The sequence below is a fragment of the Microtus oregoni genome, unplaced genomic scaffold (assembly GCF_018167655.1).
Source record: "Microtus oregoni isolate MIOR12 unplaced genomic scaffold, Mior012 000023F_ref0000262, whole genome shotgun sequence".
NCBI lineage: Eukaryota > Metazoa > Chordata > Mammalia > Rodentia > Cricetidae > Microtus > Microtus oregoni.
Genome location: NW_024543082.1, coordinates 19,959,696 through 20,103,874, shown reverse-complemented (window position 1 = coordinate 20,103,874; position 144,179 = coordinate 19,959,696). Strand labels below are relative to the sequence as shown.

The window sequence follows — 144,179 nt, the reverse complement described above, 5'->3', positions numbered from 1 at the left end:
CTAATCAGAAGTATAGGATTTCTGTGTGTAAGAATATGTGTACCTCCGTGTTTATTGTGGGTTTTTTTTGGGGGGGGGGGGAGGGTCTTTTTTTCTGCTTTGGTTTGAATATTACTGTTTTAGACAGCAACTTGCTTTCTACTGAAAGAGAAAGAAAGGGTGTGGATTTGGGTGGGTGGGGAAGTGTGGAGGATTTGGGGGAAGGGAGACTAATCAGAATATATTATACTAAAAATCTATTTTAATTAAAAAATTTTACAAAGAGAAAGTTGTATAGGATTGGGGTTTACCATATGGCCTCTTTTTTACTGTGGTCACCTCTTTAAATTGTTTCTCTGGACACAGCAGCATGCTGAAGTATTGGGAGGAAGGATTTTTAACACAGAATTTTGGGAGGAAAGAAGACACTAGTCCTCTTATACCAGTGCTCCCCCTTCCCTTGCGACATGCACTAAAATCCTTCAGTGAGTCTCAGTTGACAGATGAGCTGCCAAGATGGTCTAAAAGGGCTTTGATCTCACTGTGTCTCAGTTGGCTGTATTAGCTGCTTTTCTCATCACAGTGATAAAAAGGAAAAAAAAAATCCTGAAGAAGCAAATGAAAGAAGGGAAGATTTCCTTTGGCTGATAGTTTGAGAGGACACAATGGGTCCTGGCAGAAAAGCATGGCAGGAGCATGGTTTTGGCAGCAGTGGTTTGTGCCAAGGTTTGTTACATCTCAGTGCATCAGGAAGCAAAGAGAAATCAGGCCCTGAGTAGGGCCTTACTGTAACCTCTAACCCCTACCTCCCAATACCTATTTCTATTTCTTCACCCTCCTCTTAGGGAGTTCCTTCATCTCCACAACCTCTCATCATCTGGAAGCCAAGTGTCTACCACATTCATGAGCCCGTGGGGGAATAGTTCAAATTCAAATCATAGCAGTGGGGACAGCCACAGGCTCTGCTTGGTTATAGCCATTGTTCAACCAGGCTTCTCTATCCTGGCTGTCTGTGACTGTCAGACGTTTTACACAGCGACTGGTATCCAACGAGAGCTGGGTATGACCTTTTAAGATCTAGCCACAGAAGTCACATACCCACGCTTCTGCTGCGCTTGAATTCGGTGAAGTTACAAACCTGCCCAGGCTCGGAGAGACACCTCTAAGTGAAAGGAATCTGAAAGAATTTGGGGCTGTTTCTTAAACTGTCACCAGCTGTTTACAGTTTAACTATGCCCTCCATGAGTTTCCTGACCCCTAGGCAGCTTGACCCACATGAAAAGAACTTGGTAACTTCCAGAGGGAGAAGCTCTGGGTGACTCTGTCTTCACCAGAGCTGGTGAAGGTGGCCCAGGCCGTAACAACTGATAGACACTTCCTTTCTGACTTAGCTGGGGAGTCTGGGTCCAGAAAGCCCTGAGTTCACTCTCCCCAACGCTAGCCCATCTATTTCTTTACCTTATTCTCTCTTTTGTCCTCTATATTTTTCTGGGCTCAAATTCCCCTCTCCCGGAACTTAAGCAACCACTTCGCATCTTGAAGCCAACTTGCCCTTCCTCTATCTTGGGCCCTTTTGCTGAGGTTTAGATGTCTGGTACCTGATGCAGGTTGGCTAGGCCTGCTGGAAGCCATTCACCAGAGTGACGGCAAAGTCCAGGGGAGGAGTCTTCCTAAGAGTGGCCAGTGTGAGATGGAGTGCGGAGTGCGACAGGCTGTTTCTGTTCCGGGAACAAAGCCCAGGCTCTCAGAATCTCAGCCCGTCACATCCTGACCGAGCGCCCGCCACCTGCCTCCATCTTTATTCCACCTCTCACGCACAACCTGGATTTTAAAGACAGGGCTCTAAATAAAAGCAACTGTCTCGCCCCTTGCCCTGTTCTAAGCCTTTTAATAGCTGGTATATGACAAGAGCGCGTGGCGGGGATGAGGGTAAGGGGAGGAGTGTTTCTTCACCTTTTTTTCACAAAGGCTGCTCCAGGGCATCGGTGATGCAGAATCTCTGTTCTCACAGACATGCACAGCCTAAGAAGACGGCTCTACCTTCCGATGGAGGAACACAGAGAGAGTAGTAGTTGTTTCTAGAAGCCAGATGCAGACTCCAACACACGGAGGCAAAAGGACTGAGATTTGAATTATTAATTAACCATCCTCCAATTTGATGTTTGCCTGGCAAGCAGGGACAGCAGTGGGAATGCCACCCGATCACTTCTGCTTTGCTGTCCCTTTCCATCCCGGGAAATAGCCTGTGGCCAAGGCCTCTTCCCACCCAGTTTTTCTTTGTGCATTAATTACTACAGCAAGTGAGTTCCACTGGTCATGGAGGGGATGTGTCCTTGCCCGTATGTTACCAGATCTCACCTACTAGGATTTCTTAAATGAAAATTCTTCATCTGTAAAATCTGTTGGATAACGTCAAATGGCTGCTTTCAGAACCAGAATTTTGGATGAGTTAAAATGGATAGAACTACTACACAAACATAAATCTCCTAAGTATCCTGCAACTCCGTGACCACAGAACAATCTTAATAGTAACTTCTAGATGTCAACTCTGTGTGTTGACCTAGAAAACAGTAAACTTTCTGAACGTAGAGGTGGTGGCCTGTCTTCCTACTACCCAGTGTACCAACCACACTGGCCAGAAGTCATCAAAGCCTCCCTACTCCTAGTGATCCTCGTTAAAAAAACATCCTTTTTTCAAAGTTGCCATCAAAGCAGTAGGTGTCATTATGTCATTTTCATTTTATTTTGTCATTGTCATTATATTTTGTTCTTATTCATTCCCACTCCCTATTCCTTTGTAAGGCCCATCTCTGCCACTTTTGTGTAACATATTCCCATCACCCCCGCCTTTCCCCACCCTCTCCATGCCTTGATGATCTTTTCCTTCCTTTTAGCCCCCTTTCTATTTTCATCACACTAACACACACACACGCATATACACAAACACAGAAAGACAGAGAGACAGGCATACTTATTATTTAAGTCTAGCTTTCGGATATGAGAGAAAGAATGTGTGTTTCTGTTTCTCGGGATTTGTCTCAACATCTTCCTAAAAAATGCTGTGCCTTTATTTCTCTTACAGTCTAGCAGGATTCCTTTGTCAATCCATCCCACATTTCTTTTCTTCAGTTTATTTGTTGACATACATTGAGGCTGGCTCCATCTCCTAGCTCTTGGGAATGAGCGCAGCAGTGAGCACGGATATGCAAGGGCCTTCGCAGTATGTTGGCTCAGATACCGTTAAGTGTATACCAAGGAATTACCACTCCTAGATATTATTAGGGTAGCCATAGGGTGCAGCAGGATCATATGGTAATTCTATCTTTAGGGTTTTGTTTGGCTTTGGTTTTGGAGGGGGGACTTCCACATTGGCTCAACCAGTTTGCAAACCCTCCATAAATGCAGTGAGGTACCTCTTTCCCCTATGCCCTCACCAGCATTTACCTTTGTTTTCTCAATGATAGCCATTCTGAATGGGATAAGGTACAAATTATAAAGCAGATAAATTTATATTCTCCTGCTGGCTAAGAAGGCTCAACACCTTTTCAGGTATTTGTTGGTCATTGCCTTTCTTCGTTTGAGAACCCGTTCAATTCATTAGCCTCTTTACTGACTAGGCTGTATTTTTGTACATTTAATTCTTACAGTTCTTTATTTATATTTTACATGTTAACATTTGCTGTGTAGTTGGCCGAAACTTGATTTTCCCATTCTGTAGGCTGTCTCTTCAGTCTGGTAGTTGTTTTGTTTGTTGAACAGAAGCATTTCAATTTCACATAACTCCATTGTCAAGTCCTGGTATCACTACTAAGCTATTGGAATCCTTTCATGGGCTCCTTGCCTATGCTGTTTCTTACCTACGGGCTCTTCTAACAGTTTCAAAGTTTCCAGTCTTGCATTCAGACCTCTGATCTATTTTGAATAAATTTTGTGCATGGTGAGAAATACGGATCTAGTTTCATTTTTCTATATGTGAATTCCCAGTTTTTCTAGCACTATTTGTTGAAAGAGCTGTCTTTGAGCCAATGGATGTTTGCAATGGCTTTTAGGAGTTAGAACAGACAAACAAACTAGATGACTATCGCTATGTGATTTATTTCTGTGTCTTCTATGCAATCTCATTCATCTACATGTCTGTTTTGTGCCAGAACCATATGGTTTTTGTTACTATGGTTTTGTAATGTGAGTATATGAATATTGTGACACCTCTCTTTCAACATTTCTCTTTCTGCTTTGGGTGGCTTTGGTGATCCAGGATCTTTTGTGCTTCCATATAAATTTTAGGATGGTCTTTACTAGTTATGTGAAGAATTTCATTAGGATTTTCATGGGGATCACATTGATATTGTATATTGTTCTCAGTAATACAGCCATTTAAAAATATTTCTTAGTGTGTCTATGTGTGTGCATGTTCATATTCTAGTAGAGGCAAGAAGATAACCTCAGTTGTCATTTCTCATTTGTCTTCTTCTCTTCTTTGAGTCAGAGTCTCTCATTGGCCTAGAATTGACTAAAAACATGACTTGCCAGACCTCTAAGATATCATAGGCAGTACAATTTACAATCCCAGAGAACCTAGACAAAAATGAGGACCCTAAGAGAGACATACATGAATCTAATCTACATAAGAAGTGGAAAAAGACAAGCTCTCCTGAGTAAATTGTGAGCATGGGGACCATGGAAGAGGGCTGAAGGGGAGGGGAGAGGAGCAGAGAAAAATGTATAGCTCAGTAAAATCAATATTTTTTTTAAAAAAAGATATCGCAGGAAGTTCTACAAAGAAAGTTTATAACTATGGGAGCTTACATGAAAAACTATATGTATCAGAAATATCAAATAAATAACTGAATGATGCATTTTAAGGCATTATAAAAATAAAAATAAAAAAGACTCAAAAACAGTAGGTAGCAAGAAATACTAAAGACCAGAGCAGAAATTAGTGAAATACAGACAAAAGAACAATATATAGAATCAATGAAGCCAAAAGTTGGTTCTGTGAAATCCATAGCCAAACTAATCTAAGGGAACTGAGAGAAATCCTAAATTAATAAAGGCAGAAATGAAACAATGAAATGTTACAATAGATTTCAACAAAATCCAGAGAAACATTGATGAACTTGGAAAATTTATATTCTAAACCATGGGAGAAGCTAGAAACCCTGTTTACACTTTAATACAAATATAACTTACCAAAACTAAACAAGAAGACATAAGCAACATAAATGACCCATAGCAAACAATGAGATTAAAACAACAAAATAAAAAAGTCTTCCCGTCAAGAATAGCATAGACTGCACAGATTCACTGTTGAATCCTGCTGAACCTTTAAGGGACAGAGAACACTGATACTTCCCAAACTTCCATAATATGAAAAGAAAAAAAATACTACCATGCCAGATAAGCTACAACAACCACCGAAAAACCACACATACAACACACACACACACACACACACACACACAAAACCTAAAAAAATAATTTCCCTAATATATATAGTCATAAAAAGTCTCAATAAAATACTTGTAAATCAACTTCAGAGCACGTTGGAAATACATTATTATCCAAGTTTGCTTTATCTTACAGATGCAAACTTGGTTTAAAATACACAAATCACATCATTATCCCAATAGATATGAAAAAGGGCCTTAAAGTTCAACATGATTTTTTTTTAAAAAAATCCCTAAAGAAACTAAGATAAATGAAACATTACAATCAAACCTACAGATGCAAATCTACAGCTAATATGCTAAAGGGAAGAACTCAAAACATTTCCAATTCAGGAGCAAGAAGACAAGGTTATCCACTCTTACCTTCTTATCTTCTTATTCAGTACAGTGTTTGGAGTGTTCGCTAGAGCAGTAAGACAAGAGAAAGAAATCAAACAGATACAGGTAGGAAAGGAAGAAATGAAACTCTCCTTATTTACAGACATGGTTCTGCATTTTAAAAAAGGGGGGCCCTAAATGCTACCAGAAAACTCTTAAACCTGATGAACACTTTCAACAATGTAGCAGGATACAAGGGTAGGTCTGGGTGAAACAGGCTGCCACCGCAGAAACACATGCTCTTCCGAGCTCATGATCCGGTGAGTGAACCAAGGTCTTCAGAGAAAGGCACATTGTCAAGGCTGTCCCTAGCCATTTGCAGTGGTTACAGTCGTGGGTTTGCAAGGTAACGGAGGTTGAAGACCGTCTATGGATGCTTTTCTTTTACACTCAACTCTCTGTCTTTTCCCAGGTCTCCTTTAAGATGCCCACAACAGTAACTCAGTCTTTCCTGGTCCTGCCAGTAATCAAATGGGTATTTGGGGTTTACTCCTATTCAGAAGGTTGTTGAAATCCTTTATCCAAAGGGTTCAAAACTTATAGCAGCAGCTAACCAAGAGCTTAATTTGATTTAATCAAATGTACTACACAAGTAATGACTGCCCAAGCGTGGTAACACATGCCTTTAATCCCAGCACTTGGGAGGCAGAGGCAGGTGGATCTCTATAAGTTTGAGGCCAGCCTGGTCTACAAAGCAAGTTCCAGGACAGCCAGAGCTGTTACACAGAGAAGTCCTTTTCAAAAAGAAAAAAAAAAAAAGCAAAAAAATCAAGAAATCCAGACAATTCTTCCTAAGATGTGCAGCCGTGATCTCTACATTCTGTGCTCTAACAAAGTTAACTGGGTGGGTGCTGATATGTCAAGATAGCGTCCCTCAGGCTTATACGACTGATGACATGGGGTAAACTCTTTATCCGGATGACTCACAGTTTGGTCAAACTCACTGTATTCAAAGCTGAGCTCAACACTTCTGTCCCCAAACCTCACTCCCCCATGCTCTCAATACTAGTTGGTGATGTTCTGTCTGACTTAGAAACATACAAGCCACCCTTGAAACCTTGGCCGTTCATTACCACTATCCCCCATATCTAAATTCCCAGAGATTAGCCCTTGCTTTACATCGCCAATGTCCCCGCCCAGACAGAAAATTTGCTTTTTATCACTTGAAATACACAATTTGCCCCCTAACTCCGGGAGCAACATATCTAACACTCAAATCTGAACTTTTTGTTTTTCCCTGAATCAGATTGGCAGTTCCTCTATATTTACAAAACAAACCCAAACTTTTCAATAAGTGTGCTCCATCTGGTATCCAGGGTTCCATGCAGTGATCCGTCCAGCATCCAGAGGTCCATGTATATACAAATCCTGCCTAGATTTTTAGTCTCGTCTCTCTTCATTTACTTTGAATATTTTTATTGCATTTAATTTATTTTGTGTATTTTGTTTGTATGGGATGGTATACAGGTTCAGGGTGGAGGACAACTTGCAAGAATCAACTCTCTGCCTAGGGCCTGAACTCACGACATCAGGCTTGGCAGCGCTGGTACCTTTACTTGCTGAGTCATCTTGCTGGGCGCTTCATTTATTTTGTACTTCATACACCTGTCACCACAAGTTGATCATTATAGTTTTTTTTCAAAGGTATTTGTGGGGAGGAAACCAAATGTTATCAAAAAGGGTTTCTTCTCTTAGAGCTGCATTTGTCTTTGCCTATTGAGAATCCTGAGTTATAGCTTTGTCTCGTACCCAGCAGCTCAGGATATATGGGAAGCAAAAGAAAACTGGAGAATGCACCGCCGTGTAACCCACAGCATCTGCAGGACCAAGGCTGTATTCCTTTTAAGGGACATCCTGGGTTAGTACAGGATTTTTTCTTTAGGATGCAAAAGGGAAGGCTAGTGAGAAACAGGGTTATCCAAGTTTGGCCAGAACCAGGATCCATCAAATAAATTCTAATGAATAAATAAAAGAGACTGTTTAAGAAATACTTAGGGACCAGAGCTACTGGGTGTTTTGAAAGAAGAGTACTCCCGATAGAACATCCCTAATAAATAAATAAATTAAAAAAAAAAGAAAGATGAGTATTCCTCTTTCATGAGGCAAGTTAAAAGGGGGGGGGGGCTCCTCAGGGGAACCTTGCTCTGAGTACCATCAGATGATGAAGAGTTCTGGGACATCAACTCCTAGGAAGGGTTTCAACCTGTGGGGCACAATAAACATGTACACACAAGAACGAAACCAAACCAAAAAGCCTTGAAGAGCATCTGGGTGGAGAGAATGACTTGCAATAACTCAGCCTGTTATGTATCAGGCCCAGAGGCCAGCATTAAAGCAGTCCTATCTTTACCCAAGTCATCTCTAAAGGCACACTGTTTGCTCCTTTTGGGGAAGAATAGTCAAAAACTCCCCAAAGGGACCTCATATAAAGTCCGTAAATAAAAACACCCGTGTTAGTGGGAGGTCCTTCCAGTTGACAACTGTGGGACTTTTGAACAACCGTCAGAACAGCTATTAATGAACGAGCAAATAAGGAACTGTGACAAGGGCTAGGACAGCATGAACAAGAAGGCAGAGTTTGGGAAGCCCCCTACCTGGGCATTAGTATGAGCCCCTTCTTCCCCACCTTAGCCCATGGTAGATGACTGGATGGTTTATTGGGAAGGAAGGAAATGGGGGGAGCAAGTCACCAAGATCTTAGCAACAGCACGATCGTCCAGTACTGCCAAAATGGGATCTGACTTTAGCAAATGACCTGCTGCATTGGAGGCAGAGGCACACTAAATTCAACGGAGTGCAGAAGTCTATACAACAGCTGCCTTTAAACCTCAGCTGAAGTTCTGAATGGAATCCCATTTCCACGAATTCTGCTTCTGTGGGTTCTCTTGAAAATCCTCCACCTGCCCTGAGATTTGTTAGATTCCACGACACTGTGGAACTATGGCCTCATCATGGAAGCGAAGTGTAGATCCTTTCGCGTGTGGACCCTTCTCTCCCTTCTGTACTTTATACAGTGTGGTTGGCCGATGTCACAAGTGAAGAACTCCTTGGCCTGAACATTTCCATCACGTAGATCTGAGAGAGTCTCCAGGCCTTCAGCATAAAGGAGTTCATGAAGAACATAGTACCAGGAAGGAGAGAATTTTACAGGCACGCTGAGATGATAGGGTCAGCCCCGATGGAAATGGCCTGCTCTGGATCGTCAGAGCCCCTGACTGGAATCCTTTGCTGGTGTAGCCGGCTTCAAGGGCCGGATCCTAAAACTTAAAATAATGGGAGGTTCTGTTCCTGCTAACGTTCCTCAGGACAGCTCTAGAGTACAAAGTGCACACTTTTATATTGAGTTTATCCATATGAAATGTCTCCTGAGGGAGTGGGAGTAGATACTGAAGAGGGACAGCTGTGGTTCTTACAGGATTCACTGTGATCCTGTGGAACTCGATCTGCACAGCCGAGTGGTACCTCAGCTCCTACCTTAGTTCCGTTAGACCCAGTCTGGAATGGGCTTAAGAACCAAGAAGATGGCTCAGCGGGTGAGGTGCCTACTGCAGAAACACAAGGACTCCTTCCAGACTCCCAGCAGTCAGGGGGAGTGCGGGGGACCGAGTATGGTAGGCCTCACCTGTTGCTCCAGCTCCGGGAGGCAGAGACAGGAGGCTCCAGGGGTCCTGGCCAATTCAGTACCTTCCCAGAAGTGACCATTACCACAAACCAATTTCAGAACTTGTTTTTACTAAAAGAGAAGCCTGGGGTATAAGTCCTCTCTGTGTGGAAGTCCCTCTGCCATATCCAGCACTTTGAAAAGCCTTATTTAATTCTCAGCCTGGTCTAATGTTAGAGAAAAGGTCTGTGTTTATGTTCCGTGCTAAAGGGAGACAGAGAAAGATAAGGAGCATCCTGACCATGAATGAATCCAACATCCCTAGCCTGCAGATGGTAGTTTACAGTTATGATGGTCAGGTCACTTGTGATGGCTTTAGTAGTATCAGTGATACAGAAGTCCCGTGAGAAGTCCCTTGAGAGCACTCACATAGGAGACTTGGGTATATCTATTGATGTGACCTAATTTGTACCAACTTCCTGCTGAACTATTCAGGAGACTTTCAAGCATTGCTCCTGGCAGTTCAGACGACTGAAAATACTTACCAGCTCGGAAGCTGCTATTTATCATTTAGAAACTCTATATTGGAATAGAAATTAACCTAAAATAGCAATCATTTCCACTAAGCAAAGCTAAGTCCTTTTGTGGTTGCCCATTCTACACAGGTATAGTAACCAGCCTTTCTGTAACTCTTAAAAATGAAAGCACTTGAGAGCAGAGACCAACTGTGTCCACTTTCAGAGAGAGCTTTTCCGTCATCCATGTACCATCCTGAGATGGAGGACATCCTGAGATGTCAAGACAGACCAGCATATGTGAGCTGTCTAGGTCCTTACCATGCACTAACTCCCATACAAGGGAGGGTCTTGTTTGCAGCGCGATGCTGAGCCCTCTGCCTTGGAGCCCGACTGCTCTGATTTCGGGTGGGAATACTCTTGGCTTTTCCACTTTGTCTGTCTGCCTGATGCTTCGTTTCTCAGAGCCTAATATTTGCATACGTTGTGACAGTGATTGAGCAGGTAATGCCAATAAAAATCCCGCCGTACATGATCTCAATTATAAATCATTAGACTAATACTACCTTAAATCAGTAAATAAAATAAAAATTCAGAGGTTATCAGCAGCCTCTTGACACTTCTTCTCCACTTTGGAGATAGAAGTTCAAGCCTTCTCAAACGATGAGACAAATTTAAGTGTTCACTCTAAGTCAACCTGCCAGTCTATCTCACTGGGAGCCTTTCTTTCAATGCCAGCAGCCTTCCACTGCCTCCTCTTCAGTCAGTCATTGTATTCACTAGGGTTCTCTACATAGCAGAACTTATAGAATGCATCCGCCTGCATCTATACAGAAGAGTTTTATTAGGATGACTTGCAAGATGTGCTAATCCAACAATGGTTCCTTATAAATGGAAAGCCCAAAAATTGAGTAGTTGCTCAGTCTCAGTTGGTCTTCAGTAAATGATGGAATCCCAAAGAAGCAGGCTCTAATGGCAGTGAAGGAATAACTTGCTAGCAAGGCAAGAGCAAACAGGCAAAAAGCAAAAGCATCCTTCTTCCACATCATGCTTCTAGCAGAAGGCACAGCCCAGGTTAGATCTGGTTTAAAAATATATCTTCCCACCTCAAGGTCTGGATTAAAGGCGTTTCTTCCAACTTCAAATATCCAATTAGGCTGGGTGGTGGTGCATGCTTTAATTCCAGCACTCGGGAGGCAGAGCAGGCGGATCTCAGTGAGTTTGAGGCCAGCCTGATCTACAGAGCTAGTTTCAGGATAGGCTCCAAAGCTACAGAGAAGCCCTATCTTGGAAAGCAAAACAAAAACAAATACTCGATTAGATGTAGATATTCCCAGTTCAAATTCAGCAGAAATTCTGCACAGGTGTACCCTCTACTTTTGGATTTTAGCTTATTACAGATGAAGTCAAGTTGACCACCGAAAATAGCCATCACAGTCATAGTCTCAGAGATGACCATTGTTTTTATTTTTATTTTTTGGTTTTTCAACATGCACATTTGAGGACAAGAAGGTTGAAGTTCCTCCCTAACACAGTTGGTGTGAGCTTTCTTCCACAATAATAGATAAAGCAATCTCCAAAGTGGAAAAGGGGATTCTCTGGTACTTACAGTGCAAAGAATTCTCTCAGCATGCGCTGTGTGGACTTTTTTTTATCATGCTTCATTCCAAAAGTCCATCTGGAAGGACTGGGGGGAGCATCTAAAGGACCCTAAACTTAGAGGTGCCAGGAGATCTATAGACTTCTAGTCCCCATAGCATACCGACATGCATTAATCCACCAGCAACGGAAGCACACTGGTAAAATTCAAAAAGAGTGATTAACCAAAGCACCTGTCCTGGGGACAAAGCAGGGGCCAACCTTGTTCTAGAGAGAGTTGGACACCAGGGAAGATGAACTTACGGAGGAAAAGGTCCTCAAGTTGAGGTGATGCAAGAGCTTGGAAGAGGGGTTAGAAAGGCGAGAGGGAGAAGGTATTGAGCTACTCTGATAGCAGCTCTCATGTGGGGGACTCTCCTTAGGACACTGTGTGAATACATGTCACTGTGATTGTTTTATTTATTTATTTATTTATTTATTTATTTATTTATTGGTTTTTTTTGAGACAGGGTTTCTCTGTGGTTTTGGAGCCTGTCCTAGAACTAGCTCTTGTAGACCAGGCTGGTCTCGAACTCACAGAGATCTGCCTGCCTCTGCCTCCCAAGTGCTGGGATTAAAGGCATGCGCCACCATCACCCGGCTTGTGATTATCTTAAAAAAGAAAATGACAGCCATTTCTGAAAAGGGATAAAGTTAGGCAGGAGAGCTAAACTGAGAGCTCTGGGAGGAAGAAGAGTCTCCAGAAAACACAAGAGAGGAGCAAGGTGGGCTTGTTGTACTGAGAAAAGGTACCAAGCCATGTGACAAAGCATAGATAAGAACTTTAAATCTTTGAAGAAAGAAATTGAAGATGCCAGAAAATAGAAAGATCTTCCATGCTCTTGGGTAGGTAGAATTAATACAGTAAAAATGGCAATCTTACCAAAAGCAACTACAAATTCAATGTGATGCCCATCAAAATCCCAGCAAAATTCTTCACAGACCTCAAAAGAACAATACTACTCAACTTCATACAGAAAATCAAAATACCCAGGATAGCCAAAACAATTCTGTACAATAAACTTCTGGAGGCATCACAATCCCTAACTTCAAACTCTACTACAGAGCTACAGTACTGAAAACATCCTGGTACTGGCATAAAAACAGACAGGAGGACCAATGGAACCAAATCAAAGACCCAGATATCAATCCACACACCTATGAACACCTGATTTTTGACAAAGAAGAAAAAAATATCAAATGAAAAACAGAAAGCATATTCAACAGATGGTGCTTGCATAACTGGATATCACTATGTAGAAGAATGAAAATAGATCCATATCTATCACCATGCACAAAACTCAAGTCCAAATGGATCAAAGACCTGAACATAAAACCAACCACACTGAACCTCATAGAAAAGAAAGTGGGAAGTATTCTTGAACGCATTGGCAAAGGAGATCACTTTCTAAATATAACCCCAGTAATACAGACAGTGAGAGAAACTATTAATAAATGAGACCTCCTGAAACTGAGAAGCTTCTGTAAAGCAAAGGACACGGTCAACAAGACAAAATGGCGGCTTACAGAATGGGATAAGATCTTCATCAAGACCACATTGGACAGAGGGCTGATCTACAAAATATACAAAGAATTCAAGAAATTGGTCATCAAAAGACTAAATAATCCAATAAAAAAGGGGTACAGATCTAAACAGAGATCTCTCAACAGATGAATCTAAAATGGCTGAAAGACACCTAAGAAAATGCTCAACATCCTTAGCCATCAGAGAAATGCAAATTAAAACAACTCTGAGATTCCATCTTACACTTGTAAGAATGGCCAAGATCAAAAACACTGATGACAACTTATGCTGGAGAGGACATGGGGTAAAGGAAACACTCCTCCATTGCTGGTGGGAGTGCAAACTGGTACAGCCCCTTTGGATATCAGTATGGCAATTTCTCAGAAAATTAGGAAACAACTTACCTCAAGAACCAGCAATACCACTTTTGGATATATATCCAAAGGATGCTCAGTTGTGCCACGAGGACATGTTCTCAACCATGTTCATAGCAGCATTGTCTGTCATAGTCAGTACCAGGAAACAACCTAAATGCCCCTTGACTGAAGAATGGAGTACTACACAGTGGAAAAAAATAATGACATCTTGAAATATGTGGTCAAATGGATGGATCTAAAAAAACATCATGAGTGAGGTAACCCAGACCCAGAAAGACAAATATAATATGTACTCACTCATAAGTAGCTTGTAGACATAAAGCAAAGAAAAACCAGCCTACAATTCACAATCGCAGAGAACCTAGACAACAAAGGAGACCCTAAGAGAGACATCCATAGATCTAATGTACATGGGAAGTAGAAAAAAACAAGATCTCCTGAGTAAATTGGGAGCATGGGGACCATGGGGGAGGGTAGAGGGGGAGAGGAGAGAAGAAAAATATATAGCTCAATAAAAACAATGAAAAAAATAGAGCTAGTAACAAGCCTAAGCTATTGGCCAAGCATTTATAATTAATACCAGCCTCTGTGTGTTTATTTGGGAGCTGTTGATAGGACAAAACTTTAATCTACTATGCTGAGTCCCAATGCAGTGGGCTGGGGACAGATTAAAACATGCTTAAGGGTCTGGGAGGACAGGTTTCTGCCACAGATACTCTCTGAGTGTAGCCTGAAGACCACGGAGAAGAATCTCCACAAATACGGGGAATGCGGGGAAAAGTTTAGCAAGAATCACCAGCTTCACGCTGGACTCAGGACTGTGGGTTGAGGTCAGGAGCGTGGAGAAGCCCTTTGTGAAATGACAGACTCTGTTTCACTCCTGCACCCAGGACTCCAAGGGGAAAGCCCCGTGAGTATGTCGGGGCAGGGGTGGGGTGGGTGGGTGTTGGAAAGGTAGTCACATCAGATAACCCAGAGGAGAGCCAATCATGCCGCAGATACAGGAAGCCCTTCAGCTTCCTCTCTGCTGTGCCCTGACACGGTGTGGCCCAGGGTGCAGGAAAGCCATGGGAGTGTGAGGAATGTGGGAACTGCTTTTACCATCCCAGTTCCCTCACTCAACACAGGGCCCTGCTGGAGATAAGCCCTGTCCTGTGAAAGGTTGTCCAAGTCTCCACTTTTGCCTGGAATAATAATATTTCTACACTTGATGTGGGAGGCACACAAAACCTTAGAGTATAAATGGCTTGGGAAATCCTTCTAGAGACCCCCTCCTTTGACAAATAAGGAGCAACCAAAAAGAAGAACATTAGACTATAAGAATGGTGTCAAATAAAATGATTTGATTTCCAAGGAGACAGGAAATCTCATAAATCACACACTTTATTTCATTATATGAGGTTCTAAAAGGATTCAGCAGTAAGGGAGGGAAACTTTTCATCCCATAGTTTCAAACACTCAGCACTCTCGTTTTCACTCGACTCTGAAGTCTTTCTTTTCTTCTGACTCATTTTCTCAGGCGTGGAGGCAATGGTGCAGCAAGCCCCGTGGTCTTCCCAAGTGAGCACTGAGTCTCCCTCTGTGGTTTGAGCTTCTTTGGCCCTCTGTCAACAGCGTCTCCAAGCTCAAATCACCAGGATTCTAAGGGAGACGAGGCCAAAGAGGAGCTTACAGTACCAGAATCCAGCTCTCATTAAATGACAGGGAAACAATTTCCATACAAATACAATATATAAAGATGTAAGATATATAAATTTTTTGACATGTTAATTAAATTTTTAGAAATCTATCCTAGAAAAGTATTATCGCAGAGATGCAAAGCTGAATGTAAAAGAAAATCATCATGTCTGGGATCACATATAAGACATTGAAAATTAAGCGTGTACAGTTATTAAAACATCTCCCAGATACAGTGCTAGGTAAAATAATAATAAATAAACCCACATTTGAAAGATGCCCACACGGCTGTTGATGGGTGACGGAAAGGACCAGAACCTAGGGAACGTCTATGTATACTTAGGTAGTTCACTATTGTTCGCTGTTTAAATAAATAGCATGTGTTGATTTTGTAATAAAAGTTTCAATATTTTTATAAAGCTGTGGCTTACAACAAAAATGATTTTTCTATTTACCATAAAACATGAATTTTAATGGATTTTGTTAAATCTTAGTCTTATTATGCCCTAAAGAATTACGGCAACGGATGGACATAGAGACAGAGACCCTCATCAGAGCAACGGACTGAGCTCCCAAGGTCCAGATGAAGAGAAGAAAGAGGAGGAAGATGAGCAAGGAAGTCAGGACCGTGAGGGGTGCACCCACCCACTGAGACAGTGTGCCTGTTCTAATGGGAGCTCACCAAATCCAGCTGGACCAGGACTGAACGAGCATGTGATCAAACCGGACTCTCTGAATGTGGCTGCCAATGGGGGTAGACTGAGAAGCCATCTATAATAGTACTGGGACTTGTTTCTACTTCATGTGCTGACTTTTTGGGACCCTAGTCTATTTGGATGCACACCTTCCTAGGCCTGGATGGAGGGGGCAGGGCCTTGGACTTCCCACAGGGCAGGATTTCCTGCCCTTTCTTAAGGAAGGAGGAGGAGGGAGAGTGGGTGAGCGGGGAGGGGAATGGGAAGATGGGAGGAAGTGTAAATTTTTGAATGGAAAAATAAATAAAAAGAAAAAAAAGAATTACTAAGACCAAAGATCCAGAGTTCCTCTGTCAAAGTTAATAAATGATAAGGTAGTTTTAAAATGATGAGCCAACACATGTAAAGAACAATGCATGTTAAACAATGAGAGTTCAGCACAGACTTCTCATTTCCTTTTAACTATTAATTTATGATTGACCTTTGCAGGTGGTTATGACCGGTTTAGGTGTCAAGTTTCTGTATTTTCCGATCACAAGGAAAGTACCCTGAGTTCCTTGTGTTGGTGTCAATGCACACACAGTCGTGGCTACAGGGCATTTGTAGATGCTTTTCTCTGGATGGATGTGATCTTGTAATACCAGCTCTGTTTGCTGACTCTGTGACATATGCTAGCAATCCAAAAGCATACATTTTTTTTCCAACATAATATTCGTGTTAAGCCATCAAACCTATCCTTCCAGGAAAACAAGTTTCATATCAACAGATCCTATCTTACATTTCTGTGTTTGGCTGTGTTCTCTCTCACAAATGATGAATATGTATTAAAGTATTTATTAACGTCATTTCATGGGAAATCACATACTGTCAGAAAGAATTCCCCTAATTATAAATAAAGGAGTGGGGGTTTTTCACAAAGAAATATATAAAACACCAGCAAATGTATCTGGGTACGAGTCATAGTGTACTCTATGAGTTACTACACAGAAGATGTATTTATTTGTGAGTTTTGCTTTCTTATTTAGCAAAAGAAGTAGGCAGCCGTGTGATGACAAAAGTATAGTCTGCCTGTTGGGGATCTTTTCCAGAAAATGAACTGTGAGAAGCAATGAGCCATCAACCCGAGAGGAGAGCACGCGTGCCTCCGCTGGCAGATCTACTTCCCGGGAGAGTCATTGATCCTTGCACCCGGGCTGGATGAGCGTCGACTGAGCATGTCTCACCATCCTGGGGAAGGGGACTACAGAGTGTTGGTGTTTCCTGTGGTTAAGATCTGCCTGTAACATTGAAAAGAAAAGTGGCCACCCTAAGAACTAAGGACATAATTCTACATCTGAAGGCCGTAGTGAGTGATGGTTGTGACCTTTTCTTTTAGGAGTTCATGATAGTCATTCAAGAAAGTTACCACTTAAGAGATCAAAGATAGAGGGAAGGGTCTGACTGTGGTTCTGATTATCTAGGCTTGTTACAGACACACTGAAGTTGAAGAATAGCCAGGGAATATTTCAAGGCATAATTTACCAGCCATACAGATGAGAGGGAAAAGTTAGTTTCCCATGGCCTGAACTGGCCAAACTTCTTCTCCATCTAGTTATGCCATTACAAGGGAACAAAACCACTTTGGGACGTGACCTGAGTCCTTAGCCAATTCAGTTAAAGGTGTGAGGATTGTTGGAGGAAGGTATGAGTTTTATGGTAGTGGGGCCACAAAGGGCAGGCCCTAGGAAGAGCAGCGAGCGCTCTCGACTGCTAAGTGGGCTCTCCAACCCCTAGCTATGCTCAAGTGTCTAATATCTGGACTTTTAAAAAGATTTGTTTGTTGTCTAATGTGTGTATGGGTGCTTTTGCCTGTCTGCCTGTGTATCACATGCATCTGGTGCCTAGAAAGGCCAAAAGAGGGTGTCAGATCCGTCAAAACTGAAGTTATAGACAGTTGTTAGTCACCATGTGGGAGCTCTGAGTACTTTCTTCGAAAGAGTGGTCCATGCTCTCTCCAGCTCCCGCTGAACCTTTTACAGTTCTGTTTCTGTTTCTTGATTCTTCTTCAATTATTTTTTGATTTTCTTCATTTTGGACCACTAATTGGAATGATATTCCGGAAATTCTTTGAGGCCTGAAATCAGTGTGCCTGCCTTCAGGGAGAATTGGCACCTGCTTTAACCAGGAATCTGGAGGCAGTACCCAGCCCAGAATGATTTAAATGCTCAGTTTGGGATTTCTCTGCTCATATTAGTCATGGGAAAGCTAGCCTTAATTCCAGTGAGAGCAACTCCCTAGCATAAAGTTCTCAGGAGAAATTTATCTTTTGCAGCATCCCAAGAGTACTACAGACACTTATATTTACTGGGATCTCTTTTGGGGGTCACCTTTCCCCTAGATCCTACTTCTACTGGATAGACTCACCTACTTTAGGCAAGTTAGTCACTTCCCACTTTATCAGAATTTATGATTGTCTCCTCCCGCCTAAAGAAAGCTTTCCCGTTGGCTTTGACCTTTAAGAATTTTTCTGTCTTGACAACAAAGCTACACAGTTTTAATTCTTTTCTAATCTCACTTTCTCTTAAATTTTTTGCACCAGAAAGATTTTTTAAGTATCTAGTATTTATAGTGCCAGAAGCAGAACCTCTGTTATTTACTTATATTATTTCCTTTATCTCCCAAATTAAACCAAGCACTGCATTTTTAACACACACACACACACACACACACACACAGAGGAAAAGAAATAACTTCTATGTGTAAAGTAGCAATTCTTCCTTAAACATCAAAAATAAGAAAAGACTTGTTGTAATAATCATTTCTCTTCCTTTCTTCTTTCTTTCTTCCTTCCTTCCTTCCTTCCTTCCTTTCTGTTCTTTTCAAGTAGGATTTTTCTGTGTATCCTGGTTGTCCTGAAACTTGCTGTATAGACCAGGCTGGCCTCGATCTCTCAGAGTTCTGTCTGCCTCTGATTCCCTAGTGCTAGGATTAAAGACAGGTGCTACCACACCCTGCATAATAATCATCTCAAGATGGAAAGATGGAGAGATATTTTAACTTAAATTTACTTTACATTCTGTTGAGATTGATAACAGTTTTCAGTCCAATGAGCCCATGGGTTGCCATTTGAAAACCTCTAACAGTGCCACATACCAGCTAGTCTATGTGAAAGTTTTTCCAGAGATTTCCGTATGTGGTGATATTTTGTTTGTGACCTAACAAATAAAGCTTGCCCGAAGATCAGAGTATGGAGCTAGCTACCCTAGATAGCCACAGAGGCCAGGCAGTGGTGGCACACACCTTTAATCCCAGCACTTGGGAGATAGAGGCTGTTGGATCTCTCTGTGTTCAAGGCCACCCTGGGCCTCACAAGATTGAATGAGTCTACAAGAGAAACAGAGCCAAGCAGTAGTGGCTCACACCTTTAATCCCAGCACTAGGGAGGTGGAGATGGGAAGTGATGTGGATGGGCAGAGAGAGGAATATCAGGTGGGAGGGGATAGGAGCTCAGAATTTCGTCTCAGGTTTCATAGAGCTAGTGCTTAGTCTGAGGATTTGTAGAGACAGGATACCCCATTCAGCCTGGGGATTTTATAGAGGTAAGAACTAGTGACTGGCTGCTCTGCTTCTCTGATCTTTCAGCTTTCACCCCCAAATATCTGACTCCGGGTTTTTATTAGTAAGGCCAATTAGAATTCACGCTACACTCATCCACCAATGTCAAGCAACTATAAGCCAGTACCATAAAATCTGTATTCAACTGAGTGTAGGACTCAATGAAGAAATAAAGCATGAGGTGTAAGGGCCACTGTAAGGGAGGCGACCCCAGACACCAAACTCTCAGCACTAGAAGATTATTACCCTGGCAGGGTGGGGGTAGGGGGCTTCAAAGGCAGACAGTGGACAGCAGCAGCAAGCAGGTATTTTCCTTTAGCTAGGGATAGGGTTTTCAAGGGAAAGGGCGAGTCTGTATTAGAGTGAGCTGGCACTTCCTGATTGGACATGTTAGCCAAATAATGAATTCTGATCGTTGGCTCTTGATGTTTAGTCTCGGGAATGAGTCAGTGACCAAATAAGGGAATAACCCTTGGGGATAGCTTTAGAAATATTATCTAACAATTTTTAGCAAGGGGGAGAAGGGTAAAAGGCAGAACCTGCCGGTGCCGTGTTTATCACACGGGCCTGCTAAAGAGCTGGGCGGTGCTAAAATTCTCTTCCGGGAAAGCACTGACTCTCCTAGCCTCGGTTTCTTTAGCTGTGGAAACAACGCGTGACCTACCGGGACATTCTGAGAGCTTATAGGAGGACTGTCCAATTGTAGCTATTGGCGTCTTGCTATCATCCTCCCTGCAGAATACTCCCCAATTAAAATCTGTGAGTTCGAAACCAGCCTGGTTTACAAGAGCTAGTTCCAGGACAGGTTCCAAAACCACAGAGAAACCCTGTCTCGAAAAACCAAAAGAAAAAAAAATTATAAATGCAAACATTGGAGAAACAACGCAGCCCCCAGAGGGCCTGAGGTCACTTCCCAGCACCCACAGCAAGTGTTCCACAACTGCCCGTATCTCCAGCTTGGGGAGATCTGACACTCTCTTCCGACCTTTTAGGGTACCTACCGCACCTGTAGCTTACGTCCACACAGTCACACGTGCACATATATAAAATCAATATTAAAAACAAACCTGTCTTTCTTTAGGTTGTGTCTGTCGGGTCTTTTGTGACCGCAGCGAGACAAGTAATTACTACAGATTGTCCTCCCCAGGCTGTGACTAGTGGCAGTAGGCTCTGCGCCAATGGTTTTGTGTTTACTACCTCACTAATTCTTAAGGAAGCCCATCAAGTCAGATGCCACTTTGGCCCCGTTTTCTAGACGGCCATTCTGTGGGTCAGACACGTGAGACAGCTTGCCCGAGCGAAGACGCTCATCATTCGCAAACCCCGCTCCTGCGGTCTTTGCCATGGGTAATAATGTAAACACAGTCACACCGTGCTACAAATTTTCCTTGAAAAAAAAATCCAATCACTTTGATTTTTCTCACACTGGGATGTAAGGTGGAAAGATAGAGATACGCAGAAAAGAAAGAAAGAAAAACAAATCTAAAAGTGGATCCAGAGCTTGGAGCGACAAGAACGTAGGGAGAATAGAGAACTGCCATCTTCCACGGCTCCTCCCTCTGTGTCTCCATCTGGCCCAGCTCTGTCTTCTTTACCACCACCACCACCTTGTGTCTGATTTTCTTAAAATCATTTCTCTCACCTCCACTACTGCAGCACAACCCCTGAATCCACCCCAACATCTCGGTCTCAGTCCTTCGTGGAAGACATAAAGCATGGGCTATTTTAAATTGCCACTAAAGGTCCAAATCAGGAGCAGAAGGAGAGAGAGCATGAGCAAGGAACTCAGGACCGCGAGGGGTGCACCCACACACTGAGACAATGGGGATGTTCTATCGGGAACTCACCAAGGCCAGCTGGCCTGGGTCTGAAAAAACCTGGGATAAAACCGTACTCGCTGAACATAGCGGACAATGAGGACTACTGAGAACTCAAGAACAACGGCAATGGGGTTTTGATCCTACTGCACGTACTGGCTTTGAGGGAGCCTAGGCAGTTTGGATGCTCACCTTACTAGACCTGGATGGAGGTGGATGGTCCTTGGACTTCCCACAGGGCAGGGAACCCTGATTGCTCTTTGGGCTGGCGAGGGAGGGGGACTTGATTGGGGGAGGGGGAGGGAAATGGGAGGCAGTGGCGGGGAAGAGACAGAAATCTTTAATAAATAAATAAATAAAATAAAAAAATAAATAAATTGACACTATTTTTTTTAAGCAGTATCTCTTTACAGCCCCCCCCCCACCACCACCACCACCAAACCCTCTTCAGTGGCTCCCTCTTCACTTACCAGGAAGGCAGAAGTCCACAGTGGAGCCCACAATACTCTTCCTGTCCAGACGCTGTCTCTAGCTGCGCTGTGGCTTGTCAGGTTTTTTGGTTTTTGTTTTTTTGTTTTTTCTTTCCACTGTTAGCTTTGTATACACCCTGTGTTCTCTGCCTGGCCTGTCTTCACTCATCTCTGCCTAAGGGACTCCATCACCCTTTTTCTTTTCTTTTCTTTTCTTTTCTTTCTTTCTTTCTTTCTTTTTTTTTTTTTTTTTTTGAAGCAGGCTTGTTTCAAATTTGTAATCTTCCTGCCTCTGTCTCCCTAGTGCTGGGATTACAGTCCCATACCTCCATGGCTGGTGGGGTCTCACTATCTTGCAGGTTGCTGCAATCACATTAGCTATGTAAAGCCTGCAAGTTCCTGCCCGCGGACAAGGGTTCAGTAGACTTGCTAAGCACTAGAATAAGAGATGTATAGTGGTCCTTACACCAGGTCTGTTGGCATCTAGTAGCTCACTCCTCTAATAACGAAGATGGAGTTAGGTTACAAACTGGGCATATTTGACTTCCTAGTCCCTGCTATTATGCTGGGGGCACTCGAGAGTTCCAGAATTTCTGAATAAACATCTAACCATGTGACGTAAACACGTTTCTTGCTAAAACTCCAGAGCTCTTCTGACTAAATCTCAAGCTGATCATCAAAACACTGCTACGGGGGGAGACAGAACTGCCCAGCATCTACCGCTTGGACCACTGAAACATGGCATAAAAACCGCATGTGGATAATGCGGAAATTCTCTACAGGGAAATTATTGTGTAGCCTCTCAAAGTCCTTTCCCTAGGGACATTTTTTCCCCTGGGGCTTAAAATTGAATATATCTCAATGGTGTCTACTAACATATAATGCTAGTGAGATTTCTGAAATCCTAAATAAAATCATCGGACCAAACTCATCTTTGACAGCGTCTTCTCTTGAAGATTGGCATCCCCACATCCCCAGTTATACCGGTCTTCCCACTCATAGCAAACAACAAAAAATAAATAGCCTCTGGTGTCAGAAAAACAATCCCGAACACCTGTGTGCCTGCTTGCTTCTGGCATCCCATTCCACTGCTAGCTACAAATGAATCATCCCGGTCAGAATTATTTTCCTCCTCTGTTGCCCGATAGTACACTATACTCTGCCCCTATACCTTGGACATTTTGTGTGTGTGTGTGTGTGTGTGTGTGTGTGTGAGTGTTAAAGAAAAAACAATGTGTGCTCAGAAATTTACAGTCTGGAAATTATTTCCATGTATATAAGTCACTTGAGACTCACTGCAGCCCTGTGTTTCCAACAGAGAAATGAGAGAAAGAAACAACTCAAAAACCTAAAATGCTGGCCTAAACAGGCAGCTTACGGATAGAGCTGGGCTTGTGCTCGGGCTCTCTGCCTCAAAACCCTTGCATTTCCCACAGCTACTTTTTGAAATAAGCATTAACTGCAGTGGCTCCTCTGGTCCCCTATGCTTCTTAAAGCTCTGGACAGAAGGAAGCAGGTTTAGCTTCATTTAACTTCTTTAGTGACTCATTGATTAACAACCTCCTGAATCAAAGTTCCCAATGTGATGGTTAAGAAGGGGCTGTGCCTCATATTTGAAGATGGATTCATTGATTTTAAAAACAAATTGTATTTCTTTTATCTTATTTTTTATTGCTTAGATGCCCAGTTTTCTAAGAAAAGGGTGTGGATTCTGATGGGAGAGGAGATGAGAGGATCTGGGAGGAATTAAGGGAAGGGGGAGTCAGAATATACTGTATGAAAAAAATATTTTAGTAAAAGAAAAATAAAACAACAAAACGTCATGACTCTCATTGAGATGAGATGAAGTCCTGCATGGACAGTTAGCTCCACTCATGAGAAAACTGACTGCTTTCCACACGCCAGGCTCAGAGCTCTTGGAGTCAGATTTACACTGCGGTGATGTTGTAAATATTGTATTCACCAGGTTCAGACAAGCTGTAAATCTACCACATGGTTATCTGAGAGGAAGAGTGTGTCTCTGACCACCCAGACTAAAGACATTTAGGCCACACTCAAATAAAGCAGGCAGATTCTCAGCCTCCTGGGTAGAGCTACCAGACTCAAGGTCTCACCTTGAGGAGGGGACACAACGGTGTGAGGTGCCAGGACCCAGTCTGCTCAGCGGCTGCTTTCCCAGCCCCAACCTTGCACATCGCGGGCCTAACAGGCTGCTGCCGAATCTCTTAAATTCTTACTGACCAACTACATATATTAAACCGCGAGGAGGGAACTAAGTATAGGTAAGATAACAAAGTGGCTTTGAAGGGGGTGGGAGACATATGAATAAAGTGTTGGAAAAGTCCAACAAGAAGATATGTTGTATCTTCTTTGTATGGAGGATTCTAGAAAGATATTTTAGAGCATTTTGTGAGGGAACCGGGCTGTTCAAATTGCCTTGGAATAAGTCGATGAGAGAAGCAACACAAAGGGACGTACATGGACAGCAGGAACTGGCCTGGAGGGAGGTACACGCGTCTCAGCTGTCAGGTACTAACATCAGATGTGAGGAAGAGCTCCCTGCATGTCTGGAGGACAAGGGCAGAGGGCAGAAGGGAGGAAAAGGGAAATGGGTAGGCGGCTCTGCAGGCTGTAATCACCGCAGCCGGACCGTGAATCATCGTGAATGCTGTCAGCGCCGAGCCTTGCACCTGAATTCTCTGAGCTGTGTGGGACCCCCAGAGGCAAGCGGGCATAGAGCAGTCTCACCCAGCGAGCAAGAGGGAGGGCCGCTGCCAGATGCGGAACATCCCTTATGATTGGTTGTTTTTTTCAGCATGTTGTCCTTATATGGCCACCAGGTGACCCTTGTCAGTTACTTGGGGCTGCTTCTGCTACATTCAACAGCCACGTCAAAGGGCCTGAACACGCTGACAACAGAATTGGCCACTGGGACTTTCAACTACGTCAGGTTGCCCGGCCTGTGATTTATTTGAAAAAGAATCATAAACGGACTGTGAGTCATTTTCAGCAACCAAAGCTTCAAAGCCAAACAGTAAATTCTGAGAAACCAATTTCCACTGTGGGCAGAGCCTGGTTCCTAGTGTCTGATCGGCTGGCAAGCATCAGATTAGAGAGAGCGGATGAGAGAGCAGCAGGTGCAGCCAGGCCACAGCTGGTCAGAGGCCTGCAAACCCTGGGGGAGAAGAGGGGGGCTGCCTGGGCCCCGCCCTGCCGGTGCAGAGGAATCAAGACAGACTCCACACTTGCGTTCCAGAAAATCAGGCAAGATGAAGGAAAAGATTGCTAGACCGCATGAGTGGCCGGCACCACAGTGAAGGACTATTTATTTTGATCAACAGACAAAAGAGAGTCCCCAGTCAGTTCCTCATCAGTTTGTTCCTGCCTTCCATTACTGAGTCTTTTCCCGCTAGTCTCTTAAGAAGAGGGAAGCACAAGCTTTGGCTTACTGTTATCCATCTTACTCGTCTTTTCTCGTCATGATGGTCAGCACTTCCTAAGCCCTGGACACACGTAAGGACTTATCTGACCACCCCTGTCCCCAGAAATCTCACTGACTATATCCTGTTATTATTGTTATATTACAGAAGGGGACCCTACAGCACAAAGAGGTGAAGTCACCCATCCACGCTACCCGTCTAACTGCGCAGGCGTGAAGCAAACGTGGAAGCGGCGAGTTCGGCTTCTGCCTGTGCTGCCTTCTAGGCAGAAGTGAAACTTGATCCTAAACGCAATAACAGGCTCCTTAAATGAAATTTGGAAAATAAAAGCAAGGCATTAAAAAAAAAATTAAAAGCACCCATAATTTCATTTCGGCTTTGGGGAATGTCTTTAAGGTAAGGTGGTTTGAATTAGAAGGGCCACCATAGGTACATAAATTTGAATAATTAGGCCCCAGTTGGTGGAACTGTTTGGGAGGGATTAAGGAGTTGTGGTTTTGTGGGAGAAGGTAAGTCATCCAGGCAGTAGCTTTCAAAGGAGGCACACTATTCGGGGGGGGGGGGGTGTGCGCGCGCACGCACGCGCGTGCGCATACACCGTGTCGTTGTGGATCAAGACATAAACTCTCAGCTCTCATCTTTTGCTCCACTACCATCAAGGACTCTAACCCTCAAAACCATAAACCAAATCAAATACTTTCTTTTTATAAGCTGCCTTGGTCGTGGTTCTTTATCACAGCAACAAAAATGTAACTAAGAGATAAAGTAAATTATTTTTAACCTATGCTCTCTAAGGTATACATTGCCTTCTCAGACGCTGTCCTTCACTGCTTACACAAATACAATGGAGGCACATTCCTGCCTATACACAAATAGAACAACACATTGTAAAACATGATTATTTTTACCTCTCTTTTTATTACTTAATTTTCAAAACTTTTAAAAATGGTTGTAGGTAATCTAGTATCTGCTAAAGTCATAATTTACTCAGCCTTTGCCATAATAAAACATCCTATCCGTATGTCTATAGGTACCCATGTTAGTACCTCTTAAAGATGCCCAAGTAGCTCAAAGAACATGATCATCATTTTCATCTTCCCTACTGAAAATGACCCAGGGTCTCCTTATCACTGTATGATGCTAATAAAAACTGGGTGTGTGGTTTATGGATCTACTGCCCATAGCTTATTTAAGAATAATGTTCTACCAAACTCAACAGTGATCTAAACAGGGTTCCTTACCTGCATTCCAAACTGGTTCCCCCTTCTAGCTGGACACAGGTCCTCACCTATTCTAAGAAGGTGCAGCCTTGTAAAGGCCCTTCTTGGATTCACCTGTCACATCCTTTCTCTCTCCCAGAGGCATGGCTCTTGTGAGCACCAGTTCCCATAGGGTATCTCCTGTATATGGGACTCTGGTACTATTTTCTGAAAATGTGTAATTTTCGACACTTACATTTTCTAGAACACCTCAAATCTTGTCCACGTGTTCTCATCACATTACTCCTCCCCCACTGCAGCCAGTAGATGCTGACTGCTCAGCTGGCCCTGCACTTCTGCTCTGTCACTTGGGACTCTGAGGATGCTGAGTCTCCCTCATCAGCCAAGAAGAGGGAATAACATTATTTTCCCCCCAAGAAGAATGACTTCCACAATGAGATGCAGAGAAAACATACCTTTGTTGGTTAAACTCCAACTTTTTCCAGAGTAGTACCTCCCCTCCATGGAAGGGCATCCCTGTACACAACTCCCATCATGCCTTATCGGCTAGACGCCCACTTCCTGGGCAAGGGATGGGGGCTGCCGTCATCCTCTGGCGTCACGCACACCTCTGACCTCTATCTTACCAGTACTGTCACATGCTCTTGCTCTCCAGGCCTGAGGGGTTGTGGTCTGGAACATGGAGCACGAGGGCACTTTGGAATCAGAAAGCATAGGGTTCCGATCCTCATTTTTACTCCTGCTAGCTTCGCGATTTTAAACAAAAAGCCTTTTGACCTCTCTTGCACTTCAAATTCCTCAACTATGAAATAGGAACTATGAAAAAAAAAAACTATCTCAGGACTGTTGACAGCACCTGGTGTGTAGTGTCTGGTTCACAAAGACATAATAATTGTAGCTCTTCTTAATGTCTCTCTACAGCCCCTGTCTCAGATGAGATGTTATTGGTAATGTCACACACAGTTCTAAAGCTGTTTCAAATCTGAGAGTCAAGTTTCTTTCATGAGTCTTGGGAGAGGAACCGACTGACTCCTAAGCCTCATTAGCCTTAAAATAAATCCCTGTTGGTGTGGCCCCTGATGAGCCGGGACACTGGTGTGCGGGTAGAGGTGTTGCGACAATTTCTTCAGAGAGGGTTACGTCCCTGGGGACAGCCTGGACCTACAGCCTCTAAACACTGTGTGGTGCTGGGAGGTCACTCTGCCAGTCTCGCCTATCCTCAGGGAGGAATAGGCAACTGACCCAGAGAATGTGGACCAGCTTGTGTGAAGGTGTCTTTGAACAGAGGTGTGTTTTCCCTGAGGTGGTGCAGGACGCCTTCTCACACTGAAGTCTCATCCTAGGGGTGATAGGAAACGTGTGCGGGCTTTCGAGCCTTGCGGTACCTGTGAGGTAGGATGACAGTAGCGGTCACGGGCTACAGAGAGCAATGATGTACATTCTGACCTGCCTGGGAGTCCTGCAGACATGCCTAGCGTGCTCCTTCCCAGGACCACCAGAGGACGTGGACTTCAACAAGGCTGCAGCACCATTTCCCAGCTTTGTGAACGGGGCTTGAGCATGGAGTGAGCCATAAAGACTCTTGGCCTGGTAGATGGGACACATCTCACTGCAGGCCTCCTTGCCTGGGTCCTACTTCTGTCTTTTCTGTCTTCTCCTGCTTCCAGGGCAGTTGGGGTAGAAGGCAACTTGACATGATCTAGTTTATAAAAAGCTTTGATTTCCAGACCCAATGTGGAAATCTCAAGTCCCTGAACCTTTTGCCTTTCCAGAGAAATACAGCTCCCTAACATCAGGGTCTAATAATGCTTTTGATTTTCCTTCAAGCCCTCACCCAGCTGCCAGGGCTTAGAGTGGGCCCCCAAAGGAAGGACTTTGCCAGGAGAGCCTTTCAATACAAAATAATATTAATTTAGTGAGTATTTGCTATGTTCTAAGAATTTTGTGTATGTTTTCATAATACTGAGTGACATAAAACAAAGTTGACATTATTTAAAAAAAAAAAAAGGCAGCGCCTTACATGCTAAACCTGGAACAGGCAGGTGAGTCTTAGAAAGAAGTATGGCAAAGCTGTGTCCAGGGCCCACTGCGCTCCCAGAATTCTTCCAGTATCTCAACAGCTCGGGAAGAGAAAGCTGTCCTGTTCATGAGTGTGCAGCCCACAGAGGGGAGGATTTATCTCTCATAGGTTGCCTGCCATCAACAGAGACAAATCTAGGTATTGTCATTATGGTAATGGCCTCTGTGACTTAGAAGAGCTAAAAAGAAAGTCAACAAATGTCAAGTCCCTTGAAGAATCTATTCACCATGAAGTCACCTTCTGAGGCGTTCTCGGCAAACAATAGCGCCCATTTCCACTCCAGACACTGCTCTCCATGGTTAATGCTATCACTAGGTGACTCTCCTCTGTGAGTCCCCAGAACTTGTTTCTAATTCTCGTCAGAGGCACTACAGTCGTGAATAAAGCACCCAGGCAGCCCTCCTCGTGGCTCTGATTGGAAATTTGCTCTACTGCCATTTCTTCTGCAGGTGTTCTCCGCCCTCTGCACAGTCAACAGCTGAATCTTGACTCTGGGCTGCTCCCTCACCCTTCTCTCATGCTCAAGGCAGCATTGGCACAATGTGGCCCTGTACCTTGTCTTCCTTAGGAAGCCCCTCAGCACCTACCAAGGGCTCACCCATCCACCCCTTCTGTTGACCCGGATAATTGGTGAAAGCTTCAATTATGCAGACATATTTATACTCATACTGGACTAGACAGACATTATGTCATTGAACCCAGAGAGCAAATCTCTGGAAGGAGTATAATTATAATCTCTTCTTTATTTTTGGGGGAAAAAATGAGGCATAGGGAGGTTAAATAATTTCCCCAGAGTCATATAGTTAGCAAATGGAGAAACTTGCACTACTCATAACTCAGCTTCCATTTCCTAGAACCCTTGGGGATGAGTTGGGCTTCCCAACCTCTGTTCTTCATGACTTCTACCTCATTTCCTTGCCCACCGCCAACTCCGCTCATCTAACAACCTCTTCTCCTCACCATAGATTACCTGAAGATGTTGGCTGAGTTGTCCTCACTATTCTTAGTGTCTTCAACATCCATCTAGACTTCATGAGTTGAACTCCAGGAGCCATTGGCCATTTAAAAACCCAGAGATACATGGGTCCTACAGAGAGATGCTCCTTCCAGAGTGCTTACTAGATCCCACCATGTGAGACCAGCACTCTCCTCTGGTGAACTGAATTCTTCTTCTCCTCTACGGGTCATGCCAAGTCCACTCCCTGTCCAGTCATCACCAACTACAAATGCGTATATGACAAGGTTTCCCTGTCTCCCTCCCAGACTACCGCCTCCTTTCCCAGTTCTCCCCACACCTTCCGGTTCCTACAACTCTGGGACCACCCCAGGACTTGCAAACACGGCATCTGGCACCTTTTTGTTCAGCCCTCTCTGCCATCTCCCTTATCTAGTTTCAGATCCACGGGCCATGGTGAGTTCCTGCCAGCACCTTCAGTGGCTTCAACCTTCACACCCTTAGTAAAGCCAGCACTCCTCTCCACGCCTCCACCGGATCAGTGAAGCAGCACAGAAGAACACAACCCCACAGGGCAGTCTCCTCTCAAAGTCATTGTCTCATGTATCAAAGCCACCCTGCCTGAGTGCTTCCCATAGGCCTTCTGCGTCTCCCAGTTCAACATGGCTCCCAGAATGGCTCATGCCTTCCTCCCTCCTCAAACCTTTACTACTTTCTTTTCAGGGCCTTTCCGAGCAGGCAACCCTGTTTCCTACATCCCCGAGAAAACAGAGTGACGAGCATTTCCCATCTCCCCGTCACAGTCACATCTTCTCATCCTTTGACTTCTGCATTTTGTATTATGTGTCCCACGCTGTCTCTGGAAACACCTATCCCAGCACACGGCCGGAACTCTGGCATTGACCCTTTGCCTTCTCTACTAAATCCATAAACAAACATGATGCTGCTTCCCCAACTCAAACCACCAAAGCAGCAGCAGCAGCAGCAGCAGAAGTTCCCCTGAATCTTACATGTAAATTTAATGACTGTATTTGTCTTCCATTCACAGACAACGTCTTAACACTATCCGGAATACTATGCATTTACTTCTTAGTTTATATGTGTAGACCTGTTACCAAATCCTCAGCACCTTGGAGAGTATTGGGCTCCTGGTGGGCACTGTTTACAAACATGTATGGTATAAGTAGCTAAGTTCTGGTTTTGAATCCTTGTAAGGTGACGTTAATGTCCCCTTCCCGAGGACCTTAATCGGCAAGGTAAAGGAGGGGCCATTCTCACCACCAGAGCTGAGAATCTGAAGGTTTGGGGGGATTCACCTATTAAGACCAGAGCCAGAACAACAAAAGCTATTTGTTATTAGTTTACATTTTTTTTCCACCACACACATCCTGGGGTGCAGGGATCAGGGGGAGGGCTGAGAAACCCAGGTTACAAGTCTGTGTTACCGCGAGAGATGAAAAGCACGCCTGTCCCCGACAGGGTGCAATTTAACCTGACATTTAACCTGACATCAGCGGTCACAATGAGCTTCTTATAAGTCCTCTCTTTTTCACCCACTAAATTCTACCCGAAGTGCCATGTGCTCACGCCACTTGCCTGGAGCCCCCTTCCCCCGCCCCCCATTCAAGCATCCTTGTTCCCATCCGTGCATCATGGGTAAGTCTCTGTCTTTGCAGAGGGCTGGGCCACCCTGCTCAGTGAACAATCATATCCATGGCACAGCCATCAACAGCTTCTGAGCAGAGCTGGATAGAGCACACTGCTCACCGGTCTATTGACAGAGAACTAGGCTTTGCAGCCCTGTGCTCTCAATAAAAAGCAAAAAGCTAGCCTTACATTCATTTTTTTCTTCATTTACCTAGTCTATCATGCCAAGACTTGCATGAGGATAAAAAAAAAACAAACACTTTTTCCCCCTGACCCCAGGAGTGATCAACTGACGCCTGCCAGCAGGAAAATGCAATTGCTCTGTCTCAGGCTGTCTCTCTGGTTTCACCGATCACAAAATGATTCAGCCCCCTTTGAAAAGCCAGTGACCTCCAGCGGTGGTGAATTCAGTATGAAAAATAATAATGATAAGATAACAGAGGTCATGGAAGCTATTTCGCTTTGGTGGTCAACCTTTGGGGGGCTGTGGGAAATAAAGCAACCTGGCTAGACCTGAGGAGCTGGAGGTGCGCATCTCCCCACTTCAGAAGCCTCTCATAATTCCCACACCAGCGGCGCCTTCCCAGTCCGACTTCTTCCTCCCCACTGATCCCCATCAGCAAGAGCGCACTCACGCGCAGGCTGATGAGCAGCTCGGAAACTTATCGAGTGTGTCCTTCTTGCCTCCAACCTCGTCGCCTGTCAGCCCTTATTGTCACCAGGCTCCTGTTCATTTGCTCGCCGCTCACACTGATCTAGATGATCAAAGAGAAAGGTCTACTGATCCTGACTCAGCCCTGCCTGGCCCAACCTAGAGACTGGTCAAGAATGTGCATGAACTATTACTAGAGTCTCATGTATTCTTTTCACCCAGCTTACTAGCTCTCTCTCTCTCTCTCTCTCTCTCTCTCTCTCTCTCTCTCCTCCCCTCCCCGTTCTATTTTTTTTTTTCAGAAAAATAAAGAAATGGGTTCTGGCTTGGCTGGAGATTTCGGCACTGTAACTATCTGCTGTTCAGATGGATCCCGCTGAAGCTGGGGCTGGCTCTCTGGGGAGCAGCATGAGATGCTGGTTTTCAAAACCTGAGCAGCGTGTAAATGGCAGCTAAAAAGGAAATGCAGATTGGTGCTGAGTGTTAATTGTCTCTTCCTCTCTTCTTCACACGCTTCAGAGGCCCGTGTGGTGGCAGCAAAGCGGGCCTGCCCCCTCGTGGGATGGGCTTTTTTTCTTTCAAGCTGGACTGAGAGAATAACACCCAGAGTCCAAGTCAAAACATGGAATTTTTCCCTTTTTCTGTTTTTTTTTTTTTCTTTCAAGTTCTCGTCTGATGAAAGTCAGGGAGGTGGCACGGAGCTTGTAATGAAAGCAAGAGTCTGCTGAGAATGAGCGGATGAGATGTGACACAGGAAGGGAAGCAGGATGTCTTTGTTTTGAAATGACAGGCGATAAGCTATGGGGTGCCTGGTGAGATTTTAGTCCATAACTAGGTAGCAACCTGTCAAATGCAAGCCCCTTGAATGCATCACAAGAATTCTCACTTGAGTTGATTTCAATTCTAGCTCTGTGTGTGTGTGTGTGTGTGTGTGTGTTCTCCTTGAACGGTACGCACACAAACACACATACAGCAAAGTATAATTGAATGCCAAAAGCATTGCCATGTCCTGTTAAAGGTACAGTCATAATTACACAGGTACGAAAAGCTCAAAATCCTCCTATCACTTTCTAACTGGCAGCAAGGTCGGCTCGGGAGCACAGCCCAGCCTCCGAGCTGTTTATTTACCTCCCTTAAGACTCTCGTTCATTCTCCCAAGATGTTAATCAAGCAGAATCTTGATTGACTGTCATTTCTCTTTATGCTTTTTGTCTAGATGAAATGGGGTGGTTTGGATTTGTACAGTTTCTCATAAGACGGGGCAAGAAAGAAACAAATGGGAAAACCAGCAAAGAAAAGCAGAGTCTGGAATCTTGTTTTTAAAAAATCATCAATTCCCTGTGCCCACCTGAGCCACCATTCCCTGTGCCCACTGATGCCTTCTCCCTCTTCCAACACACATTTATGAGGAGACCATGGCCTCTGCTGTTGCCACTGGAGTGCCAATTTCATTCTATCTTGCCAGTTGGAGACAAAAAATAAATAATCACAAATGAGAACAAGCCATTGTCTGCATTCATGATCTCCTTTGTGAGGGGAGGGGAGCCGGGCCCCATCCTGTTAGTTCACTAGTATGGCCAGGAGGAATAGGGTGGATATTCTCCAAAGAAGTGACTTCCTACTGTTGTTGCCCCCACCCTCACACTCCAGTTTCTCTCAGCATCTTTTTCTCACTGACAGAGGGAGCACTCAGCCTATAACGGGAAATGCTTGACCCAGATCGTGCAACAAGAACAAAATGGACTCACTGGGTCTCTGTGTAAAAAGTATGAGTGTCTCAAGGAACTGTCCAGAAAGGCAACTAGGAAAGAAGAGGGGTGGGGTAGACCATCCCTGCTGTCCCTACCTCTGAAATGGGTTAAGACTAGGGACAGAGCAGAATTACCTATTGACTCTGAGTCCACTTATCCAGACACCCTGGGAGGTAGTTCCTTTCCCAAATCTGGTCCTCAGGGAGGAGGTCCACATGCAAGTCATCTTGACAGACTCGCCATAGAGTAATGGGGACTAACAAATGAGAGTAGCCACGGGAACTTCTGAAGGAGATGCTGCTGTTGAGGACTTCGGGGTCTGGTTGTCTTTCCTAACAGCGTGCAGGAGATAAACTAAGACCTACTCTCCCCAAAGCTAGCACACGATGAAGCTGCTGTCTTACTCTCTGTCAACATCAACCTGATTCCAGTGTGGCTGTGTGCAAGCCTCAGGCAAGGTCTCAGAACTGTTTAGTGTCACTAGCTAGCCTCTGAAAGCAGAAGGGAGCTGTGGTCACAGATCCTACCTCTGTTCAGGGTCATCAGTTGCCAGAGCCATCCATGAACCTTGTATGTAGACTAGGTCCAGGCTGACTATGGCACTGTTAGTTTCCTCATATGCTTATAGATGGGTATTTCTGTCCCACCCAGTCCCACAGCCAATAAATCATTATATTACTTTTAAACTGTTTGGCTTATTATTGCTCAGACTTATTACTAACTAACTTTTACAACTTTAAGTCACCCATAATTCTTGTCTATGTTTAGCCACTTGGCTTGGTACCTTTTCTCAGCGATGCATTCTCATCTTGCTTCCTCTGTGTCTGGCTGGTGTCTCACTCTCTGCCTTTCTTCTACCCAGAATTCTCCTAGTCTGGTTGTCCCGCCTATATTTCCTGCCTGGCTACTGACCAATCAGCATTTTATTAAGCCAGAATGAGTGGCAAATCTTTACAGTGTACAAGAGCATTACCCACAGCATATGCTGAAGGCTTGGTCCCAGTGAGTGGTGCTATTGGAAGGTGGCAAAACTTTAGGAGGTGAGAGGAAATGGGTTGTGGGGATCATGCCCTTGGAAGGAACAACAAGACTCCAGTCCCTTGCTGTCTCCCACTCTCTCTCAGAGCTAAATAGCTTTGCCCTACCATGCCCTCTCTGCCATGATATTCATTCTGCTTCACCTCAGACCTAAGTGCTATGATGACAGACTGAAACCTCTAAAACCATGAACCAAAATCAGTTCTCCCTCCTCCAAGTGTTTTTCTTGGGTCTCTTAACAGAGTGACACAATTTTTACTAATACAGCAAATTTACGGTTATGGGGAATAAGAGCTGGAGACGTTGCTCAATGATTATTTACTCAAAGAGTGCTTGCTGCTCTTCCAGAGGACTCAGTTTGGTTTCTAGTACCCAGGGGCTCACAAGCTTCTGTAACTCCAGTTCCAGGAGAATCCAATGCCTTCTAGCTTCTGAGGGTGCCTGTATGTGCATGGCATACACATAAACATGCATACATACATACACAAATATACATACACACACATATATATGTACACACATATACATACACACATACAAACATGTACATGCACACATATATAAGAAGTACTTTTTGTAAAAAAATGACACAGTAAATTCTGCCTATAAACAGAGGTCACTGGCTCATTTCACGACTGCTCAGACCCAAATAATCACACAGAAACTATATTAATTACAACACTGCTTAGCCTCTTAGCTCAGGCTTCTTATTAACTAACTCTTACATCTTAAATTAATCTGTGGCCTGCCGGTAAAGGTTGTGGGATGCCATTCTCCTTCAGCAGCTACTTGGTATATATATATATATATATATATATATATATATATATATATATATATGTGTGTGTGTGTGTGTGTGTGTGTGTGTGTGTGTGTGTGTGTGTTTATTCTTCATTTAACTTTAAAACACTACTATAGTTGAATATTAAAACAAGAACAACAGCCAAGTAGTGGGCATATTATGATTACAGTCCTTCCCACATTCACTACTGCATATAGAGTGACAAACAGTAACTGGCCCATTAAGAGGTCTGACACTGAACGCCACCTCTAGGGTGATGTTCATCATCCTCATATGCTTCTCCATTATAATGATGTCGTCTTTCCTGATTTGGATCAAAGTCCACCAGTTCTACCTGATCCATTTCATCAGTCTCTTCTACTTTCTTCCTTTCAGGAAGGAGTTTTTCCAGCAAAGAAAGTTTATCAGGAGAGAGAAAGCCATTCTCAGGAAAGTTGACCTTAAATCAACGATTAGACGTCCTTTTTCATATGGCTGACAATATATTGGCATACCTTCGTTCAGCACACATTTTATATCTCCATGCTTGACAATCTGACCTGGATGAGAGGTGATGACTATGGTTCGGTTGTCAAGAGCGGATATTGGCTTTTGGAAGCCGCACAATGCTTCAACCAGCTGTATGGACATACACATGAAAATGTCTTCTCCTCGTCGTGTAAAAACAGCATGGTCCTTCCGGTCTAACACAATGATAATGTCTCCTGGCTCCAGTCCTGGCTCTTGGTCTCTTTCACCATGGAATGTTATCTTCTGACCCTTTATCAATATGAACTTCTAAAATCTTCTTCTCTCGAACTATCTTTCTTCCATTGCAGCTTTTACATCTGTCTTTAGGACTGATGCGTTCTCTGTGACCCTGGCATTCCATGCACACTGACTGAATTTGCTGGACCATTCCTGGTCGGATCTGATGAATCCTTATTTGCATGCCAGTCCCATGACAGTTGGGACAGCACTCTACTGCTCCTTTCTTACCACCTCGGCCTTCACATTTGTCACAGATCACATTCTTCTGCAGAGCCAGTTTGCTTGTTGCACCATTATACAAGTCTTGTAAGGTCACTGAGAGCTGATGCACATTTTTACCTCTCCTTTCTCTCTGCATCCTTCCTCCTCCTCCAAAGAACATATCAAAGATATTCATGGGTGAGCCAAAACCACCACCTGCTCCACCCTCTTTAATCGCCTGCTCTCCTCCTTTATCATATAACTCCCTTTTTTTGGAATCAGCAAGAACTTCATAAGCTTGAGAAATCTGTTTAAACTTTTTGCCTTCATTTGGATTTTTATCAGGGTGGTACTTCAAGGCCAATTTTCTATAAGCCTTTTTCAACTCTTCCTGCGTGGCATTGGGTTTGACCCCCAAAACATCATAGTAAGTGATTTCTTTCAGCATTTTTTATAGCCGGTGAGCGGGCTGGTGCCGGAGAGCAGAAAGAGGAGCATAGCACAGCGTGGTTCAGGCGGATGCCGGTCCTCCACCTCCCACCAAGCATTCTGGAAAGTTCCCTACTTGGTATCTTTTTGACTCTGCCTACTTTCTCTCTATATCTCTCTTTGGATTTCCCACCTCGCTTTGCTCTGCTAAGCCATTGGCCAAAACAGCTTTATTCATTAACCAATGGTATTAAAATATATTCACAGTATACAGAGGGGAACCCCACATCAGCTACCACCTAACATCATCCACAGGCAACCCAGAAAAAAAAAAACCATGGGAAACCAACTCGAAGCAACTATCAGGCTTGAGGCCAGAGCAGAGGTCTCCTGGTAGAACAAGAGACAAGAGGACACAAACTGAGATGGGCCATGGCGCAACAGAAGTATTTCTCAAGCATTAGAAGTGATCTTGATCAAATGTGGGTTGAGTATGTGTCTGCATTTTGTCAAAGCTCATCAAGTTCTACATGTAGTGTATATACACAATACTGTATATAAATTATATTTTCATTTTTTGTCATAGGATGCTATTTCTCATGTAGGAGGTCTTGAGAGGGCAATTCCAGCATTGCTCATTACCAGCCTACCTTTCTGAAGGTAGGTGAAAAAAGACAACCCCAAAGTTCCTTTCCAAGTGTGCTACATCCCCACTGTGTGAAGAAGCAGATTCCGCCTGTATCTAAAACCCTTTCTATCACTCCCCCAGCCCTTCAGAAAGGCTCTACCTATAAACCCAGACCTTCACAAAGATCCCTGGCCTCTCTAAGGCTGTTTCTTCATTAATGAAGTGGAGTCTGGTGAACCCTATATAGCCTAAAAGTTCACTGCAGAAAACAACAAAAAAACATGTTTTTATAAACTGGAAGGAGTCACAGGAATATAGCTTCTACATCATGTCAAAATGAATATAACTGTTTAGACACATGCCTGAAAGGGCTGAGCTCCTTGGTGTAGTGTTAAAACTCTAATTGGAAAATCTGCTATGAGAATATCCATAAACAAGTTATTACTAAATAACCATAAGCAATGGTATGAATTTTCCTCTACGGTACACAGGTATGAAATAATACTGCATTTCCTTAATTATACAATCTATTCTAAGCCTCCCCTGGTCTGAAAGCTTGGGCTCTCACATCAATTTGGGTTTATACCGATCAACTCTTAAGTGTAGCATTACTATCTCATAACCTCAGATTTATCATGGGTTAATCATGTTCTATGCAGCTACAAAATAAAAATTCCCTGTTTTCCCTCCTATCAGCCCTGTGATGTGCAAAGATGATGAAGACAATGGTATATGTTTGCATGTGTGTGTGTGTGTGTGTGTGTGTGTAACAAGTCACTGCTGCCATATGTGTTCATACATGCATAATTAAGCATTTTTATACAACTCATCTATATATGTATGTGTTTCAGACATTCCGTAACTGTGAAACAAATGTAAGCAAAAAAAAAAAAATCTTATAGAAAGAAAGTTCACTTTTCCTCACAGTTTCAGAGGATTCAGTCATGGTGGGAAGGACATGTTGGAGGGCTCCCCTCGTGACAGCTAGGAACAGAGAGATAGAATGCACGTGCTGGAGAATTGACCTTTCCACTTAGTTTCTGCCCTAGCCTCCACACTATGAGATGGGTCACCCGTGTTGAGAACAAGTCTTCTCCTCATGGATAAAAAGGCCTTCAAAAAACACAGACCTATGCTTTCCTAATTTTCTGGGCATTTGTAAATAAAATTAATTTGAAAATTAAAATTAATGAAGACTAACATATGACTAATATACACATGTGTATATTAAATGTAAATCATAAATATTCCAGCAACATCTCCAGCCCCTAAAGATTCTCACTCATAAATTACAGTTCTAAGTGAAGAGAGTAGACTTACTGGATGTAGTTTATTTCAAAGGCCTTCTGTGATAAAGAGAAAAACGTTCTCCTGAATTGTGGACAATGAAGTACTCTTGGGTTAAGGGAGATGAGAAGCTTCTCATGACATGAATCATTCTTAAAGTAACTTGAATTGAGAACTATCTTTAGTGTCAAAACAGATGCCCCTATAAAGGAAAAAGTATAGCAACCCATTGTTGAAAGGAAAAACCAAGATTAATATATAGTCACAGAAAACAGAGAACGTAAAATTATAGAAGATATTTCCAAAGTGAGAAAAAGAAGATATTTTCAACCTAATTGCCCTATAGAGGAATGGATTCTTTCTGAGGATGGCAGAAATTCTTCAGTACCTGAGAGACTGACTGTGACAAGATAATGTAAATATTGGACTAGGAGTCTTCTACATTCAGAGCTAATTGCTCATCATTCTGACATCAAAGAATATATTAATTTGCCAGAATCTCCGCTCAGTATTATCAGGTATAAACAAAAGTAAATTATCCCAAGTCAGAGAAACAACATCACAGAGGAGCCCCATCGTGGGCCTGCAAAGAGAGAGACTCTAGTGGATGAACACAAGGTCCATCCTCAGTGCATAACCTCGAGAGGCTGTCGTTTCCTTGAGCCCAAGGTGAATTACTGTCAGTATACAAAGGGTCCGATATGGTGATCTGATGAGCAGCAAAAGGAGACCCTAGATAGCAGAAAATGCCCATTTCTGATCTGAGATTCAGAATTCTTACAACCAATCATAGGAGGCTAATGCGACCCAATCAGTAGACTGCCAACTACTTTAGGTCCCATTTCCCTTTGAGAATCATGTAGGAAAATGCATGCTTATAGAAACATAGCATATCATAGACTATCATGCTGATACTTGTAATGGCTCCCTTTGAGCCCTCTAATCCACTCAGGAACTCTGTGTAACAAACAGCAGACACTGACATCACTTGCCTCTGATGTACTTGATGATGCACTGGCTTTCTTAAAATTCAAGCAGTTTTGATAAATGAATGTTGTTATTTCAATCCAGAAAATTATAAAATAGAAAAAAAGTAATAAACTGTCTCTCAATTTGATGCTGTATTTTACCTAGTGGAAGAGCAAAGTGAGGCAAAGATAAGGTTTAGATGGTACCTTTTCTTTACTCCTAGAAGAGTCTGCAAAGCATAATAATCTCGGTGATTTGCCATTGCATCCTGAACCCAAGAATCATCCAAAAAAGCAACATACATAGATTTGTTAGCAAAAAAAATATAATCATAGAGACATTGATTATTCCTTCCCCCGAATCTAGCTTTCTCTTTAGGCTGGTCCATGTCAAATGCTCTCAAACAGGTCCAGTAAAAGTACTAACTCCGCTATTGCTTCTTTCAATATCTTTGTCTTACATCCAACCTAGTTAATGTTATTATCAGGGAGCAGTAAATGTGGACTATTAGTTACCTACTTTTCCATATTAAATTCACCAAAGTCTTAGGAGCTTAAATCAACAGATGTTTGTTACCTCAGTTTGTCTATGCAGCATGATTCTGTGAAATGGTTTTGTCTCACACTCACTCACGAAGCTCTACCAAGGTGTTGCCCAAGGCCGTGCTCTTATCTGAAGGCTCAAGAGAGTGAAGATCCATGTCTAAGTGCTTTAGAGAGTTGTTGGCATAATTCTGTTTCCCAAGTCTTCTGGACCGAGGCCCTCAATTTCTGTTCGTTGTGACCTCCTTCAGTCACTTGCCACATAGGTCTTTCTTTCACTCAGCTCGCAGCATTCCTGAGAGCAACGGAGCAAGAGAGTGAGAGACAGCAAAGCAGAAAGAAGTCATAGCTTTTCACCGTCTGGCATCTTCCTTGCAGTAGCCTGATTTTTAAAGACACATCTCTGTCATCTGGCTCACACTTAGAGGGAGAGGTTGACATAAGGGCTTGAATAAAAGGAGGAAGCAGCATGCTGAGCCATTCTAGAAACTGCCTACCATATATGTCACCTTTTAGTGTATATCTAAAATAACTGAAAGAGAGAGTCAAAAAGATACTTACGAGTCAATGTTTATAGTTGCATCATCTACACTAGCCAGTGATAGAACTGTTGTCCGCAGAAAAATGGATAAGTGAATGTGTACACATATACATACAGTAGAATATTATTCAACAGTAGAGAGGAATGCAGCTGTGATATAGGTTGCAGTATGAATAAACCTTGAGACATGATTAATATAATAAGACAGACACAAAAGAATAAATATTGTATCATTCTCCTTATATGAAATATCTAGACTAGGAAAATTTAGAGACAGTACATTAGTGGTTAATGTTTGGTGTAGGAGTTCCTTCTGTTTGTGTGTTGCTTTCATTGGATAATGAATAGAGAAACTGTCTTGGCCGAGTTGATAGCACAAAACTCAGGTAGGTGGAGTAGACAGAACTGAATGCTGGAAAGAAGGGCAGAGTGAGAGACGCCATGAATCTCCTGCCTGAGATGGACGCTGGTGAGAATCTTGCCAGTAAGCCACAATCACATGGCAATACACAGATTAATAGAAATGGGTTAAATTAAGATGTAAGAATTAGCCAATAAGAAGTTACAGCTAATGGGCCAGGCAGTGTTTAAATGAATACAGTTTCTGTGTGATTATTTTGGGTATAAGATAGTCGGGTGGCCGGGATGACAAGCAGACTGCTCCTCCTGTTACAAATGTTGACTTTAAAACAGGAAAAATAAAAATTGCTGCCAAGAGTGGGAGGCTGGCTTTGGTCAGTCAAGTGCCTACCATGCAAGCATGTACAAGCATGAAGATCTGAGTTCAGATGCCGAACGCCCAAGCTTAAAGGATCAAGTGTGATCATGCACCACTATCTTCCTAGTGCAGGGGGCAGAGCAGGGAGTAGATGCAGGCAGATCCCTAGAGCTCACTGACCAAGCAGCCAAGTCCATCAGTGAGTGTCGAATTCAGTGAGAGACACTGTCATAAAAGATAGAGAGCAACCAAGGAAGATAGTTGATAGTGACCTCTGGCTCCCACATCACCTGAATGTACCATGTCCTTGCACCTGTGCACATGTACAAACACACAAAATATATTTTCAAAATAAAAGGGATCGTTGCTTAATGGATACAATTTCTCGATGAAATGACAAAAGTGTTTTGGGAATAGTCATAGCTGCCTCCAGCCTAGATTGTGATTAGTGCCGCTAAATTATATGCTTAGGATGATTTATATGCTACATTTTATGTTTCTCCACAGTTTTCTAAGAGATAATGAATATAGTAGGTGCTTGATAATTAACACTAATAAGCACTTGGCTATCAGCAGATTTACATAGGTGGTAGTTTGTTTACCTTGGACTATGGCTTTTCCATCTGGGGTGCTAACAAAATTGTGGATGGGAGGAAAGAGATCAAATTTGTCTCACTAACAGTTCCTTTCTTGGTTGCTATTCTGGGGCACCACATTTTCTGCAAATTCTCCATGGTAATAGTCTGCTGAGAGAGATTGGGCATGTTCAGGAGGGTATAGTCATAGGCTCAGTGCCAATAATCTAAGAGGGAGCTATGGAAATACTACCGCACTTCCTGTGCCAGTTTGGGAGATGCGTTTGGAGTTGTGAACATAGCACACAAAAGCAGAATCCTCTTTCCATCTCGAGTCCCTCTAAGACCCAAAGCAACCTCACCAAGTATTCTGAAGTCCTGCATCTGTCCATCTGTCACGGGTCATTTCCTGGTGTAGTCGAAAGCACAGTTAAAGACTCAGATCTTGAAGCCAAGAGTGTTGGGCTTCAGATCTTGCTCTGCCAGTTCTTGAGAGAGTGATCATGGGGTGCTACCCAACCTCCCTGTGCTTCAGTTTTTTCTTGGTGAAACTGGGAAACAATGTGTTCATGCTTGCAGGGCCCTTTAGGTTATGGCAAAATAATGCATATATAAAGGATTTTCCAAAGCACCTGACCCAGACAAAGGTGTGCAGCAAGTGGCCTCTGACATCATTTTCATGCACCGTCACTTCTCTGCCAAAGCTAATAGACACAGAAAGCCTGTTTCTGGAACTTTAACTGAGGCAAGAACTATTGTCTGATATCTGATGAGGAAACTAGGTAATTCATTTCTCCATTCAGATGTTTAGACATGCCCTAGGAGGATACCTCTATACCATGATAAATGCTCAGATGTTTAGACACTCCCTAGGAGAATACCTCTATACCATGATAAACCCTCAGATGTTTAGACACTCCCTAGGAGAATACCTCTATACCATGATAAACCCTCAGATGTCTAGACACTCCCTAGAAGGATACCCTTATACTGTGATAAACCCTCAGATGTTTAGACACTCACTAGAAGGATACCCCTATACTGTGATAAACCCTCAGATGTTTAGACACTCCGTAGGAGGATACTTCTATACTATGATAAACTCTCTGTTGTCTGAGGTTTCTGTCCCACCAGATCCCAAATAAACACACAGAGATCAACATTAATCATAAACTGGTTGGCCTAGTAGCTCAGGTTTCTTATTAATTCTTACATCTTACATTAACCCATCATTCTTATCTGTGTTAGCCACGTGGCTTGCTACCTTTTTTGATGAGGCAGTCACATCTTGCTCTTTGTCTGGCTTCCTCTGTATCTGTATTCAGACTATAGACTGAATCTTTCCTCTTCCCAGAATTCTCCTGTTCTCATTGCCCTGCCCCTACTTCCTGCCTGGTTGCCCCGCCTATACTTCCTGCCTGGCTACTGGCCAATCAGCATTTTATTAAACAAGTACAAGAAACAAATCTTTACAGGGTAAAACCATTTCCCCACAGCAACTCTCAGATGTTTAGACACTCCCAAGGAGAATACCTCTATACCATGATAAACTCTCAGATGTTTAGACACTCCCTAGGAAGACCACTATACCATGACAAACACTCTGTTAGGCTGATAAGGTAAGGAAGAAGTAAGAAGGTGTGAGCTGGGCAGTAGTCACAGCTGGAGTCATTGTCAGAGATAAACATTTCTAAAGTGATCAAAATCTTCCACGTGGCCTCTAACAGGCAACTCACTTTATATGATGAGTGACTTTGAAAGGCAAGATGACCATGTTAGCATCTTTGAATACAGCGTATTACATCCTGAGTATGACTAATTATGAAAACCAATACTATTTGAAACCTCCTTGGTAAGAAAAAAGACTCAGTTTCATGCTCCTAATGACTGTTTGGTACTGAGGCAAGAAAACAAAGGAACACCGGTTTGAATGTTCTTACTGTGTGACACTCAGGCAAATGTTGCGGGAGTTACCCTCCGCTTCCTGTTCAGATTTAAAGCCCTACAACAAGATGTGATTCATCTCTAGCACCATTAACTGGGCTAAAACAAATGGCTGCCCTGGAGAATAACCTACTACTATTATTATGGTAAATGGACAGAATCATAACTGCCTCCCAAGTTCTTATCTCTGTACCCCTAAGTTAGAACCTTGCTCAGCTTTCATCAGAGAAGCTTCTTATTACAGAAGCTGTTGATAAGTACAGAGACTAACAACTACTCAGTGTGTAGAGAATAAGAGACTGGGGCGTGCTCAGCTCTAAATGGGACATCTCTATTGCATCTCCTACCTTCCAGGTCTCAGGGATCATTGTGGAAGAAGGGGAAGAAATAGTCAAAGAGCCAGAGGTAGTGAACAATGGTAGCGAACAGCGTTTGCCAGACATAACAGGGCTGTGACTTCGTATACGAGACCTGCACACAATCAAGCCAGTCCAACTCCCAGCATGGATGGGTGAGGAGCTCTTGAAACCCTGCCCCTGGCTCAAGAGCTATTGGCAACTGCTGGCTGTGGGGCAGGGGGGTGGATGAGGGAGAGGCAGTTTCCTTCAAGGATGTGACACTGGGAGGCTACCTGTGCCCCAGCGGACAGCCCTACACCCAGGTGCACATAGGCAACATCAAGTAGACTCAGTGAGCTTGGAAAAAAAAGCACAGGAAGTTGAAAGGGAAAAGTGGTGGTGGTGGTGGTGGTGGAAATAGGGAAGAAATTTGAAGGGAGGGATTGGGGAGTGACCAAAACACTCAACCAAATCTTCTAAATTAAAGACATTAGAAAATATCTACCATAACTCTTTAATTCTTATTCTTCAGAATGCTAAATCTACCCTTACATAATGCAAAGAAAACTCTTTTTTTGATTTATTTATACAGAGAAAAATATAATGAATATTTGTTTATGCAGCCTACAGTTACGGTCTACCGCATGCCAAGGAGTATCAGCACTGTTTCCCCCACTAGTCCTCATAGTAGGAGAAGAAATAATACAAAAATTAGATGGATGGCCACCAGTCCTCCACATGAACGGTCACAGTGACAGAACTCAGCATTAGGAAACTTTAATTATTAGAAAGTTATTTCGAAGACTTAGCTAACTATAGGCAAGACTTAGTTCCAGTATAACATCTGGAATAGGCTGCCCTGCCAGGTGAAAATCAGGGACACTGCCAAGGTAACCACATTTCAAATACAGAAGAGAAACTCTTTGGCACAGAGATGAAATCCTCTGGGATTGCACTGCTGTCTTCAGTTGCCTCCCACTCCCTCGAGACCCGTGAGCTATAATGTAAATACACTTTTCAATTTGCACTTCAGTTTTTGACTGAAGGATATAGAAATGGAGTGTCCCCGCCTTGTAAAGAACCAAGTCCTGTTGTTTTAAACCAAGCTGATACTGATAGTGTCTAGTATAAGGATGAATAAGCTGAAGAAAATCCCCAGAACCTTATGTTTCTACAGCTCAAATTCTGATGGTCACTGGATACAGTGACACACACACTCAGGAGTCTGAGACAGGAAGATTGGGAGTTCAAGGCAAGCCTTGGCTACATAGAAAGATCCAGGACAGCCTGGGTCACTATAACAGCAACAATCAAAATTAATGGCAAAGTAAGGTCTAACAAGAATGATCTATCTACCTATGGATGATAGTGATGAGCTTTGTTCAATGAGTAAACAGTAAATTCCCCGAAGGTGCTGGAGAATCAAATAAATCAGGTAGGTTCTGGAGCAATGTTGGAACTTGCAAAAAAGAATAAGTCCACGGGGAAGCTGTCTTATCTTTATAGTACTTACCTTGAAGGTGAGCTGCAGTTAATAAGGGTTCAGAACAGCTGAACTTCCAATAGGAAGTTATACACCACTTGGTTGGAAGGGTAGAGAAAAACAGCAGCCACTGGGAAATTGAGAAGAGAGCCCAAAAGAAGTGTCACAGTCTGTGAGTGAGCCCCCAAGTTCTTTACTTAAATACTGTCCAAAATACTGTTGACTCCTAAATCCAATCCAAAAAGGCAAAAATCTTGAGCTTGATTTTAAGTTGCCACCTCAAAGATAAAAAATGGTGCTTTGAATGGAGCTAGGTCAGCTGTTTTGTAACATAAATCTTTGAAAATCATATGGCAAAATTTGCACCTGCCATTCATAATGTCCAGAGTAAAACGAAAAATTCCTGATCGGAGAACTAAGAGAGTGTGACTCATTCTCGAGACATAAAGAAGTTAAGGGAGACAAATGATGGATGAACAGACACGCAACTGTGCTTGATGTGGTAAAGAAACATATGCTTGCAATGAATAAAACAATAGAACAGTAGGAATGTAAAAGCTATGGTTTTATTGATATTTGTTGAGCTCTACATTTTTCTCTGCTCCCCCTGCCTCACCCTTCAATCCTCTCCCAAGGTCCCCATGCTCCCAATTTACTCAGGAGATCTTGTCTTTTTATACTTCCTACTTCCCATGTAGATTAGATCTATGTAAGTCTCTCTTAGTGTCCACATTGTTGTCTAAGTCCTCTGGGATTGTGGTTTGTAGGCTGACTTTCTTTGCATTATGTTTTAAAACCACCCATGAGTGAGTATATGTGATAATTGCCTTTCTGTGTCTGGGTTACCTCACTCAAAATAATGTTTTCTAGTTCCACCCATTTTCCTGCAAAATTGAAGCTGTCATTATGTTTTTCTGCTGTGTAGTACTCCATTGCGTATATGTACATTTTCCTTGTCCATTCTTTGGTTGAGGGGCATTCAGGGTGTTTCCAGATTCTGGCAATGACAAACAAAGTTGCTATGAACATAGTTGAGCACATATTTTTGTGGCACAATTGAGCATCCTTTGGATATATACCCAAAAGCTATGGTATTATTGGGTCTTGAGGAAGGTTGTTTCCTAATTTTCTGAGAAATTGCCACACTGACATCTAAAAGGGTTGTACCAGCTTGCATTCCTACAGGCAATGCAGAAATGTTCCCTTTTCCCCACAACCTCTCCAACATAAGTTGTCATCAGTGTTTTTGATCTTGGCCATTCTTACAGATGGAATCTCAGAGTTTGATTTGCATTTTTCTGATGACTAAGGATGTTGAACATTTCCTTAACTATCTTTCAGCCATTTTAGATTCCTCTGTTGAGAGCTCTCTGTTTAGGTCTATACTCCATTTTTTTATTGGATTATGTGATCTTTTGGTGTCCAATTTCTTGAGTTCTTTGTATATTAGAGATCAGACCTCTGTCTGATGTGGGGTTACTAAAGATCTTTCCCCATTCTGTATTCTGTTCTGTAAAGCAAAGGACACAGTCAAAAGCTATGTTTTCAAAACTAAGAACAAATTCAATGATTGGAAAAAGTTAGGTTAAGAAAATCCACTTCATGGAATTAGTGGGAGTGAGGTAATAAATGAAAAAATTCATCAATTTTAAGGAAGGCTAAAAAAAATTATCCAAGCTGAAGAAAAGGGGAATAAAATGGTTATCAAATACGTAAAGATCTGGAGACACATGAGACCAAAAATATGTGGTCTAACATGCATATAATTGGAGACCTTAAAGGAAAGGCATAAACTTGAAAACATATAAATGTATTTTTAAAGTAATGGCCCAAAACATTTCAAGTTTTTTTTGTGAAAAACTTTAGATTATTAAACTATAGACATCGTGAACATAAGAAAGAAAAGCCATGCCTGGCAGTATCTTAGGCAAATCATTAACTACCAGATACAAGAAGAGATTGCTTTAAAATTCTGAAAGAAAAAAAAAACATAAAAATATCCTTTAAAAAGGAGGGCAGGAGACCTGCAGGATAGCTTGGTGGGAGAAGGTGCTGGCTGTGCAAGCCCGGTATCCTGCATCCCATTCTCAGAAGCCAGGTAAAGGTGAAAGGAGAGAAGTGACCCCACAAAGCTGCCCCCTAACCCCTACCCATGCACCGTGATGCACACGACCCACCTCCCTGACATCACATACACATACACAGAATAATGAGAAATAGACTAAATTGTTAAAACACTAAGACAAGGGATGTAGCTCAGTGGTAGAACACTTGGCTAGCATGAGTTTAGTCCCCAGCACAGAAAACTAGCAAAAACATTACTGAAGACTGGTACTGTGCCCCTGAGGTCACAGTGCTCCCAGGGCTAATGTAGAAGAATCCCTTGAGCCCACGTGTTTGGAACCAGCCTGGGAAACAAAAAGAGACGTGTTTCATAAAAGGAGGAGAAGGAAGGCTGGCAAGATGGCTGAGCAGGTAAAAGCCCCTGTGGCGGACACGTGAGAGCCTGTATTCAATGGCCCTGTACCCTGGAGGGAAAGAGAGAACCAGCTCCTGAAAGTTGTCCCTGGTCAACACGCACACTGCAGCTCCAGCACACCCGTGGTCACTAACATGTGATATTGAAAAACAATGAGACAAAGGGAGCAAAACAACAGTAGGAGGTGAGTCATTTTTAAAAAATTATTAAGTGATTTTGTGGCCAGCCGACGTAGAAGGCATGAAACTATCTACAAAGTTCTTCTGGCTGAAGAGAAATTAAAGCGAGTAGAATGGCCGCAGAGCAAGAGGAGCGAGCGGTAAACACAGAGGACCATCTACTCTTTATTTCTTCTGAACACAGGCAACAGCTTAAAGCAAAGACAGCGGCCTTATCTTATCAGAGCTTATGTTGTATGTTATGCTAATCTCCCTACACCCCCATGAAGAAGAGGGGTGAGGATAAATGTGCCCACACAGTTAAAAGTTTCCCACATTTCAAGGGAAGTGGGACAAGAGTAATTCTAAGTAAGCAATAAAAAGCTACGCTTGTGTGCTGTAAACGCTATACCAATTATTTAAAAATTTAATACAAAGCCAGGTAATTAATTTAAATGGATTTTTAAAATATATATAATCCCTGAGAAAGATATCAATCTAATAGAAAAAAATCTTTGGAGGAGAACCCCCACCCCCCAAAATAAATTCTTATTTCTTGCATCATTGTTAAGAAAGAACATTGTGTCTGTGAAAGTAAAAATAGTTTTCAAAAAGCAATATAACAGGAGAAAATGTTTCACAGGGAATTAAAATAGGCAAATCGTTGTGGTGAGAATTAAAAACAATCACAAAACGGATGAGTTACAGAGCGCATACTGCAAGAAACTGGAGAACCAAGCATGAGAATGCTTCCAGCAGAAGGAAGATGTGCAAGTGAGCAGCATGAGCAGGCCAAGAGGAAGTCTCTTCTGGAGACTCTCCTGGAGAGAGAGCAGGAAGACCAAGGGACAAGAGGGACTGACATGCCTCTCCGTCCCTTCGAATGGAGAGGTGCCTCAGCAATTAGGGCTCAGGCTTCTCTTTCAGAGATCCTTGGTTAAATTCCCAACACCCACAAGGCAACTCACAAACCCCTGTAACCAACCCCAGTCCCGGGACACCCGACTCCCTTTTCTGGCCTCCGAGGGTACTGTGCTCACCTGGTGTGCAGATGTAGACATAGGCAAACGCTCATACTCTTTAAATGAAAATTTAAAAAAAAAAGCGAAACAATCGTGTCTACTCTTTAAAAAGTATAATTTGAGCCAAAAAGATGATAATCAAAATAATTTGCATATGGAATCTGGTTTTCTTTGTAAAATTTTGGTCTTGGAGAGGAGACAGGAAGGAAATGACAATTTTTTTACCCAGCACAAAGACTATTAATCCTTCTCCTTCTCTCTTTAAATAAAGCTATGAGATGAGTATTTGAATCTGGTAAGAAAAACTAAAGAAAAGGAAACATAAGCCAAACTTCAGAAAGCTATATTTTAGAACTAAGAACTATTCTGCTCCAAATTTTTCTTTGAGGCTAGAAAGAAGATTCAAGAGAATATTAAGAGGTTTAAGTGATGATGTGAGTGTTTTTCAATTTTTGCGGCTTAATGAGCAAAAGTTTACATTGGTAAGAAGTAATAATGCTACATCAGGTGTCTGCAGCAGTCTGGAGACCATTGGGAGGAAAAGCAACAGCAAGGGTGCTTTTTACTTCATAAGAAAACAAAGTTTGAAACCCCAGGAAGGAAGGAAGGCGCATGAGTGGGAGAAAACACCTATCTTTTGAAATGACATCATAATTTCAAAGGCGAAAACACGGCCACGGACAGCAAGCACGTGTGTTTAAGCCTGGTGATTGTGGCACCCTTAAGGGAAGACAATGAGACTCCACAGTGCCAGCTGGCGCTTTTCTACCCTTTTCATCTTCCCCAGATAGCTCAAGTTTTGGTTCATTATTTCAGAAATAACCGCTCTCTGTCACACCAGTTGCTCAGCTCCTACAGTGTCATTTACTTCATCTGTGGAACGTGGCTTTCTCTGCGCACTTTCGGCTTTCTCTCGGAGTTTCTAATTGTAGCTCTTTGTTGCTGCTACTGCTATTATTTTTCATCCATCGATTATTTTTTACCTTCCTCCCACCAGCAGTACACTGCATTTCCAGATATAACGATCAACTTAAAACGTGGATGGGAACTAAGCCCCTGGAAAGATGCTCAACTCTCATTCATTAGAGAAAGGCAAATGAAAACCACAAGATAGCACTGTGAGCCATCAGCGGGACAAGAATAAAAAGTACTGACGGTACAAGCGACGGCCATGTGACAATGCAACAAGCCACAGCAAGAGCTGGGAGGACCCGGGGGCTTCATATACCGTGAGCATGACAACCAGCACGGTTACATGGTGCTGCTCCAGCCTGTCACGTGGCCCAGCCTCTTCTCTATGGGTAGTGGGTTCTTACCCAGTGTCGAAAAAGAAATGGACTATGATTAAAGCATTTTGCATACACATATGAAAATATCATAATGAAACTTATTTTAATTTATATCATTGATATATACTAGCAGAAACGGATAGATAAAAATGAACTATTTATATAAACAACATATTCGTGTGCAAATGTGAGCATGTGCAAGTGCATCACCCCAACACATACACAGAGTAACCAACTTGGTGTGGTAGCACACAACTGTCTTCCCAGCAGTTGGGAGGTAGGGGAAAGAGAACAGAGGTTCCAGGACAGCTTCAGCTGTCTACGACACGGTGAGTTTGAGCTCAGTCCAGGTTACACGCGACTCTGTCTCAAAAAACAAATGAAGAGAATAAATAATTAAGCTGAGTAAAAGCCAAAAACTACAGAATATAGCATTTCATTTCAATACAATTCTCAACAGGCAAGTTAATCTGTAGCAGCGAAAAGCAGACTGGTGGTTGTCTGGGTACCAAAGTGGGGGGGTTGTTGGGAGGGACTTCCAGTGGGTACAAGGAAGCTTTGGGGATACTGCCAACTTGACTGGAGTGATAAACTTATATAGAAAGTTATCAAATTGCATACTTTGAGCACGTGTAGCTCATTGCGTAATCTCCATACTTCAAAATAATCTAGGAGGCAGGTGGTAGAGTGATTATGGATCATCTTAGCAGATGATCAAGGACATAGCACGAGGCATGGTTTGCATCAGAGGCTATGATCCCCTTGACATAGCTTTTCTGCTCAAAATGGCCTTGAGTGTAACAGTCTGAAGTAGGTGGAACAGCCAGCAGTTCAAGAGGAATGTCCCTTACTTTGCGTGCTTTTGCGTAGGGCTTTGAAGCTGTGTGTGGATGCTTCCTTCATTTTAATCAGACTGCTAAATCTTTAAGCTTAAAAGCTAATCACCCATTCCCTCCGAAGTCTTTCTCCCATAAGCAATCTTAAGCAAAAAATCTCCCCAATTTCTACTTATGTGAATTGGTGTTTTATACTTGAATAAGACATCTTATAATTTTAACTCATTTGTGGTACCAAATAACAATGCTTTCAGCTGAAACATTTTCTATTCTAATTGTACTGTTCAATATTTTTGTATATTAATTATCCCTCCCCACTTTGAATTAACTTGAAACCTGAAAACAAAACTACCTCTGTTTTCGACCATAACACCAATACTTTCAAAAGTCAGTGTCTTACTGCCTGTGTTTATTGTTGCATGAATAATAACGGCTGCCTTGGAATTTAGTGTCTTTGCTTAACTCATTTGGGAATAATGGGAATGTTGACAAAACCATATATCTTTTATTGACTATGTGATTACAAACAGTTACCTTTTTCTCATTTTGACGTTCACGTTTTTGCCAGGACATGTCAGCATCCTTGGATGTGCTGGTACATCAGCACAACACACCCTCAGGACCCCTTAATTAGACCAGGGAGGAGAATACGTAACTTTCATGTTATGGAGATTTCTGAAGGTATCTCCCAATTACTGCAAATGAGACAAAAATAAATCAAAAGTAACACACAGAAAATAACACTCTCTCCCTGGAAATCTAGCCACTTCATCTGCAGGAGAGGTTGCACTGGGCTTTGGGCGCAGATGGATAAGCTTGTTCACAGGCAGCCCCTCTCTGCTGGCTTGCCCACCGCTCTTCCTTTCTCTCCGTTCCCCCAGAAGGCCTCAAGCTCTTGACAAGCCTCTGGCTCAGCCCCGAGTGGTTCCTTTTGAGAGAAAACCACTGAAGAGTAGATTAGAGCTGATTGGAGATACCTGCCTGCGGGAATTTCCTAAGCAGTGAGCAGACAAGCTTCCCCATCTTGAGAAAGTTGCCCTGCCTTCAGCATAGTAGGTGACAGGATGCCGAATTGGCTGGGAACGTGAGCAGTAAATGATGAACTTCAAAGGAGATTTTGTTTTACTTAAGAGGTTTTTTAAAAAAAAAATCTGTGCTTCAAGATGTCTGTCATTGTGTTTCAGGGGCTATGGTGGGAAATGCCACTGGTGAGATGGGAGTGTATACTTGTCTTCAAAGTAAGTGAGGCAAGCAAACCCAAGCTCATCACACGGGAAACTGATGAGAGACTATAGCAGGCTTTTGTGAGATCCCTGGTCTTCTGGGATGCAGAGGTGCTGTGGAGAGGCGCCTTCTGAGACAGAGAAGTGCCAGCTGACAGAAACAGGAGGATGCTGACCCTGATCATAGTGGGAGGACTGGATGTGAAGGCCCTCCTGATTGTGTGCTCTTGGCATCTCTAGGCTGTGCTGATCTCAACTCCAGGGGTGAGCAGAGTAGGAAGAGACTGACGCTTTGACCATTGCATTTCGAGCTATCATTTAAATTTGTCTCTCTGTGTGTATGTGTGTGTATGTATGTGTGTATGTGTATGTGCATGTGTGTATGTGTGTGTGTGCATATGTGTGTGTGCATGTGTGTATGTGTGTGTGCATGTGTGTATGTGTGTGCATATGTGTGTGTATGTGTATGTGTGTGCATGTGTGTATGTCTGTGCATATGTGTGTATGTGTGTGTGCATGTGTGTATGTGTGTGCATATGTGTATATGTGTATGTGTGTGTGCGTGTGTGTGTGTGTGTGTGTGTGTGTGTGTGTGTGTAGGTCAGAAGACAACTGGCAGGAGTTGGATCTCCCTTCCATCATGTGGGTCCTGGATCAAACTCATGTTGTCAAGCTTAGCAAAAATCACCTTTACCTGCAGAGTCATCTCATTGATCCACTTTGACCACATTTCAGAACTGAAGAGTAGAATATTTTACCCAACAAATGTAAATTTACTAATAGAATGGGATTTTTAAAATTATCTCTGACCAAAATATACAATACCAAAAGAACAGGGCACAAGGAAGTCTCAGTGAGCTATAATTAAAAAAAAAGCCACTAGAATCTTCCATACATTCAAGTTATGTGTGTGTGCTCATTTGTACTCAAATTTCAATAAATAAAATTAATATAGCTAATAATATAAAACATAATAGGATAATATATAATTATAATATATAATATTGTAATATTTTATCATTAATATAAAGATTTCTTCTAGACTTTATTAATACTCTATGATTTTGATGTGTGAGAGTCTAAATCTGAGTCTTATTATCAGATACACATGAATACAGGCAGGGAAGGTAAGTTTTGAAGACAAGAGTCTTGCTACATGTGCGCCCCACCCCCAAACATAAGAGACTTTCCAGTATAGAACAGATGGCCACTCTGCACCTGTCCTGGTGGGACAAAGGCCAGCATGGCCTCAGTAATGGCAAATCCCCCTGGGAAGGGAAACCGAGTCACCTGGCCTGGCAAGCAGCATTTGCTCTGCAGTCTAGTGAGTATTGCCTTGTGCCTGGACTTACACAGCAAAGTGTTCGTGTACGTCCTACTCCCTTCTCACTGCAGAAGGTCTATGACTGCCCGCTGTTGGGAATCTAGCACCGTGCTTTCCCAAACCATGTCTGGCTGCTTAGTTGTTGTGTTTTTTTAAAAATATGAAGAGAGAACCGGGCGGTGGTGGCACACGCCTTTAATCCCAGCACTCGGGAGGCAGAGGCAGGCAGATCTCTGGGAGTTCGAGGCCAGCCTGGTCTAAAAGAGCTAGTTCCGGGACAGGAACCAAAAAGCTACAGAGAAATCCTGTCTCGAAAATCAATATATATATATATATATATATATATATATATATATATATATGGAGAGAAAGAAGGCACGTGAGTCTGAAATTTAAATATTAACTTCAACAGATAAAAAATTAGCTTGTCAATGTACCCAAAACATTCACGAATGCTTTACTTTTGTTTTCTGTTTTTATCTTGCACTAGACAAGCTCGGTATCAAAGTTAGCTTCTCAGCACCTATTGGAAAGCCATACTTTGTTGTAGGAAGGAGAATAAGGTAGAGAGAGACATCACTAAGGACAGAGGAGATGACTGGAAACCCATGCACACCAACAAGGGAGAGAGGAAGAGACAATCAGAGCAAGCAAGCAGGAGAAAGCCTGTGAATACAAATGCAGGAGAAACTAGGTGTTACAAAACCCATCTAGAAAAGATTGTGACCACCATGGCCTAGAGCCATTTGAACCACTGTTTTCCCAGCTACTGGTCCACTTCCATTCTCTGGACTTTCTTCCTCTCAACAGTATCTTACATATGCAGCCTGGAAGTCTATGCAGCAGGGGATAACCTTGAATTTATAATTCTCTTGCCACCACTTCCCCAATGTACAATTACAGACTTGCACCACCATGTTCAATGTATGCAGTGCTGGGGATCAAACGGAGGACCTTGTATACTAACTAGACAAGCACCCTACCAACTGAGCCATATCCCCAGCTTGCCTTTCTTTTTTAATAAACTGTCTCTATTTCTGTCATTATCCACGTGTCACTGTCCCAGTTGTTAGTACTGGTAGATAACAGATGTAGAAATTCTAGTAGATGTCCTCTGAACTCCAATCCACAGTGATAATGTGTCAACAAGTGGACCGAGAGAACATGAATGACATTAGGCGATCCCAATCCTAGGAGACACCATGACCACGGCAACTCTTATGAAGGAAATATTTAGTTGTAACGGTTTTCTTCAGTTCATAGGTTTATAGGTTTAGTCCATTATCATCATGGTAGGAAGCCTGACAGCATGCAGGCAGACATGGTGCTGGAGAAGGAGCTGCCACATGTCAATATGCAGGCAGCAGGAAGTAGACTATATCACTGGGAGTAACTTGAGCATATATGAGACATCAAAGCCTACCTCCACAATGACTCACTTCCTCCAACAAGACCACATCTAATTCAACAAGGCCACACCTCCTAAAAGTGCCATTCCCTTTGGGAGCAATTTTCTTTCAAACCACCAAACCAAACGAACAAAAAAAGTCATTTGAGTGAGGTAAGGGCTAGTGAGCCATTGAAGGAAAGTCTAACAACCAGAGAAAACAAGATTGAAAAAGAAATAAAGATGGAAAAAAATACATGATGGAAAAAAAATGGATTTGTAGGAGCTTAGAGACAGAAATATACAGAAATGTTCAGAATAAAACAAACAAAAACAGGTATCATCAAGACATTGGGACATTGTGAAAAACAGAACTTTGACCTGTAACTACATGTTTAGCATACTACTCAGTCCAGAGCAACCAGAAAACCAACCCAACACAGCTCAGACTTGCAGGGAAGTGGGTTGTTATCTCTAGAGCAGCCCAGGGAGCTGAACAATAATTTATAGAACATCACCCTCAAATGGCCAGGATGTTAATAATGATGGTCTTCCTACATGTTGTCTCCTCTTCCTGTAGGCCAAATATGAACCTGCAGATAGAAAACACAGTTCTCATCTCAAAGAACAGAAGACAAGTTTATTCTTATGCCCATGAACAATGGTGGCCTGGAAATACAGATTCACATTGCTCCCAAAAGCATGTGGACACGATTTCCCGAAGTTTTGGAGTTACAGAGTAAAAAGGCAATGAATGGGGGAGACATTTCTAAAGTGCATCAGCGGAAACCCAAGGTAGAGGTTCACAGCCAAGCAGGTGAGTCCCCACAGTAGGGTCTCAGGCATTATCCGAGGACGTTCTTAGCTTCTGGGTAGAGAAATTAATGGTCAGTTAGTACATCCCCAAAAGAGTTTACTATGAAGTCACGAGGATGTTAAGTCAGACACAGAAGTGCGTAATAAGTAACTATTATGGAAGTTAAAAATAGCTCAAGACAATTTGGCTCTAGATCTGTAACATTTCAGCCCTCAGTTAGTCTCATAGAATCCTTAACACCGGTATGGCTCGTTTTCTGGAAACTTCAATCCATACACCCTTATTCAAATGTTTAACAAAATATTCTGCTTGTAGTTAGTGGTCCTGTAGCTTCCCCATTCCCAAAGTCTTCAACCAGGGTACCCACAATACTTTCCCCATCCCCACCATACAGGATCCTTCTCCTGTGTGCCTTTGAATCTCTCAAAACCATAGTGACAGGGACTGGCCCCCCTGCACCACCAAGCTCAGGAAAAACAGCCTTGCTTTGCTTGCTTACTTGTCCTTTGTTTATTTCCACAGGAAGACTTACTTGTATTTGCAAACTCAATGCTCTCCTGAAGCTTGCTGGAACATTTCAGAGACGCCAGCACACGCTTGATAACTGAGTCCAATTCTGGCGCTGTTTTGACAAGTCGCTTTCCCTCCTGCCCACAGCCGATCCGTCAGTAAATCCTGTCAAACTCTGTATCCACCTCATAACTCAAATGTATGTTCTCTTCATCTCCAGCATCACCATTGGATGTCAGGCAGGCCCCTTGCTTCTCCATCACTGTCTCAGTTCCTCTCTTGCTCTCACTCCAGCTGATTCTCAGACAGCAGAGGGATCCGTGTACAAAATCTATCAGTTCCAAAGGGTTTCCATCTCCTGTAGAATAAAAGGCAAACTCCTGCATCATCTGGCCCCATGGCCTCCCACCTCCCTTGTCCCACTCTCCTGTCTTCCACCATACTGGACAGCAATAACCTCAAATATGCCAGTGCTATGCCCCACCTCAGGGCCTCTGCTGCAGCTGTCCCCTGCCCTGCAAATGCTCTGACCCCGACCTCTGCATGTCTGGCTGTCTCTTGACTTTGCCCTATGAGCTTAACCTTCATCTCTTCCAAGAACTGAAGAAAGCACCCGGTCTAGCACAGACACTCATTGTAGCCACCACCCAGTCTCAGCTCTCTGGAGAATACTCACCATCACATACAACGTCCTGTCAGCTGGCTGTGTTCATCTCCCTGGGCTAGAGCAAGGTCCTCTCTGTTTCTTTGGCTTAAGACAGTCTTGGCACAAAACCAATCCTCAAGAAGCATTTGCTGGGTGAGTGAAAAGACCAACTGTCTAATACTTCGAACAATGATGGACATAACCCTCTTCTCTTAATTATTCTCCTTTATGCCTAATTTCATACACTGGGAGGCCCAAATCAATTCCTCACTTTTCTCCCAAGTATTCATCTGCCCTTGGGACCTTCCTCGCACTGGTTGCCCAGATCTGTTCCTCTTTCAGTGTGCACAGACATGCTCTGTCCATCCCAATGCCACTTCGTGCCATCTGTAAAACAATGCAATGAAGTGGGAACTCAACAACTAATTTTGGAATAAATTTTAAATGCATATCAGAGTAAATTAGGGTAGCATATTGCTAAGTTGAAGAGAACCGAGCCAACAATAACACGAGCCTACCAAACAGAGCTCAGCACAGTTCATCAGGTCCTCATGGCTTTCCTACTGGTGGCAACGGCCCCTGGCCCCCATTGCCCATGCGTTGGTTTGCACTATATGCAATCTACCAGTCTCTTTTCCTCTCCAGGGGACATCCTGTGCACTAAAGGCAAGAACTCTTATGGGGCTGGGGCTCTATAGGTAGGTTTAGATGCGCCATGGGCAGCCAGCCAGCAACTGCAGCTTGAATGGCATTTTTACACTTGGCAGAGTGTAGTTGCTTCCCACCCCAGCTCTCAAACACCAGTGTGCTCAGTTGGTGAAGGTGTCTTGCTACTTTATTGAAATTACATGGCTAAAAACTCATACAGTACTCGCTCCCCTAGTGTTCGGTTTGAGATAACGGCTATTTCTAAAGTCTACAGAAGAGCTAAAATTATGTTTGTATGAGTGAATTTTTGAAAAGGATCAGCAACTCCACAGGTTACTACGGCTTTTTTCCCCATCTGCCGAGACAGCAGGTGTGATTTCACAAGCCCACTCCCATCAATCATTCTCTCCAACCTGTCTCTGGTGCCTGACAAGGTGTTTATGTGCAGTACATGGAAACCATCACTAGATCTTGCGAACAAACAAGGCTGCCTCTCAACAACACTCTGAAGAAAGGATTCCATGGAAACCCAGGTGCCAGGTTCAGGTGGGTGAGTGGTTTAACCTCCTGGCTTCACCTTTTCCCAGGAAGGCACAAACTCCAAGCTCCTCTGCAGGAGCATGCCGGGTGTGGCACAGGTGTGGCGCCTCCTGGTCGCAAACAGTAGACAGGTTCAACCTCAGTGGATAGAACACACCGGCTAAAAACTACTCCCGTTTGCTTTTCATAAACACATGCTGGCTAAACACGGCAAAATGTGGTCACTCGTGTCGGACAGAGCTCTTCACGTTTACTACTAAGTAGACGAGCCTCCGGCCCTAGCAGTAATTGCTTCCAAAAGGTCTTAGAATTCATCAACCTGGGACAGTTGCAGCTGGAAATAATCCTGAAGTTTATTTATTTTAACGTCATCATTTTCAACTAAGGAAACTGAGGCCAGGAAGACCAGCAAACTGTCAAAATTCTGCAGCTGTAAGACAGAGTGCCAGGCACCCAGCGCCAGAGTAATGACTTCGCAGCTGCCTGTCATGGCTTCTCTTCGTGTGATGGGAGCTCGAGCTATTAATGTAGGTTTTACACAAATGTCCTCCGTAAGGGCTTGTAACAGTGACATCCATAACAGTAAAGTTTCAAACAACAGAAGCTAGATCAAAATGTTACGTCAAATTCATTGAGAATTGAGTCCTTAAAGATGCCATCGGTGATGTGAGAGGAGGACAATCCTGTCCGTGATTCTTTTCCTAGTAAAGAGTGACTGTATATAAAGGTTTCACCATTTTACCTATTTTTTTTAAAAAAGTGTGCATACCGACAAACACTGTGAAGGAGTGTAAGTTGCAACTGTGGTGATATGGTTGCTGTTAGTCTTCTAGATTCGTTTTAATACTACTTCAGGTGTTCTGAACGATTTTAATAACATTAATAGGGGCTTCATTCCATTTCAAGATAGCAGTCTCTCAATCATTACCTCTATCAGGGGGGAACATTTATTTTCTATTCCAACGTCTGCTTTTTTCTATGGAAGTTAGAAGAGCGTGTTGTCCTTAGGTTGCAGGGTTCTGATTCCCTCTGCTGGGGATTGGGTCGAGCATGTGTATATCACATAAATTTGGCACATGAAATGTAAAGGAAATTTTCTGACGGGTTATTGGAAAAGGCTTCTTCAATCTTAGAAGCAGATCTCGATCGTGGAATGTTGTTTTGAGACCCTGTGAGCCAAAGCTTCTGCAGCCGTTTGCGACCATGAGGTGAGTCAGACTGGAGTCGTGTGCTGAGCTGCGCAGAACAGAAGAAGAAGATGGTCTCAGACAGATGAAAGGGAAAATATCCACTTATGGAACGGTTGTATAAAATAATCTGGGTCATTGCTCCTTACCGTTCAACTCAGTTAAAAGAGGGATTGTAGCACAAATACTAAAAACCCAGAGACAGATATTGGGGTTCAACCTGAAGATCAGAAAAGCAAAGCAGTCAAACCACTAGAGAGCTCTTACCTCTATGAAATCCTCAGACTGAAAGTGAGGTCCTGTCTCATCCCGGTTTATACGCCTCTCTAGTGCTGGGATTAAAGGTGTGAGCCACCAGCACCTGCATCTTTTTCTGCATTGATCTTGTGTAGCCCAGGGTGGCCTTGAACTCATAGAAATCCATCTGCCTCTGTCTCCCAAATCCTGGATTAAAAGTGTGAGCCATCACTGCCTGGCCTCCAGGGGCTTAGTTTTACCTTCTGATCTTCAGGCAAGCTTTATTTATAAAACATAAATAAAATATCACTATAGGAGATTTTCTAAACAGGATATCTATATCACACATCTTCTTCCCAAGGCTCAGTCAACAAGGAAGAGGGGTCAGGAATACTGTAGCAGGCAGAGGTTGTGGATGACTCGGTGTTTTCCAGACACAAGACAGCTGCATCTGAGAACTCAGAGCCTGCACAAACCGAAGCCGGATGACATCCAGCGTGGAGTAGAGGGCTGGGTTCGAAGTGCAACCCATGGCTGAGGACCTGTTGGCAACTGGTACCTGCTGGAAAAGGGAGAGTTGGTTCTCTTTAAAGATGTGGCCCCTTATAGACCTACCACACTCCAGGGGTTGGACCCATACCCAGGAGTGCATGTATAACACAAATAACACTCTCTGTGTTATTTCAAAAATGACAAGGACATGTTGTTGAAGAACGTGAGAGGTGGGGGTGGATCTGAGGGAAGTTAGGGGAAGAGAAAGGATAAGTATGGTCAAAATACATTGTATAAAATTCTCAAAGTATTATTAACAGTATTTTTTCAAGTAGACAGTTTTCTTCTATTTGCCAAAGCCCCAGACAAAGTCATAACTAGCTGTCCCCTTGCATTTTGGAAGGCGGTATTGGAAGATGGGGATGTCCCGGATGTGCTATTCCTGTCTTCTCGTTAAGACCCAGGTAGCAGAGCTACATGGAGTTCTATGGTGGCTCATCTTATCACATCTGGGTGAGCTAAAGTCCCCAGGAAAGATGCATTGCACTACACAGGAAGATTAGACCCGGGTAGCCGAGCTATGTGGAGTTCTATAGTTGCTCAAGTCCCTGGGAAAGACACATCACGCTACACAGGCAGATTAGACCTGGGTAGCAGAGCTATGTGGAGTTCTATAGTTGCTCAAGTCCCCGGGAAAGACACATCACGCTACACAGGCAGATTAGACCTGGGTAGCAGAGCTATGTGGAGTTCTATAGTTGCTCAAGTCCCCGGGAAAGACACATCACGCTACACGGGCAGACAAGACCTGGGACTGGGGAGATGGTTTAGTGGCAAAAACACTTCCAGTCTGCTGATGTGAGTTCAATCCTAGGATCTCACTCAGTGGAAAGAGAATCAGCTCCTACAGGTTGTCCTCTGACCTCTGCACGTGTGTGCACACACATACTGAATAATTAAATGTTAAGAAGTGAAAAATAAAAAGGAACTTCAATGATTGCAGAGAGATTGGGATGTTGAAGGTCCAGGGGCTAATAACAAATGACTTTGAGTTTTCTTGACCACTTGATTAGCCATCGCCCTTCTCTGAGTGTCGCCTAACATCTGTGACTATTAAGGAAGTCTTTTGGGATGCATGAACAGATCACCCTAGCTTCCACCAACCTGAAAGCCAAAAGTGCCATCAGCTAGTGTCTGAGCCTCTAACAGTTTTCCCTACTTCGCTGTCACCTGCCTGCCTACGGTACCCACCAAAGTATTTGAAAATGTGCCGTCATCTGATGTTCTCTGCTCTCTTGCTATAGAATCTGTGTGCCCAGTGCCATGGCACTCATGTCCGACTCCAAGATAAATCACCTCGTTTTGTCTTTGAGGTGAGAGCTGTGTTTTGGCATGGTTAAAGAATATGGTGGAGATACGTGTGAGGTATGCATCCTGCTGCCTGAGCAGCCAATGGGGTCCTCGCAAGAGCTCTAACATGGCCAACCCTGTAGCACAATGCCTGTTCTATGTGCCACACACTATTGTACAGTTTGTGAGTCAGGCAAGGGACTGGAGATTGAAACACACACACACACATACACACACACACACACACACAGAGAGAGAGAGAGAGAGAGAGAGAGAGAGAGAGAGAGAGAGAGAGAATGCCCCTTTACTGTGTTTCAGGGCAGCTTTTTTTTTTTTTATATAGGGTCTCCTTGACTGATGGCTGCACCTTAGCTCTCAGCTGCAAGTCCACCAGAAACCACTCCCCAGACATCAGGAACTCCTGAGGGTCTCGTGCTCAGAGCAGCTGCAAAACAAGTTGTTTGCTCAGAGCAGCTGCAAGCATAGGAAAACAGGCTGTTTACTCTGGCAGGCAGGGGGTCACAGGAAATTCAGGGTCTGGGGCGTCCACAGTCCCCAACACAACCCCAATAAACATCAGCACCTAATACAGCATCTTTGAAAAATAGATGTAGGCCAGGAGTGATGGTGCACACTTTTCATCCCAGTACTTGGGAAGCAGAGGCAGGAGGATCTCTGTGAGGTCCAGGAAAGCCAATCTAAATAGTGAGGCCCTATCTCAAACAACACCACCACCAACAACAACAAAAGCAGAAGTTAAGTTGGAACCATTCTGAGAGCAGAAAAAGTTCTTCTCTTAATGATAACGGCAGTGCGCACAACTTTACCATCAGCACTCAGAAAACAGAAACCAGCAGCTCTCTGTGGGCTCAAGGCCAGCCAAGGCCACACAAAAGGAATAAAGAAAACAGGATGGGAGGTGAAGAAACTGGCATTTCCAAGCAGAATGATGCCATTCAAACAAATCTGAATTTTCTAAGTTCCTCCAAAATTTTAGTGACACCAAATTCCCCTCTTTGGATTGTCCTATTTGTCCTTTATCAAACCAGCTGTGTGTTTCAGCCTATCACTTTGCTTTAGATGCAGCCGTATTTCTGTCTGAGTCACGTGGTGGGGTATCAGGACATCAGGACACTGAGGCAAAGGGACTTCAGGCTGGCCAGAGTCTGCACAGAATTCAAGACTCTTGTCGTTAGCATACAAAGTGCTCTAAGCCCCGTCTGCTGGGAAAACTGAACTTTTGAGGATTAGAAAACGTGACCCCTGGAGAATGGGTTGCAGATATACTTTACACATGCTGAGAATCTTGAAAAACCAAATAGGAAGATTAAAAAAAAAAACTCCTTTGTGCTCTCGGGCAGGGATCAAACCATTTTGACAGTACTTACCCAAGAGAGGCCTGGTGTGTGAGCATGCGAATCCTAACTATGGCAAAAGTAATAACAGTCAATTTCCTACCTTAGAGAACATTTCCTCCCCGGAAAGCCTAAAGTGCTTTAAATCTGTTTACTTGCAAACTAAACATATATTACCATATATATTTAGCCATTTGAAAAAAAAGAACAAACCCACACACGCATAACACCACCTATTTGATGATGGAATGTTGTCAGCTAGGAAAAAATTGTGTGGGCTGGGGCTGTAGCTCAGTGTGTTTGCCTGACACATAGAAGATGCCAGGGTTCTATTCCCAGCACCATAAAAGAAAAGGAGAGAGGGAAGAAAGGAGGGAGGGAGGAAGATATCTTACCATTCTTTATTCTTCTTAACACTCACCAGGGATGGGTAATTTTGACTGTCGACATAACTGGATTAAGAAATGCCCAAGGCAATAGGAAAATCTCCACAATATTTTGTCTTTGAGGACATTTTCAAAAGAATTAACTGAGGGGAGACCCACACATAGGATCCTAGACTAACCAATAGGGGAAAGAAGAGAGACAGTTGAGCACCTCCATCCTCCTTTCCCTCTCCTCTGCTCGGCGATCTGTTGAGATGTGAGCCAGCAGCCTCCTGCAGAAGCCAGTCCTACGACCATGCCTTCACCCCAAACTGTAAACCAAAATAAGCTTCTCTCTGCATAAGTGGTTTATGATAGTCTGTGACAGCAAGAAGAAACAATGGGTATAGATGCCTCTCCTCTCTACCTTCCTAGAGAAAACAATTGAAACAGAAACACCTGAGCCCCAGGGCCCCTTGCTTTTCCAGCCAGGAATACTCCTGTCCTAACACCACCTCTCCATCTCTCTTGTTGCTCCTGCTGGGCTACTACCACCATAGCTGTTCTGATGGAAAAGAGAGGACAATGGGCGTAAGACAATCTCTGTTTGCAGGAACCGGAGTGCCTTGTCCTCTAAGCAGCTGGAATTGGTGTTCTGCTCACTGGGTGTTTCTACTTGTCATCAAAGAGCCAACAAAGAGGCACACAAAGCAAACCCATGTGGTAGCTCACATGCATATTGTCAGGACTTGGGAGCCGCAGGCAGGAAGACTGAATTTGAGACGTGCATGGACTATGTCTGCCTCAAGCCTTTGTTGCCCATCTCTGCTTGTTGCAAGCTCTGCTCTCAAAGAGACTTTTAGGGGACTGAAATGTCCAGAGTCCTTTTCTAAATGACCTCCATCCATTCTTCTTTTGGGAGGCAGACATTAAGGACTGTGACATTCAGAAGCAGCTATGTCTGTGGAGAAGTTAGAAGGGGACGAAACACACTTGTCGTAGTTGGCGTGAGCTGTCAACTTGACGCAGCCTCGAGTCACCTGGGAAGGGAGTCTCAACTGAAGGATTACCCTGGTCACTGTAGGCTGCACCATTCCAGGACTACCTACACATGTATAAGAAAGCTACCTACACGGGTCTCTGAGTAAGCCAGCCAGCGGCATTCCTCTATGGTTTCAGCTTGAGCCCCTGCACTGACTTCCATCAGTGATAGACTGCAACCTGTAAAATGAAATCAACCCTCTTCTCCCCTAAATTGCTTTTGGTCAGAGTGTTTCATCACGGCAACAGAATTGAAACTAGAAAACTAGCTGAGGACGGCCTCAAGTTAAAAGACCCAAGAAGCCTGAAATGTGTGCTATGATCTAATCCCGGCACGAGAAGAATTCAACTGTCATTGTTTAAAAATAACAGCATCCACTTACCGGCTTCTGCTCTGCAGCCTGCCTGATTTCCCAGTTATTCAGAAAAATGTAACTTTCCCTCTCCTTCTATGTAGTTCTCTTTCTTTGTGATACTGGCCAAAGCGTTAGCTTGCTCTCCTGCAGGCTTGGCTTTCTCAATCTTTCTCTGAAGCCCCACCCCTACCCCACCAAACCACTGCTCACTGACCTCTACTGCTGAACCTCCCTGCTCCATTGGACCCTAACTTAAAAGTCCTGGCTCTCTCTTTCTCTTTCTTCATCACCACCCATCTCCCACCCCTGGCATCTACCAAGAGTTTTACCTTGCCTGCGCTGTTGTTTTTCTCTCAAAAGCAAATCAAATTGTCCTTGAACTTCAAAAACACCAATTTTATTTTAAGTAATAGTAATGAATAGCAACTCCAGGGAAAACAGACAATGTGAAGAAAGAAGAAATTCTGTCTGATTTCCAGATTTATTACAGCACTAAATTCAAATTTCTAATATGAAATTTTGAATACAAACATTTAAGATTTAAATAAATGCCAAGTAAGATGAACTTCAAAGACACAAACAAGGCATTATAATCAAACTGGGTTGGAGTGGTGGAGTTTTGATATTTATAATTATATATAATTTGCTTGACTGTTTGTTTAGTCAGTCTCAATATGCTGATCTAGAACTTACTACAGAGACCAGGCTGACCTAGAACTTACTACAAAGACCATGCTGACCTAGAACTTACTACATAAACCACGCTGACCTAGAACTTACTACAGAGACCACACTGACCTAGAACTTACTACAGAGACCATGCTGACCTAGAACTTACTACAGAGACCACACTGACCTAGAACTTACTACAGAGACCATGCTGACCTAGAACTTACTACAGAGACCACGCTGACCTAGAACTTACTACAGAGACCACGCTGACCTAGAACTTACTACAGAGACCACGCTGATCTTGAACTTACTACAAAGACCACGCTGACCTAGAACTTACTACAGAGACCATGCTGACCTAGAACTTACTTCAGAGACCATTCTGACCTTGAACTTACAGGTGATCCTCCCACCTTTTGAGTGCTAGAATTGCAAGCAGGCACCACCCCACCTAGCCTAATGTTTATCTTTTTCTAAGAAAAAAATATGAATATGTTATTTTCCCCTGACACATAATTGTAAGATCTGTGGGATATAGTATGGTGATCTGTTATTTTAATCAGCATTTCTAGCTCTTTGTGCATTTGTCATTTCTTAGAGTTTAAAGTCTTCAAACTCCTCTGTTTTAGTTCTTTATAAAACAGAGTGTTGACAGCCATCACTGTCTTACTGTGCTATAGAACACTAGACCTTTTCACCACATCTAGCTGTATTTCCTTATTTGGGTACCTGTTGTCCAAACTCTCGCAGTCCTTCCTAGCTTTTAGTGGTCACTATTCTACTCTCATCTTTGAGATCAACTTCCTTAGATCTCCCGTACGAGTGAGAATGATCAGTGTTTGCTTTTCTGTCCCCTCCTTATTCACTTAGTGGAAAGTCTTCAGTTTGACCATAGTCATTCTGCCATAAGTAATGGAATTTGTACCTTTTTTTTCTTTTCTTTTTTTAAATTTATTTATTTATTAAAGATTTCTGTCTCTTCCCCGCCACCGCCTCCCATTTCCCTCTCCCTCCCCCATCAAGATCCCCTCCCTCATAAGCCCAAAGAGCTATCAGGTTTCCCTGCCCTGTGGGAAGTCCAAGGACCACCCACCTCCATCCAGGTCTAGTAAGGTGAGCATCCAAACTGCCTAGGCTCCCCCAAAGCCAGTACGTGCAGTAGGATCAGAAACCCAGTGCCATTGTTCTTGAGTTCTCAGTAGTCCTCATTGTCTGCTATGTTCAGCGAGTTTGGTTTTATCCCATGCTTTTTCAGACCCAGGCCAGCTGGCCTTGGTGAGTTCCCGATAGAACATCCCCATTGTCTCAGTGTGTGGGCTCACCCCTCGTGGTCCTGAGTTCCTTGCTCATGCTCTCTCTCCTTCTGCTCCTGATTTGGACCTTGAGATTTCTGTCCGGTGCTCCAATGTGGGTCTCTGTCTCTGTCTTTTTTCCTCGCCTGAACACCCATCCATTGCTGGTGGGAATGCAAACTTGTGCAACCACTTTGGAAAGCAGAGTGGCGGTTTCTCAGGAAATTCAGGATCAACCTACCCCTGGACCCAGCAATACCACTCTTGGGAATATACCCAAGAGATGCCCTATCATACAACAAAGGATATGCTCAATTATGTTCATAGCAGCATTGTTCGTAATAGCCAGAACCTGGAAACAACCGAGATGCCCTTCAATGGAAGAATGGATGAAGAAAGTATGGAATATATACATATTAGAGTACTACTCAGCAGTAAAAAGCAAGGACTTCTTGAATTTTGCATGCAAATGGATGGAAATAGAAAACACTATCCTGAGTGAGGTAAGCCAGACCCAAAAAGAGGAACATGGGATGTACTCACTCATATTTGGTTTCTAGCCATAAATAAAGGACATTGAGCCTATAATTAGTGATCCTAGAGAAGCTAAATAAGAAGGAGAACCCAAAGAAAAACATATAGGAATTTGTACCTTTTAATTGCTAGTAGTTCATTGTGTCTCTATACTACATTTTCCACTCATGTTTTTGCCAATGGACAACATGGTTGATTCTAAATCTTGGATATTGTGAAAAAGACTGCCATAAACAAGAGTTCTCTGGTATGCTGACCTCATCTGGGGGCTTAAACACCGAGCAGTGAGAGAGCTGCATCATGTGGCAGCTTAATATTCAGTTTATTGAGAATCTTCATGTCTCTCTCCTTAACAGCTGCACTAAATTTCATTCCCACCAAAAGCGTGTCTATGTTTTGGTCCTTCACCCCTTTCCTACCATTTATGATCATACCAATATGATGAGGGGAAGATCATGTCTCACACAGTTCCAACTGACATTTCCCTGATGGCTAGTGATATGTTTTTAAAGTGCGCATTGGCCATGGTATGTCCTCTTTTGACAAGTGTCTATTCAGATCATTTGCTTTTTGTAACTGTATTATTTACTTTTACTTTTCATCCTTCAAATTCTTTATGTATTCTGGATATGAATCCTTATCAAATAAGCAATATGCAAATATTTTCCTCTATAGTTTGTATTGCCACTTTTCTCTTTTAATTTATTGCCTTTGACATGTAGGAACCTCTTAGTTTTGATATACCCTTTCTTGTCTATTTTTGCTTTTGTTACCTATATGCTATTAGGGTTTACATAAAAACAATCATCCTTATGTTAACCTCTTAAAATTCTTTCTCTTGATTTTCTTTTAGAAGTTTCTTTTGCTTTATTGTATACTATAGATTTGGGTTATGGTGTTTCCCATTCATTTTAAGAGGTTTTGTATCGGGGACCTCTGAGTGCCAGCCTCAGGGTCCTCTAAGGGTCCAGAAGAAGTCTTACAGAAAGTGCAGGATTTAAATCTGAGGGTGAAATGAACTCTCACTATATGCTTTTCTGCATCAGATTCTTTATTCATCTCCTGCTGATCTCCTATCCTGTAAAGCTTCCAGTTTATACACACACGCAAAACAAAGGCAATTCTCCGAGCTTGGACGTCCCTTTATCTTTGAAGTTCCCAATGCAGTCTATATGAAAGATTCCTTTCCTGCCTGCATGTCCTGCCAAATAGAAGATAGTTTCAGGGAGGTGGCTTCTAATGTCTCTCAGGGAATGAAGTAGAGATTAGACTGTGGGAACCAAGGTTATTGACGCTCGACTGAACTTCCCCGTGGAGGTCCCACAGAGTGGGATGGGAGATGACCCAATATATTAGTACAAGGGAAAGAATTGTGCTCCACAATCCATACTTTGCTGAATCTCGCACCGAGAGAGTGCTTATGGCTTCACAAGAGATCCACTGTGAGAATCAGTTGATATGCAAAAGGTGGTGGGCCCAGTGCCTTGTGGACTGGGTTTGCCTCCATCAGAACCATTGATTCTGATGGGTCAGCCTTCCACCTTATCAGCTGAAATCTCACTGCATGATTCCTGCAGACTGCAGCGGTTTTGCTTTCTTCTTTTATTGTTTTTATTAGGCTATACATTTTTCTCTTCTCCCCTCCCTTCCTCCTCTCTCCCATGACCCTTAAAAGGTTTTAAATTTACTTTTTTCCCCATTCACCTGCTGTTCACTCAAGGACATATTATTTAGTTTCCGCTTGTATAATTTCTGAGGTTCCTTTTGTTGGTCTATAGTTTTTGTCGGTTGTGGTTATGGACATCATATGACTGACTGCAGCCTTTTCTTAATTGGTTGAAACTTGTTTCATGATCCATCATAGGGTCCTCTTTGAAAAATGTTCTGTGACGGTTAGCTTCAATTATCATCTTGACAAGCCTGGATTCTCTTTAGGAGAAAGCCTCAATGAAGAATTGTTTGAATCAGGGTGGCCTATGGGCATGTCTGTGGCTGATTGCCTTAACACCAAATGTGAACGTGTCCATTTCTTTCTGTCCTTGATTGAGGATCGGATACAGCAATCTCTTTAAGCTTCTGCCATTGATTTCTCTGCTGCAATGGACAATAACCCAGAAGTTTACCTGAACGTTTGTCTGTGTGAGGGTGTCAGATTCCCAGGAACTGGAGTAACACATGGTTGTGGGCTGCCATATGGGTGCTGGGATTTGAACCCGTGTCCTCTAAAAGCTCAACCAGTGCTCTTAACCACTGAGCCTTCTCTTCAGCCAGTCATCTAGAATTTTGCACTGAAATAAACTCCTTTTCCCCCCAGTGGGTTTTTGTCAGTATATTTTATCATGGCAACAGAAGTGAAACTAGAATATTCTCCATATGTCAAGGAGGAAAATGTATATTCTGCAGTGACTGGGCAAAATGTTCTGGAAACGTCTGTTGAGTCCATTTGTTCTGCAGTGCGGCTTTACTCTCAATTTCTTTTCAATGTTTCGTCTAGACGATCTGTCCAGTAATGAGAGCGGATGCTGAAGCCCTCAACCAGCATTCTGTTGAAAGTTTCTTTCCCCTAAGACTTAATAATGTTTGGCAGCGGCTTACATAACTGGGCACTCCAGGATTGGGTTCACACGGGCTTAAAGTTGGTTCTCTTGTTGAACTGATCCCTTAATCATTGCGTAGTGACTTTGTATTTTTTTTCCAGCTTTTTACTTAAAGGTGTTTTAGCTGATGTAAGTATAGCTAGTGCTGCTTACTTTACTCTCCATCTGCATGGACTACCTTTTTTCAGTCCCTGTTCTCTTCTCTCTCTCTCTCTCTCTCTCTCTCTCTCTCTCTCTCTCTCTCTGTGTGTGTGTGTGTGTGTGTGTGTGTGTGTCTGCATATGTCCATGAAGTGAGTTGCGGCTTTATTTCACTGAATATATATGTTGGTATGTATATTACCTAGACGTAAAGTTCAGAAATTCTTCTGCTGCACACGTTCTGCTGTGTCAGCTCCCGGTTTCTTTTGACTTTCTGAGTGTCTCAGTTTCAACATTCCTGTTCGGTTCTCTCTCTCTCTCTCTCTCTCTCTCTCTCTCTCTCTCTTTACCTCTTTGTTGAATTTCTCATTCAGATTGTACTGATCAAGGTTTTCCAGAAACACAAAACCACTAGCTATAATGATGAGACTTCGTGGATTGGCTAACACAGGTGGAAGCTATCTGTTTACATGTAGGAGAGGCAGCGAAACCAGCAGTCATTCAGTCTGAGAACCTGGAATCCTCAGGACAAGGGGGACGGATAGTGCAGTCCTAAGACGACACTGAAGGCCTGGAAGCTCCCTGAAGAGCCGCTAGCATGAGTCTATGTGCGAAGGCTGACGATGGCCTTTTGCTTCCTGGGGACTGATGGGTCCTATGGATGGGTCTAATCACTCATCATGAACTGCCAGGCTACCCCTGGAAACTGGGGGTACATGGGTAGTGTCACCCATCTGGTTCACAGAGCTCTTGGGGACAATCATCCTCTATCTCACAGAATCTCTGCCAGGTAGATTTTATCTCAGGGTGGTGTTGGGAGGTAGGAATCCAGCTAGAAGGTACAACATAGACTTGGATCCTTCCTCGTTTGCCACAGCTCCTCACACCAAGTTTGAGGATGAGAGAGTCACTGACTTCGCCAAAAGCATTATACTTATGTGACTTCCTACATATGCTTTTTCTGATGTGCAAAGTGGTTCTTGGTTCAGTGTTGTTATCAACTAGAAAGATGAGGCGGTTTATACTGTATAAACAACTCCCTTCTTGACAAGGCCATCAGGAGGCCCTGAGCTACCCATTTCTACTATGTCTCCACTATGGTCCAGCTCAGAGCCCCAAACACTCGAGTGAAGAAGTAGTTGTTTTAGTTCTATTTGGATCTTCTTTTGTTGAAAAGAAGGGCACCAGGCACTCTAATCGCCATCTGCAACCAACTTTCAAAGACAAAGAGAGACTCCTGGAAACAACAAGTGACTTGGCACATACAAGGGACCCTCCATACGATTAACAGCAAACTTTTCACCAGAAGCTTTGGAGATGAAAGACAATAAGCCAATACATTCACAGTACCAAAAAGAAGAGAGTTATCAGTCAAGAACCCTATTTCTGCTAAAACTGTCCCTCAAAAGTGAAGATGAAACTAAGACATTGAAAGATAAACAAAAGTTGAAGGAGTTTTAGACCTGGCATGCAAGCAATTACTGACACTGGTGTCCCGCATGGTAAACCGAACAGGCTCCAGACAGTAACCTGAAGGTGTATACAGAAATGAAAAACCTTAATTAATGTAGCCATAAGGGCAATTATAAGAGCTTGTATCAGTGAAATAAATTGTTATACCTTTTTGTTTCTATGATTTACGGAAGGATTATAATTTTCTAACAACAATCATTAGCCTAACCGGGAGCATTATTATGGCTTTAGAATTCCACATTTGGTTTTCTACATAATTTAAAAGATGATTCATCTATGTTTTGGGGCATACATGTAAAATATAATTTGATAATGTCAACAACTGGAAGGGACAGGGTCGGAGCTATAAAGGAAGACAGCGTTTATATGTCATTCGAGTTAGACTGCTGAGCACTGAAATTAGAGTTATGTAATTTAAAGATGTTAAATGTAATTCCCATGGTAACTGCAAAGAAAATAGCTGAAGATATACACAAAAGGAAATGAGAAAAAAGTTTAAACATTTCACTATATAAATCAACTAAACACCAAAGGAGATAGTCACGTATAAACCAGGGATTAAAAAGCCATGGCTTTTAAAGATAGAAAACACATAGCAAAAATGACAGAAATAAGTCTTTCCTTATCAGTAATTACTTTAAATGCAAATAGATTAAGTGATTCAATCATAAGATAGTGATTAACAAGGCTGGTTTAAAACAGAATCCAGCTATGTGCCATCTACAAAAGACTCATTTTGGACCCAGAGAAACGAAGAGGTTAAAGGGAAAAGATGGAGCAATATGTCATAGAAATAACAGACCAAAGAAAACAAGACTAACTGTAGGAATACCAGACAAAACAAACTTTAGAACTGTTGACAAGAGACAAAGGACATTTTATGTTAATAAAAGAAAAACGTAAAAATTATAAATACTCATAAACCCTATTGTCTCTTTGATCATCTCTTTACCATCAAACACATGGAGTAAAAGCTGGAAGATTTGAAAAAGACATCAGCGGTTATACACTTTACTTAGAGACTTCAAGATCCTACCCTTAGGAGTAGATAGACTAACCAAGTAGAACCCGAGTATAGCATTGATCATAATGAGCCGGCTACTTTCAGCAGACAGAAACAGTTTTCCCTCTGGCCAGTTTTCCCTCTGTTATTGAAAGAAGAAAACTGGAAAATTTACAAATTCAAATATATATATTACCCTTAGCTGACAAATGAAAAAATCACAAGGGAAATTGGAAAAATCTTTCAAGGCAAATGAAAATGGAAAAACAATATAACTAATTTATGGGAAACAGTGGGAACCATGCTAAGAGAGAAAATTATAGTTATAAACACTTCCATTAAAAAACTAGAGAGGTTCCAAATCAATAAGCTAACTTTATAATGTAAGGAACTTATAAAAATTAGATTGATTTTACTTTATGTATATGAATGTTTTGCCTGTACGTGTAGATATGAAGCACACATGTGTCTAGCATCCTCCAAGGTCAGGAGAGGGTTCTGGATCCCCTGAGACGGGAGATACAGATGGCCATGAGGCCTGACTGGTGCTGAGTAAGACTCAAACCCAAATCCTCTCCATAACAGTAAGTGTTCTCAACCACTGAACTGGCTCCATGGCCCCACCTGAGAAAATTTAAAAGAACAAACTAAATCAAATCACATATTAAATATTAGATCACATATAAAAATTAGAGAATTATTTTAAAGTTGAGAAAAAAATCTATTTTTATTGAAAATATCAACTCTAGGAAACGGATAATTTTTATTTAAAGCATATAACTTTGGCTTTACAACATGAGAAGTAGAATAGTGATATTTATGCATTATAAATTTATTTAATACCATCAAGCCATGCATTTAAAATGATTAAGATGATGAATTTTATGTTATGTGTATAGTAGGGCAATAAAAAGTACTTGAAATAAAAGAAAATTATTGTCCAATGCCTACAGATAGATCTGTTTCCCAGGCTTGTTCTTCCCATGGCTGTTAGAGTACAAACTCTGCGTTCAGGAAGTTTGGAGGAGAGATCAATATTCCCTACTACTAACAACTTCCAGAGTGAAGTTGATCTTGTTGGTCCTGGCTCATGGCCCATATTTTGAATAACAGGAATTCATAAAATTTATTAAGGTCAAACTGTCAGCATCTGAAATACAGCCATATACCCCAAATAGGTAGCTGGTGGTTGCCTCAAAATAAGACAAGGAGCAGTAGAGCATAAAATGTGTTCTAAGTGCTGAATGCCTCAAGTTCTATAAACAGTGGCTCTCAAGTTACCTGCTAACTATCCCCACACAACAAAATTAAATAATATCAATATCAAATAAAATAATATCAAATAATTATTTTGCTCATGAACTTGAAATTTGGGCAAAGCTGAACAGGGTTACCATGTCTCTGTTCTGCACAGCACCAGTTTGCTACTACTCAACTAGAAGCGAAAATAGCCACTTTAACAACACTTTGTTCATATTTTGGATAGGCTATGGGTCCTCTCCACACAGCCTTCCGAAGTTTCTTAGGCTTTCTTGTGTCATGGTGGTTGAGTAGGAAAACAAACAAAACCGCATGATGTTTTTACGACCTGGCCTTGGATATCATACAACATCACTCTTGCCGTGTTCTAGAAGTAGGAAAGATTATAGAGACCTTCCCCTTCCAGAAGAGAAGCCTGGCTTTTCCTCTTTGTGGCAGTAAAGTCTGGAATAACATGATGGATGAGGTCATCTTTGCAAAATATGATCTGCCATACCTGTCAACTGTAAATTAATTTGGATATAAAACTTGGGGCCTAGAGAAAAGACAGCTTAATGTATTGTTCTTGCAGAGACCCCTAATTCAGTTCCCACCACTTATCCTGGGCAAGTCTCAATTACCTGTAACTCTAACTTCAGGAGATCTGATGCCTCTGGTTTCCAGGGGCACCTGTACACACATACATGTGAAAAAATATATTTTAAAAATACACCAAAAATTAGCACCAGTAAGATTACTTAGTGGGCACTGTACTTAATTAACAAGCATGACACCCCGAGTGTATATCTGGAAGCCATGTGAGGGTGGAAAAGACACGGAGTCCACAGTGTTGTCATGTGACCTCCACACGTGCTCCATGTCACATGTGCATGCACATGCATCACACGCATGCTTTCTCTCCCTCTCTCTCACATACATTCACACACACAAATAATAACTTTTAATTGTAGGGAAGAGATACAAATGTCTCTAACTCTGGCTTGTCCTCATTCCCATTTCTGTTCGGTTTTGTGGAAGAGGAGAGTAGAATTAAGAAATCGAGTAGAAATCAAGGGAGTGTTAGGAGAGGCATGGATTGCCTCATAGAAACAAAGGGGAACGGGCTGAGAAATGGTGGTGTGGTGGCTGCAGAAGAAGGCAGAGGTGAGGTTTAAGTACATAGGAAGTTAGACTTCACAAGGACAGTTGTCATCCACTCATTTCCTGCGACTCCCACTGTTACCTGTTAAGGGTTAGGGGATATGAAGCATCTTTACTAAGAACTTTAATGCCAATTTATCATGGAGACGAAGAAAGACTGGCACTCACTACTGGACAATAATACATGGCTTGAATGAGTCTAGCTAGTTTTCTTCCAAGAACTGGAAGTATTTAGTAATTATAGTCACAATGGATCCCAATCTGAGACATAGAGTTTTCTTAGACAGCTCTGTCTTAGTTAGGGTTTCTATTGCTGTAAAGAGACACCATAACCACAGCAACTCTTATAAAGGAAAGCATATAATTGGGTATGGCTCACAGTCCAGAGGTTTAGTCTGGTGTGGGAGGTCCTTCTGTCTATGTGTTGCTTTTATTGGTTAATGAATAAAGAAACTGCCTTGGCCTGTTGATAGGGCAGAACTTAGATAGACAGGGAAAACTGGACTGAATGCTGGGAGAAAGAAGGCAGAGTCAGAGAGACACTATGGAGCTGCCAGAGGGGAAAGATGCGAGCTGCCAGATGGAACCTTGCTGAGGTTGAAGAGAGGAGCATGTGGAGGTGGAACCAGACTGCTCTGGAAGATTTCATCCTTCAAGGGCTCTTTGATGACTCCTTCAACCACCTTTGTCTTTTCCTCCTGATTATGCTGGTGTTCCTTACTGCAGTGAGTGGCAACAGCCTCACCATCCTCCTCATCTGTGCTGACCCCCGTCTTCACACACCAGTGTACTTCCTGCTCAGCCAGCTGTCCCTCATGGATCTGATGCATGTCTCTACAACCATTCCCAAGATGGCGATCAACTACCTGTCTGGCAAGAAGTCCATCTCTTTTGTGGGCTGTGCCACCCAGTACTTCGTGTACCTGTCTCTTGGTGGTGCATAGTATGTTCTCCTGGCTCTCATGTCTTATGACCCCTATGTTGCCATCTGTCACCCCTTAGGCTACACTGTGCTCATGAGCAGAAGAGTGGGAGTGACGATGGCTGTCATGTCATGGTTGAGTGCATCTATGAACTCCCCAATCCACACATCCCAATTATTGTACACAAATGTTTGTTTACATTTAAAGGGGGATATGCTATGGAGGTTTGCATTGGTATGGATCTTGGTTTATTGATACAAATTTAAGGTCAATATTGTTATATGTATATGTATTTCTGATCTTGATTAAGGTATTGTGTTTGTGAAGCTCACTTAAAAATGTAATGTATAATTAAGAAATATAGGTTAATAGATAATCATCTATAATAGTCAAGCTTGTAGTCATGTTAGTTAGGTTTTGTAGATATATTTTAGTTAGATAGGTATTCTTCAAATCTTTCAGAGACCCTCAGAATATGGCATTTAAAATGTTTTAAGAGTTTAGGACTTTTCATGACAGTGAGACACATCTGCTCCTGGCAGCACTAATCTACTTCAAGAGGATGATGGGCATTGAAGAGCCTCTTTATGGAGCTGGTTGACCATTTGGCAAGAAACTGCTCTTACTAGGACTGCTTGATAAACTTGATATATAGGACCCACAGAAAATGACTACTAAACTTGCCTAAAGCTGAAATGATCCTTTGGGGTTTCTGCTTCATGAAAGAATATGTTAGACATTCTGTAGGACACAGAAGAAAGTGACTGACAAATTGCCAATATAGGCAGAACTGTCTTTGAAATTTCCTGCTTCATGGAAAAGTCTACTGGATACTATGGGCCTGTAGACTGAAGATGGATGCCCCAATGGTACAGAAGAACCTTGGGTAAGTGTCCAGGCAGCAAGATGTCTCTGTCAATTTTAGAGTTTTGGAAGTTGCTTACAATGTACTTCCTGTTTACTTAGGCAATATTATATTCTTCTGGAGTCTTTGATTGAGTTGAAGAATGTATAGTTATAGTTATAGTTTTCCTTAGTTATAATAAAAGATAAAGTAGATACAAATATTGTAACTGTAATTCTTGCTTGATACCTGTTTTGTTATATGTAATTTACTATGTTAAAGTTCAAACCTTTCTTTTTTTTTTATTTAAACAGAAAAGGGGAAAGGGTGTGGGAGGTCCTCCTGTCTATGTGTTGCTTTTATTGGTTAACGAATAAAGAAACTGCCTTGGCCTGTTGATAGAGCAGAACTTAGGTAGGCAGGGAAAACTGGACTGAGTGTTGGAAGAAGGAAGGTGGAGTCGAAGAGACGCCATGGAGTCACTGGAGATACATGTGCTGAAACTTTGCTGGTAGGCCACAACCTTGTGGTGATGCACAGATTAAAGGAGATGGGCTAAATTCAGTTAGCCAACGCCAAGCAGTAATTTAATTAACACAGTTTCTGTGTGATTATTTTGGGTCTAAGCTAGCTAGGTGGCAGGGAAGAACAAGCAGCCTCCCTACAACATTAGTCCATTGTCATCACAGTAGTTAGCAGTGGAGGCAGACATGGTGCTGGAGAAGGACCCTAGGGGTCTACATTATGATTTGCAAGCAGCAGAAGCAACTGTGTGTCACGCAGCTTGAGCAAAGGAAACCTCAAAGCCAGCACAGTGACACACTTCCTCCAACAAGACCATACCTCTTAATAATGCCACTCCCTATGGGGACCATTTCCTTTAAACCATCACGGTTCCTATCTCAAGGCCTTATTGTAGAGGACAGGGCAGCTAAAGTTGGGGGGAAGTAATTGTAATACATGGATCACTACCTACTTTAAACAATTTGTCTTCTTAAAAACTTCTAAAGCCAGGCATGGTAGCACATGGGTAGTACAGGGTGTGGGAGGAATAGGCTGGAGTACTTTCTGGCCAGACCATGTCTCAGAAAGGCAAAATAAACCAAATCAAATAATATAGGATCCTCTGTTGATGTCACAGAAAGACAAAGAGGTAGTCCTTAGGTCTGTGCTCCTCTACTTAAAGTCACCGAGCTGATCAAATCAGGTTCGCACTGAGAAATGTTGCTCGTAATGAGATATAGATAGATGGTGCCCTGTGTTCATGTAGGATCCTCACACTGACCCTGCTTTAGTTGGTCTCTCTGGTGTCCTGGTGGGTGTGAGTTCTGCGTGGGTTTAAAGACCATGGGAAAATCATGTGGAATTCAGTGGTTGGTGCTCAAGGCAGTGCTGCTGGATTGAGACCCTGCAGGAGCATTTTAAAGACCCAAAGCGTATTTCATCCTAAGCCTTCCCCTCTTTCCTTTGAAACACCACCACTGCTTGTGCCCATTTAGCAGAAGCAGCCTGTGTCCTCACTCTGCTTTTGACCTCTCGACTTCCAAAGCGCCCATTTGCTGGTTCAGGAGAATGTTGTAGTCATGCTATTTTGAATGTTTCCTGGAAGAAAGATAAGAGAAATGAGCTTAGTTTTCCCTGATTTCTGCCCAGGCATATCTGTTCTGTGGGCGTTCTGGAGTTCTTCCCAGAAAGAAGATCTTAAAACCTTCGATGCCAATCATGAATAAGAGTTTTGTTTATTTTTTAAAAAAAAAGGAAATAAGTAAGTAAAGAAAAAGAAACCAGTTCAATGCAGTGATGTGAATGAGAAGTACCAAGTTGGTAAAGACAGACAATTGTTTTATCTTCACCTCTGCTGAAGACCTGAGAGAAAGAGCCACCTCATTCATTTCCTTCTCCCTAGAAATTCCTGCACCGATCCCTCCCATTCCCCAAGGTCACCTGGCTTGAGACGGAGCTGCTTGCCTGGGACTACAACCTTGGGTACATCAGGGAATTTCCCTGCCTTATGCATCTATATAGAAATAGAATGAGAATTTTTATCCCTTTTATCTTTCGTTCAACTTACCGAAGAGAATCACTATGAACATGCAGAGAAAATTCCCTTCAGTGAGGATATTCTGTGTTCTCAGTGAAGGTCTCAAATTGAGGCCTTTCCTTCTACGTTCATGGGGCAACACTATCATTAGGCAGAATATGTACAAATGTTAAAAATAAACACAGGTGGCTTAGTGACCTTTGGGGGAGGGCAAGCAGTGAGGCAGGGTTTTTCTAGGCTTGACTGTCCTGGAAGTCATTATGTAGCTCAAGCTGGCCCCAAACTTAGGCTATCCTCCTACCTCAGCTTCCTGAGGGTTAACACTACAGCTGTGAGCTGCCATGCCTGAATTACCTGTCTTGCTGCTGAGACAGGATAACCTGAATTAAATAAGGGAGAAAAGATTCACTTGGGCTCATGGTTCAGGGAACACAGTTCATTATTTTGGTTAGGCATGATGGTGGGAGCTGCCATGGGCTGGAGCAGCAGAATCCAGAATCAGCAGCCAGGAAGAAGAGGGGACTCTGAAGAACCGGGGATAAGCAAGAACTCATAAATCCTGTCCTTACCAACCTACAGCCCCTACCAATCTAAAGCCCCTACCAATCTAGTTCTTCTAACAAGGTCATACTCCTAAAAGACTCATAGTCTCCCAAAACAGTGCCACAAGCTGGGACCAGTATAGAAACACATGAGCCTATGAGGAAAGTTCACATCCAAACCATAAATGCAGGTTTATAGGTTGTGGAAAGCAAGCCTATAATGGTACAAACAAACAATATGAGATGCTGAATTCTTAAAATGTGTCTGCTTCACTCTGCTTGTGCACAACCCTGTTAAAACCCCAGTTCCACGCATCAGACAGGCCAACCTGGGCCTGCACCTGGCCTCCTGGTAGGAGAAGCTGAAGGTCCACCCTGCAGTTGAGAGTCACAGTCTCAAGGCAGTCGTAATCTAAGCATGTTACTTCAGTAATAGAATGAGCAGCCTTGCATACAGCAGCAGCTCTCTCTATAGAGCCTCTCGTATGTTCGCTGCAGTCACTACAGCAAAATCCTCAGACTAGATGGCTTAGACAGGAGCCATTTATTTTCTGACTGTTTGGAGGCTTGAAAGTCCAAAGCGGCATGCCATCGGGTTTGGGTCCTCCTGAGGCTCTTTTCCTTGGCTTCCAGACAGCTGCCATTCTTGTGTTTCATTCAGTCTTTCTTCTGTCCACCCTTGCTGTCTCTTCTTCTTCTCTTGAGGATACCAGTCCTACTGGGATAGAACTTACACTGAAGACCTAGTTTTAACTTAGTGAATGATTTGAAAATCTTAGGTATAAATCCAGCCACATTCCAAGGTCAGGGCTTTAAAACACCAATTAGCTTATAGCAGAATCTGCAAAAGTAAGTGGTGTGTGGAGGATGTGGACAGGAATATCGCTTAGGCAATGTTTTCTGTATAAGCCACCATTCAAAGATCCTATTGTCAATATTGTGTTTGCTACTTTTCTGTCGGTCTGATAAAACACCACAATGAAAAGCTACTTATGAGAGAATTTATTTATGGTCCCAAAGAGGTAAGAGTCCATGTGGCAGAGAAGAATAGCAGCAAGAGGCAGGCATAGCAGCAGGAGGAGGAAGCGGAGGAATTACATATCAATCACAAGCAGAAAGTAGACCTGGAACCCTGGTGGCTCCAGACAGCAATTTTACAGACATATTTACTCAGCAAATAGTATATGTTGTTGCCACTGAGAGAAAGGTAACTTTTTCCGAGAATGCTGCTAGTTATCTTTTTGTCTTAGTTAGGGTTACTATTGCTATGATGAAACACCATGACCAAAAGCAAGTTGGGAGGAAAGAGTTCATTTGGCTTACTCCTCCAGGAAGTCAGACAGGGCAGGTTACTAGCTTGCTCAGTCTGATTTTTTTTTAATTACCATTTTTTTAATTTATTTATTAAAGATTTCTGCCTCCTCCCTGCCACTGCCTCCCATTTCCTTCCCCCTCCCCAGGTCAAGTCCCCCTCCCTCATCAGCCCAAAGAGCAATCAGGGTTCCCTGCCCTGTGGGAAGTCCAAGGACCACCCACCTCCATACAGGTGTAGTAAGATGAGCATCCAAACTGCCTAGGCTCCCACAAAGCCAGTACGTGCAGTAGGATCAAAAACCCATTGCCATTGTTCTAGAGTTCTCAGTAGTCCTCATTGTCCGCTATGTTCAGCGAGTCTGGTTTTATCCCATGATTTTTCAGACCCAGTTCTAGAGAAGCTAAATAAGAAGGTGAACCCAAAGAAAAACATATAGGCATCCTCCTGAATATTAACCTTCATCAGGCGGTGAAAGGAGACAGAGACCCACATTGGAGCACTGGACTGAAATCTCAAGGTCCAAATCAGTCTGATTTTTTATAAAACCCAGGACTACCAGCTAGGGATGGCACCACCCACAATGGACTGGACTCTACCACATCAACCACTAGTTAAGAGAAAGCTCTGCAGGCTTGCCTACTGATCAATCTTACAGAAGTATTTTCTTTACTGAGGTTCCCTCCTCTCTGATGACTATAGCTTGTGCCAAGCTGAAATAAAACTATCCAGTACGGCAAGTGACACGAAGTCTCAAAGTCTGTCATCAGGAACATAATTCCTCCATCAAGGCCATACCTTCTAAGCCTCCCCCAAACATCACCACCAACTGGAGACCAAGTGCTCAAATATCCAAGCCTATGGGTGACGTTTCTCTTTCAAAACAGCACAGTCATTATTACAGCCATTATAGCTACTTTTTTCCCCCTGAAATATTGTCACTTACCTCAGAAAACTAAATTTTCCATCTGAAGGAAAAGTATACCATAGTAGTTTAGAGAATTAAGCTGTCTAAATCCAGATCCCAGCTCTATTTGTTAGCTGAGTGACCTTCATCAATCATATTAATTTTTGTGTGCCTCGATTTTTTTTTCAGTCACAGTAAGGAAGGAAAAGGTAATATCTACTATGTAAGGTTGCTGAAAGGATTAAAAGAAGCAATGACTTAAAATGACCAGCTAATAGTACATGCTCAATAAATGATGGTTACTGCCATTAATGCTGTTTAGATTTGCTGTGACTCCATCTCTCTCAGCCAGTAGAGGTCTCCGTCATATCCAGTGGGGATTCATTTGAGAGTAAGCACTCAGTGCAGATTCCAAAGCACAGTGGCAGAGAAACTAATAAAAGAATCCCAGCCCTGTCTGAAGGTAGAAGAGACCTGAAATTAGAGAATAGGAAGTAGCTAGGTTCCCATAACAAAGAGTTACTTGAACAGATGAACATGAGTGAAGATGGTCTAAGTGTCCACTGACACTGACCTTAATTGCATCTCAATTAGCTCGCAAATCTAGAGTTTGAAAATTAATGGTAAGAAAATAGGATGGAAAAAACATATGCCATGGACAAGCAGAAAGAACAAATTGACAAGTGTTTGTAAACTTCTGTGGAAACAAGAAACCCTGCTAAATAAACATTTAATATTGCTCATAATATTAGTGGGTTTCTTCTTCATCGTGAGCTATAACCATGCCTTAGAGTTGCTCCTACTGCAGTGTATTTCCTCTAACCTCCTGTACCCAGACCGGCACACACCTCCAGATTTAATGATTCTGCCAGTTGTGTGTTAAATTGTACTGATTTCCATTAACTGCTTGTGGTATCCATTTGTTGATTGGCTCCGTCTGAACCCTATCTTCACACCCACCAAAAGCTGGAAAGACAATTGAAGCGAGGACGGTGAGCGTTAGTCAAGAGAAATCAAACGTAAAGGTAACGGGAGTGGTAACGCTGGGATTAAAAAGAGCACTGAGGGAAAAAATGCAAGCGTACTAAAAAGTACAGTACTGAAGCAGGTAGAGAGAGCCACGGAGGGAAGAGAGGCAAGCAGGAGAGAAATCCAGCTTGCGGCTCTTCCCTCTCTCTCAGCACCAAGGACAGAGCTCTGAGCTCCTAACCCAAACAACGTTCAGTGGGGTCCCTCCCAGATCCTCTAGAGAACACTGGTGCCTTGGGAAGGCACCTATGAAACCTGCCGTGAGGTCTGATAGGAACGCTGCAAGAGTTGTTCACAAGTAATTTCCACCTCAGAGGCAAAACCAGGTGGTTTTCTTTCTGTATGAAAACGACTCCATAGTTTCTGTGTCCCGGGAAAGGCAAAGTTTGCTTTGCTTCAGCATTGTCTGCTGTCAGTAAATGGCTTCAGGAACTGAGGTGTTAAACTCCACAGTCTCCAGACACCAGAAGAAATTTTCAGGGTAAGTGAATTTTTCTTTTCATTTCTAATTTAGTGGAAGATTATTTTATTAGCTTGGAATTTTTGGTTCTCTAAGAATATGCTTTAAATCTCCGAGCTACTCTAGGTTTAAAACATGAAACCCCAAGGAAGCGTGTTCATTTCATTAAGTGGTTGGAGCTTTTTTGTTTTACCCCACCCCCACAACTGTGTCCTGATGGCTCTAGAATCTATATCAAGGCATCCATAAAAGACGAAAAATAAAAACCTGTCATTATTCCTAGGAGTTGCAGGGAAGTTGACTGTCTTCCTTTTAAGGGATTTTTTACTTGTCAGAGTCTGGTATTTTAAACTCCCCAGTTAGGCACCCTGAATGCAGGGCCCAGGGTTTAGAGAGACACTGTTTTCAATCTATTTAAAGTCAAGCTGCTTCCAAGTCAGAATGCAATTATCCCAACAGATATGTAGTGCTTGAAAGCATGACTGTGTTTTCGCCAATGACGGTGTATGACTTTGAGGGCTTGTGGTGTAACTGTGGGACTTCCATTGCTTACCGTGGCTTATTGGGGCCACAGAGTTCATACGATTACTGCACTTACTGCATCTACTTCAATATAATGCCGTATCAACGCGTGCACAAACAATCATGTAGCAATAGCAAGTGGAACTCTGATTCTAAACAGGCTCTGCACACCCATTTGCACTTTGCAGGTTAAGCCCTTTGTTTACTGACACTACAAGGTCAGCAAACTGTCTACCCTTGGGTATGTATGAGAGACAGCTGTTGGGTCTGGCCTTGGGACCTTGCAGAGTTCAAAAGAAGGACAGGCGATGTGAGATTTTCCTGCTCAGACACTTGTTTATGCATACTTGAATGTTTTCAAAGATCTGCGTGGCTAATAATGGACAAGGGTGACAAGTAAAGAAAACACTGATAATATCCTAGCAGAAGGCTCCTTATAATTGAATAATCAATATGTCAAATATCAGCCAGAATCTACCCAGTATTAGATTTGATTTCTAATGCACTGAAGTTTACTATCAATTAATACTCACTTATTAGCTACTTGGTCTACTGTATTTCCCCATTTTATCTCTGGTTAGAATGACAACAAGATTTGTTTTGGAAGACTGTCAGGGAAAGTAAGCATGCTTTATAGGTCAGGTTCAATAAGGAAAAAAAAAAGAACTGCATTATGCTAGCTAATGGATCTCAGTAAAACCAACTATGGCCTGTCCTCTGCATATGTACCAGTAGGGTAAATATATCCAAATCTATAAATACACTATATACTTCAAGGCACTTGTGAATTTTCATTACAAAATGAATTAGACAGCAATTTGCAAGAATAAAGCGCCATAGAAATGCTAAAGACTATCTCTAATAACGATGACAATATACCTCCCACCGGCTCTGTGAGCAGTGCACACCTGCACTGACTTTGAAAAGCTGGGTAACGACATGTGCAGAAGCTCCTCTGAACAAGCAAGATCTTCACATTATTTCCCACTCCAGGTTTGTCTGCTTCACCTCCATCATGGAGGATTCGGAACAGAAGTTCTGGACTCGGGTCTTGGGTTAAATCAACTCCACCATTCACTGGTTTAGGTCTCAGCTAGAAATGAATCGCTATGTGAGGCGTTCTCTTCATCTTCTAGAATGGGGATGAGAATAACACTGACTTTATTCTTCATATTGTCAGAGAACTTCAGTATGATAAAGCTTATAAATGTTAGCTGTTAGAATTAATCGTTTTAGCGGGCAATTGGAAAGTCTGAGTTGAAGCAAAGACTGGAAAAACTGGACACTGGAGATCAACGTGTTTGTTAGTAAAAAGATGATAGAGGTCAGGGACCTGGACCATGAAGGAAAATATGTCATGGAAGCCTCTAGTTCATTCTGGCTTGGAGAAACCCCACCTCAACCTAGGAATGACTTCCAGCATCAATATGTACCATATAGACAATAGTCAGTTGTGAGTTTTCAACTTGAGAAGCCCTGTCAAAGGGTGGCGCACACCATACACTGTGCAATTGTTTGCCGGAGAAGGAACACAAACAAGAACTCATTTTCTCCTGGTTTGGGAGGGATGCCCCTCTTCTGTGTGTATAGCCTTGTGGCCTGTCCTGGGTGTGTGCGTTCTGAAGGTTTTGCTCCATAGTCATTCTGCCCCATTGCCATGGGTGTGTGGTGAGAGAGAGTCACACCAGAGGGGATGTGACAGAGGAGAGACTCATTCTGTGGAGACCAGAGAGTCGCACTATATGAGCTTGAGAAAGTTGCTGACCCTCTCTGTGTCTCTGTTTCAATACTTAAAAGGAAGAGGTCCATGTCTTCCCTGAGGAGACACTGTAAACAGTAACGGATGTCGCCTGGGAAGTATTAGTGTCTGCCTGGCACAAGAAATACCCCAGAAGTGCTGGAGTTTGGAACGAGGCTAAATAAATACTCAAGGGGTCTGGGTTTTATTATATTTGTGGTTTTATTACTTCAATCTCTTTAAGGAGAAAAAACAAATAGTTAAGTCATGTAGGTCCCGTTTTTAAAGCGTTTCTTTTATTTTTGTGATTATAATATAAATGCATCATTTCCCACTACCTTTTACTCCCTCTGGCCCCTCCCACTTCTCTTTCCCTCTCCAAACTTCCCAGCCTCTCTTTTCACTGATTATTGTTCTATGCATCTATGTACATGTATTTACATCTACACGTCTCTCCATAACCTGCTCAGTCTGTATCATGTTTCTCGCATGTGCGATTTCAGGACTGACCATTTGGTATTGGATAACCAATTGGCATGCTCTTTCTTCCCTGGGGAAGACTATTTCTCCAGCTCTCAGCATTTCTTAGTGGCCTCTAGGTCTTTGTGTATGGTTGAGGCCTCGTGGTCTTTCCTTCATCCACTTCAGCATATCTAGTATTGTCCTCACGCTGCTCGTGTTGAATAGTTCTCTTAGTGACACTCTGTGGCCTGAATGTCCAGGTGCCCAGAGGATCCGAATATCAGCAAAGCAGGATGTGTCCCAGATAACAAGAGCTTGCCCATTCTGTCTTTCTGGCTTTTCAACTATGTCACACAGGCATCCTCAAAAGGCTAGGACACACCAAAAAGATCAGAATGAACCAACACTTTATATGAAATTTAATCTTCTTAAAATTTAAAAGCAAGGTTGTATGTAGTATGTCTTAAGAGATCGGAGCTAGCCATATTCTTTTGGCCTTTGACTACCCCACCCTGCCCCATGATATCTGCAATATATGAGCACATATGTGTGCCATGCGGCCCAGAAATCAGAAGATGTCAGATGTCCTAGTCTGTCACACTCTGCCTCATTCCCTTGAGTCTCTCGATGAATCCGGAGCCACATAGGCTGACAGCCACCAAACCCTAGCCTTCTGCCTTATCCAGTCACACATATGACTTCATCCAGTGATGCCCAGCTTTTTACCTGGGTATTAGAGATTCAGACTGAGATCCTCACACTTGCCCAGCAAATGCTCTTCCCAACGGAGCCAACTCCTTAGCCTCCTTTCTTTACTTTCTCGCCTTCCATACACACTCTTAACTCCTAACATTCTCTGTTGCCAGTAGTCTCCTAACCACCAAGTCCATCAGATGATTGGCAGCCGTAACTGATTTCTCACACCTTCCCATTAACAATAAAAGCTATGCTAGGTCATCCACTGGAGCAACGCTTCTCCAGTGGGAGAGAAATTTTGCCCCCTCCCCAACTTGAGATTGAGCAGTGTCCAGGTTTTGGTTATTACAACTAGAAGCTAGAGCAGGGACACTGTTAAACATCAACAATGCATAAGACATCCTGCAAAACAAAGAATTCTTGGCCCCGTTGTTCATAGTGTGGAGGCTTTAAGCATATAATTGCATTTGGTCTTCACAATAACCCTATGAAGTGGGCATGATTTATCCTCTGTCTGATGATGAAACAACTGGCCTATCATTATGAATTATTTGGAGAGTGATTATTAAGTTAATAAATTCTTCAGACTCCCAGTTTCATCCTGAGACTAGTTCTCTATCCGTTAGCACATCTATCAGAAGGCTAAAGAGGGAGAAAAACAACCCAGCTCAGAGTTACAAAAAAAAAAAAAATCTCATTTAAGAAGAAAAAAAAATTCAAGGAGAAAATAATTAGCCAAGAGGCAGGGAGCACTGCGGCATATCTCCATCATCTCTGATTCCTTTTATCTCTCACACCCAGAATTCTGGAACCACCACGGTCTACCCACCTGCTACAAAGAGGAATCTAAGACCGGGAACCATACCATGTGAAAGCGCACACCAGAAACCCAAGTGGCTGTGCTTCCAACCTAAGGGCCAGAACGGATTTGGGGCAGTGAGCGCTGCCTGTCTTACAAGGAGCCCCTGACATCCCCTGTTCCGTTAGGTCGCTGCCAACCCTCTGGGCGGAGCACAAAGCCTGGCAAGAATCCCATGGCTTTATGCTTTTTCCTTCTTATTTGACAGATGAGATGAGGCTAGGGTTTGATTAAGCAGCTGCAGACTCCAGAAAGGGAGGAGATGCTGGTCCCTGCCTTGAAGGTGGCCCAGCTGTGAAAGGAAAGGTATTGTGGGCCTGAGCCTGCCTCCAAGGGGGGGAATATCCTTGAACAATCAGAAAGTGCTGTGTTTTTCCAAAAGCTCTTGGCAACCGCCATGCTGTCTCCAGGGTAGCGGCTGCCCTTCTCCTAATAATGAGGAAATTACAATTATTACCAAGAATTATTATTATGTGTTAAAAAATATATTGACTGCAAACAATGTGCTGTGATAAAGAACATTTTTAAGTAATTTCCTGAATGTGTTCCAAGTTGGTCACCCTTTTCTAACACTGGTTCATTTTAATACTTGCTTCAGACAGAAGTGTTTCAAAATGGGGTGTAAAATGATAGCCATGATTAAGTCAACCATTTAATTCTAGGAGAGCTCTAGGTGGCAAGATTGAGAATAAACCCTGACCACCGTCAGATTCTGCTCTCACTAAACTCTTACCTCTCAATACCATCACCACATGGGGATTTAAGACTTCAACAGACAGGTTTTGGGGACACACAAACATTCAGACTGTGGCAGAAGGCCAGCATGGCCATAGAGATTTTATGTGTTAAATGTTAAGTAGGAAACACTTTTACCTGGGCACATGTTGACAGTAGTTTCTGTCCTGCCTGGTCCAGCAGCTATTTAGTCCAAAAGAAACACACAGAGGCCTACATTAATTATAAACTGGCTGTCCTATTAGCTCAGGCTTCTTATTAACTCTTACATCTTAAATTAACCCATAATTCTTGTCTGTGTTAGCTATGTGGCTTGGTACCTTTTATCAGTGAAGCATTCTCATCTTGCATCCTGTGTTTGGGTGAAAATTGCAGACTGAGCCTTTCTTTCTTCCCAGAATTCTCCTATTCTGGTTGCCCCACCTATATTTCCTACCTGGTCACCCCACCTATACTTCCTGCCTGGCTACTGGCCAATCAGCATTTTATTAAACCAATACAAGTAACAAATCCATTGTCAAGTGACAAGACCATTGCACCACAGCAGGCACAGGCTCCAGGTCTTTTTAGCATGTGGCTCTGAAGCACTGATACCCTCTGCACACAGGCCTTTTCTTCAGGAGTGAGGGTTTTCATGTCCCATGAACACATGAAAATCTGGCTTTTGGAGCCCAGAGTCCTTTCTATATGTATGGTCCCTACAAACCGGCATCATGGGTGAAGCTAATGGACTCAGGTGTCTTTGCCGCTCTGAAGCCAAACCTCCTTAGTTTTCTTTTTTAAAACAGAGTCTCATTATTTAACTCCAGCTGCCCTGGAACTTTATATATAGACCAAGCTGCTTTGGAACTCACAGAGATCCACCTGCTTCTGCCTCCCAAGTGCTGAGATTAAAGGCTTATACCACTACTGGCTCAACCCTGCATGATTTGAGGGTTTATTTTCCCCAGTAGGATGGTAATAAGACAGTCACTATGACTTCCAAATGCTAAAAGGCAAAACTGAAAGAATTAGAAGACCATAGTAAGCATAGGACTCATGATACGTTACTCGGGTCTTTGTGGTTGATCTCCCTGTTTATAAAGCAAGGACATCAAGCTGGGTTAAAAAAGATTGGAAGTTACTCATTATTGAACCATGGATTTTGGTGGGTCCTAGGGGACTTTATAGAGATTAAACATTTTCAAATGGTAATGTTTTAAAATTAGGAACTTTCAAATAAAATTCTACAGGTGGAATTCCCATGAATACAAAAACCACTGTACTAAACTCAAATACTCAACATTTTCTCCTATAATCTAGTCTCTAAAACCCATTACTCCCTATGTAAAATATGAGAGAGAATGGGCTATTTAAGAAATTTATAAGAGGCTAACAGAGATGGGGGAGCTAAATTGGATTGGAGGAAGAAAACCGGGAAAGTGAGGCCTATAGAGATGACTTGGTGGCTAAGAGAACCTTCTGTATAAGCATTAGGACCTGAGTTCAGATTCTAGTACCCACAGAAGACGCTGGATGTGGCCATGTATGCTGTGAGGGGCAGAGACGAAAGGATCTCTGAGTTTCTGGCTCCATGCCTAGCTCCAGGCACAGAGAGAGAGAAACCCTGTCTCAAAGGAATAAGGTGAAGAGAGACAGAACAGAGGTTCAGCATCATCCTCTGGCCTCCACATGCACACATAATGCATGCACTCACACATACACAGGTTCAAACATCACACACACCGAGACATATACACACTACACTATACTCACCTACACACACACACACACACACACACACACACAAATATGTTTTTATTAAAAATTTGAAAAAGAAGGAAACTAAGATGAACAGGCTGATAAGAAAAAAAAAACCAACACAGTACTTGCACAGTATTTGAAGTATAGAGCATGATTTCCAAAGTCTTAACCCACAAAACACTGTTTTTATAAGCCAGCCATGGTGACTCATGTCTGTGATCTCAGCATTTGGGAGTCTGAAGCAGTAGGATCACCTTGAGTTTGAAGCTGGCCTAGACCACATCCTGTGCCAAGCCGTTCAGGCTACAGGTGGATCCCTTCCTCAAAAAACAGAAACAAAACAGTTCTGTTCTTTCTTTGTGGGGCTGAAGTCAAAGAGCTGTGTCGTGTGTACACTGCCCCTTAGCTATCATCCCATCTTGAGAATTATTTCCACCAATGCTTGGAGTGAAAATCTTAGGAAACAGGCTCGGGCTCTATCATTCCTCCGTTTTATAGAGGAGAAAACCGGAGCTCAGAGAGGATAGCACGCCTGTGGTCCCAGAGTTAGGAGATGACCAGGAGAATTCTCACACGGCAGCAGCTGCATTCCACACAGAGTAAAGCATGATTCTTTCTGTCCCCACACAAGCCCTCAGAGCGCATATCCCTCCACTTCACAGCTGCCTCCTTAGACTCCAGCTGTACTGGCCTTCCTGCCACTCACCCCACACCCCGCCTCCTAGAGGCACCCCGCTCCTTCTACTTGGACCACACTCTACCAGGTATCTGTGTTGGTTGGTTCTCTGCCTCTCTCACCTTTGACTTAATTACTAATATATCTACGAAGGCTTCCTAATGATACCAGTTAGAAATTGTTTTTCAGATGCTCATCCACACACACTATCCTCAACCACTCCCCAGTGACCATTTCTGATTTACTTTTCTCCAAAATGCATGTCATCATTGAACAGGAGTTATCTTGATGACCATATCCCCCATAGACACTTCATAAGGGAGGGACTGCTTATCTATGTTTTATTTCTATCTCTAGTTCTTGTTGTAATAGGAGCAGCGGGGCTGTGTCCCCGGCACCCCGGCCGCCTGACTAGCTTATGCCCCAAAATAACAACACACAAATTGTATTTATTTAAACACTGCTTGGCCCATTATATCTATCCTCTTCTAGACTAACTCTTGCACCTGGACTAGCCCATTTCTAATAATCTGTGTAGCATCAGTCTTACCAGGAAATATTCTAGCCTACGTCCATCCTGGGTCGGAGCTTCATGGCGTGTGCCTCAGAGAGCAGAGCTCTCTGCCCGGGAGAGGGAAGCATGGCATCTCTCTGAGCTCACTTCCTCTTCCTCCCAGCATTCTGTTCTGTTTACTCCTCCCACCTATGTTTTAACCTATCAGGGCCAAGCAGTTTCTTTATTGCTTAACCAATGAAATCAACAGATTGATGTATGACACTCCCACATCAAGTTTTTACATACTGCCTGATGCTATATAGAAAATGACTCATAAATATTTGCAGACTCAAATTTTAAACTGCATTTACATGTCATATCCCAGCCTCAACGAGTTTGATTTGACCCACATTGTTTTTGGTCTTTTCCTAGGGACATTCTGGAGTCACATTCCTCTATCTGGGCTATGGCACCTCTGAGCCAGATAAGCACCCACATCAACTCCACCTGTGGGGCAGAGAACTCCACAGGGGTCAGCCGGGCCCGCCCGCATGCCTACTATGCTCTGTCCTACTGTGCACTCATCCTAGCCATCATCTTCGGCAATGCCCTGGTGTGCGCGGCTGTGCTGAGGGAGCGCGCCCTACAGACCACCACCAACTACCTGGTGGTGAGCCTGGCTGTTGCAGACCTGCTGGTGGCCACGCTGGTGATGCCGTGGGTGGTGTACCTGGAGGTAGGTGGGCTCACGGGCCATGCTGCTCCAGAGTGGGTAAAGATCAGGACACCCCTTGGAGTGCTCAGGCAATGAAGGAGGGAGGGAGAATTTCTGGCATTCTCCCTTCAGTGAGGGAGCTGACGCTTGAGGAGATGCATGAGAACCAGAGTCCTGGGAACAATGCTCTGCCTGTGACTGGGCTTGAGAGATGGGGCTGTTCCTAAAAAAACTCTCTGTGCCAACCATGTGTTATCGGTGGAGTGTGTTCTGATGAGCATCTTCACCCAGATTCAATGCATCTGTGATGCGGATATAGGACAAGGGGGGGAAATTTTTCTAATGAACGAGAAGAACGTTAGAATGGTCAATAATAGACCAGTTCTCTTTTTCTCTTTTCCTCCCTTCCTTCCTTCCTTCCTTCCTTCCTTCCTTCCCTCCTGTTTCAGCTGCCCTTCAGCTTGGCTCTTTCCTCCTGGCACTGGCTTTCCATAGATTCTGCTACCCAAGGCTCAGGTTAAACCTTCAAATATAAATTTTCTATGCCTCCATTAATAGTACAAAGCCCTTGCCACTCCAATAATGCAGCAGACTCTAGAGAATAATCTTTGGGGGAACATTTCTTAAATTTGGAAGTATTTTCATTTAAAGGTGTAAAATAGAGTCAGAAGGTGATCAAGACAAAACATCCATTTGCTAACAAGGAAATCAGGGTGCCTACATCTGTTCAAGGAACACATCCCCTTACCAGGAAAACATGCAATTATTAAAGAGATGTTTTAAACGCCTTAATATGCTATTAATATTTCTCCTCTGCACTGAATGTCACTCTAAAGAGATATCCAATGAAGGATCAAAATGATGCTATGATTAAGAGAAATTAAGATTCATCAAATTAATATTTCAGTTAATATTAATAGGGAAGGTGACAGTTAATTAAGTATGACATATCACGGGAGAGTAAAAGCCTTGAACACAGACTGCCTATGCTAGTACCCGCACTAAAGAGTGACTGGGTACTAAAATTAGAGTTACGAGTGCAACCAGGGGGCACACGGGAAAATAAAGAGTAGGTATAGGAAGAACAGGGAAGGGAGAAAAACAAGCAGGCTGATTGAGAGAGTTCTAGAGGGGGAAATATGTATTTCTTCCTCCCAGTTAGGATAATCTTGATGGGGAGAGATCTTATAATTATCTTGACTTTTCTGTCAACCCAATTACGCCAAGTCATTCTTCGCGTTGAGGCAGTATCTTGCCCTTCTGGAATCATGCTTCTTACTGTAAAGGGAATGAACCATTTATTATCTGATAGTCAATGATAATGAAAGAGGAGTTCAAATCATGTGCTATTTCTATCCAAAACTGAGACTCTTCACATAGCGCAATCCAATGCTTCCTGGTAGCAGCTGTGCTCTGCTGATCACCCCAGTTCAGGGACTCCTTGACTCTCCCACGAGATGATTGCCAGGAAGAAATGGAGGCTCCCATAAACATTTCCGTTTATCTACAGCAAAATGAGGCATTTGATGTCTGTAATAAAGTGATGTTGAGGGTCGGGTGGTGGTGGCACACATCTTTAATCCCAGCACTCAGGAGGCAGAGGCAGAGGTGAGTTTGAGGCCAGCCAGGGTAGGTACCAAAGCTGCACAGAGAAACCCTGTCTCAAAATAAATAAAGTGATGTTGACCAAAGAGAAGGACTCTCAGGCTAGCTGTTTGTGATTGCTTCCGGAAGTCTGGTTGGATTAAAGTAGAACATTTCCATGCATGCTTGTTTAGAAAATGGACATTGTGACTTTTCTGCACTGGAAGGCCATGGCAATCCCCTCTAACCACAGCTGTCAATATTAGTGTTGTCCCTAATCTATGTTTGAACATTAAAAAAAAAAAAACAACAACAACTAGGACTTAAGAAAAACATGAGAAACCTGACCAAAGGCCCTAACAGACTCTCTGGAGTGGCGTCTATGGGTTGTCCCCGTGAAAAGGAACTTGAATAGAGCTCTTAGCCGTCCTCCTTCCCAAAAAACCAATGAGAACAAAAAGCACCAGAAGACTGTACAGGGCAGTTTTCAGAAACCCAGCACAGAGTCGATGAAATCAGCACTTGTCTAAACCCACGGCGGAGCCGAGGCATGACCCGCTGGGAAATGGGTTGGTTCTGGAAGCCAGTTTCTGCTCTTAACCAGCTTGCTCAAAGCTCTAGTGACTAGAGTCTGACCAATGCAATTCAATATCTCAGAGAATTTCTCTAATAGTCAAGGGTCTATCTTGCTGAAGCCCAGGGTGAGACTTAAATCAAACTTTAGCCAGTTATGATATGATTGTGTCCCAGGAAAAGCCAACTGCATGCTTATTAATGAGTCCTGAAGATGACACACTTTGAGTGCTGGTCTAGTGATTTCATTCACACCTAAGAGCAAAGGGTGTGGTGTGGACCAAAGATACTGCTGTTGGTCTAAGGGCCAATTGATTTGAGAGCCCTCGGAAGACAGGACACACATAAGAAGAAAACTTACCTGAGAGCCAGGAGCCTCACAAAGTCTGTAGTCTACTTGAAATAGTCATCTTTCCTGAAGAAAACTTGGCCAACTTTCTCATAGTAACATGTGAGTTAGTGGAGATGCCTGTGTTGTTGATATCAGAAAGCTTGACTTGCTGTGACTTAAACAAAAGGGGTTAATTTTGTCACATGCCAGAATTCTGGAGGAAGCTGGCTGTTGGTGTTATTAGCTGCCCTGTGGTGTCATCAAGGTCCATGCCCTTTGATCTGCCCTCTTGGCTGTGTTGGCAAGCTACCCAGTTCTTCATACTATGACAGAGCAGCTGGCAAAGCCTCAAGCATCATGTCAGTGACCCAACACAAGAAGGATGGGGATGCGGTGGGGGCGGGGGAGAGGTGGGGAGGAAGTTGTTCTGAAACAGCTCATTTTGAATTATCTCCTCAAGGCGTTTCAGTCTAACTGGCTAGAACTGAGTCATGCACTAGACAATGCCAGAAAAGAAAAAGTTAAAATGTAAGTTTTGTTTTTAAAAAGAAAGCACAGAGGGTGACAAATTGCTAGGAAGAGGGCAATAAATTACCATCCAACACTGCCTCTGTGGGAGTTCACCGGAAAGAGTGTCATCCCAACGCAGGGTCGCTTTATGAGGGAGACTCAGAAGAGGGCATCTGAAGACATGAACTTGCATGATTTAGATGGGGATAGCGACACTTTATGCTGGGCTGACGTTAGCCTCAACCGTCACCACCAAAGAGGGTACCTTGGTAGCTAAAGAGCATGATCTACAAGTACATGCATCCAGAAATGTTTAGTTGTGAGTCAAAGAAAACTCAACTACACTCAGCTTAAATTATAAGCGCAATGAATTGGTTCCCATCTTAAAGAGTCCTGTGGCCGCATGGGCTGCAGACGTACTATCAAGGGTTCCAACTCCATCTCTCTGCCATTCTTTCTGCTCCACCTTCTTCCAGTTAGATCACATGCACAGGCAAAGTGACAAGTATAAGCCTCACACGTGCACACCGTACCATCCACACAAGGAGGACATCCATTCCCCCAGAAATTCTGGAAGTATCAAGAGGCATTCAGTTGGACTGGCTTACAACACAGGATTCCCCCCAAACTGATCACCAGTCAGTACTGATTTAGCATAGTTTAAAACTGTGCCTCTTCCAAGGAACACATTAGTAGCTCAGGCTTCTCGTGGGTTTCCAGTGGAATCCAGGGATGGCTGAAAAGAAAGACTGGTCAATGTGAAGCACCGTCAAGCTGTCATAATTGCCCTCCTCCTCACTAAGACACACAGGCCTGTGCCCTCGGGAGATGCATGACAGGAAACTCACAGGGGCCAGGTACAGCACTACCTCAGGGTTCTCTGTCCTCTGTCTGTGAAGATATTCAGGACAAAAAAAGGATGTGGGTGACCTTACAAATTGGATTTCAGAGGGTCCCTGACTTAGCTGTTTCTTTAATTCAGTTTTCCTTGTTTTCTGGGACAGTCTTTTCAGTGAAGTGCTGTGGCGCTCTATCTCAGATTAGCTCTCCAGTTTCTAATTTCCTGCTTTTCGGCACTGCAGTCTTCAAGCACAGACATCCTCCTTAGTTCTACTTGGTTAAGCGCCTTTTGTGCTACTCAATGCAGTTATGGAAGGACGGAGAGGGAAAGGAAGAATGCAGGAGGATATTTGAAGTAACAAACGCTCCCACGACCAATGGTATGACATAATTTTTTCATCTTTAAGATGGCGTGAAAGCAATGCACAGTCAATAGAAACACACTTCAGATTTTTGGATTCCGATCTTCTCCCAAGCGAGCTGTACATAGCATAATATCCCCAAGTGTGCAGAGAAACATCAGGGATGACAGTTCCCATTCAGTTCCATGACCCCAAAGGGAACCATTGCTGCACTGGTCGTGTGCTGCTGAGTTGTGCTTAGCGTTTTCAACTTACAACACTTTCTGTAGGTTTGCTGAGAATTAAATCTCATTTTGGACCATCCCTCTGAGGAGTTATAGATAGTTAATTGTTACAGTGGGTGAGACCTTTTCTTCAGTGGCATAGTCATTGGGAAAGTGTCCATGGCCCCATAAATAACCCTTTATCCATAATCTCACAAGCAAATTTCATAACACTCATTGAGTCATAGAGAGAGAGACAGAGACATACCCAGCATGAAAGAAATATAGACAAGCAAAATAGAACAGGGTAGGTTCAGGCAGGCACAGACAATAATGAAAATTGAATTAAAGAAACAGCTAAGCCAGGGACCCTCTGAAATACAACTTGTAAGGTCACCCACATCCTTTTTTTGTGCCAAATATCTCTACAAGGCCACAACAAGGGGGTAGGGGGAAGTAGCCTGAAGAGATGAGAGGATAATGACAGAAAAGAACAGGAATATGTAGGAAAGGAAAAGTCAAGTCTTTGGACCTTAAACTAAAGCTTTCAAAGAAGTGTTGAACCTTAGTTAAAAAACAGGTGATAACAATTTTATTAATACCTCACACTGGAAAACAAAAATAGGGGATTCTCATGACCCCTGGATTTGGTAAAAGTTATAGAATATTAGAGCTGAAAGAGCTTGGAGATAACCATCCTCTCTGATGTGTGATGGAAACCCAAGAAATTCCTGGCCATATCTGAGTGACAGACAGGCCTTGGAGCCTGTGTTCTGAGCTGAGGTTTAGCTCCAAGTTAAACCTTTGTTGCAGACATAGCTTCATGTCAATGAAATTCACTGTTGGGTTGAATTCAGCTCGGCCATGCAAGACTTTCCAGGAGGTCTCCTCAAATCTCCAGTCACTGTGATAAACCTCTGCCCCCAGTTCCCCTAACCCCAAGTGACCTGTGCAACACCTGTCATCTTCCCAAGCAATATCTGAGGAGTAATTGTTAATCTCCCGCATTACAGATGGGGAAAGTATATTCAGAGATGACAAAAGTCCTCATTTATAACCTTATTTTGCCCCCCACAGCAAATCCACTTTTTAAAAAAGTGAGACTGAAAAAATGGCACAGAGATTAACACCACATAACACTGCTGCTCTTCCAGAGGACCTGAGTGTGGTTCCCAGGATCAATATTTGGGAGGCTCACAGCCACCAGTAACTCCAGGTCAAAGAGATCCGATGCCCTCTTTCTGACCCCTGCAGGAAAGGGCTCATACTAAGGTGCATGCACGCACGCAGGCATGCACACTTTATTTTTTAAAGATTATAAATATGACAGTAGAAAGAAGTGAAAAGAATACATAGAGCAGTAATTTTCTTTTGCTTTCTGGCTATTTCTCCCAAACAATTAAAAACCTATCCCTCTAGACCCACTGACTTACATTTCTCTGTATCCCAAAAGAAATTTAAATATAAGCATCAGTGGATTTGTTTGCAATCTGGCCAAACCCCTGGCAAAAAGAACCTCATTTCTTTCCAGTGTCTGTGATAGTCTTGCAACTTGTACAGATCCATGAGACAAAAAACCCAGAAGGTACAGATGTAGCAGTGAGACAAGTTAACTGGGCCTTTCCTGATAGCGGGGGACTGAGTCCCAGACTGCCTGCACTCTCCATGTGAGAATCTGCTGTATAGAGTATGTATCTGCTATGTTATTGCAACCCTCTCCCCTTCGCTTACTCTGCCTATCCCTCATTCTTCAAGGAGCTGAGATGCCATAGCATTATATTATTATTATTATTATTATTAATTATTATTATTATTGACTGTACAGATATCCAAATATTTCTTGAAGTACCCCCCCCCCATGCTTGGAAGACCTATAATGAGCGCAATGCTTGCAGAAGCCGAGCTAGTATCAAGTACCCTCCATATAGCCCTTCACCACCTCTTGGCTTTAGTTCTTTTGGAAAAGCTGGTTTATGTGGTCTCTTCATTGCCCAGACTGGTTTTGTTTCTGGTCTTGTGCAATTTTAATCCTGGCAATTTCTTCCTGGTCTGCACAGTTCTGGAAAACATCACAGCTTAAAGGTCCCTTCTCCAGGATGAGAGTCATTTCCGGACTAGCCAGGAATGAATCTGTATCAGAAACTCAGAGAAGATGTGGCAGGCAGCAGCCAGTGTCAAAGGCCCTTTTCTTGACCAAACTCAAGCCCCTGAGAGCTCAGGAAGGAAGGGTTTTTAGAGCAAGGTTGCTTGCAGTGTTTTCTTAAAATCTGAAAATTTGAGTCTAGAGTGGAAAGAATCCTTATTCATTGTACACTCTGCAGAGCCATCTGCAAGCCCATTTAAGTCTCTCCTTTGACAGATTGTGGGGTGGAAGTATTTTCTTGTCTGTTTCTTTGAAGGTCAGATGTAAGCTTGGCCTCCTGTGGTGCCTGACCAACACACCAGCATTGTACTAAAGAAAGGTGAGCTTACACCCAGTGTAGTGGCATATGCCTTTAATCCCAGCACTTGGGAAGCAGAGGAAGGCAGATCTATAAGTTTGAGTCCAGACAGTGAGTTCCAGGATAGTCAGGGCTACAGAAAGAAATCCTGTCTCAAAAAAAGAAAGAAGGAAGGAAAGAAAGAAAGAAAGAAAGAGCTTTTGACTCTCCTTTTGTAGAGAAATATCAACAGACACAGCTTTGAAAGAGAATTACAAACCACAACAGACCAAGGCTTAATGATTTATAGAATACCCTACATCTATTTTGTGTGTGTGCGCACACATGCATGTATTTTCCTTAAACGGCCTGCATTTAATCTTTTAGCCTGTTAGAGAGGCACAGCTTGGAATGGAAAGTGCTTGGGTACGTGTGTTCAAAATGATGGTCAAAATGACATCAGTGAATATCAATCAGGCTTTGGTGGGCAGCCTTTGGGATTTCAAGATTCTTGTGTTTGGGATTTCAAGATTCTTGTGTCCTGGAACAAGGAATTGGACACAAATACAGACTAGTTGCAGATGCAGGGATGGGAGGGAGGAAGCAGACCAGAGTTCAGAAGGTTAGAAACTCATTGACAATATTGTATGAGAGACTGTACCAAAGGTTGGGACTTTGACAGATGGTTTGCATATCGAGGACTTTCTCGAATATTCGTACAGCAGAAGCTTTCTCTCATGGGTTCTATCTGTAACACGCTGGCTTTGAGGTTGGTTTCTAGTTCTCCTTTCTTCATATGTTAATTCATAATTCATGTGCAAAGCCCTTCTGACCCCATTCTCCACCTGCTCTGCCTCAACCGTGTAACTAGCCAGGAACACAAACATGCATAAAACCATAAAGGGTGTCGTTATTTACAATTAACAATTTCAGCTCTGAAATTGGAGAGATGACTCAGTGGTTAAGAGCACTCACTGCTCTTTTGAAGGCCCTGAGTTCAATTCCCAGCACCCACATGGCAGTTGACAACTGTCGGATGCCTTCTTCTGGTGTTTAGATGGACAAAACAAAGTACCCATATACATAAAATACATGAATAAATAAAATTTAAAAAACAATTTCAGCTCTGATGACATCAGCTTAATAAGTCATTTTTAGGATTAACATTCTAGAAAAAATGGATTCTGGAGGATCATAGACTTAAAAGGAAATAAATACCATATTTACACAGAATTTCTTGCTTTTGAAGCAAATCAGACTCTTTACAAATTTTACAGGCATCTTACATGTTTTGGAAAAGGTTGTCAGTGACTACAAATAGACGTTTTATCTTGTGCACACGAGCACCTCACGTACATGGCAGCCGTGTTTATCCGGAACTGTAAAGCAGTCATTTTAAAAGGTCCCAGCTGAAGCAAAAGTTAAGCGAGTGCTGATTCTCTTTAAAATCCGGCACAACAAACGGGGAACACAGAACATCAAATCTGTGCTTTTCAACATCCCTTTTGGAAAACACAGTAAACATAAGATATTCTAGAGAAATTTCTTTGTTTCGGATATAAAGGACTAGAAAATTTTGTAAAGAACCAATCTGATATTGCTAACCAAGTTACACACAGCTTCTTATAGTATCCTTGAAAAGCTTCTCACAACTGTGAAAAACCGTATTACTCATCTAGGTTGCTGTGTATTTATGCAGTTCTTAGCTTTTCATTAGACAGTAATATTTCAGAAATCAGAAAGCATGTGAGTGCCATTGGCATCCTTTAAGTCACATGACTTCTTAAGATATTTATCTTTGGATGAGGAAAAAAATATATATAAAATGGGCCTTTTTTCTGGTGTTGTGGATTGAACCCTGAACCCCTGAATCCTAGGGAAGAGTTGAAGAAGTCTGATATTGTCTCAAACACACTTAATTGTGAAGTACTTTTAATGTTAGTTCATGTCTAGAGTTCATGTGTTGTTGACAGAGGTTTCTGTCCTGCCCAGTCCTGCGGACATTCAGTCCCAAAGAAACATTGGGACTATATTAATTATAAGCTGGTTGGCCTAGTAGCTCAGGTTTCTTATTAACTCTTATAACTTGTATTAATCCATAATTCTGTTTTAGCCACATGGCTTGGTACCTTTTATCAGAGAGACCTTCTCATCTGGCATCATCTGGGTAACAACTGTAGACTGAACCTTTCCTTTTCCCAGAATTCTCCTGTTCTTGTCACCCTGCCTCCTATATTTCCTGCCTGGCTACTGGCCAATTAGCATTTTATTAAAATAATACAAGTGACAGGATACAAGACCATTGTCCCACGGCACTTTCCCTCCACACTTTTTTTCAAAACAGGAACTTTGAATCTAATCTCCTTTGTTTAGCTTTCTTCCTGACCTATCCATACAACTTGTAACCAACATTCTAAACAAAGAAAGGCCTCTGTGTGTTTCTTTGGGACTTGAACGGCCACGGGACTGGGCAGGACAGAAACCTCTATCAACAGTGTGTTGTTTTTTTCGACCACTTTCTAAATATTGGTTATCTATATGTGTTAATATGCATATGGGTTTATATCTGTATTCCAGACATACCATTTGTAGCCCAAGCATTTGTATATTCACAAAGACACGATATAATCAGGGTGTAAACAATCTAAGATGTTTGTGCCCCCAAATATTTTTGCTGAATGCTCCTTAAAAACAGGAATATTTTGTCCTACACAGAATTACATGTATTTGTATGCAAATATATCTGAGAAACATAAAAAGGATAAATTTCTCATGCTATTTCTATCATGTCGCTGCCATTAGACCCATTTGCACATTACATTAGCGGTAACAACTGTAACAGCTGTACAGGTGGTGTTACATTCATCATAAGGACATTTTTGCTAAACATTTATAACCTAAAATGTGAGTCCTGTCATTAAATCAACACAGAGACTCTAAATCTAATACTGCTTTTTGTAAGCCATACCAGCATTTTCTTAATAATCTTATAGTGTACATATCTATCAATTTAGATATAAAAATATTTAATCTCATAACATTATTTATAACAAAATGCATTATATTTGTTATAGCTTAGGGCAGCGGCAGGTGGGAGACCACAGCAGGACACAAGGGGTAGCCTGTCCCACCACCCAAGGCCTCTGTGTATCCCAGGTAGGTGGAAGGTGGCAAATGAGAGACCTTGGGGGTTGGCAGGGCAGCCAGTTCCATGAGGAGCCACAGTGGGTGGCTCAAGACCTGCTGCAGAGCTGCGGGGGGGAGGGGGAGGGTCGGCAGGTGAGAGACAGATAGACACACCATGTGGAGAAAATGTGTATAGTTTATTCAGTGGGTTATGGAAGGAAAGGGAAAGGGAAGGGAGAGAGGGAGAGAGAAACAGAGAGAGAAGGAGGAAGAGTGGGGGGAGAGGAGAAAAGGGACGAAAGAGAGTACAGACTGGAAGTGGAAGGAAGATCCACTTGCCTTGGTGGAAGGGAGAGTGGGCAGGGCTTGTCTCTTAAAGGACAGGACAAGTCAGTAGCAGGTCATAACAATATTATCTATTAACAATGAATTAGGGTTGAGGTTCAGCCTATCATACCAACAGCACAATGAGCCCATCTCTACAATTGACTAAATATACGTATTATATTTGCAGAAAGACCCAGAGACCATGTAAAAGTGTTTCCATACATACATAGTCCTTCAATTTTTATGCCTTATCTCTTAAATTTAAGTTTTAAGAGTGCCTAGCAAAACTCAGTATAGAAATTTCTCTGAGCATTTAACAAAATCATATCTTAACATGTTAATCACTGTCTAAATACAAGGCATTAGCTACCTCTGTGCCAGGTGTGAGGGCACAGTGATTTTGCCTGTGACATTCAGAGTAATAGAAAAGCTTGTCTGGAAGCTGAGTGTCAGTGTTCCTAGGGAGATGTGGATTTGCTGTACCAACACACAAAGCAAATTTAACAGAAAGATCGCTGAGAAACACATACATCCATGATTTTGCATATCTTTCAGCCTTAACAAAATCTTATATTTAACAATTTTACATTTAAAAGTATTCTTAGAAAAAGGAACCCATAGCAATAATAAGATGAAAGTTTGGCTTTGTTTTTAATGTCCCTCATTTAATGTACTCAGACTTGGTCACCTCTGTTTATCAAGACAACTTCATTTTGCATGTTGCTTCCCAAATGCATTTAAAGCCATGCATTTTTATTAACATACAAAACCATTTTATGTTCTCTTGCCTTCTATTTCTCTTGACTACTCAGGGGAAAAAAGCAAATATAAAATTTAATTTTTAAGTATCTCTTTTGGAAGAAAATTCTTCCAAAATCTATCAAAATCTCTGTAGTCAATACAAAACTGTGTAACTTAGCAAAACTTTCATCTTAAGATTTAATGAAAGCAATTTTTTATAAACATAAACTGTACTTCAAATATCTTTACCATCCCTCTGAAAAACTAAGAATAAATGTCTCTTTTTTCCCTTTAATTGAAAATAGATTTTTTTTTCCTCACATAATATATCCTGATTACAGTTTCCCCTCCCTCTACTCCTCCCGGTTCCTTCCCACCTACCTCCCTTGCCTCCAGATCTACTCCCTTCCTGTCTCTCAGTGGAAATTAAGTGGGAATATAGGACAAAATCCAGTGCATCAGAATAGGACAAAACAAGCAAACAGAAGGAAAGGAACCCAAAAAAGGACAAGAAACAGATAGGTGCTGCAGAAAAAGCGTTTTCATACTCAGGAGCCCATAAAAACACTAAACTGGAAGCCAAAATATATGCTCAAAGGGCCTGTAGGCTAAAAAGAGTGTCTATATTACAATAAAAATTAAAGTTAAGGTAGAATTTTTGTTTTTAAACCCTGACATGACATTGTGACCTAGGGTTTTATCTAATCAGCTATAATTCTATCTAATATACCTGAAGAGATATGTTCTGGTCTCATTTAAGTTCTTTGGCAAGGCTTTGAGCTGTAACTTTAGAAATACGTTTCTGTGGCTCCATTAAGAATCCCAGCTTGATCTGACTCAGCAGAGGACTCTGCAAAGAGCTGCGGCCACTGTCTGAAGCTGCATGGAGCCGCAGCCCATGTGCAGTGCCTCTGACCTCCCAAAGAGAGCAGAGATGCAGTTCATTGGGAAAGTGCTTGCTTGGTACACACAAGGCCTTGCATTCAATCCCCACTACACACACACACACACACACACACACACACACACACACACACACACGAACTCCCCAAATCACAAAGGCAAACAATCAGAGAACTAGTCAAATTCAAAGCCTTTACCAATCCGTCAAATATACATTTATAGGTAGCCATGCCTGCACCTATGGGGAGGAGGAGAAAGGGCCCAGCAGTTGAAAGTCCTCCACATGCCAGCTGTGTGGCGACGCCTTGTTTGTGCTCTAATTAATAAAGCTAGTTTGAAGATCAGAAGGCGGAGCTAACCACTTGTTCAACATAGAGATCTGGAGGGCTGTACAGACAGGAAGTGCTGTGGTTGAGCCTGGAGAGGAATACAAGATGGGAGGAGACAGTAGTTCGGCTGGCTGAGGAGTGAGCAAGGTAAAAGTTGGCTGCAGCTTGCTCCTTTCTCCCTCTGATATCTGGCTCCAGGTCTTCATTAATAAGGCCAATTAGAACTCGTGCAACACAGCTGTGTGGGGTGAGCAGCAGGTTTTTTTTTTCTTAATGACTGAACCCAAAACTTACCAGATATTCAGTCCGCAACTCACCGCTGTCGGTTCCCTCTGTTCCAAAGGAAATTGGAAAACAGAAATTGTTGAAGGAAGATGGATTGATTTACAGTTTGACCAAACCAGGGACAGAACGAACCAAATTTCTCTCCCCCGGCGTCTGTGGCAGTCTTACACTTCACAGCAAAGAATTTGCTAAAATTGAGAGGATAATGTAGGTTTAGCCGTGACGTAGTTTAATACGGTCTTTTCTGGCAAAAGGGTAACAGCCCCACATTGACTCCCTTGTCTCACAGGGTGGACAGTCAGTTACATTTTAATAAGTTGTGTGTGCTGCTACCTGGAGATTCCATCAACACGAATGAAAATAAAATTACTCATTTTCATTAAGCAGGCATTGAGCATTTTCCTTCATTTGTGAATATCGGCCTCGGCCCTTAGCAGAGAGCTACTGTCACCTGTAGAAACCACAGATACTTACATCCAAACTGCTGCATCCTGGTTCCCGCTGACGTCTTGAAGTACTAAGTTATTATTTGTAATCCCTTGTATCTTTACCCTTCGTGCATTTAAAAACATTCTGAGAAAGAAGACATGAACCCAAACGGATTGCCTAAAGAGCCAAGCAAGGTGATTTACGCCATTAGTCCCAGCACTCAGGAAGCAGAGGCTGGCAGATCTGTGTTCGAGACCAACCTGGTTGGTCAACATAGTGAGTTCCAGGACAACCAAGATTACATAGTAAGATCCTGTCTCAAAAAACCAACCAGAGGTAGAATGGTCAGGGCTATTTTGAATAAAGTTTATTAAAGTATTTGACTTCGTTTTTTGAGGAAAAGAAACACAAGAATTATAACAGACCTGACTTGTAACCTTGTACAACATCCAAAACTTGGACTAAGTAATAGCAGTAAACTCTCATTGTGAGGCAGGTAGTTCTAATTTGGATTTGAGTATATAAGAAATGGAATTGGTTTTCACTATCAGTAAATGAGGGCTCCTATGATATGTCTATTTATTACATCCTGAACTATGGCTTCAAAAGATGAGGAGGGTTTTTTTTTTCTCATGTAAAATTGGTAAAACTATTTCTTTTCCCTTTAACAGTCATTAAATAGTCTTAGCCTAGAGTGGTAGTGCATACCAGCACTCAAGAAATATAGGCAGACAGCTCTCTGTGAGTTGGAGGCCAGCTTGGTCTATGTAGTTCCAGGCCAGCCAGGAATACACAGTAAGGCAGTGTCAAGTGTTCGGTAAAAAGTACCTTGGTACTTTTTAAAACCCAAACTGTTTTCTTCACCTCCCGGCCTTAGTTCTTAAAAGCCTAAGTATCCGCTTCCTTGCTTTAGCGTGCCAGATGGCCATTAGACAAATACACCTACTTTTATTTAAAAAATCAGAACCAAAAACCAGTACATACCAAAACATAAATCTCAGAGAACTTGGTTGTTCTCAGGTGATCGGCATGGATCAAATCCAGAGTGTACTCACTGAGACTCCCAGAATCTTGTGTCCTGAAACAATTGGACCAGGGACATATGAGTATTGATAGAAATAGAGACTTTTTATTGAGAAAAAGAAAACTACTCTTCAGAATGGGCGTGGGCCAAGCGACCAGGAAAGGTCTGAGGCTCAAAGGCCCGGGGCCAAAGAGAGTCTCTATCCTGGGGAGCACATTTACACAGCCCCCAGCGTCTCTGGCAATTGGGGATGGCAGGGCTTTTAAAATGTACAGTTGTGTTACATGTAGAACACAACTGGCAGTGTTTCCAGTCTTCCCTTTGCCTCTGGAACTTTAATCTCGCTTCTCCCCATCCTCAGAGCTTCAGTCCCCAAACTCTTTGAAGAGCTAAAGGATGATATCTATTTTCCGTAACTTCCATGCTAACGAGGGGTGTAATCTTTGACAATGGGGGACCACAAAACTCTCTTCCAGTTCTATCGATTGGCTGGAGAGGAGGCTTTGGAGTTTTTGTTTTCAGAGTTGACCTGAATCCCTGTATCATAATGAGTTAAGTTTAAACCTGTCATCTCCTAGAAGACACAGATTTTACTCGCTTTGGGGTGGGGAGGAAGAATCTGGGCTAGAAACAAACAAAGAAGAGTGAGACCATATTTCAGAAAACAAACAAACAAGAAATGCTTAAAGAAAACTAAGGCTGTGACTCAGTACTTCAGTACTTGTCTGGATGCACGAGGACCTGAGCTCGTTCCCCAGCACTACCAAAAATAAAGGGATAAACCGTGGCAACACCTGTAATCCCAGACTAGGAAGGATGAAGCAAGAAAGCCAGGGAAATCCTGTCTCAAAAACTCATGTTTGTAAGACAGTGGTTTCTGAAGATAATATTTTGCCCCGAGACTGTAAGAATCATTTGAGGGACTTATTATTTGGAGTGGGGCCTGTGGGTCATTTGCTTAGCAAGAGCCCTAGGTGATTTGGGGACTGCCACTTATAATCAGTAAGTTTGGGAAATGCTGCCTTGGGCTGTGTCAGCTGGAAATCAATAGCCAACTTCATACCTGAAGACACTGTCTTGCTCCCCCCCCCCCCCCCCCCGCCGCCCCCCAACATTGCTACAGGGAATTAGCCATGTTCATTAGCAAGTGAGAGAAACACCACCTGGCTGCCTGCGATTCTGAAGTGAGTTGTTCATCAGAATTTAGGTGAAAAACATACTCTAAAGAGCCTTAAATCAATCAGATTTTTTAAAAGTCTGCCTTAATTTCAAAATTACTTCGCCTTTTATGATCTCTCAGCACTTTGTATTTATCCCTCTGTCAGCACTTATCACTCCATATCAGTTCTTCCCTAGGACTTCCGGTTTAGGTCCTCCATCCCTCCACACCCATTTACACATTCCTCTCCCAACTCAGGCAGGCACTGTCGTCAGAGACGCGGGGAACAAAACCGGGTTGAATTCATCTCAACACACCCCTCCGGGCCACGTGTCAAACAAGGGAGCAGTCCATCAAACAGTGGCCTTCTGGGTAAATGATGAACAAAGGTCAAAACTCCTCCGGCCAGTGCTAGCAGGGTGGAACTGAACCGTGTGCTTCTGGGAAGTGTGGTGTCAAGATGAGAGTCTTTGAGGACAGGAGTCATCACAGTTGAGAGGAAGAGGTTAAAGGTCTAGCTCTTTCTGCTAGCTGCATGTTCTTAAGTAAATAACCCCTCCCCTGCCCCGTCTCCATTTACCTACAAATTGGGCATCATAGTTGCCTGACTGAGTTGTCCTGAAATAATGTGAGCTGGTTACTTAGAATGGTTTTAGCACCTTAGATTTTCATCCTTTACTGTTATTTACATAGTGTGGGAGACTGTAGTATAAACATTCACATGTGATATATACACACACACATACTTTATATATATATACACACACGTGTGTGTGTGTCTACCAGCTACCGATTTATTTTAATGAGCGAGCTCCCAGAAAAGTTAAGTGATGGCACCTTAGTGGGAATCACTTCAATCAGCTAATCAGGTTGTTTTCTTCTTGGCACTCGGCTGAGATCAAGGACAGAATGGGATTTCTAATAGCAGGTTCTAGAAAAGGGAAACATTCCAGGGGTACCAACTTGTGGGTTCAACAAGAAGGCACTGTGTCCTTCCACCCAGGACCCTATACAGCAGCCCCATGCCCCACCCGGGGGGTCTTTTCCATTGCTGTTTTGCAGTCCTGGGATAGGGGCAGTCAGAAAGGTGCCTGCTCCCCAGACCAAAACCCCACCTGATTCTCTTTTCCTTTGTGTCCACTCGCTCCATCCCACAAGCTGCTCCTCCTGTGTGATTCTCTACAGCAGAACTTTCTTGTCCGCGTCCAGTGTCCAGTCTGCCTCTACCAACCATGTGACCTGTGACAATTGGCTTGACCTCTCTAAGATGGCTTCCTGCATAACAAAGTTATTAATGGTCCCATCAATGCAAAAATAACAACTCTGCTTTAAAGAAAATAGTAAGAGTCCTTTATCCTGAGGCAAGTGTGAGTGACCCTGTCCTCAGAACTTGGATTTGATTTGTGCCGTGGAAAAAGTGGCATGAACTTTAATAGCTAGAGAGGAGAGAAAGTCAAAACAATACATGGGAGAGATAACTTTGGTTGGGACAGCAAGTTAGGTGAGCTAGGGAGGTAGAAGCCCTTTTCTATAGTTTAAGAAAACATTTTTAGCTCTAGAGTTGGAGGTTGCTGACTTTAGCAATACATTCCAAGAGGTTTATCCAACAGTCTTAGTAAAAACAAGAGAATGTGTTTATAGAGAGATTGGCTCAGCAGTTAAAAGCACTGGATGCTCTCCCAGAGGATCCAGGTTCAGTTCTCAGCACCATCAGTGGCTCACAAACATCTGTAACTACAATTCCAGAGGATCCAACGCTCTCTTTTGGCCTTCATGGGCATCACACAAATGTAGTGCACATACATACAAGCAGACAAACACTTGATATAATTTTTTTTTTTGAGACAAGATTTCTCTGTAGCTATCCTGGAACTGGCTCTTGTACACCAGGCTGGCCTTGAACTCACAAAAACCCATCTGCCTCTGCCTCTCAAGTGCTGGAATTAAAGGCCTGTACCACTGCCTGACTAGATTTAGTCAGTGTTCTGCCTGCATGTACGCCTGCAGGCCAGAAGAGGGCACCAGATTTCATTCCGGATGGTTGTGAGCCACCATGTAGTTGCTGGGAATTGAACTCCAGACCTTTAGAAGAGCAGGCAGTGCTCTTAACCACTGAGCCTTCTCTCCAGTCCCCGAAATAAATATTTTTAAAAAAATAAATGGATACTTTTCTACAGGCACTAAACCTGGATAACTCTCCATCCCTCAATAATCCCAATCTTCTACTCCACCAAGGTCAAGCAGCAGAGTAGAGGCCAAGGAGCTTGTGGGGTCTTTAAGACAAATAGGTCCTCTGCAGATAATCTTCAGCTTCACAGTCTTTCCCCCAGGGGATTATAATCAGCACTAAGAGGCCACGTCTGCAAAGGGCTCTGCAGGACACCGGGCACTTAGCAAGCATTCAATAAATGGCTTTTAGTATGTCAGAGAGCACTCAATCTTGACGGAGGTATCTGCATGCCTAACCTGCTCCAGGAGCCCCAGAGCAGCAGCAAGCAAGTAAATGTCTCTGCCATTATCGAGTTGGTTAAGTAACAGTCGTTTAATCTCCTATCAAATTATACATGCCTCAAAAAGCTGCACTAGGACATACGGAAAAATAAATCCGTTTTTGAAATCTGAAATTTCAAAGTTGTAGAAACTCCTAGAATGGGTCATGTGGGTAGGTGATAATGGTAGGAGAAATCCTCAATAAGTGTTAGTTTGCAGTAATTGTACCAGGCATTCATACTGATCTCTAGTTAGTGTGTTCAAGAACGCCTTGTCCAGGCATGGTGAGATGACTTTCCAGGTAAAGGCGTTTGCCCCACAAGCCTGAGTTCAATCCATGGAATCCACACGAAAAGGAAAAGAGAGAAACTGACTCCCCTAAGCTTTCTTCTGATTTCCACACTCATGCCATGGCATGCATGCCCATATACATCAGGCACACATACATACACGTATAATGATAAGTAATAAATAATAATAATAATAATAATAATAATAATAATGAGGAATGCCTTTTTTCTCCAGTTATCACGTAAGTCTTCAAGGATACATCCTGTAGTACATTTTACAAAACCTTTAAACAAGCATCCTATGCCTTCCTTCTGTGGACTGTTACAGCCTCACAAGTCCTTGTTTGGTAAATATATGGATGGAAAAATGAATGAATGAATGAGTGAATGAACCACCAGAAAACATTCAGGCTGACTGCGGTCCCAACTTTTCTGTCTCCTTTAAACTTCCCACAACATGCAGACACACTCACTCAGTTATAAGGGGAAAAAAGGTAGGTTTTCCCCAAGTCACAACTCCAGTTGCTCAGTAGACATATGTAGAATGAAATTAGTAACACAAGCCGGGTGGTGGTGGCACACACCTTTAATCCCAGCACTCAGGGGGGAGAGAAGGGCAGATCTCTGTGAGTTCAAGGCCAGCCTAGTCTACAAGAGCTAGTTCCAGGGCAGGGACCAAAGCTATAGAGAAACCCTGTCTCAAAAAAAACACAAAAAAGAAAAGAAGGAAGGAAGGAAGGAAGGAAGAAAGAAAGACAGAAAGAAAAAAAGAAAGAAAGAAAGAAAGAAATCAGGAACACAAAATTCAGTCAGTTTGGGGTGGGGGGAGCTTTCATACTATGCAATTGTCCTGTGTGATCAAAATCATCTTTCCCTGCTGGCTCTCTGGAGTCACTGTGTGGTGACTCTGTAGATGAGAATCCACAAACTCTGCTTCTGGGAAGATGTTCATTCTCAGCATCCCTATAAATTTATGCTGGGCCTTTATTTATACAGAGCCAAGTGATCTAGCTGAGGGAAAGTAAATCAAGAACCAAGTGAACAAATATGATTACTTCACTTGGTTGAACTTTTCCTGGTTGCTTTTAAACAAAGCATCTTTGGCCAGCGCTTCTCAAAATAGCCTGAAGATGACCAAACAGAAATTAAATGGGAGACTGAGAGGGAAAAAAAACTCCAGAAGGTATTAGAGAAGGAGGATGGACCCTTCAGGGCTTTAGGGACCCGACACAGGAAGTCCCACCCAACCCGGGTCTCAGACGGGAACCAGACAGAGGGCAGTTCCTCCTTCACTCATATTGGCCAGCCTCTGCGGTCTGTTTGTCTCTGTCCCGTCTCTTAGAGCTCATGATGGCAATCATGGCTGCTTAGAAAAGACACCAAAAAATGCAGCAACCAGTGACACAAACTCTCACTGGGAGCCGTGATCCCCCAGAATGGCAGCCCACACACCTTAGAGCCTATAAGTAGGGGTGTATAGCTATTCAAAAAGCTGCATTGTCCCTGATGCATCTTGCTTACTAAGTTGGGTTATATAAACATGCAAAAATAAAATATAAATATGTTACCATATAATTTGCCTTAATCCCGGATGCTTTCTGTTACTCACGGGAAGCTCTGGAGGTCGATTCCATGCGCACAGGCATTAGGTCACATCACCTAGCTGAGGGATCCTCTGGGTCCAGCCTTCTCCCACCTCTTAGAGGTTGGGACAAAGTGTTGGGGGGCGGGGGGTCTTGTTCTCATTGATGTCTTACAATGTTTCCAAGCTTTACAGTCTGAAGTCACAGAAAATGTTGCTTTGGAGTCACGTTTATATAAAATGTGTTCTTAGCTTATTTTCTTAGCACATGGTGAGCTCTCTGCTGGGCAGAGGGCTTCAGAGAGGCAGTTTTGGCACAAGGCTCGCATTGGGCAGCCACCCAAACTCTGTTACTAACAGCTGTGCATCTATGGGATGAGATGTATCTATGCGCATACCACTTAACTCCCGGAGCACCCCTGAGGTTGAATCTCAGGTTTGACTGCCAAAACCTTGGTACAACTGGGGTGTACTTATTTTAAGATGAATGTCCATGAGCTCCTATCCGGGGACTCTGAATCACTAGGTCTAGGGGGTATTCAGAAATGTACGTCTTTAACGAATATCCCACTGTGAGCCACTCTGAGAATCACTGCACTAACTAATCTTGAAGACCTCTCGTAGCTCTAGCGCTCTGTCCCTTCCTTATCAATCAACCCCAGACATCCTGGCATACCCTCTGTGCCTGTTAGCCCTCTGGTACTGATGGCATCCACCGTGGGAAGCCAGGAAGGTGCATTGGCATCTATGATGAGCATCTTAGGGAAGGCAAGAGAGTTAACTGGGTTATTGTTCCTTCCTGGGGAAAACACTAACATCCTTCTTGTCTCTAATGGCCAGGTGACAGGTGGAGTCTGGAACTTCAGCCGCATTTGCTGTGATGTTTTTGTCACCCTGGATGTCATGATGTGTACAGCCAGCATCCTGAACCTCTGTGCCATCAGCATAGACAGGTAAGGCTGGGAGTCCCCTTCCAGGCTTAGGAGACATGGGGCCATAAAATGGTACAGAAGGTACTCATTTGAGATATTGGTGTCACTTTCAAGGGAACTTGCCACTGACGCATTTTCTTTTTTTGTTTTTTCTTTTAAAATATGGTTTGCACATGGGGAGGAAAAGGACTTGTGACAGGAAATAATTTCCCTATAAGGTTTATTGGGCTTCTTACTCTTCCAGTCAACCTACTCCTCCCTCCGCCCTGCATCCCGGATCTGGGGGTTGTCTTCCCATTATCTTTTTAGGCTTTTGTGATTCCTAATTGAAAGGAAAAGGGAGAGAATGGAAAAAGACATAAAGTGGGTTGATTAGGAAATCCTGTAGTTGCTGATGAAGGCTAGGGAGGTCTCAGAGAGAGACAGAGCAGACAGGCGGACGTGGCACACGCCTTTAATCCCAGCACTCGGGAGGCAGAGGCAGGCGGATCTCTGTGAGAGACAGAGCAGATTGAGATCTCTAGTCAGCATTTCCAAGTTATTGTTACCTTCAGAGAAAGAATTCATAGAAAACAAAGGAAGGAATAAGGAGAAAGTGTCATTTCAGGGCAAAAGTACACAAGATGGAGTGTTGTCTCTACTATACTTTATAATTAATACCCAATGATAGGAGGGAGAGAGTGTGGACTCCTCAAGAGAATAATGCAGCCTGCCTGAGGTCTAGGATAGCATCTTATGGGAAAATTCTCAAGTCGGGGTGGGGGGAGTTATTATTGAGTCAAAGTTGAGAAACAAGATTTATTCCAAATTGGTTTCTTTCCCCTTTTCTGTTCTTGTGTGGGGCTTTGGGATATGCTATGGTATCAGATGCATGATGGGAAGTGGAGACCTTTGTGAAGGTAATGATGTGGAGATAGCATCATGGCAAAGCAAAGTGAAGCCATCTCAGTTGGCTATGCTGGTCTTGGGCAGTCATGACGCATCTCGTCCTACACTGTGTGCAGACTTTCATGCTCTCCTGCACCAACCTCTAGCTACTAAGTATCTGGCCTCTTTCTTTTTGGTTTTCATTATACTATCCCTGCCTATCTCAGTCTATTGATGGGTTGGTTGGTTGGTTGGTTGGTTGGTTTTGGAAAGGAGAGTGAAAGGGGAAAGAAAAAGGGTAAGAGAGTCAAGCATGGCTGTATTTCCCAGAAGAGAGAGAAGAAGGGATGAAAAAAAGGCAACTTTAGAAGCCATGTGATCTGCACATGTCCCTTATAGAGTTTTTAAAAAGAGCAGGTTGAGACTAGAGAGGTGGCTCAGTTGCTAAGAGCACTCCTGCCCTTTCAAAGGACAGGAGTTCAGTTCCCAGCACTCACATTGGGCAGATCACACTCCAGGTTCACGGGAAGTCTCATGCTCTCTTCTGGCTTCCTCAGGCGCGCGCACACACACACATGCACACACACATGCATGCTCACATGCACGCACACACACACAATTCCCAGTGCATAAGGAAGCATAATTATATCAAAACTCAACCCAGGGCACATGTCATTTCTTCCAAGATGGATTCTGAAGATAACCTGTACTATATTAAGCGTCTGGCCTGGTCTCAGTCATACAGACGGCATAGAGGGTATTTGGGCTATCAGCTACCTCTGGGCCTGGTTGTAGGAGCTTTGGGGAGAGCCTGGCTATACAGATAGTGTAAAGGTCGTTTAGACTGCCCTTTGCGAGAATCACCATCTTGAGCTAAATGACTATTCATTAACTCATTTCATCTTCCCAACTCCAAGGTGCTATTACTACCTTCACATCCGCATACCAGATAATCTGTTAGAGTCCTACAGCTCGAATGTGGCCATGTCAGAGTTTGAACTCCCGTCTACACGACTCCAAATGAGCCACCCTAAGTTTAGTTGTGAACCTCACCAGGTTTCCAGCTGTACCCCTCTTTCCTCCCTCAATTCTAAACAGCATATTGCCTTCACTAATGATCTCTCACTGGTGCCATCCCTATCCTTAAATCTTGGATTTTCTTTGACCTGTATCTCTTCTACCTACCGCTCTCAACCAATGTACACTTACCAACTCTATTTTCATGACTTTTTTTTCTAATTGGCCTCTGTTTGTCCTTCCTTGTCGCCCTTGCTTACCTGAGGTTCCCGTGACCTCTCACCGATCTTTCACAGCTCTCTGCCTGGCCCTTCAAACCCTCTGGAGAACCCACCAAAAGGAGAGCTCTGAGCGTCTCTTTGATCTATACAAGGATTCAACATGGCCACCTCCACTCTCAAGTAATCCACATCCACTTTTGCTTTCTTAATTTTTTTTAAGGTGACTTTTCTGTGATTGTGACTTTGCCTGCACGTGTAGCTATGTGGCATGTTCATGAAGTGCCCCAGCAGGCCAGAAGAGGGCATGGGACCTCCAAGGCCCTTCTTCCTCCATTAACTGACTTGATTGTATGCAAATCTTGTGGGGTAACTGATATGTGAGTCTCTGTGAGCAGCAGCCACACCGGGCCTAGAGGAGAGCATTTCCCAGCCCTCCTCCAGTCCTCCAGCCCCTACATTCTTTCTGCCTCCTCTTCTCCAGTGTTCTCTGGGCCTTAAGGTAGGGATACAGATGTCCCACCCACAGCCGAGGACTCATAGCTATTAGTTTTCAACACTTTACTCAGGAATGGGTCCCTGCACTAACCACTACTTCTCTGACTAAGATTGAAAGCAACACTGATCTAAGGATGCAGACGTACATCTTTAGAGGGTAGTTTGACAACATGACCACTAAGAAAAACAACGTTGAGGCAGGCCTAGGGGCACATGCCTTTAATCCCAGCACTTGGGAGGCAGAGGGAAGCAGATTTCTGTGAGTCTGAGGGCATCCCGGCCTACATAGTAAAGGTGTTTTATTTGTGGGAGCAACATTGGCTGCCTGAAGCCAGGGACCATTGAGTTCGGCTTAGTATTCTTGATCCAAGCTCTGTAATTGGCATGGTAGGGAAAACCAGAGGTAGTAAAGACCTAGTCCCAGTATAAGTGTTCAGGCTAAGCTGCTAAAGATAATACTTAGGCAAACCAACACTTTGATGTCTCTACAACATGAACTAAATGTCCAGAAATTATGCAATAGACTTGTATGTTAGAGCTAAAAAAAAAATACTATAAAAACTCTTACCACTTATTTTTTAACAGTACTGTGGAAAAATAACTCACATGGTATACAATTAATCCATTTAAAGTATACCAAAACATATTAAATTGTATACGAATAATGGGTTTGCCTTAGTAAGACAAGATAGAAAGACAGGGGAAATTAAGAAGACACAAAATTGAAAGAGTCCCCTTCTTCTTGAATTCATTGGTTAAATTCTCAGCAGCTTAGAGTCAAGAATTTTGGCATACCTTTGCCATGAAGATTGCCTACTGGCTTAGTTGGTGTTTCTATCCTTACAATAAAACATCACAACCAAAAACTGCTTCGAGAGAAAGGGGTTGATTTCACCTTATACTTCCAGGTAGCAGTTCATCACTGAGAGAAGTCAGAGCAAGAACTCAAATGGGGCAGGAATCTGGGGCAGGATCTGAAGCAGAACCAGGGAGGATGCTGCTACTGGCCCACTCCTGGATTGCTCGGCCTGCTTTCTCCTTTTCTTTAAAAAAAAAAAATATTTTTATTAAGTTTTTACAATTTCATTAATTAGTTCATTTGTGTGTATGTGTGTGACTCAAATGGAGAGCAGTGAACAACCCTCCATGTGGGTTCTAAAGAAGGGATTCAGGTTGTCAGGCTTGGCAGCAAAAGCCTTTACCCACTGAGCCATCTTGCCAGCCTTCTCTTTTAAAAACAGATTTTGAAATTTCTTTTTTAAAAAAAATATTTATTATGTATACAATATTCTGTCTTCGTGTACGCCTGCAGGCCAGAAGAGGGCACCAGATCTCATTACAGATGGTTGTGAGCCACCATGTGGTTGCCAGGAATCAAACTCAGGACCTTTAGAAGAGCAGACAATGCTCTTAACCGCTGAGCCATCTCTCCAGCCCCTTAAAATTTCTTTTAATGCATAAAGATATCTTGCCTGCATGTTTGTCTGAGCACCACTGTGTGTGTGTGTGTGTGTGTGTGCACAGTGCCCTTGAAGGTCACAAAAGGGAATCATATCTATCAGAACTGAAGTTATAGACTGTTGTGAACTGCTGTGTGGGTGCTAGGAATTGAGCCCAAATCCTCTAAAAGAGCAATCAGCATTCTTAACCACTAAGCCCTCCAAAGATGCTTTCTTACAGCACCCAGGACATCAACCCAGGGGGGCACCTCCCACAATGTCTGGGTTCTCTCACATCAACCACAATGTGAGACAGTAACCCCACAGACTGGCCTACAGGACAGTTGTCTCATGGAAGCATTTTCTCGATTAAGATTCTCTCTTCCCAGGTAAGTCTAAGTTGACAAAAACCAGCCAGCACACCTACGTAGAGATAATAATATTCCTTTTTTATAGTGCTATTTCAAATAAGAATGCTAAAGTAATAATAACCTACACTTTAAACCAAACAAAACATATAAGACCTTGGAGATTAACCTTATTCCCTCCCCAGGTATTACTGAGAATCTTTAAACAAAATCATAAATCTGTTTGCAGTCAAGATGTATTTCATAACTCCCTTGTAACTTATTATTATAAGAACCCCTTTGACCTTTCTAACCTATTGTATCAGTTCCTTCTCTTGTTGCTATGGCAAAATACCAGACAAGAACACCTTAAGGAAGGTTTATTTTGGTTCACAATCTGAGGGTACAGTCTATCATGTCAGAGAAGGCACTACAGCAGGAGATTGAGGTGGCTAGTCACATCGCACACACAACTAGGAAGCAAAAACAGATGAATGGTGGTACGCAGCTGATTTCCTTTTGTTTCCCCATTTTATTCAATCCAGTACCCCAGGTCCCGGGGATAGTGCAGCCCATAGTCAATGTAAGTTTTCCCTCTCTGGAAACACCTTCCCGACATGCTCAGGGGTATGCCTCCTAAGAGATTCTTAAACCATCTAAGTTGACCATTGGCTGATTTAGGATTTCTATTGCTGTGAAAAGACACCATGACTGTGGCAACTCTTATAAAGGAAAGCATTTAACTGGGGTGGGCTTACAGTTCAGAGGCTTAATCCATTATCATCATGGCAGGAAGCATGGAGGTATGCAGACAGACATGGCTCTGGAGAGGTAGCTGAAAATTCTATTTCCGATTAAGCAGACAGCAGGAAGAGAGAGTGACACTGGGCCTGGCTTGAGCATCTGAAACCTCAAAGCCTGACCCCAGTGACACACTTCCTCCAACAAGGCCACTCCTAGGAGGCTGTGGTGATTGTTCTTCACTCAAACCACCATAACCATGGATATTTTAATACAATGTTTTTACTCTTTCAGAATTTCTTACAGTATATTTTGATCATATTCATTCCTATTCCTCCATTTTTCAAGACCCAGACCCAGTCCCCACCTCCTCACTCCTTCCCAACTTCATGCCCTATTTTTTCCCTTTTTTTTTTTTTTTTTTTTTTTTGGTTTTTCGAGACAGGGTTTCTCTGTGGCTTTGGAGCCTGTCCTGGAACTAGGTCTTGTAGACCAGGCTGGTCTCGAACTCACAGAGATCCGCCTGCCTCTGCCTCCCAAGTGCTGGAATTAAAGGCGTGTGCCACCACCGCCCGGCTTCCCTTTTCTTTTTAATAACCCTCTGCATCCAGTTTATGGTGCTCACATACTAATTGGTAGGGAGTCATCCCCTCGAGTGTGGCCAACCTATGAAAACTCACTCTCCTGCCCAGAAATCATCAGTTGTCAGTAGCTCCTCAGTTAGGGATGGGGGCTCATGAGCCCCTTCCCTCTTGGTGCTGTAATGTTGGTAGGTCTGGCCAGCATGTTCATGTGTTAGTCTCGTCATATCCTGAAAATACTGTTCCAGTCCTGTCCTCCCTGACCTCCCTCTGGCTCTTACAATCTTTCTGCCCTTTCTTCTGTAATGATACTCAAGCTTCGGTGTTGAAAGAATACAGATGTCCCATTTGTCCTGACTTACTCGCTGCCCTTGACCACATGTAGGTTTCTGAATTAACTATATCCACCACACAAAGAACCTTCTCCAATGAGGTGTACTAATCTGTGAGTACAGACGTATGATACTGTGTCTATTTAACAGAATACTAGTAGTAGGTTTACCCCTAGGGCCTGTGAGCCCGCAGCTATGGGTCAGATTTACAGTACCAGGCATTCATTTCCTCCTGTGGAGCAGGCCTTAAATCTAATTAGAAAGCATTGGTTAGCCCCATAACATAAATACCGTTATTGTATTGTATGGGCATATCTTGCCAAACCTGTCATTACTGCACACATAAGGTTAAGAGGTAAGAATGTTGAAAGCTCCCCACTTCCACCTCCAGAAGCCTGTATAGCCTCTTTCTGTATTCTGAAGAGTAGCCATCAGCAAGAAAGTTTCTGAATCAGTACCTACTTGACTTCCCCATGTTCTATGACCAAAAGTGTATAGCATCTTCAGCAATGGGGTCTTACCATCAAGGGTACCAGGGCACCCTTGATCAACAACTCAACGGAGGTATCCCACACCTATGGCTTTCTGTGATAAACATTATCTTCTATGTATGGTAACTCCAATTCAACCTTTTTATATGTGACTAAATATGTAGATGCATAAATATGTATGTATATGAAGCTTATAAAATAGGTTTCTATTATATAAATTCTAATATAGATTTTTATATTAGTCAGAGTTCTCTAAAGTTATAGAACTTATAGAACGGATCTCAAGATATATCCAGAAAGAGGGTTTATTAGAATGATTTACAGATTGTGGTCCAGCTAATCCAACAATAGCTGGCCATAAACACAAAGTTCAAGAATCCAGACATTGTTCAGTCCATGAGGCTAGATATCTCAGCTGGTCTTCAGTAGATGTTGTAATCCTAAAGAAGTAGGCGCTAATGCCAGTGAAGGGATGGACTTGCTAGGAAGGTGAGAGCAATCAGGCAAAGAGCAAAAGCTTCCTTCTTCAATACCCTTTCATAGACTTCCATCAGAAGGTGAAGCCCAGATTAAAGGTGTGTCTTCCTGCCTCAAGATCCAGATTAGAAGTGGGTCTTTTATGTCAAATTAAGCAAAAATCCTTCACAGGTTGTAGAAATTAGCTCGATTCGGTGAGCTAGGAGATAAAACAATTATATTTTTATTTATTATAAGGGGAAAACTCATGAAAACAGAAACGAGAAGTCCAAGCTCAGCTGTGCCGCGAGGAAACCACACAGAGAGCACCTGGGCCATGTACCCACTTTTTCTCCAAGTCCCAGCAAGCCACACCCTAACTTGGCCCCACCTCTTAAAAAAAATTGGTTAACTAAGCTTCCCCATCAACAGGTGTGCCCTCCATTTTGGGATTTTAGTTATTCCCAAACATTGTCAAACTGACAAGCAAGAATAGACACCACAATTCTCAAATATCTTTTGTGTTAGTTATCCCTCTTCACATCCCTCCTCTGCCCAACCCTCTCTTCCTCTCCCTACTTAATCCTCCCTGCCCATTATTCCCCTTTTTCTCCTTCATATTACCTGTGTTGCTAGCATGGTGGCCCATGCTGGTAAGATATGCTGAAGAGACAGAGGCAGATAGATCAAGAGTTTAGGGCTAGCCTGGATGATGAATGTTGACCTTATCCATGGTTTTACCTTATCAGCTTGTACTCCTCTCTAGTGTAGCCCAGAAACCGCTCTATGACCTCATTTCCAAAAAAAGGGAAAGGGGAAGGGAGGCTGCTTTTAAAACCTTTAAACAAAGTAACTTCAGAAGCCATCCAAATCATATAAAGGCATTAAACATGACTCCTGAGAAGACCATTCCCATGTCCTGGGTATACACTGCCCTTTTCCTAAATCTCTCTCTCTCCCCCAGAGCCTGAATTTAAACCCGTTACTACTTTTTTCCTGATGAACTCCTACTGGACTTCATACTGGCTCTACCTGAAGTTCTTTTCTGCAGAACACAAGGCTGCACCTGGGAGGAAGTTTCTGAGAAAACTCCTCAGGTCCCTGAAGACTGCAGGGTAGGGCTGACCACTGACAAAATGAAGAGTATCCAAGTTCTAGGGAGAGTCTGGACTAGCCCCTCCCTCCTTTCCCAGCTTCTGACCTTCTGAGAGAGTCTCTGTCCCCATGAGAGTACACCTATCTGTTCAATACAAACACATTCACACACAGGGGCCGGTAAGTGACCTATATATTCAACACACACACACACTGGATGCTGAGTGAGGCCAAGAAGCTTGGACCTCAAAGAAGGGATGTGGGAACAGAATGCAGCTAGTGCTCATTGAACCGAGTTAGCCAGAAGAGGGTGTCTTTTTTGCAGTTTGCCCTCCAAGCAGACCCACTATTCTCCAATTTCCAGAAGGGCATCATTTTGCTGGCTACAGCCATATCAACACACACTTCACCGTTCTTTCCTTAAAACTCAACCAATAAGAATAAGCTAGCATAAACTTTGAATCGTCTTCTGTCTCATAGAAGCAAGTTCCCAGAATGCATAGCGCCCCCCCTCAAAGCTGAAGGAAGAGCTGTGCCTCCAATCTCAATGGGGCAGGGGCTTACATTTCATAATGGACTGTCCTCAGCAAACCTCAAAACAGAGCTCCCCACCCCCATCCTAGGAATGCAAACGGGCTTCAGAAAAGCTGTCTCCATTCTCCTTCCCAGCAGCGTGCAATACCCAGCATTAAAACCTGTTCATGTGATGCCAGATAGCTGGTCAATTCATTAGAAACGCAGTTATTCACACGGACCTTTGGGCTTCTCACAATGGCAGCCATCAGCCTGACAAACTTGACCAAATGGATTCAGTACTTTTTTTGGTCATGAAGCCCTGGACCATAATAGCAGGGTGGTAAGAGATAGGAAAAAAAGAGGAAATGATAAAAGGGATTTTGAAAGCAAGTAATAAATACTATTGTCATTAGATTCTTAGGCTTGGCTCTGGGTGCTTGGATTAAAGCCGCCTTTTTCCTTTTTAAAAATCAGTGTGGGGAGTCTTCAGATCACAAGCCCCCACCCCAGGGCTCCTGCGTCTTCCCAGCAGGTCAGTCCCCTCCCACCATCTCCTGGGTCAGTGCTAACTCAAGGAGGCCGCTGAGAACGTGTCAGAAAAGGAGGACACAACCAAAGCGGTGAAAATTAGAGTCCTCGGAGAGGAGCCCCGGAATAATGCAACCGAATTCATTCACCAGAGAGTTCTTTAAGTGGCTCTCAAATGGCACCCATCACACAAGCTAGCCTCCCCGCCTTTGCAGCGAGCACAATAGGTACCAGATGAGTCACAGGCACCTTGGATTTTTAGTTTGCATCTAAATAAGCACTTTATATTTGCAAAGGGCTTTCTAGTCATTTGCAAAAAGCTTTCTCCTTCAACAACTCCACCAGGGGAGTCCACGGAACTAAAGATTTATTGAGCCCCCTGTCTGACCAAATAAAAGGTGGTGAAAAGCAGCCCCTCGGAGCTCTGGGCTCATTAAACCAGGCAGGGAGTTAGAGTCAGGCCCTCCCACCCAGGCCAGGCACCCCTTTCCTCCCGCAGTCATTGCGAGCGTTTTCATCGGTTCTACCTGCACCCCCATTTGAAGACAGCGATGACCTTCGAGGGGACTGCCGTTATATTAAGACATTTGCGAACACGAATCCGTAGACTGAGGATTGGAACGTTCTCCGTGTGTGACGAGGTCCTGCTTCCCTCGTCACAGATCCCAAACTGGACCCTGCTCTCCCATCTACCACAGAGTCCTCTCTAAATGGGAAAAAATACGCCCCGTTGTTGACAAAAATTAGGAAGGGGAACTAGGAAGGAAACTTAGGTCACACCAGGAACCTTCCTCTAGAAGTAGAATTTCTTATGTTCTCAGTGAAACCAGGTTATGACACCTAGCAAAGGCTACCGGTCAAGTTGGGGATTCTCCTGCCTCCACCTTCACCAACACCACCGCCCCCCCCCCCCCCCCACGAATGCTGACATTACAGGCTTGTGCCACCAAGCCTGTCCAGTTTCTCCTACAGCAAATGGCTTTGGAGCCTTACTCTGCGTCCCTAGCTGTGAAGTCATACTGACAATTTCAATATCTAAGCGACTTTAGGCCAATCAGTCACCCTTGCCAAACCGACAGTGGGCCACACAAGAAAGTGTTCAACACTTGTCTGATCGATAAATAAATTTAATGTCCTGCCTGACAATCAGGAGGAAGAGAATGACAATCATAAAACCTAAAACCACACAGACATGAACAATCGTGGATCTCTTAGGCTAGCATAATAATGATGGTAATAACAGTAAGAACCGCCTTTTAAATTTTAAATTGTACTAAGAGAAAAAAAACTTCACCAATGTGATCTCATTCAATAGCTGTGAACACAGTCCAGTCCGGCGGGTTTAACCCTCCTGTACGGATGAGAAAATTGAGACAGAAAATTGAAGCCCGCTGTCAAACTGCAAAACTGGATTTCAGACCCCAATCCTGGGCTTTACCACAGTGCACACTGTCTGCATTCGGGTCAGCTGAGTTTTCCACGGGAGAGAGGGCCCAGAGAGGTAGATGCGGAAACACAGCAGAGGAGTGAGACGGGTAATATCCAGGCTTCTTTGGCCAAGCCAGGCCGTGCCTTTTTAGGTGCTTTGGCCTCCCCTTGCCTGCGGTTGGCCTTCAAGAATCTCTCTGAGAAAAAAAACTGAAGCTAAGCAATCTCCCTGGGTGGAAATGCGGGGTCCTCGCAGGGCTCCGGGAATGAAAGGGGGGCGGTTTTCCCGCTCTGCCTCCCCACTGAGCCTGGAGAGCCCCCAGGTGAGCCGTGAACTTCTCACCCCGGCGGAGCTGGCGAAGTTCTTGCTGCATTTTGGTGCCCTCTGGTGGTGGATTCTGGAACAACTTCGAGCTCTTAGCCACCCACCTACGACATGCTGGGGGGGCTCATTTATTCTACGGGCTTGATGGTTTAAAAAGAAGGAAGAAAGTGTAATGTGACAGAGGAAGATTGTAGTCTTGTCTCTCATTTCTTCCCCAAGTGAACAAGAAGCTTTGACAGGATTCTCCCTAATGCAGGCTTTCTTAGACTTGTCTAAGAAGATATATTAGATGTTAAAAATACTCATTTCTGGCTTGCACTTTAAAAGTACCTCAGCGACACCACTAGAGGCATGGCCGAGGAATGTGCATTTTCGCAGCACACCGCACGCGCACGCGCACACACACTCCCCTGAACCCTCCACAATCTCCACACCCCTGTACACTGACAGCAGAATCAAGCTCCTTGGGGGGAGATTCAGTTTCTGGGTATCCACATTGGTCTCCATGGACGAACCAGTGGGCCCCTTTCATATCCCAAACCATTGTACCTGCAAGACTAAGAGAGCTACATGTCTGCTTAAAAGGGAACGGGACCCTTGTGAAAGACACTGACCCTGGAGATAGGAGAGCTGACTGACCGAAGGATCACTCCATTGGGAAACACTGGGTCCATTCTGACTTCCCTGAAGTTACAGTGCCTCTCTCTAAGAACGGAGCCTTGTTCTGTATACGCCCTTGCTGGCTGAACTAATAGACCCTGCACAGCTGATGAGCATACAGCAGGATTAAGACAGCGCGAAGCTCCCGCTAGTGTGCTGGAACTGTCCCGGTGAGGGCTGATCGATCCGTAGCATCCTAGGAATTTTTTGAGTTGGTTATTGAACCTTTGGTGATGGCTTGATGTGAACAGTGGTGGGAATATTTATGCCACAGAAATGAATGAATGTTACAAATTAGGGCTGTGTGTGTGTGTGTGTGTGTGTGTGTGTGTGTGTGTGTGTGTTTGTAGAGAGCCGGTTGGCAGCTGCTTATTAGCTCATATGTAACCTCTTTGGGTTCTAATCTACATCTAAGGACTAATTTTGGTGTGTGATGTTTTTCTTTATTTGCATTTTTAATAATAAAATTTACACAGTAAAAATTAAGTATGGCTGAAAAGGAGGACTGCAAGTGAGCCGGAGTAAGTGGTCTGATCTTCCCGTCCCCAGTCTTCAGTAGCTGCTTGTCCGTGACAGCAGCAGGATTTAAGTCCCAGCCTCTCCTCCGAGGGTCACCACAAACAAGGCCCTAGTGACCACTTTTGACTTGGAGCCCCAGCAGAAAAGACATCCCCAGACTGAGAGGTCTGGAGGACCACCGGGTGAAGCATGCTGTATTCCTGCACAGCCCAGGCAGGGACTCATGGAAGGGCTTGTAATGTGTGCTCCAGAAGAAAGGAATGGGATGCCATGGCCTCCCTTGGAATTGATAGGGACTCTTAAGAGGATTTTGCTAAATCAAGAACTCTATTTCTCCATCTTCAGAAGGAAGCCACCTTTGCCACTGTTGCATTACGAACCAAAGTCAGAGTTAGCTTTCATCTCAAAACTCACAGCAATCTCTACACTGTTCTGTTAGGAACACAGATGTCAACTCTCAAAAACTAGCTGCAAAAGAGGCACAGCTGGAGCACAGGAGATGGGCACACACGAGAAGAACAGAGGCCATCGCCCAACCCCTTCTCATCTTGCTCTTCCTCAGCTCAAGGTTTGAGATGCACAAGACAAATTAAGGAGATTCCTGCCCTAAATCTGGCATCCTTGATCCCCGGAAATTGAAAATACGAAAATTGTTGATCTACACTGAGACCCATACCTAAATTTCCATGGCCTGCCTAGAATTAAAACATTCTTTTAAGAGGAAGGAAACCTCTCATGGTCCCTGAGACAGACAATAGCTTCTTACTTGCTTTGTACATGGATCTGTGGGGAATATTAAGCTATAACATGCTGTGACCTAGTGGCCATCTCTCCTCAGGGGGGGAGACAGGCACCATGATGAGTCAAGACACCTCACTCAGGATGCCAATGCCACTGGTTGGCATAAGTGCAAATTCAAAGTGAGAAGTATCTAGCTGGAGAAGCCCAGGGTGGTTCATCCCAAGCTCAGCTGGGATGCTAGGAAGGCAAGACTGAACTCTCAGGGAGGAGGAAGGATAACAGACTAGACAAAGATTGTGGGAAAGTATCTACCAGGCCAATTTGGCTGGAGCCATGAGTTCATGCCAGGAACCAACATAAGATCATGTTCGCGGAGGGAGTCAAGCTCACGCTGAAGAAAATCAGTTTTGACCTGTGCTTACAAGAGGAGCCAGTGACAGCATATTCATTTACTGCTGTGGTGAAGCAAATGATCGCAAGTTTAGAAATAGAAACCACACCACTTTAGCAGCATGGTTTTCTGTAAGTCAGAACACTGCGCTCGTAGTCGGGGTCTAGGTTTACAAGGCAGAACCCACGTTGTGAGAAGGACCGTGAATCGTCATCCTGACATGTTCTGGTTGTCAGTAGGATTCGGTTCCTTACAAATCTAGCAGTGTGGTTTTTAACTGTCTTGCGGATGTCAGCCAGGGCTTCTCTAGGCATTTTGCCATTCCATGCCAAAGAACCAAGGAGAGCAGTTTGCTCTTTGAGGCAGGATAATTTCTCATGCTTTGAAGCTCTTTGAATTCAGGAACAACCAAGTCTCTTAAGGTTCACCTTATCATCATGGTGGTGAGCATGGTGGCATGCAGGCAGACATGGTGCTGGGGACATAATTGAGAGTCCTGCATCTTGCAGGCAACAGGAAATGGTCTGAGGGTCACACTGAGCAAAGCTTGAGCAGAAGAGACCTTAAAGCCCGCCCCCATAGTGACCCACTTCTTCCAACAAGGTCATACCTACTTCAGAGAAGCCATACTTCCTAATAATGCCAATTCTTTACAAGATTATGGGGACCAATTACATTCAAATGACCACACAGACCAAATACAGAAATATATTTATAGATAGACAGATATTTGTAGATAGATTATATATTATCTATAATAATATAACATAATAATTTAAATATAATAAATTTATCTATTATAAATATCTGTCTATCTATAAATATACTCAGTGCTTCCTGCTGGAATGTTGACATATTTGTTGGCTTGATCTTTTGCAGGTCTGTGCAGGTAATCATAGCTGAAGTAAACTAATACATGCCATGGCCCTATCATGCCCAGATATCAGCATTCCATAGCACTCTTCCCCATCATCCAGCTCTTCCGTTCTTCCTGCTTCGTCTTCTGGGATCAAGCACTTTTCTTAACTCTCTTCAACAATTAACTTTTCTCTTGTCATCTGCTTCAGCATGAGTCACCCTCTACGGACCTCTTTCACCTGGGGTTCCCACCCTGCCTCACCCCTGTCCGTACTCTTTACAGGTACACAGCAGTGGTCATGCCAGTTCACTATCAGCATGGAACCGGGCAGAGCTCCTGTCGGCGTGTGGCACTCATGATTACAGCTGTATGGGTGCTGGCCTTCGCTGTGTCCTGCCCTCTCCTCTTTGGTTTCAACACAACAGGTAAGACTGTTGGCTCCACTTCTGAACTCATAGGGTTCGCATCATACCTGAGTGGTTGTGCGCGGTGTCCTCCCCGGTATTTCCATTCTGTTCTGTGTGATGAAATGGGTGTGCTGTAGTCTGCACAGCATGGGCCTTTGTTGGGTATAAAGTAAGAAGAAAGCAAAACCTCACCAGTTATTGTCACGAAGGTATGGGTTTGACCCAGCACATGAAAAGTCTGTCTCACCCCTATTTTGAAAGAAATGCCATTGTATTCATTGGAAGAAATCTAACATAAATGTAAATAAGACACAAAGCTATATTAATTATTCAAATGAAGTTTGCTAATGAAAAAATAACTACTCATAACCAACCTACAATGCAAGGTATCATAAAGCCTGGAATAAGTTACGTATTTCTAACTTTTTTTCCAGTAAGAATCATTTCTGACATTTGAGAACTAGTTCTGGAAATGCCTATTTTTATTTTAATATGCAAAATTGTGGTTATGATAGCACATGGCTCATCTCCTGGATGGATGGATGGATGGATGGATGGATGGGTAATGATAATATTTGTATCGGAGATGACTTGTATTTTAACCATAAGACATCAATCCACATTTGCACCTCACATGATCTATCTTCTGGGCTCAAGCAATCCATATGTTGAACGAAAACTATTGAAAATGTATGATGAGAGGAAAGGGAAGAGAGAAGTGATATAACTATATTATAATCTCAAAAATAAAAAAATATTTAGAAAGAAACTGTATAGTGAGAGGAAAGAAAAGGGGAAATTTTATAATTATAATCTCAAAATTAAAGAAATAATTTTTAAAAATTTAAAAGAAAATATATAATTATGTACATGTTTGCTAAGAAAAAAAACCCAAAAGAATAGTGTTCCAGAATCATGTAGAATTCTTATTTTCTCCATCTGGATTGGCTCATTCAATTCCTACTAGACTGCAGACTGGTGAAGTCCTGATCTATATGCACTTACTCGTCACAAAGCAATATGTTTATGTACAGGCAAATATTATTGAGACATTGTCATGTGTAAATATAGGAACATTCCAACATGTAAACAATCTTCCAGGCATCGTGCCATGGACAACAATTTTGGAAGTCAGAGCACACTGAGGAAGGCAGGCAGAGGCTCCAGAATCAGGAAGCCCTAGGTGAACTCCAGCTGCCCTATTTACCAGCTGTGCCTCCATCGTGCAGCTGCTGGACCCTTCTGAGCTCAGCTTCCTCACTGATTTAAGACGGTAATATAGTGGGCACAAAGGAACAACTGCAAATGTATATTTAGTCAGCATATTTAGTTACAAAAGTTTCAACACTTACTTTTATAAATGGCTCTCTACATTTAAAAAAAAAAAAGCCCAAAGGTATCATCTCCGAAGCTGCACGTTCCATGTGAGCTTTATAATATATGACATGGTAACATATGTATCCTTATTATTACTGTTCAGAGTTAACAACAAAACTACATGTATCTTAAATGTGACACAGGGGATTTTTCAAAGCAAATTTTAGCATAGTAGAAATTGAATGAAGTAATTTCTAATGGACAAAAGAAGAAATCTAGATTTGATTGGTTTCAGTGCATAATTTTTTAAAATTTATGTACATGAGTGCTTTGCCTGCATGGACGTTTGGTCCTTGAGCCATGTATGTGCCTGATGCTCACAGAGGCTAGGAGAGGGCATAGGATACCCTGGAACTGTGACAGTCATGAGCCACCATCTGAATGGTGGGGAAGGTGTCCAGGTCCTCTGGAAAGCTCTCTTCAGTCCGCAGATATTTCTTATTGTATACGTTAACTCTAAGCTCTGATCCTACATCTTCTGTAACTCCTTCAACAGGAATTGGGATAACATGTGTAGATGTGTCGTGCACATACTACCTTCTCAAGGTCAGTTTTCTTTCTCTGATACATTAAAAGTTAAGAAACCAAGTTATCAACAAATGCTGTCATAATATTTGGTCTGAGTGGTCATTTGAATGCAATTGGCCCCCATAATCTCATAAAGAAGTGGCATTATTAGGAGGTATGGCTTCGCTGAAGTAGGTGTGACCTTGTTGGAGGAAGTGGGTCACTATGGGGCGGACCTTGAGGTCTCTTCTGCTCAAGCTTTGCTTGTGACCTTCAGACCACTTCCTGTTGCCTGCAAGACGTAGGACTCTCAACTACTTCCCCAGCACCATGTCTGCCTGCATGCCACCATGCTCGCCATCATGATGATAATGGACTGAATCTCTAAACTGTAATAAGCAAGCCACCCTCAATTAAATGTTTTCTGAGTTGCCATGGTCATGGTATCTCTTCACAGCAACAGAAACCCTAACTAAGATGGTCTGTTCCCATCTTATTCCTGTGTGCCACTTCTTGACAGAGGCGCTGCTCATCTCCTGGCCTTCAGCCCATGTCACCATTTGCTGTGACTAGTGTAGTTCCCCGGGCTGAGCTTGGTTCCACTACATGTTCTGGGATGTTGGTGAAGGAGGTCCTACTCCCTCTCCCGGGCACACACACATCCTGAGAGTAGCTGAAACCATCTCCAGATCTGACAGTAGACAGAGTTCCCAGCTGATGTCAACAGCACAGGTGAAGAATGATGAGCTAATTGCAGCATGTTGGCGCCAGTGACATCATTATTGTTCTAGAAACAAAACCCAGGAAAATTGTCCCAGGATTGTCAAATTGAGAATCAAAAAAAGACTTTTGACCTAGCTTGTGTGTAGTATAAGACCCCACTGCTTCTCTCAGGGTCTCTCTCTTACTTTGTGCTTTATGCTGTTGTGTGTGTGATGGTTGGTTTTATATTTGGAGGTCATCTTGTCTGTCTGTTTTTGAGATAGAAACTCACTCAGTTACCCAGGAAGGCCTTCAATTTATAATCCATCTGCCGTAGCCTCCTGGGTATCTGAGATTATACACTTCTGCCACCAAGCCAGGCTTTCTCTTATGCCTAAGTTTCTTAGCAATACTGTACTAAACCCTCTAATTATTATCATATTTGTCAAATGCAAAGTCCACTATAAAGACCCAATAGGTATTAGCTGGTGTCACTGCTGTGATTGTGTAATAGAAAGGTTTCTGTGCCTTAAACTGCAACTAACCATCTGCTCCAGGGAAGATATAAACAGTGAAGGTTCTCTAGGTGGTCCCTGGGAAGTCCAGCTATCCCTTCCTAGAACACAGTTCAGGCAATTCTTGAGCAGAGCCCAGGCATAAAGAATCTAAGCCTTGGTCTCTGACACAATCTGACCCTCATGATGTACCTTCATTATCCTGATAGATGTGGCCTGTCTTGGTCGGTATTTTATTACTGTGAAGAGACACCCATGACCATGGCACCTATTATAAAAGAAAGCATTTAATTGGGGCTGGCTTACAATTTCAGAGATTTAGTACATTATCATCCCAGCGGGAAGCACCAGGCAGGTGTGGTGCTGGAGAAGAAGCTAAGAGCTACACCCTGATCTGTAGGCAGAGAGCTGCACACTGAGCCTCGCATGGGCATTTGAAACCTCAGAGGCTTCCCCCAGGGACGGACTTCCTCCAACAAGGCCACACCTCCTAATCTTTTCAAACAGTGACGGAGCATTCAGATATGAGCCTATGTGATGTTCATTTAGAGCATCATAGGGCCCTTCCAGCAACTTCCCCGTTGACAGGTTCATCCGAAAGCCCACTACAAATGACTCTCCTCTGCCAGTTTGTTGACATTCTCTGACAAGTAGAGGCGAAAAGGGCCTCAGGTGTTTCAGTTCCAGCTGATTTGGAGCACAGCTTGACTTCAGGAAATGTAGCAAGGGCGTTTCATTTAAGGCTATGGCTGCCCCTTGAAGTGCAGAACTGGAGACCACAGAGGCAAGCTGAACTTTCAGAGTTCTCTGAGAGCTGCTCCCGATCTTTGAAGGGGGGTGGGGGCAGCAGGAAGCAGGATCTTGGGTGGGGGAGAGTTCAAGAACTGCAGGGACTGGCTGACTGGTAGTGCCCCAGCTTCACCAGAGGCCTAGAAGTTCGGTCAATCAAATCAACAGCCCCTAACGATGCAGAGGAAGGTGTGTGTTGGAGCAAGAGGACAACCCTAAAGATCTCCGAATGAGCTCAAGCAAGTCCTTTCATTTCACAGATAAGAAAAACAGTATTTGAATTTCTGTTAAATCAGATACCCATTGTATGGTTTTCAAAAGAGAGTTCGAGAATGAATAAGCAATAACCAGTGATCAGATTTAAGAATTCTTCTGGGTAAGGGACTCAGAGTTAAGAAAATCTTATCAACTGGCTTGATTTTCCTTTAGAAAGGAAGAAAATTGTTATTTATTTGATTTTAGCAATAGAAATGTCACTTAGCTTTCAGAACACTGGAGACAGGGGAACGTGGCTGCTCCAAAGTTAGAAAGAAGAATAAAAGCACAGTGTTTGAAGGAGAGTGACTCATCCTAAATCAGACTCATCAGCTTCTCCTGTCTTCGCAATTGAAGTGAGGTCAAATTCTTCAACAAGTCTAAAGTTCATCAGTCTTTCAAGTCAACCTTCTCTCGACCTTGCTGTTCACATTACAAGTGCTCAGCCTGGCTCACAGAGGCCTCCAGGGCTCAGCCTGGCTCACAGAGGCCTCCAAGCTCCCCTTGTTACAGCTGTTTGTTGCTTTGTGTGTGTATGTAGTAGGTGTGTATATGTGTGATGTATGTGTATGTGGTGTGTTGTGTGTATGTGGATATGGTATGTGTATGTGGTGTGTTGTGTGTATGTGTATATGGTATGTGTATGTGTGCATGGTGTGGTGTGTGTGTGTGTGGTATGTGTTTTGTGTACTATGCATGGTTTATGTGTAATATATGGTGTGGTGTGTATATGTATGGTATGTATGTATATGTGGTACATGTGTATGTGTATGTGGTATGTGTGGTGTGGTATATGGTTTGCAGTGTGTGTGTGTGTATATGTGGTGTGTATGGTGTGTGTGGTGTGGTGTATGGTTTCTGCAGTGTGTGTGTATGTGGTATGGTGTGTGTCGCATATGTGTATAAAGGGCTGACGTTTAATTCAGGGTCTTCCTGTGTTGCTGTCCACCTTCTTTTTTGAGTCAGGATCTCTCACTGAATCTGGAGCTCCCTGATTTGGCTAGACCAGCTGGACAGTGAGTCTCAGAGATCCCCCATGCGCACCCCCACTCCCTCCACAAGTACTGGGGATACAGGCATGCTTGTCTTCATGCATGCACGCTGGGGATCCAGATTCACATCCACGTGCTTGCACAGCGACACTCCACGCACTCAGCCATCTTCCCAGCGCCCTCTTTAGTACCTTACTGCCCAGCACAGGAACTCCGAACCTAGCAGGTCCTCCATAAAGCTGAGCGAGTAAATGTGTCTTTGCCCTCACCCTGCCTTTTTTCTTTCTCTAATTTTATAAGGTGATATTAGAGCCTCCCCATGCCTATCTGGCCTTGCCCCAGCATCCTATAGTCACGGATGCTTAGGTGCCTGGATAAAACGCTCCTTTGTACATTTTCCTTATTTGTTTTCCTCTTTCGCATCTCCATTCAGTATCTACCAGACTCCCACACAGCACTGATTTAGATCAATCATCCGACAAAGGCGCCCGCCGTGTCTCCTGAGGGGGCCTCAGCTGCCCACAGCACCTCCTGAGGACTCAACAGAGAAGCCTTCAGGCCTGCTGTGGCAGGAGGCCTCCCACTGCCCTGATGACTGCATGCCCACTCCCAGCACGCATCGGCAGCTGACTCCAGTGTCTCCCTGCCCGCTGTGCAGCCAAGAGACCACATAGCGCGGTGGGAGGGCTTCTGGCAGAGGCTGCAAAGCTTGGTCAGAGTGTAGGCAGCGGTAGACTTCAGCGGAAGTAAGTCATGACAGCGGAAGGGATGCCGAGGCAAGTTCAGTGACTGAAAGTGAGACCCTCAAGGCCAATGACCCTGAAATAGCTCCTGGCTCCAGCTTCATTCTCTCTTTCCTCCACGTACACAGTTGCAATGTTTTTAATGGAAAAATAAATGCTTGCATGTGATAAAACATTCATAAGGTGTAATGAGATACACACAGACTTCCATCTGTGTCAGAGTGCCTCCTACCCCAGATTGTCAGGGCCTCCACCACCTCCCCTGCAGCAAACACTAATATTCTGAAGGACATTGCTTGTAACAAGTACACCTATATGTGTGTGTGTGTGTGTGTGTGTGTGTATGTATGTGTGTGTTTGAGACAGAGAAACATACTATACCTCCTTTTGACTCTGTTATTTTCAAGAATAGTTCATTCTCCTGGTAGCAAGGGGCATAGAAAAAGGGAGAGACTGTGTGCATGGGGACAAAGGAGGAACTCAGCTCAGCAAGGCCAGCAGTGAGCTAAATCTTGGGAAAGTAAGTCCTCTGGCCCTGCTTACTAACAAATGTTGAGACTCCTCCTCACCACAGGTGGCACTGAGATCTGGGCCAGCCAGTGACAGCAGGCGAGCTGACTTCGATGGCAGGGCTGATCACGACTATGTGGCTCCCTAAAGTCTGGGAAGGCCCACCAGCTGCCACCCCATGCCTGCCCCCAACTTCATTGTCCCCAGAACAGAAGATGTCGGTTGGGTGATCACTACTCTGGGCCATATGTGCTGATTGCAAAGGGATGCTGATGCAAAGTCTGGTGAGATAGCATCAATTTCATCCATCTCCAACAGAAGGAGAGGATTGGGGGGAGGTCTGTGAGCATTCTGGGCCAGGCTGTTACTAAATGCCTCCCTGTCAGAGACCAGCTTCAACAGAAATACCACTTGCCAGGGTAGGGGCATGGGATTAGAAAAATAAGTAAAGTGTACAAAGATGTGAGTAAAAATAATAAGACAGAAACATAGGATAGTACCAGGAGGGAGTTCCAATGAATATTGAAATCTCTGCATTTAATTTTCCATGCCCTTTTAAACCCAATACAAAAGGGGAAGAAGGCAACAAGAGACTTCTTTAACATGATGCAAAGGACAACTCGAACAGTTAATTGCTTCAACACTTTGAGGCATCAAGTCATTAGCATTCTGGTGTGTAGGCAGCAAAGCCACCCTAGACCAGGTATCCTAAAGGCAGCCACTCCCCAGGTTAAACCTCCTGATACAAAAGAAGGAGCAGAAATATTCTTGCATATGCTGACCATCTGTCAGGATGGAGTGGAGCTACCTGTATGGGCTATCTTAATGTCAAAAGAACCAAGTAACCACATTCTGAGTCAGGATGTGTAGCCCTGGTTGTTGTCAACAATTTTGAGCAACCTCAAACTCTCTGACCTTCAGACAAGGTGGAAATAGGTTCACATTTTTGGGCCTCCATGCCTCCCTGGGTCCTCTTTCTTTTCATTTGGTTCTCTCTTTCTCTCTTCCCTTCCCCACAAATGCTGTCTTTCTCCAGACTTTTATTTCAATCGATACTTCTTGTCTTAGGTCCAAAAAACTCAGAAGTAAACAACAATGATATAACAATTAAAAAATGATAATAATCATAGCAATCATTATCCCCATTATTTCTCATTGCTATTATGCAAGCAATACTTTTATCCTTTTGCGAATGATCAAGCTAAAGCTGGGTGCCTCAGGCGACAATGCCAAGAGCACATAGCTAAAAAGCAGCCGCTCCGTGTCTTGCACCAGGCCATTTCAGATGACCAAGAGGCAGAGCACCAAGTAGCCATTGCCCTCTCTGCCATCTCACGTCTCAGGCCTTGTCTCCCAAGGTCAGATTTGGGCCTGCGCTGCCACTCTTGCGTGAAGATTGGAACAGTTGTGCCAACAGCTATTGCTAATAATGTAGATTGAGGCACAGAAGTGTCCTGGGAGTGGAAGGAGGTGGAAAGTAGAAGGAAGGTTGGTTTGGGGTCAGGCTGGCTAGAGAAAAGTATGTTTTGGGCTTTGTTGCCTTAGACCACTTAGTTTGTTGCCTTAGACCACTTAGTAAACCTTCCTTAACTCAGTCAGTGTATCTAAGGATAGAGATAGTAATGTCCCCTCCCATTGTGCTTGGGTAAGATCATGTTTATGAAGCCTTTGCTCTATTGCCTGAAAGATGTTAGCTTGCTTCCCTTCTCCGTTTCAGGATGGAGCAAGTCTCTGGCCTGAGTCTGGGTACTGGTTGACTCTCCACATCTTCTAGTGAAGAAGGCAAAACCATAGGGCTTTCCAAAGAGAAGTCCAAGTGGCACTCTGGTCCAAAAATTAGGAGCAAGAACTCTTTATTTTTATCTTTATGTGTATGTATGAACACCAGCATGTAAGTATCTGCATAGTATTAGTCACAACGACCAGGAAAAAGTGTTGGATTCCCTAGAACTGGAGTTACAGGTGGTGGTGAGCTGCCATGTGGGTGCTCAAAAATGAACCCGAATCCTTTCAGAAGCGGCAAAGGCTCCTAACAACTGAGCCATCTCACAGCTCAGGGGAATAGGAACCCTTTTGAGTTCAGTCTCCTTCCCAGATCTCTTTCCTTTCAAGGCTGGGATTCCCTGATTCCTGTCTTCTCTTCCAATCACCACCTACCCCACACCTTGGATTCAGAAGAAGCTTTTCCCTGTCATTGGGTTTGGCCATCTGTTCTTGCCTCCACACCAGCCAACTCTTTCCTAGGTGTGCCTCCCAGAAGCCTCTGCTCTCCTGTTCTGTGGTTCTCTTTATCTCCCAGGCTACATTCCTGTGAGTTACAGCTGACCATTTGCATGGAAGAGATCGTCTGTCTAGCTAGACTATTTGCTCCTTCAAGGGCAGACACCATGTCTTATCCATAATCACAGCCTCCATTCAGGTCAGTGTCTGGAATATAATCACTGGGAAATTTTCTTCTGAAGCCCACTGTGAGAAGTCCGAAGATGAATTAGCTTTCTTCCTTCAGAATACTGAAACACTGACAGCAGGCGTGCCTGAAACCATGCCTTCCTATCCACACCCCCACATCACATCTCGCTCAGCACCCCATACTGAAGAAGAACATTTGGATAACGGTGTCAACTTCTCCCCTTCTCTCACCCACAGGGGACCCCAGCATCTGCTCCATCTCCAACCCTGATTTTGTCATCTACTCTTCAGTGGTGTCCTTCTACGTTCCCTTTGGAGTGACAGTCCTGGTCTATGCCAGGATCTACATGGTGCTGAGACAGAGGAGACGGAAACGGATCCTCACTCGACAGAATAGTCAGTGTATTAGCATCAGGCCTGGATTCCCGCAGCAGGTAAGCACCTGGCAGGAACTAGCGGACAGCACACCAGCTCCCAGCTTCCAGTCACATGCCCATCCATGCAGGCGGTGCCAGGATCAGCACATAGGAGACAGATTCGCATCACCTTCTACTCAGCTGGCGTTCTCTGTGATTGATGGGTGGGAGAGCCAATACTGAGAGTATACCGGGTCTTCCTAGATCTCCCTTACTTGGTAAGCTGATAGCATACTTTCTAGATTGTTCCACTTCTCTCTGTGGTGGTAGAGCAGCAGCAGTTCAGATGTCCTACAAGGTTTGATTTTTACTGAACTGGGATGGGGGCAGGGTAGCATTTCACTGTACTGTACCATGCACTGTTTGCCCAGGGCTTTTTTGTTTTCCTCCTGAAACCACTCATTCCAAGAATTGTCCACTGATGCTTATCTTCCTGATCTGTCCCTGTGTCGAGGCCCTGAGCAGCTGGTGGGTCTCTCTAGACTCTACAAAGGATGTAGAGTACCTCAGCACTGATCTTTAGTCCCTGCATTTTAGATTTTGCTCACATTACTGCCTGGCATATGGTGGCCTCCCTGACATGAATACCAATCTCTTCCAACCAGCTAGCATAAGGACCATTATATCAAATGGCCACTGTCTTCATGGAACTCGGAATCTGGACATGAAAATAGACCTCACCTCCACTCAAAAAAGCAATGAAACACTCCGAACTGACTAGGATGTTTGCCTGATGTGAAGTGAAAGCAATAAAGTGCCAAATAGAAAGTACACTGGACATTAAGAAAAGACCAATGTGCTCAAGACAGGGTTTCCTGGGGAGAGAAGGAACTGGGTTTACTCTTAAAGACAGAACTAGTTTGAGTGTCTAGTGCTGTCTCTGGTGACCTGTGTAGAGGTCAGACTCTCAAAGTCCTAGGACTTAAATAGAAAAAGGTTATTGGTTTCCATGAAATAGGAGACCATGACCTAAGGCTTAAGATACAAGCATAGTGCATTCCAAGTACTGCCATGCTACAAAATTGCATATGATATGGTTCAGTTTTGTAGAGATTATCCCACAACTGATTGTTTCTCCTTCAAACACCCCAGTCTTCCTGTCTGCGGCTCCATCCCATTCGGCAGTTTTCAATAAGGGCCAGGTTTCTGTCAGATGCCACGGGACAAATGGTGAGTTGGCCTTGTCTTGGATCAAGGGAAAAGAGTGAGAGATCTTTTCACTAAGATGTTGTTTTGTCTGGATCTCATTCCTACCACAAGGTGGAATGTCTCACTGACCTCACACATGTATTTGTAATGCATGCCAAGATCCCAGAGTCTGTGTGATTAAGGTCTCGGAATGGGTTCCATCCAGTGGCATTCAGAAATCATGGAACTAGTGGCATAGATCTCAGTGACTAGCGTCGATAACTTTCAGATGTGGTGTGAGGATGCCATCTAGAGACACCTGCAGTAGAGGGAACCAGGTGTCAGTGAAACGGACACATAGGAAGAGCCAGAGAAAGAAAAGTTTCAAGTTACTGACTGTGTACAAAACCGTGACAATTTCATGGTCCCCCTAAGCCTTGTCTTTCCAATTCAAGTCAGTTCTTGGCATGGCTCACTAGCATGGTGCGGAGAAGAACCTAAAGGTGTCAAATGCAAGACCAGGGTTCCTCTGCCCGAACTCACATTCGAAACTAAACTTGAAAAACAGATAATGATGAAGAGCTGAGTCTTGTCCAGTCTCTCTCTAATTAATTAACAGCTCTGTGCACAGGCCTGATGTAGCAATTAGAGACTCTTGCTGAAAATGAGAACAGATAGAGAAGCAGTTTAAAATCGACATGACAGATTCATGGTCTGAGGAGATGCCAAGGCTGAAGGAGAAGTGTTGACTTCACAGGAAGGATTGGAGAGTCATGAGGCTGCATTGCCAAGAGTGTGGAGAATTAGGTTCTGTCCTACCATCTGGGAATGGAAGTCTCCCTGCCAGCCAGCCATCTACACAGAAATCCGTGTTTCCCACATCAGCTATGGAGGTAGGGCTAAAGATTTACAGAACAAACTGAAAAACACCGTCACCAGCATAGAGTCTCGGAAGAGTCACTTTCTTCCTGTAGGACAGAATATTCACATTGGTGACATGGAATGGGATGTTCTTCAGTTCTATAGACACTGCCAAGATCTAATCCCCCAATGCCAACTAGAACACCAACAAGTAACTTTCAGAAGAAATACACTAGAAGTTAAATAGTGTGATTTTCAGATAATGGGTGCCAGTTTAATCATAAATATTGTCTTGATTATAGATTGACTTCATATAATATAGTCATATTAATTAGGAAATTAATTAGGAAATTTTATCAAAATAAAAAAAAACTGTTCTGAAATCTCCAACTTGAAGACTTATGTGTAAATCTCCCCTTGTCTGGGCTTGGTTCACATACCAATGCTGCTAGTTTAGTGGAGAGATGGGAGAGAGGAAGGGTAAAGAAGGAATAGCTGGCTTTATGACCTTTGTAGTAGGAGTTGCGGAATCCTATTTCCTACTGAAGATTGACACAAGTGTCTAATCTTTCAAATATGGAAAGTTCAAATGTCAAACACATACATTTTGACCCCCTTCTCCAGGCAAAAATATCACACAAAAAAAATCACATTCTATTTTTTCCTAGGTTTTTCTTTTCTATCTTACATTGAAGCTTAGAGACAGTTAGCTAACATCCTGAAGGGTAACATTTACTAAGTTGAAAAGTTATGATACAAATCTTAGGATTTTTTTCTCCCCCTTTTAAATATTGATATTTAAACTTCCAAAAATAAAAGTATGGCACATACCTATAACCCAAGTATTTGGGAGCTGGAGGCAGGAAACTTCATGGCAAATTCAATGCCAGCCTGGGCTATATGATACCCAATCTTAGAACAAAGTGGTATTAAATATTAAAAAAAAATTTAAATGAAAAGCCAAAAAAAAATCCAGAGTCAGCATCAGCTAGCTTCAGCAGTTATCAATTTGTGACCAACCTTATTTCATCTGTGTTCCAACCTACAAACACACACACCCTAAGAGTCAAATCCCCAGACTAGAGAGATGGCTCAGTGGTTAAGACCCTGGTTCAACTCCCAGCATCCACATGGCAGCTCACAACTGTCTGTAACTCCAGTTCCAGGGTGTCTGCTCACACAGAGAACATACAGGCAAAACACCAGTTCACAGTAAATATATACATACATACATAAATCTTTTTTAAAAAGAATCAAATCCCAGCCGGGCGGTGGTGGCGCACGCCTTTAATCCCAGCACTTGGGAGGCAGGCGGATCTCTGTGAATTCGAGACCAGCCTGGTCTACAAGAGCTAGTTCCAGGACAGGCTCCAAAAAACCACACAGAAACCCTGTCTTGAAAAACCAAAAAAAAAAAAAAAAAAAAAAAAAAAAAAAAAAAGAATCAAATCCCAAGTATCTAAGTCCCATACATTTACATCTCATGGGTGCCTCTTACTGCAATTTGTTTGTTTAAGAACTCAAAGCATTTGTCTTGTAGGGTTCCCCACCTTCCAGATTTTGCTGACTACATCCCAGTGATGATGGCAGTTAATATGTTAATTGCTATAGCCAGGTCTTTCAGACTCAGAAAGGCAAGACTGCAGTGCTAGGGTGCCTTCCTCATGGGTTGCTATGGTGATGGAATATTTCCTGTGGGGTTGCTGCTTTCCAGTTGTAAAGTCAGAGATGGATTTCATGTCCCTAACTTCCCATGGTCCTGCCCTGCCCCTGTAGGATGTACACAAGGAGGGTATCCTCTTTTTTCTTTTCATTATCTTTCCGTTTCAGGAACACATAGAAGACAAACAATATCCCCAGAAATGCCAGGACCCTCTCTTGTCACACCTGCAGCCCCTCTCTCCTGGCCAGACACACGGCGAGCTGAAGCGCTACTACAGCATCTGCCAAGACACTGCCTTGAGGCACCCGGGCTTTCAAGAAGGAGGAGGAGGGATGAGCCAGGTGGAGAGGACTCGGAACTCCTTGAGCCCCACCATGGCACCCAAGCTCAGCTTAGAGGTTCGAAAACTCAGCAATGGCAGGTTATCCACATCCCTGAAGCTGGGGCCCCTGCAGCCTAGGGGAGTGCCACTTCGAGAGAAGAAGGCCACCCAGATGGTGGCCATTGTGCTTGGTAAGTCCGAGTTGCTAATTTGGTTCGGGTTACATGGTTCGTTGAAGCTAGTGCTGGATGCTGCAGTGGGGCAATCATAGCTGCATTTTAAAAACATTGGAAATTCAAGTATAAATATCTATATCACAACTGAAAAGATTTCTGTATGAATATTAACTCTTATGAAAACTCAAAAAGACCGAAATGAAATTTATGAAGTCACTTAATTTAGGTTATCATATAGAATGATGATGTATAAATTGAGTGATAATGGTTCAACGAAAGTGTCTAGCATGCATTGGGTATTTAATAAATATTTCCTTATTTTAAAATATAAATGAGAAAATAAGAAGGCAAAACTCGTCTGTCGTATGATATGATGATACCTAGATCATCTTAGATAAGGAAAAAAAGAACAAAATAGATCCATCAAGACGTCAAACGTGATTATCTTTGAGTAGTGGGTGGTTCTTTCCTTTCTGTGTTCCTGTATTTATCAAGTTTTCTACTATGTATATGGCCTGTTTTCAATTTTATAGTAAAAAAAAGCCTTAAATTCTAACATCTAATTAATTAATGTTTGGTAAATCACAGATGCCACATAGCATTAGTGAAAGAAAAGGCGAATCAATGAATGGAAGCCAAGCTAAGCAAACAGAAAGTGGAAGGCATATAGAATTCCCAGCATGGTGCCCAGTAGCACCCAGAGATGGCTTACGGGCTGTTTTCATACGGAGGAAAGTGGCGAGCAAACCCTTCACCCGCATTCTTTTTCTTTGCCACCCAGGAGCCTTCATTGTCTGCTGGCTGCCCTTCTTCCTGACTCATGTTCTCATTACTCACTGCCAGGCATGCCATGTGTCCCCGGCGCTTTACAGAGCCACAACATGGCTAGGCTATGTGAACAGTGCCCTTAACCCTGTCATCTATACCACCTTCAACGTGGAGTTCCGCAAAGCCTTCCTCAAGATCCTGTCCTGCTGAGGGAGGAGAGGCCACACTTCCTTTACCCACTTCAAGATGTCAGGTGGTTGGATCCCTGCCCACCAGGGTCTGCCTGAAATGACTACACTGTGTTCTGGCGTGTGTGGTATGAAGAATTGGGAAGCAGGACAGCCCTGGTTAGGAATGACCAACTGTTTTATTCCGCAATTGAATGGTCTACCTCCCCAGCTTACATCTGACTTCATTCTGCCAGGCTTCAGATTGCTAAGTGCTGGGTAATAACTCAGAGAGATATTGGTAAGAAGTGTATGGGACACACACAGAGAATTGTCACTGGAGACATGATGCATTGGAGTGAAAAAAAAAATGAACAGGTCTCGGCAGTCTCACCCTGCCAGGGGTCCTTGAAATCACAGCCAGGAAGCCAGCCATCTCGTAGACAGTCAGTTTTTCTTCTTTCAGACCCATAATTAACTGTCAGCACAGTTAACCTTGTGCATCCATGGGACCCATTCGCTGTTTTCCTTCACTCTATCTTGAAACACGAAAGGCAAGGCCAATGTTTAAACCTTTCTGTAGGATGGAATTGGCTGCATTTGGTGAGGGTCTGCTCACCCAGAGCAGACACTGTCCCCCATTGGGACTCGGGTTTGTTCCACCCTTACTGCCCTAACATTACCTGTTAGCTCTGGCTTGGGGTGGGGGTCCTATGCTTTATTCCCTGACTATCTCAAGACAATTGTAATGTCTTGATTTCTGGAATCATTCAAGACAAGACGGTTAAAGAAGGTAAGTCAGTTTCCTCTGCAGTGTCATGGCTGAGCTTTGTGGTCTAGAAAGTGCCTTCTGTATGCTATCCATCACTAGGTTTTCCTAGTCAGAGACTTCCATCTGCTGGACAGAGGCCCAAAGCCTTCACGTGTTGATAGCCACCAAGTGTGCGGAAAGTGCTAGCCACCTCCCAGGTTCTGAATAGATGACTATGACCAAGGCAGTCTCTTCTCAAAGACTTTACTCTCCCCTGGGCTGACGTTTGCCCATGTGTGGTAGTGACTTGCCTAGACTTGCGAAGGCCCTCGGAACTGAGGGTGCTAGGGGACAGCCACCCCAAGTCATCACATGATGATCTATAAAACCCAAGTCAGATCTTAGCCACGACTCTAACAACTGTGTTCAGAACATAACAGAAACCGGGTGTGGGGACTCAAGGAACGAAACCACCAGAAATAATAGGTAAATGGCATTCAAAATTGCATTTAGATGGAGCTGTAATATATACATCATTTACCTTCGCACCTACAGAGCTTTTTATTGATTTCAGAATCAAGGTCAAATTAATAGATAATTTATGAAATGCTGTCAGCCTGAACTTCAGTAAATTTACCTTTCCGAGCATTAGTATATAGCATGATAGCGGCTGGCTGGCGTGCTGTTAAAACTTTAAAGAGCCCAAGAACTTCACAGAGGATTCAAGGCCTCACCCACCCCAGCCTTATTTGTCTGACCCTAATGAGTTAGTTGCCTGATAGTCATGGATGCTTTGGTGCCAGCACTTCAAAGTCTTATTAGCTATAATATTTGCTACTGTGACACAGTGTGAGAACCCAAATCCTCTCTGTTCACTGCCTCTTATATTGAGTGCCATAAAGTATGATTGGTTTTTGTTACAGGCAAAGCCGATTACTGGACACTTAAATCTGCAAAAAATAAAGGTTGATGATTTCTAAATTTCCCCATTCAAAATAAATAAAAACAGATTAACCTGTGGGGTAAAATATTATAGAGTTCTATGTAAAAATAATCAGAATCTAGAGGCCGAAGTATAAGCATTGGTATCAATACCCTTGTGAGGAAGAATGACAGCAGTTAATTTTTTTATTCCATTTTATTTTATGCATATAAGAGTTTTGCCTGCCTGTATGTATGTGTGCCACATGCAAGCCTGGTGTCTGCAGAGGTCAGAAGAGGTCCTTGGATCACCTGGAACTGGAGCTGCCATTTTGGAACTAAGAACTAAACCCAGGTCTTCTGGAAGAGGGGCAAGTGCTCTTAATCACTGAGCCATTCTGCCAGTCCCTTTTACCTTTTCTTGGTATCAGATAACTAACATTTACAATAACCTTAGGTAAGATGACTTTATTTTATAGATGAAGATACTGAGACAGAGGGAGGTTAGACACTTGCCCTCAGCTCATACACTGTCAATAAGTGGCAGGGATTTGAATGTGCATGCCTGATTTCCATGCTGGGACATGGCTTCCTGCCCTAGAGGAGAGGGGAAGAGATCCTAAGATGAACTTAACCCTACCCCACCAACCATCTACTGTATCCAAATAACTTTCCTACATTTTAAAACTATGTCTCAACTCTGACAGTATTTGTCCATGAAACCATCTCAAAGCTGAATTGGGGGCTATTAAACACGATGAGTCCTATTTTTTTATAGATGACGAGCAGGTATAAGCACTGTGCACATAAATTGTCTCCCCAGTAGACTATAAGCTTCTTGTGGGACATAGAGCCACAGTACTTAGCCAAGTACCTCAACTTCCTGGAACCCAGCCTAAGATATTGGTTTCATTCTCCTGCCATGTTTAAGGCTTAAAGCAATAACATAGACAATCCACACTCTCTAGAGATCAATTGGTTCTGCATTCTCCTTCACTTACATAAAAAAGAACCAAGGCTTGGAACTGTGGCCCAAGTTGATTAATGAGAGCCAGTTGTACCGAATCCCAGCTCCTTGTTCATTCCACTTTTCCACATCCCCGAAAGGACTTGTAAGAACTTTTAGCTCCATATGGATACAATGTAAAGTTATGCCGTCACTTCTACCATTACGCTGCAAAGCTCCTATTGGCTCCACAGTCTCTGTACAATTGACTCTATTAGTCTGTACAGTGTCTATGTCCCAGAATTTTTTGGTCTGGTCCAGAAAGAACTTCTAAGAGAAATCCCAAGCATACATCCAAAGTTCTCACTGTGTCCTCTTCATCGTAATACCCTCTTGCTGCTCCTCTCTTCCTCCCCACTATGAGCCAACACCTTCAATCTTAGGGCTTATTATTTTCATTGCCAACATGGCCACAAGACTCAGAAGAATGTTGGACCGAACAAATCAGGGCATAGTTCTTGGGGAAACCTCTTCCAGAACCCAAAGAAATAGCATTCTTTCCCAAACTGAGTAAACTACAAACAGTACA

At 43.2% G+C, this 144,179-nt stretch overlaps 1 protein-coding gene and 2 pseudogenes across 3 annotated transcripts; 2 read left to right on the top strand and 1 right to left on the bottom strand.

The window, feature by feature from the left end:
• Positions 1 to 35,518: 35,518 nt before the first annotated feature.
• Positions 35,519 to 36,697, bottom strand: LOC121462002 (annotated as a pseudogene).
• Positions 36,698 to 75,687: 38,990 nt separating this feature from the next.
• Positions 75,688 to 90,492, top strand: LOC121461619 (annotated as a pseudogene).
• A 1,035-nt stretch (positions 90,493 to 91,527) lies between these two features.
• On the top strand, positions 91,528 to 141,015 carry Drd3 (dopamine receptor D3). 3 transcript variants are annotated; one of them, XM_041673351.1, is made up of 7 exons: positions 91,528 to 91,797; positions 112,125 to 112,237; positions 126,548 to 126,690; positions 135,709 to 135,905; positions 139,770 to 139,905; positions 140,005 to 140,052; positions 140,819 to 141,015. In XM_041673351.1, the coding sequence occupies exons 1-7, from the start codon at positions 91,528 to 91,530 to the stop codon at positions 141,013 to 141,015; spliced, it is 1,104 nt and encodes a 367-aa protein (XP_041529285.1). The 3 variants fall into 3 exon arrangements, with proteins under 3 accessions (XP_041529285.1, XP_041529283.1, XP_041529284.1); XM_041673349.1 differs by adding an exon at positions 136,980 to 137,057 and having other exon boundaries at positions 139,707 to 140,052; XM_041673350.1 differs by having other exon boundaries at positions 139,770 to 140,052.
• The last annotated feature ends 3,164 nt before the right edge of the window (positions 141,016 to 144,179 follow it).

Bases quoted from the DNA above. Each gene is read 5' to 3' on its own strand.
- Drd3 (XM_041673349.1), top strand. From the start codon at position 91,528: ATGGCACCTCTGAGCCAGATAAGCACCCACATCAACTCCACCTGTGGG. The intron at 112,238-126,547 runs GTAAGGCTGGGA...TACTCTTTACAG, and splicing joins TGTGCCATCAGCATAGACAG to GTACACAGCAGTGGTCATGC. The intron at 140,053-140,818 runs GTAAGTCCGAGT...TTTGCCACCCAG, and splicing joins GATGGTGGCCATTGTGCTTG to GAGCCTTCATTGTCTGCTGG.